This window comes from Miniopterus natalensis, chromosome 15 (genome assembly GCF_054644295.1).
Source record: "Miniopterus natalensis isolate mMinNat1 chromosome 15, mMinNat1.hap1, whole genome shotgun sequence".
Taxonomy (NCBI): Eukaryota; Metazoa; Chordata; class Mammalia; order Chiroptera; family Miniopteridae; genus Miniopterus; species Miniopterus natalensis.
Window position 1 is genome coordinate 3,175,247 of NC_142095.1, and position 111,291 is coordinate 3,286,537.

The 111,291-nt window shown below is 46.1% G+C and overlaps 3 protein-coding genes across 10 annotated transcripts; 1 reads left to right on the plus strand and 2 right to left on the minus strand.

The window, feature by feature from the left end:
- Window positions 1–6,209: 6,209 nt before the first annotated feature.
- On the minus strand, window positions 6,210–28,192 carry RBM5 (RNA binding motif protein 5). Its single transcript, XM_016202898.2, has 25 exons — window positions 28,093–28,192; window positions 26,749–26,819; window positions 25,047–25,212; window positions 24,280–24,435; window positions 20,945–21,014; window positions 20,397–20,470; window positions 17,911–17,994; window positions 17,064–17,124; window positions 16,550–16,615; window positions 16,131–16,291; window positions 15,625–15,722; window positions 14,980–15,067; window positions 14,723–14,800; window positions 14,567–14,639; window positions 13,851–13,936; window positions 13,384–13,468; window positions 13,087–13,178; window positions 11,099–11,260; window positions 10,407–10,556; window positions 10,256–10,327; window positions 9,462–9,641; window positions 8,975–9,049; window positions 7,847–7,944; window positions 7,639–7,768; window positions 6,210–6,793 (listed from the first exon to the last, which is right to left on the minus strand). The coding sequence occupies exons 2-25, from the start codon at window positions 26,763–26,765 to the stop codon at window positions 6,668–6,670; spliced, it is 2,448 nt and encodes an 815-aa protein (XP_016058384.1). The 5' UTR covers window positions 26,766–26,819; window positions 28,093–28,192; the 3' UTR covers window positions 6,210–6,667.
- A 1,797-nt stretch (window positions 28,193–29,989) lies between these two features.
- On the minus strand, window positions 29,990–90,035 carry RBM6 (RNA binding motif protein 6). 7 transcript variants are annotated; one of them, XM_087824720.1, is made up of 22 exons: window positions 89,931–90,023; window positions 84,018–85,375; window positions 83,246–83,352; window positions 78,024–79,269; window positions 76,725–76,814; window positions 75,155–75,224; window positions 65,494–65,567; window positions 46,358–46,432; window positions 42,904–42,961; window positions 41,812–42,069; window positions 41,318–41,478; window positions 40,270–40,367; window positions 39,554–39,596; window positions 39,333–39,414; window positions 39,018–39,103; window positions 38,337–38,483; window positions 37,247–37,342; window positions 35,840–36,100; window positions 34,126–34,200; window positions 33,362–33,459; window positions 30,959–31,088; window positions 29,990–30,236 (listed from the first exon to the last, which is right to left on the minus strand). In XM_087824720.1, the coding sequence occupies exons 3-22, from the start codon at window positions 83,287–83,289 to the stop codon at window positions 30,111–30,113; spliced, it is 3,318 nt and encodes a 1,105-aa protein (XP_087680846.1). In that variant the 5' UTR covers window positions 83,290–83,352; window positions 84,018–85,375; window positions 89,931–90,023; the 3' UTR covers window positions 29,990–30,110. The 7 variants fall into 7 exon arrangements, with proteins under 7 accessions (XP_087680846.1, XP_016058378.2, XP_016058379.2 ...); XM_016202892.2 differs by lacking the exon at window positions 89,931–90,023 and adding an exon at window positions 89,049–89,578; XM_016202893.2 differs by lacking the exon at window positions 84,018–85,375 and having other exon boundaries at window positions 37,247–37,336; window positions 89,931–90,035.
- A 240-nt stretch (window positions 90,036–90,275) lies between these two features.
- Window positions 90,276–106,943, plus strand: MON1A (MON1 vesicular trafficking associated A). 2 transcript variants are annotated; one of them, XM_087824721.1, is made up of 7 exons: window positions 90,276–91,756; window positions 92,204–92,309; window positions 102,560–102,699; window positions 103,908–104,393; window positions 104,983–105,748; window positions 106,439–106,586; window positions 106,685–106,943. In XM_087824721.1, the coding sequence occupies exons 2-7, from the start codon at window positions 92,269–92,271 to the stop codon at window positions 106,823–106,825; spliced, it is 1,722 nt and encodes a 573-aa protein (XP_087680847.1). In that variant the 5' UTR covers window positions 90,276–91,756; window positions 92,204–92,268; the 3' UTR covers window positions 106,826–106,943. The 2 variants fall into 2 exon arrangements, with proteins under 2 accessions (XP_087680847.1, XP_087680848.1); XM_087824722.1 differs by lacking the exons at window positions 90,276–91,756; window positions 92,204–92,309 and adding an exon at window positions 97,395–97,560.
- Window positions 106,944–111,291: the final 4,348 nt, after the last annotated feature.

The window sequence follows — 111,291 nt, forward strand, 5'->3', positions numbered from 1 at the left end:
GAGCTGCAGATAAGGGGGGGCTGCCTGAGCCAGTGAGCACCCCCAGTAGATAATGAGGGGCTGCGGGGGAAGGGACAGCCGCAGGCACAGCCAGGGGGGGAAGGCTGCCTCCTAAAGCCCAGAGCCTCATTAGTAAAAGCCTGGGAGGGAGGCAGCTAAGTGGGTCAACCCCCTCCCCCAGCCTGCCTGACAGGTGTGGGTGGGAGGGAGGGTTGTCAGCCTATTGTCCCCCATTGAGGTCTGTCCCACTCTGAGTGCCTCTCCCTCCACCCCCTCCTCGAGCCCCCTGCCCCTCACAGAGCCCCTGCCTTCTCCCTGGGCCCTCCCCTTTGGAGCCCCCTTCCCTCTCTGAGACCCCTTCTGTGGCCTCCTTCCCCTTCCTGAGCCCCACCCCTCCCCGTCGCCCCTCCCCCTCCCGGTGTTACCCCCGCCCCCAGGTGCTGGCCCCTCAGCCAGCCTCCCCAAGGCATCCTCCAGACGGAGCCACACCTGGGAGAAATTGAAATCTTAGACTCTTTCCCTGCCCCCGCCGAAGCAGCAGACATCCCTGTCCCGGCCACGAAAGGCAGTAAAACACCGCTCCGCTGGGGCCCCAGGGCTGTGCCAGAACAAGCATCAGATTTGGGGAGGAAGCCAGGCGGGGTGCTGTGGGCGCCGGGCCAGGCCTCCTCGGCCCCCGCCCCCACAGTCAGCAGGCTCCGGGCGCCCACTCCCCACTCTGGGGTTGCCGGTTCCCCTCTTCGCCCCCAGAGTTATGAAGCTAATTGTCCTGGCAGATCTATCGCAGGGATAAGGTGGGTGGAAGAGAGAGGGAGGGTGTATCCCAGAGGCAGGGCCTTCTCCCTGCCCCCCCAGCCCCCCTGCAGGGTGGAGAGGTTCAAAGAGGGTCTACTGCCCGGGACCCCTTCCAACTCAGGATAGCGCCAGATGAAGGCATGATGGACAGCCTGGCTGTCAGCTGCCCCCTCCCCCGCCGGGCCTAGCCCCCTCGCCCCTCCAGCCTCTGGCTGGGCCCCTCCCTGATCAAGGACTTTCCAGGGCTCCCCATTTCCGGTCAAGGCCACCTTCCTCAGCTGGACCCGACAGCTGGTCCCGGGGCTGAGGGTATGATATGGATGATGCTCTGCCACCCTTGGTGTCATTGTCCTTGATGCCCTCCCAGGACACAGTTCTGGGAGGGGCTGGGTGACTGTCCTGGTTTTGCCAAGCCCCAGGGCAGCCTGAGGCCCATGGGTCACAGCAGCCGATGAGTCTTGGTCTGGCTGCACAAGAGTTAATCTCAGGGTGCCCCCCACCACCACGTGTGCAGTCAAATTCCAGGAACGATTTCCATTAAGGATGCTTGGAGCAGATTTCATTTACATTAATAAGAACCAGAAAAAGTGTGGGGGGGTGAGACCGTGCGCGTGTGGTTGCTGCTCAGGGTTTGCATGAGTCTGGTGGAGTCTGAGCAGCTCAGCCAGGGAGCCTGGTCCTAGAGAGGCCCAGCCAAGCCAGTGCTGCGGTGTCTAGTCTGAGGGAGGAGGCAGAGTCCACTCAGCCCTAGGAGATCCCAGACTGAGGGAGGGGGCAGAGCCCAGCTGATTCTGGGGACTTCTAGGCTGAAGGGAGTGGGCAGAGCCAACCTGGACTGAGGGTCTCCCAGTCTAAGGGGATGGCAGAGCCTGTCTTGGATGGGATAGGACCCCAACCCAGGGGAATGAGGGCAGAGGCAGGCGCCCTGGGAGTCCCGGAGCTGTTGATGAGCTCTGTCTGCCAGGGTTTGCTGCTGCCCATCTCTGAGCCTCAGTTTACCAGTCTGTTGGAGAGGCTGCGCCTTCTCTCCCTCCAGGTGTGGCTGCAGGTATCAGAAGCGAAGGTCCTGAGTCTGGAGCCTCTACGTCCAGAGTACATGCCCCTGCCTCAGCCTCCCCTCCCCTTCTGGCTCTGCCTTTGGATGCTAGAGCTGAGTGGTAGACCCTGTTGGACCCTGTTCCGTAAGCTCAGGAGCCTCTTGGGGGTGGAAACACTCAAGATCCACCATCCTGGGAAGGAAGGAGTCACAGTGACTGCGTGCGGGAGCGAGGGTGTGTGCCTGCGCTCTGCCAGCCTGAGCCCTGCGGCCCTGTCCCTTCCCAGCTCCCAGCTCCCACCCAGCTCCCAGCTGGCTTCCTTCCTTCAGGGGTGGCAAGAGTCTGACTCCCGCCCCACTGGGCCTGAGCAGGCTGCAGTGTGCAGAAGGTGAGCTTTTATGGCCCGAGCTCACCTGCCCCTGTGCAGGTGGTCTGCCGGGGAGCACTGTTCTTGAGCTTTCACTGTTCGCCTATGAGGGCAGGGTGGGGGAGGCTGGGGTCTGCAGGCATCTGCGTGTCCTACCCCAGCGCACACCTAGGGTGCTGGGGAAACACGCCTGCTGCTACGGGTGGCTTTCCAGGCCTGTGCGAGCATGTGCATGCCTGTGAGTGCAGAGGGCTGCCCCTCGGCCCAGGCAAGGAGCTGGGGAGAAACGAGAGGAAGCGCTGCATGGTGCCCCCCAGCATTCAGGGTTTCAGCCCAGCCCTGCCTGTTCCAGGCCCCACACACCTGGACAGGGCGTCCTGGGGCACTGAACCCAACCTTTGCACAGGAGGCTGGGCCCCACCTCCGTACCACCTCCAGGCCCAAGCAAGGGGGTTCGGGGTACGGGGGATACTTAATTACATCCATGAATCATTCTCAAATAACTGTCCGGCCAGGCTCGGGGGGGGTGGTACCCGCCTGGAGCCGGGAGCCCGGCCTGCACGCACCAGACTCTGGGGGCCCCGCAGTCTGGCAGGAAAGCCCACAGGGGCCCTGGCCAGGTCTCCTGGCCCCTCCTTTCTCCCCTCTGCCTGCTGCAGCCTCGCCTCCCCATCAGCGTGCGGAATTCACCCGCCGCTACTTGGCTGTCTTAGGCTGTCTTATCTGGCGGCAGCCAGGGGGTGGAGCAGATCCGACTCCCCCAGACCCAGCAGCCCCCATCCTGTGTTATCTTGTCCCCGCAGCCTCCTCCCACCCCTAGCAGCCTCAGACCTTTCCGCTCCTCTTCCCGGCATCCTCTCGGCCTTGCTTTGTCTGCAGTTGTCTTTTTTCCTGCCTCTCCCTGTCTTCTCTCTCTCCCCAGGGCATCGAGGGGGGTGGGCATCCCAAGGCTGAGCTCATTCCATCCTCAGCACATCAGCTGGAGCATGTCTTGCCCAAAGCTGGAGCCCGACCCTGTGCCTGCAGCTAGGGACTCACCTTTACCAAGTGAATCACTTGGGCCGGGGCTCTGGGTCGGAACCCAGGCTCGGCACTTCCCAGCTCTGCTCTGAGCCCATTTCCTTTTCAAACCAGATGAAAGTGGTCCAGGGACTGTGTGGGATGGGAGGCTCCGCTCCTGGCTCGTGCCCCCTGCTGGGAAGTTCCCCCCCCCTTCAGGAGGCTGGGTGAGAGCAGTGGGCATCCTGTCTCCATCTGAGAGCCCTGGGTCAGCTCAGCCCCAACTCGCTGGGCTGTAGAAACAGAGGCTGTGGATCCCATGTGGGCTCTGCCCAGGGAGTATCTCTGTGAGAGTCAATAATCAGGCAGAGGGTGAAGGGAGTGTGAGAGGCAGAAATGCACTTTATCGACTGCAGAAATTGTTTACCTGGGTTGGAAAGAATTGTTAAGAGACCGAAGCACTTAATGCAGGCCTGGCTTTGTCCCACAGCTGAGCATCAACTACCCTTCTAACCAGCCGGGATCCCTGGGGGTAGAACCTGTCGAGAACACGCGGGGCCAGCGCCACACAGAGCTTCAAGGCCCAAGTTCTGGCCAGGTTTCCTTGAATCCCAGAGAGACCTGGAGGAGACCCTGGGACCCTCCAGCACTTCAGGACTTGGTGAGAGCCTTCCCACTACCACCACCTAAACCAGCCTTGCCCATAGATGATGGAGTGCTGCCACCTGGTGGTCACCAGCAGCGCAGTCTCCTCTTTCAGGGGCCCGGCTCAGCAATCTCCCCCATAAACCTCCCCCACCCCATGCACACCCCACCTGTCTCGGAGGGCATTCATCCCTTGGGAATAAGGGTGGCTGGTGGCTGGGCTCCCGGCGCCCTTGAGACCCCCCAGCCAGACTGCGTGCCTGGGGAGCTTAGCTCAGGCCTGGCTGTTCATCTGGGCTTTGAAACTCGTTTGATGCGTGGCCACGACAGCTGCTCCTGGACGGCCCTCAAAGCCCTGCACTTTGCAGCAGCTGTCCCAGCCAAGGGCAGGCTGGGCTTGGAATCCCTGGAGGTTCCCTCTAGTTCAGCAGGAGACCCTTCCAGATTCGGAACTTGGGTTTCCCTGGCTGGGAAGTCTGTGATGCTCTCACTGCACCCCCCATGTCAGGCATGGCTAGGAGGAACAGTGGCCCTGTGGGCAGGGCAGGGCAGGGCAGGGCAGGGCAGGGCAGGGCAGGGCAGGGCAGGGCAGGGCAGGGCAAGGCATGGCGGGACACAGCCTACTCACCCCTGGGCCAACCCTGATGGGCTGGTAGTGGGGTGGTGGTGGTTGGGCCCTTGGGCTTCAGCCTCAGATCCTCAGGGGCTGAGCCATTCGGCACTAGCAGGATCTCCCAAATAAGTCTCACACAACGGACCTGGGCCAAGGTATAGCCTCAAGAAATGGGGCCTTTGGTTCAGATGCCAGGTGAGGGCTGCAGTCACCTGATGAGGTATGCTGGTGACAGGTGTGGCTGCGGAGCAGGCTGGAAGCAGGAGAGGGGCCTCCAGCCTCCCTGAAGGACGGACACTAACTCCATGTTCACAGAAAAGCCCATTCCAGTCCAGAGCAGTCTTCATGGGGGCCTTGAGCAGCTGGGAAAAGTGACTGTCAGCACTGGCCAGCGTGGGGCTGATCCAAGTGCCTTTCCTGATGTAGGGAAGTCAAGTTGAGGTTCAAGATGACTGAGGGGGCCTGGCTCCCCTGCAGGGGCTCAGCTGTCGCTGCCCCAGGGAAGAGGCTTCCATTCGGCCTCTGAGAGCTGGGCGAATGGAGTTTCCCGGGTGCAAGAGCCCAGGGCGCTGTCAGGTGTGTCTAAGGAGGCTGCTCGTGACCGTGACCGCTATGCAGGCGCAGAGCACCAGCACCTCCACGATGCTGCAGGGCCCTGGGGGGGGGGGGGGGGCTGGCCTCTCCCCAGGGCTGACCCGGGAAGGCAGGGATCTGTATGTAGGCTGAACCCTCATTTGTGAAGTTCCCAAGCCTGACTCCATGAAGCCCAAGCTTGGGGCTTCTGCATTTGCCGCCGTATCTGTGTAGCAAAGCTGGGCTCAACCTCCCCAAGTCAACCCCTGGAGGCTGGGGTGAGGGCCGGTGACCCTCCTTAGCACTTTTCATTCTAACTTTGTAAGAACCAGGCCCGCCTGAAAATAGGAAAATGTGACCACCCATGACGCCGTGGCGTTCTAGCTTTACAAGTCCCTCCCTCCGACCATAAAACATGGAGCACTCAGTTCAGCCAGATTGGCAGTGTGGGTACCCATCTCCATCACCCTCTCTTCTGGTCCCCAGAGCACTCAGACCCAGGCACACTTCTTGCCCTTAAGCATGGTCTTGCTGGCCGAAATGACAAGGATGGGATGACATCATTTAGAATGGAATCCCTGCACACCCTGGGGGGGGGGAGGGGGAGGTGGCCTCCTCAGCAGAGGGCGGATCAGGTGTCACCTGTATTGTGGCCTGCAGAGCAGTAACATCCCTGCCCCTGGCACACCTGCAACAGTCTGATACCTGGAGCAGCACGGGTGCTCACACTCTCTGGCCTTTAGGGGCTGGATGTATTAAAGCTTACTCGAGTATGACTGCATTTCCATAACTGCAGTTTTAAAACGTTAACTCTTGAACTTAAAAATTTGAACACGAGAATATTTTGTAAAATATGTGATTGTCTAACCACTATGCAGTACACCTGAAACTAAGATTTTGGGTTTGATTCCTGGTTAGGACACATGCCCAGGCTGCAGGTTCAATCTCTGGTGAGGGTGCATACAGGAGGCAGCTGATCGATGTTTCTCTCTCTCATCAATGTTTCTCTTTCTCTCTCCCTTCTCTCTAAAATCAATGTAAACTGTATAATTGAAAAAAAGTCAGAACGTGATTAGGGCATGGAAAATAGCATAAAGTATAAGCAACTTAATCACCAGGCTTGACTGGCTCAGACAAGCTTTACCCATCCCATGGCCCAAAAATAAACAGACACAGGCACTCATTTTTCAAGGTATTTCTTTTGTAAAGAAGCCAGATTTGGCAACTAGACTGAAAATCTTCCAAAATTCTGTACAAATGTTTAATATACAAATATACACAAGGCTTTTGCCAAGAAAAGACAGCACGACAACAAATGACAGAGGTGGCTTTGATGTCACACACCACCTAGGGCATCTCCACGCCCCCTAAGAACTTGGGGCTGATGGACCACACATAGGCTACACATGTAAAACACAGTACAGTACATTATGTACACACAAGTATAAAAGACCCAGTCCCCGCAGCCCGCTCAACCCTCCGGCGGGAAGGCCATTCACCCGACAACTGGAGGAGGGAACTCCTGTACGTGGGGAACAGCACAAGGCATGCCCTAGAGGCAGGTGGCCAGAGTGAACTCAGGCGATGGACCACTCCTTGCGCCCTTGGGAGCTCCTTGATCTTGCTCCTTCCTGAGTCTCACTCCATCTCTGTGAACCGGGCAAACATGGCCTTCCGGACAGCATCTTTGTAGGAATCTGCACCCGACAGTCCATATGCGCTGCCCTTGGCCCCTAGGCCAGCTCCTTTTAGCCGGACTTGAGCCTGGGGGCAAAAAACTGCTGTCAGCAGCAGGCAGGCAGGCTCTGGACTGCTCCCACGCCCTCCCCACCGAGCAGGACCACCCACTAGGGGCCAGGGAGAGGAGTCTTATCTGAAGACAAGATTTCCACAATGGAGACCTGGAGCAGGTCTAAGAGCTGAAGGATAACGGGCCAAGGAAGACAGGCAGAGCCCCCCCAGTGGCTGCTGAGCAAGCATCCATGCCCAGAAACTAGGGCCCGAGCACGCCTGAAGCTGGGGAAGGCACAGTAATTATGGGCACAGAGCGCAGCAGGACAGCCTGGCGTCAGCGGAACTCCCTGCAAACGCGGTCAGGAAGAATCTGACCTAAGCGGTAGTGCAGGTTGGAGGGAGCAGGGGCTGGTGGGGTTCTTGTCTAGGCCAGTGGGTGGTAGCCTCTGATCCTGGGACTGTACCTCAATCTTACCTCTGACCCACTAAAGGATTTCTCATCATGGACAAAAATCCTACTAAATTATAACTTCCTTCATATGTAACAAAAATCACTTAGAAATTAAAGCACGAATCTTTAAAAACCCAATGGAGGCTACATGGGTCTAAGTTGGTGTTTAAGGATTTGTTTATGACAAAGGACATAGAAACATACAGTCCTTAGGAGAAAGCAGGTTTTACACTATGATACCAAAAACCCAAAAAACTCTAACAGGGTGCTGTACCCATTCCACTCAACTGACATCTTAGAAGAGGGTGAGGTCAGGGAGGGGCTCAGGGAACAGAATCCCGCTCGGTGGTGGTGATGACGCGACCTAGGACAGGGAAGCAGCCCCTGGGTCCCAGGCCCTCCGAAGCCAAATGCCCAGGCTCACCTCAATGGGGGCTGTGATGCCCTGACACTTTCTTCCCAAACCCGAGCCTTCCCGCCAGCCCATGGCCTGCAGCATCTTGTTGCCAATGTTACTGTGGTCGATGCCATCTTTGGTGGGCTGCTCGTAATTCCTGCCAGCGGCAAACACAGAGTTACTTAAAACAGCTCGAGCCCCAGCCAAGCAGGTGGAAAGTGCTCACAACACATACACAGTGCCGGCATCCAGCTGCTTCTTGCGCTTGGGCTCTGGAGGCTCAGGGATGCCATACTTTTCCCGTCTCTCGGCGGCTCGGTCTCGGTACTTCATCTGTGCGGGAGAACACACAGCTAGAGACACTCAGCTTCTTTGCACCGCCTAATGCAGCGACACCCCAGAACCTCAAGTGTTCTCTTAACCTGGAGTTGACCTTGCACCAGTGATCTGAGAAGCGCCCTGGCTCCCTCCTGCACTCAGCCGTCTGAATAGCAGGTGGGCAGAGATAAACTGTGTGCAGAATCTGTGGCAGAACTATGTCTCCAACAAGCAATTTTATTAATTATCCACCACTCCTCCCGCTCTTCGAATAGCCTGCCCAGGTCCAAGAGGAAGAGGAGGACCGAGCTGTCACTTCCCTTTAGCACTTGGACAGGCCCGCCTCCACGGACAGAGACCTGTTCAGTTGGCACCATAAATAGCGGAAACAAACAGGAAAGCAAAAAAAAAAATCCACAAAAACACCCTCTCCCGCCCCCCAACCTCAGATGCCTCGGCATCACTTGGGGAGCGAATTTCAAGTGACTTGCCCACTGGCTCATATCTAACCCCTAGGCTTCTATGCATACTGAAAACCCTACCCAGCTGGCCCTCAACTGGCCTCATTAACACCGACTCCCTGCCCATTACTGGCCTCACAGGCATTCTCCTGCCTACATCCCAAGCCCTGCCCTGCCCACTGCTTCCTTCCACATCACCTATCATCATCTTGGGCCCTGCTATTCCCCAGGGCCTAATCTGGAGCCTCCCTCATCGCCCACAAAAGCTTCCCCGGCCAGGCCAACCCCCCCCCCGTCCCCCCCCCCCCTCGTTCCTTCCTCAAATCGGGTCTTTGACCAGTTAAGTACTTGGCATTCAGAACTTGAGAGCAGTCTTCAGGGGTCTTCTGTCTGCACCCTCATGAAGGGATAGTGCGGGGCTCACAAAGCAAATATGGCCTGGGTCCAGTCTACATGAGCGGCCGGGAGTTAAGTGTGTGACATATCCTACCTTACCCCTGGGACCTGAAACTAAGTGCTACCAACAAAAGTGAAAGGCAGAGACCCCAATATCTTCTTTCTAGTGGCACATGGCCCCCATTCACCTCTCGCTCCCTCAGCTCCAAGGCTTCCAGTTCCTGCTCGCTCAGCCTGGATCGCCGGTAGATGTCCATGTTTTGCTATAGAAGAGATTTGACAACACAGTAAGAACTCAGACCATCCTAATTTGAAACATCATAACATCACCAATATATACTGTACGCTAAGAGTCAAAGCCCAGTTCAATAACCCACAGCATGAAAACAGAGCCCAGAGTGTACGGAGCTGCCATGCTCCTGTCCACTCAGACTCATAGACTACAGGCGGACTTTGCTTTACTGTGTTTCAGGTGTCATTTTTCACAAATGGAAAGCAAGACCCCCCCCCCCACCCGCAAAATCTGAGGTACGCCTGTGAAATCAGAAACAGCTTCTACAGGCAACCGTTCCATGTAGGCATCCACTGAGCTTGCACTGTTGGGCAAAATGCCATCTGGCCCCCTCCCCTCCCCTCCCCTCCCCGCTGTGGAGCAGTGCAGAGAAGCGGGGCTACCTTGTGTAGGTCCGAGAGCTGCTGGTGCCGGACCAACGCGTCTTTGTTCGGGAACTGGCGCCGGCACAGCAGGCAGGCCATCTTCTTCCAGTCAGCCAGTTTCTCTTCCTCACTCTCCAGTCTCTCCACCAGCTCCTCTTCATTGTCACTGTCACCGCTGTAAGCAGCAACCAGACCTCTCTGGGGACAAGAGGAGGGTGGGTCAATGGAAATGTACAACAGGAAGATAGCTATAGCTATGTATCTGGAGAAAGGAAAGCATAATTCAAGACGGGAGAGACACCCATTGCTCTGTGCCACCTTTAGTCAATCACACTCCACCCAACTGCACGGAGCAGTCAAGTCCCCGAGTGTTGGGCCCAACAGCCTCCCTGGTACCGACCCACTTGGGGCCCAAGAAGTTCCAGGATGGCTGTTTTCAAACCACCGACAGTACAAGAAAACCCCAAATACAACAGATCTGAGAAACAGCACACACAGACCAGTATCTACCAAGTAAAATCCGCTTCTTCTTGTTGCAATTTTCTCTCTCCACAATGTTAAAACTATTTACAAATGCAATAAAACTCAATGAGCTAGGCTTGGGAATCCAAGCCTCACTCCTGCTCCGTCTCACCTGCTCCCACAGGGAACACAAAGCCCTGAGAGTAGAGTCTATGTGCAGAGGCTGCTCCACAGACCCACAAACAGTGGCCACAGCCCATTTTAAGCAGAAATCGCAACATCCAAGAGACACCTGAGACTGAGTGAGACACGACAAACATGGTCTTTAAGACATCATGGCACCCCCTTACTTTGAGGGGGTTCTCCTCCTCTCCGTTTCGCACCAGTTCAGGGAGGAGCTGCTGCCGTTCCGCTAAGGCTCCCTGGGGAACAGAATGAGTCGTGAGCCTCATGTATGACAGGAGCTCCCACCACCACCCAGGACATTCCTGCCACACTTACCTTCTTCTCGAAGAGAGCGAAGCCTGCATCAGCTGCCGCAGACTCCCTCCTTTCTTCTTCTCTCAAGGAGTTGACAGGCTGAAAGCTGTTCTTAAAATTTTCTTTCTGCTTATTTAAACTCTTAGCCCAGCGTTCCATGTCTTTGGCGATCTAATGTCAAAAACACCACCATGAAAACACATTTAGGCAGAGACACTTAGAATAAACTTATTTCGCCTCCTGTGCCAGGACAAGCCACTAAGAGTCTCTGTAATGAACCCCTTTTGCCCTTACTCCTAACTACAAATGCCTCTGGAGTCACTAAATGAATACTGCTCCACAGCCTGTGAGTCTTCCAGGTCTTTCCCCTAGGTACATAGGCAAACCTACAGGCAATGTATGGGAACACTAATCAATTGCACAATCCTTGCCCTGGCTGGGTAGCTCAGTTGGTTAGAGTGCTGTTCCGATCGCCAAGGTTGCGGGTCCAATTCCCGGTCAGGGCACATACAGGAGTCAACCAATGATGCATAAATAAGTGGAACAACAAATCCATGTTTCTCTCTCTCTCCTTCTCTAAAAATCAACAGGTTAAAAAGAAAAAAGAATCCAAATAAAGCTGACATAAATGCCACAACCAAAAAACAAAACAAAAAATTAAGCCGAGTACCGCAGAGCGGGCTGGGGGTCCCCTGGCTGAGTCACGTCCTCACCTGCTGCGCTGTTTTGCTCTTGGGCTTCTCCTTCTTTTCCTTCCCCTCTTTTGCAGGAGGGAGGCCCGCCTGCTGGTGGGAGTTGGACTCTGCAGCCGGCACGTAGGTCTCCTTCTCTCCATCCCAGTACAGGTACTGCTGAGTTAAGGAATTGTAGTAGTACTAGAAAAAAAAATACAATTAATGTAGACTTTCTGCTATGTCAGACCACTAACTTAAAGGAATACTCTGTCAAAATGGCATATCAAAGTTGTTTTATCAAAAAACCCTAAACATACAGACGTAAAACATGTTGCGGACGGGTAACACTTCCTGCCCGCAGAGGAGCTTCACACCTGTGCGTGGGTGAGGATGGTGAACGAGCCAGTGAAGGTGAGAAACTTCTTGGGCAAAAGTGGAATATGGTTTCTTCTCAAGAGTCTAGTTCCCATTAATTTACAACTGGGCTTTGGGGGTACCCAGGGCAATGTGTCTGACTCCTTTCCATAGATAAACCACTGATACAAACCATGTGGCCAGACCCCCTCCCCCAACGACAACCAGCTAATAGCTATCATCAGGGTCAACCATACACACCACTTTGGACACCGAGGCCACCAAGCACAGGGTTGTAAAACACTAGCTAGGGTGCCCTGGAAGGGGGTGACAGGTGAGGAACTGGATCTGAAGTCCTTGGGAAGCGTTGCCCCAGCAGAGGTAGCACCTATCTCTCTCCCCTTTGTTCCCAGTCTGTCACTCTACCTGCTCAACAGGGACCCAGGAGAGAGGGTTGTTATGTCTCTTCCAGGGAAGGTAGGGTGGGTCAGACACAGGGGTCATAACTTCTGTGTCCAGCAAAGCAACTGCCTGGGGAAGGGTTAGACTTCGCAAAGAGAAGTGGAAAAGCCTGCAGAGGCCAGCCTGCTCGGGCCAGGCAGGGCCCACAGCTTCACACCTGCTCTCAAAAACCACAGCTCTCAATGCCAAGTTCCAATTAAAAGCACTTCTTTTATATTCTATATATACAGCTCCTGACCATAACAGCTGTTTATTTATGGAGTGTTAAAGTTACCTTTCCTCTTTAAAAATACACACACACCCCCCAAAATAGAACACCACTCCACAAAACTGCTCATTTCTATCCTCAAGAATACACAGAGGTGTTAAGTAAAGAATCTGGACACAAAAGGTCACATCTGACTCCACTCATCTTAAATGTCAAGAACAGGCTGACCCAGAGACAGCAGCAACCAGCAGTTACTGGGGAAAGGGACCAGGGCATAACTGCTAATGGGCACAGGGCTTCTTTGGGGGCGATGAAAATGTCCTGGAATTAGACGAGTACAGTAGCAACCACTGAATTGTACACTCTAAATGGTGAATCTTATCTCAATTTAAAAAAAAAAAGAATATATGAAGAAAAAACACAATTGACGACTTCTATCTAGGTCCTTGCAGAAAGTTAAGAACCCCCTGTAAATCTGTTAACAGGAGGCAGAACAGGGGTTACTAAAGGGGGAGGGCACTGACCGGCAGGGGGCAAGAGGGATCCTGGAATGTGCTAGGAATGTTTTCTCACCTCAATGCTGGTAGATGTATGAAGTATATGAATGAAAACATTCAAAGAACTGCACACTTAAATTTTGTGCATTTTTCTGTATGTACATTATACCTCAAAACATTTTTTCTAATCCATAAATTAAAAACTTAAAATCCTTGAGCCCCGGCCAGGTAGCTCAGTTGGTTAGAGGGCTGCTCTGATATACCAACGTTGCAGGTTCAACCCCCAGTTGATGTTTCTCTCTCACATTGATCAGCTGCCTCCTACACACACCCCAACCGGGAATCGAACCTGCCACCCTTTGATACTCTAACCAACTGTTTGAAGAAGTTAAAACTAATCTGGGTCACTTGCTCCTTTGCAGGGGCTACCTTCATCTCACGCTTCATCAATGGACCAAGTGAAACTAAGATATTTCTACTGGAATCGAGGAAAACGGTACAGTTACCTGGGAGTTGGGGTCATAGTATAGCCCTGTGGTTGGATCATAGTAATATCCCGAAGACTCATCGTACTGGTAGGTGGACGTGTCTGGCACCGCTGTAAAGCAGAACCCAGCAGTCAGCCAGCAGGTAAGAAACAACTGCATTCAAATTCCAGGCCGCTGAGCTGCAGAGGCCCTTAATGGTCTTCTTCTCTCGCATCCCCAGTGTCCCTCTGACACCCACGAAGGGAGAGGAACTCATTAAACAAAGGCAACAATTAGGACCTTCCACTGTCAAGAGCCCCACGAGGTTTGGCTTACCATATTTGGTACCAGGAACTACACCAGTGGGGGAAGCGGCAGGGGCCTGGGTACTTGTGCTAGTGCTAGGCTGTGCTTCCTCAGTCTGGAAAGAACAGCAGCTTCAATATAATTTCAACTGTATGGCCTCTCCGGAGAACCCAAGCACTGCAATCACCCAGGGTGGCTCCCCTGACACACACACTGCAGCCACAATCTAAGGCAACCCTTCCAGACACATGCTCCAACTTTCTCCCTGACGGCTGGCAAGTCGAAGCAGGCCAAAAGCATAAATACACTGTTTAGAATCCTACATTTAAAATATACAAACTTATTTTCTTATCTGATACTATCAGCCAGAGAGAAGTAAGGTGGGAGTGTGTGTATTAGTTAACCCTGGCTCACAGAGCAGGAAAGGATAATACTTGGCCAGCAAAACAAAGTCTCCCCACCAGTCACCAGGTCTGTATTTAGGACAACAGGATTACCGGAGAGCTGGGCGGATTGGTGGTTTGATTATACAGCTGGGGGCTCTGGGACACTACAGCCGATGAGGTGGTGGTCACCGCTGTGCCTGATGACATGAGAAAAACACAGGGGTTAGGAAGAGCCAAGCATCTGCATCTGTAACGCCCAGGCTAGCCTTCTGTCTTTGTATGTGTCAGTTCTTAATAAGCTAACTCCCATAAATACCCTGGACCCATGGCCTTCCCATTTTTATAACCTACGAGAATGAGACATACAGTGAACACTCTATATGATGGTGAAAGAAAAAGGAGGAGAGAATCCATGTCTACTCTGGGGTTGAAAGAAGACTCAACTCTTAGGCTTTTGGAATTCTGGAACAAAAACTAAGCAAAGACTTCTAATAGTGACCCTTCTGACTGATATCTGGGCACCAGACTAGGGACACTCTCTGTGTCACCTTACCCTGCATGGGCACTCATCATTCCCAAGAACACAGAGGGGGCAACAGAGTTGAATTCCAGGAATGAACACTTCTTATGAGATGGTCTCTAAGAGGCTGTAATCAGCTTTTGGTGAACTTGAGCACTTCTAATCTCCCCCAGCCCCCTCGGGCACATGGTGACAACCCTGAATGTGCCCCCATCCTGTAGGGAAATGGGTTCGTAGCACTGGGTCTCACTAGAACATCTAGGTGCATCTCTTCAAACAAAAGAGAAAAGGGAGCCGAAGTTTCTACCTGATGCAGATGGCGCATCAGATTCCAACCCTCCAGCTTGTTGCTGATAAAACTGTTGGTAGTCCTGTGAGTACTGAAGAAAAGTCCACTGTTAAGGCTGCTGTTCTCACACATACTCTGGAGACCAGAAGGCGGGTGCTCGTCAGATCCACCTACCTGAGCATACTGAGCATAGCCATCTTGGCCTGGCTGCAGGTAACTGTAGTCAACACTGCCTCCTTCGCCACTTTGAGACTACAAAATGTCAAAAGAAGATGAAACACAGACAAACTTAGTGGACACCAGAAAAGAAACTAGGAAGGGTTCCCCAAAAAAGTCCTGGAGAGCTTCCAAGGCAAGCACCATGGGAGAAGGCACGCTGTGATGTAGGCAACACCCCCACACTACTCTGAGCAAATGATCCTGCATCTTACCTGGGTGGATGACCACTGAGCGGCAGCAATGGCTGTGCTGGCCACAGAAAAGGCGCTGACCCGGTTACCATCAGGGAGGACCAGGTCTCTGAAACCACAAAGACCCCATCATGTGACTCCACCTCAGGATGCTCCCAGCCAGTCACCCCCATGGTTAAAGACACAGTGATTCACTTCAGTCTTTGTCGGGAGGCCACCTTCAGAGTGGGGAGGGGTCTCCGTGGGCAAAGTCCTCAGTGGGCAAGTGTCCCTGTTGTGTCACTGTTCTACTTTTTATCCTGTCATCAAATAATGTGTCTGCTGGATAAGCAATGACACTGGAAACGGGAAACCTACACTGCCAGATGAAGCCCTAGCACACGAGGCCATCAGCACACTGTTCCGGAAGGAGAGGATTCTCTCCGGATGGGTTTGCAAGATTCCAAAGCAGCCTGCATGGCATATACTCTCAATCCAGCTGCCAGATCTGCCTCTGCCCTGCTCTGGAGCTTTCTGGCAACTGGTGATTGAGGACAGGAAAGACTAATCTCTGAGATGAGACGACTGTCTCCCTCCTGGCCTTGGCAACCAGGGGGAGAGTGTCTCAGTATGAACACAAGCTCAGGATCCCTGGACAAATGAAACAAAAATGATGAAGCCACTCACTTTCTGGCACTTTTTGCAAAGTCAACCCCAATAGTTTTGCCATCGATTTTCAAAGGCGGATGGAGACTCTGTAGTATCTGAAGCAGCTGAGAAGCATCCTGAAGGAGAGCGTAAAGAAAACAATTCTGAAGTGTTATTCAAAATCTCACCCTACCACCCACCCCATTAAAAAAAGAGAGCTTTCTTTTAAAAAAGAACAGCGATCCATTCTTGTTTGCAGGTATAAAACCTTGAGAAAAAACCTAAGTCCCTTCCCACCAGGACATGGAGGTACCCAGTCTATTCTATTAGAGGAGGAGATGCTAAGTCAATCTACAACAAAGCCAGGACTAAACTGGCTCCAATGTCAGTTCCGCCCAGTGTCTACACAGGTACCCGCACTATTTTTACCACTCATCAAAGTGATGTCCCTGTGATTTAGCACTGTGACAACTGTCACTGTGTAGTCTTGAACTTTGGGCTTACAATTTAGTATCACAATCAAATGAACCACATTTGCCCCTCACCATCGCAGAAGACAGCTGTACAAAGGCGAAGCCTCTGTTCTGCTGGGTCTGTCTGTCTTTTATGAGGCGGATGTTATTGACAGCTAAGGACGCATAGGGTGACAGCGCAGTCATGATGGAGTCCACCACAGTGTGCGGAGCGATGTTTCGAAGTATGATTGCTGAGGGCGGATGAGACAAATGATGTATGTATGCATTCCCACCACCAGTGCTTTTCAAGGCAGGTTCAAGTACAAACGAACGAACGATTCCATCTGGGGAGGTTCCTAGTATACCTTTCATTTTGACATGGAGAAGATTCTAAAAACCAATCTTTCATATGACAACCTGGACCTGCAGCTGCTGCTCATTAAAAAAGGATAAGAGAACAGAAAATTCAACTTCTAACATAAAGGTCAAAAGGTTATACTTGAACTTACTATCACAGTAGTAATCCACAGACTGCACCGATTCTGTGGTTCCAGAGGGCACTTCCTGTTCAGAGTCTACAGAGGGAAGGGGAGGGGGAGAATCAGCAACTGAAGACAAACAAACAATAAACCAATGTATTTTTAGTAAAGAAATATATCAAAAACCCAAACCCTTAATTTTATGTAAATGGAGTCATTTTTTTAACCACTGTGGCCATAATAAAACCTCATGAATTCTGACACGATAAATGTGAAATGCAAAAATGGGGCAAATGGAGGATTGTTTTAAAGAAAAACAGGTGCAGAATGCAAACCAGGCAAGCAGACTTGGTTTTGGAAAATAAAAGACCCCTCTGCACTCGTAATCAGCAGCAGCATCTACCGAACCTATGGTAAGAAGGTTTAACGAAAATATCCAAGTTACTTGTTTAAACATCCTACAATCTATACGTTCCCTGAAGCTCACCGACAACCCAAGAGTCAGGTTTTAATGCGTATTCCCAACAGCTGAATCCGGGCTTACCAAACTTGTCCGCTCCACATCGGAAGCATTTTAGTCTTTTCCTGAAATTGTTAAGGCAGCACTGGAAAAAAAAAAGTTTCACCTGTAATTGCCAGGCTTACTAGGAACAGTGTGGGTTAGAGCAACAGGGCCATGGGCAAGTCCCAGTCAGCAATATAAATAGCAAAAGTAATAGCATGTAGCTAAGACAAGGGTCATTAACCTACAAATTTAGAATGCTTTGCTATGTGAATTCTCTCAAGAAAAGCAAATCTTGGCATATTTTGCATAGAATCCCATTTTTATCAAGTTGGGGGAAGTTTCAGTTCACTCAAAAACCTATAGTAAGTCACTGGCAAGGTTCTTCCTTATATTGGAAAAGCATGCTACAGACCACTCCATGTACACAAACAATACAAATAGAACACTGGACATGGGACACAGGCAGAACAGAGTCTGAGTGCTCTCAAAATATCAAGGGCAACACTCAAGTTCAAAATGGTGCATTGAACAATAGAACTTACATAACTTGAACAGGGTCACAAGGATTTTTGTTAATATAATGAAGAGACTGCCCAAAGTTGAGAGCTCTGGATTTTAAGAAACTGTCAAGTGAAACAAACCTCAAATCTTAATTAATACACTGGGCTTAGAACCTGGATCTCAATAAGTAACATCTCCAGTGCTCTAAGGACTCTGTCCTCTAATCTGTACACAGCAGGACCCAAACAAAGTCACAAAGACACAAATCACCCTACGGTAGAGAATCATGACGGTGCACCTTCATTTCCTTGTCTGGATGCATGCGTGTGTGCACAAAAACAACAAAATCCCCAGGAATCCTGTCACGTGGGAAGAACAGCCTTACCTTGTTACAAAGCCAATCCTCAAACTTGGGTCTGGGGTTGCTATAGTGCATTGCAATGTGCTTTCCTTGAATCACCAACTTTTTCTGTAAAAAAAGAAGTAATTAGTTATTCCCATTGTGGGAAACGTGTGTCCATTTTCCCAGGGCAGAGCACACTTCGGAAAAATCAGTGCTCTGGAATTAAATGGACAACATACGGGGAGGACCAACCACCGCCACCTATACTCTGCCCATCCAATCCTTCAGATAGGCAGTAAGAGAATGGGATGCGGAGTAAAGGTAAACGGAGTCAGGGAGTGCTGAGAAAGCTGCCAAACACTAAACGCTGACATGCACCAGGCCGTGTCTCCAGCAGAGACAGAAGTCCTAACATTCAGCAGTGACAGGCTGCCTGAGAGTGACAGTCTATTTCAAAAAGCAGAAAACACAACTCTCCCAATTCTGAGGTTGTCTCCTACTTGAGCCCTTAGCATGATGTCCTCGGGCTTCGCTTCGATTGTCTCCCAGTCCCCCATTCTTATACAAAGTGAGAGCCTCCGCACTTCCCCTTCCCCCAAATTCCTGCTTCAGGATGTGTCCTCTGGGAGACAAGGGGAGGGAAATTCATTTTTAAAGGGAATCTGGTTACAACCCTTTCTCAGGAGGGACTATTCTGAATGCCATCGATTCTAATGAGGTTTCTCTCTGCCAACCGCAGCCATGTAATGTCCTAGGTGACCGGTGTGTTTTTCACTGAAATAGGTGGTACTCTCTTCAAGATGAGTGACCAGGAGGCCAATGAAGTTTCTTCAGGGGGGAGGAAAAGACTTGTAAATGCTCGCACATCACCTCACCCTTCAAGTCAGCCACGTGACTCAGAGGGACTGAACTGTAGAAGTTCAAAACTCTGAGCTGAATCAGTCTAGCCAAGAGTATGCCTGGCACCTGCCCCCAAAGAGTCTTCATTTAATGGTGGCACCTTCTCTTTATCTTTTTGTGGGGGAGAGGAGGGGGAGGGAGTGGGGTGTTCTGACACTATCAGAACAGGTTTAAGTAGGAGGTTAGATATCCAGATTTTTAAAAGGACTCTAACCCTCTAAACATACATACTGTTGAGCAATTTGGTTCTTGGAAATCCTGGAAGAGTTAAGACATGCTGTGAATGTTGTCTCTGCAATACCTAAAGGCAAGACCGCATGTCTGGCCAAGAGGAAAAGAGCTGAAGGGCCATCCGCTCCTTGTGTTGTACAGAAGCAAAAATAAAAGAAGCTGGGAGAGATGTCAACAGATCATCCCACCAGGAGGGATGTGTGCTGGGGAGACTCCAAACTACCACTGAGTCCCTAATCCTATTGGCCTCTTATTTCTGGAGTGAGTTTGAACTGTAATAAAGTATTACACATTAACACAGCTTTGTATACATTAAAATTGTGGAGATTTTAAATGTCTTACAGGCTTTAATTTCTTAGGAGTCTTAAACTCCCAGGCAAGTCCTTCAGATACATCTGCTGCATCAAAGGATGCTGCCATGTCAAGAAAACAGACTCACAGGAAGCTTGCACACCTTCTGAATTTACTAGGATGGTGTCCATGGTATGAAATGAATGCAGCTCTATTTTTATAAGATCAGGTGTCACCTCTGAGTTAAGAAAACAAGGCTTAAAAATTGAACAAATCAAACAAAATTAGTGAGTCTTGTTATAAATGGCAGTATATTAATAAAGAATGGAATTCTTACTTATGGGTGACAAATCCTAAAATGCTGCAGAAAAGCAACAGGAGTTAGGAAAACTTCCCAGAATGCACCTGATTAAGGCATTCAATACTGTGCTCTGGAGTTCTGGCAAAAGTGTTATTTCCGTGCCAAGCCCTGAACATTATCTTGACACTTCAGTTAATGCCATGTTGAAAAACCATCCAAAGAACTACACATGGTTGGCTTTGAACATTCACAGGCGTTCCCAGGGAGATTAGAATGTTAATGCCACTCTAACCAGATTAGACAGCAGCGGGACACCAGCTCCCAGGCTAATCTCATCAGACTTATTGTTCATAAATTCCACCAGGTCCTTAAACAGCCTTGAAGACCCAGACGAGCAGTAATACCTCCAGGAGGCTTGTGGTCTCCAGGCAGAAATAAGGAATAATTTCTAAAATGCCTGCAGCCGACTTCTAGTATATTCTCTTCACTGTCAGAGCGAGAGTTGGAAACTCTAAGATTACTCTCAATGGTCATAAGGAATAGGAACATCACCAGGCAGGGAAACAGGAACATCTTGATGCTTTGGTAACTAGCAGCTTTGCCAGGTGGATATGTTTAAGGGCACAGCAAGGTCTGCATTGCAGTCCTGGGTACATTTATTCTAGTTGCATCAATTTTAATATATACAAAGCTTTTCTTTTTGTAAAGTCACTCCTTTGGAACAAACCACTCCTTCAACCTTTTTTTAAAATTGTACAGACTTGTTCCATTTTCATGAATATCTAGGCTTGGTGAGTGAAGCAACCTGATTGGCTTCCATCCAGCTGGTAGCATCTTGCAAGTGATAAAACTCCACGAAGGCGAAACCACGGCTTACACCTAGAGACAGCATTCAGATATAGACGGGATACTCGTGTTAGTCAGTTCCTTTACAACAGGCGAATCTCTCTCCCACTGCTTCAACACTGCGTGACAAAGCCAATTGGGAAGCAGCTTTACAAATGGCACTTGACTTGGGGATCTTCTTGATACTTTGCCATGGCAAGGAACCAAGCCGCCTGAGCTAAATGCCACTCGATTTGATTCCACGCTTAAAAAGTAACCATGCAACCGACTATGAACAAGGAGTTTATACATCGCTACTTACCGGAGGAAAGAAAAGTCCCTAAAAACAAAGTTTTAAAAAAGTCCTCAGATGCTCTCTAACATCGTTTCAAAGAGTCCCATTCCTTAGCCATGGCAAACCTTTCATTGTGAATTCATGTGCTTGAAGGCTGGGGGTGTCAGGAGGGCCTTTAGGGACTGGGGGGACGGGGAAGAGAACCAGAGCAGCGGAACTAAGCGAGCTCTCACCTGTTTTCCTTTTCATCAGCCTCACGTCCGCAGGCTGAGGGCCTTCGAAGGACTCCATCATTTCTCGAATCTGCACAGGGTTTTACACAGTTAAAGCTTCAGCCGCAAAGTTGTCTGCACTAGAGCAAGTTCAAGGACTGGGAGCCACATCGACGGCTCAACTAGCCAAGTTCTGAACCCCTAGCACCAAATGCAATCATTCTAAAAATGGAATTAAAGAAGGAAGCTTTCTCACAGGAATTCACACATTACTGCATCTTTGAGGACACTCTTCACTTACTGCCTGGGAATTTCCCTCAGGCACAATTATTTATGTTACGGCACAGTCTTGCTCACAATATCCTGTCCACCAAGCCTGCCTCCTTATGTGCAAAGGCTGCAGGATCATGGAGCTGGTCCTTATCATCTGTGGGTTCCTATTCATGAATGTGCCTATTCGCTAAACCTATAAATCTCTAAGTCAGTATTGGCAGTGCTTTCAGGGAAAGACTGAGCGGCCAATGCACACGTTCCTGGCTGAGGCGATGCTTTGCCTTGTTTCAGCTTCCACACTCTATCAAGTGCCCTTGTCACACTCTACTTAGTGCCAAGCCGTCCCCATTTTTGTGCTTTTTGTTGATTTCACTGTTTAAATGACTCTCCCAGGGCAGTGCGGAAGACCTGTCTAGGGCTCCCAAGAGCAAGGCCATGACGTACCTTACAGGTAATGTATATAAACATCAGGGGAGCTTCATTCAGCACCACCTACAGTGCTACTGGACATGAGTTCAATGCTACTAAGTCAATGACGTGTATTAAACAAGGCATCTCTAAACTCTACACATAAAACATGGTGAATGAAATTGTGACCAGAGGCTCACAAGAACCCAACTGGGTTTTCCCTGGGAGCAGTGGTTCAGTATCTGCAGGAATTTTATAGCAGCAACTACCACAAACAAGGAAAAACGCCTGTATTTATTTTTTCAGAGTACGAGAAGCGCTACACTAAGCCAGACCTAACCAGTGACTGGTTCATGCTTAGTTAGTAACACAGTAACTAAAAATGTCACTTTCAAAACAGTAATGTACATGGCAACATAATAACTAAAGACAGTTACTCTATGTCAGTGGGAGGTCAGAGGAAAGAGGCAAAAAATGAAAGTGATAAACTCAATACTACACTTTTAAAATGTTTTAAAGAGCCCGGCCAGGTGTGGCTCAGTGGTTGAGCATCGACCTAGGATCCAGGTGATTGGGGCTTGATTCCCAGTCAGGGCACATGCCTGGGTTGCAGGCTCGATCCCCAGCAGGGGGCATGCAGGAGGCAGCCGATCAATGACTCATCATCAATGTCTCTCTCTCTCTCCCCCTCTCCTTTCCTCTCTCTGAAATCAATAAAGATATTTAAAAAAAATAAAATGTTTTAAAGATACCAACAAGCACATTTTCTAAGACTATCGTACATCTGGGAATCTCGAAAACCAGCCCTCTATGGCAGAGACTTCTATTTCCCCAAAGAAGCCTAGGACACATGAGCACTACAATCTCGTCTCATTAGCAGCAGGGAGAACCCCAAAGTGCCAGCTAGGGCACTGTTCTCCCTACACTACCCACTTCCTCTGGGGGCTCCCAGAGCCACAGACCTAACAGACTCCTCAAGGGGACAATCAGATGAACAGGTTAACTTTTCTGAATTGGCCCCGACTCCACATGCTCATTGCTGCCACTCTGAACTCAGCTCTGCCTTTGCTATCTACCCACTGCACTCTCCTCCCATCGTTCTAGCCCGCACAGCTCTTGCTACCAGGCAAAGCCCTCAGTAACTTTCTTTTATACTTAAGCTAGGCTTTCAGACTCCAGCACCTGGCCCCAACGGCACCTTCCCAGTCACCTACCTCTCCTATCAAAAGCCTTCGACTTCAGTCGAATCAAGCTGGTTGCAAGGCCTTGTCTAGGCCCAGGTCAATCGTATGAAGCCCTGCTTGGAGAGCCAGTCCCTCACACCTTTCCCCCATTCTCTACCAGACCAAAATATTTCTATCACTCAAGAATCAGCTCAGCTACCATCTCCCTGGAGCACTTTCTCACCCTCCACTAGTAATAGCCTCCCATGAAGAAGCTTTCAGAGCCACCTGCAGGACCTCTCTCAGCAGGACCTCCTCCATCACTGACCCCCCTCTCCTCAGCTTGGCCCTCCTCACCCACTGACCTGAGCTATTCATCTGCAAGCATTTTCTGAGGCAGGATCCACGGCTCTGCATCACTGTAGCATCTCACAGAGTACACGCCAGGTGTGCAGTGGATCACAATTACCATTACCCACCATTAATCCGAACATCCCACCTCACTGTCACTCAAGTGTTCAGAAGACCAAAGCTGTGTGAACCCAGTACTTATCTTCAGCTTTGTCTAAATTTGCTTAACTTTAGTTAGAATGTTACTTTGAATAATCCAAGATGATTTGGGCACAATGCTAATTTACATCTTTCAAAAACATTTCAAAATCTCACATCCATCTCACCAACAACACTGGCCGAGCAGTTTCCTGCATTCAAGCATGGAAGGCTGTCTTCAGAGATCTACGATCTTACGGGGGAAAGAGATGTGCACGGTGACAGCCACAGTGTAAGTGCTTTGTGAATGTCACGAATACAGAGCTTTGGGAAGACACCAAGGAAGAAAGTTGGCCTGGTAGATCAGGAAAGCTTCATGTAAGGTAGCCTTGGAGCAGAAAGAGGCACGTGGACACATCCAAAGTGGCCTGCAGGGGAGGCAAATGGTGGATGTGCCTGGATGGAATGGGTGAGGGCCAGAGATGTCACTGGCAACCAGGCAGTGCCCAAAGAAAACAAACAAAAAAAGAATTTTTTTAAAAAAAGAGAGAGATCAGGCAGTGCCCAGGACACCAAGGCCCCCATTGGCTGGTCTGAGGAGTGGGGAGTCAAGGAACGGCCTTCCTTTTTAACAGGCTTCTCAGATGTTTCAAATGGATAACAGTATAATTTTCATCAAATCAAAGGGTGGCCAGATCATACAGTGTTTTTACTGATACCTGCTCACCAAATACGTATACCAATTCAATAAAAGTGTACTGACTACCTTCTAAGGGACATTGAAGGAACAAGACCTGATCTCTGTATTAAGGAACTTCTGAAAACTCTACACTGAGTTTCGAAGCCTAAATATAAATGGTAATTTATATGAATGAACGAACCAACTAAGAGAAGTCTACCCTAAGGATACATATTTCACTAGCTGAGATACTAGCTTGAGATAAAACAATAACACAAGACTTGGTAGAAGCTCAAAGTTCACTATGCCCACTAGACTGCTTGTTAGAACTGTTATTTCCTTACATCGCTCTCCGTGATGGTAATGGGAAGGCCGCGCAGCATGATGGTCTTGCTCTCCCGCTCATCACTAATGTCGTGCCTATAGTCATGCTCGCCATAGTCACCATCTGAGTGGTAGCCATCTTCGGATCGATCACTGTTCCTTCTTTCACGTTCTCTCTGATTTACAATAAACAAAATTGCAATTAAAATCACACTGGGTATATATACCCTTTGATCCAGGCCCCCAACTCCTAGGAATTTATCTTTGGGAACAACAGAGAGGATATAAGAACTCCATGACAATGTTCATGGCAGTGTTTTCTAAAACAGCAAAACCAAACCAAACCAAAAATCCCTGTGAACAATCAGTGCAGGAACAATGGTTTAACAACTCACTGTACAGAACACCAACATACAATAAGACACAATTACCTGTTACAATATGAAGATTATTCACATGGAAAAAGTGGAAAAAGAAAAAAGCAAGCACAAAATTATATGGGCAGCACGATTATTTCTAAACAAAGCCAGGTATGCAAAGTGCTCAAAAGAGCACCTGGTACGTGGTGAGCCCTAAGTAAACCCTGGCTAATATTTCTATTACTATAAGGCCAAGTTTGTCTTTGAGGGTTATAGCCAACTCAACGGGTTTCAAAATAATAGAGCATTTGAATATAATACTCAAGAGGAAAGATTTCCACACTTGATATACTTATTTTAAGAATCCTGGAGGTTTTATGCATACAATTCATTCTGGTAATTCCGTAAACAGCTTGCTGGTCACTCACCTCTGGACTGTCATAGTCTCGGTAGTCATCGTATCTGTCACCCCTCCGATCATCACTGGATCTTTTGTAATCTGAGTCCCTCCGCCTGCTTCTGGATTCACGCTCATCACGGTCATCCCTGTCTATGATGGAACCGTACCTTCCACTTCGCTCTGTTCTACTCACTCTGCCAGGGAAATGAATTTGCATTTACTCTAAAGTAAATCACATTTTGTCCCTTTAGAAAACATGGTTGAACACACACTCCACAGCTCAGTTTATAAGATATACATATAGTTTTATGTATCCCTTAAAGTTTATCACTAAATTCCAGTTCACAAAGACAACCACTGGGAAAACATCCACATCCCTAAATGCAAACTCAAGTTTTAGGAATTCACCCTAAATCTGAAAATCCAGGTATTAAATGTTTGGGTTTCATGTTTTTGAGACAGGGCCAGGTTGTTCAAACTTATCCTGTGTTTTCCCAAGCCTGTGGTCTACACATTGGCCCATTATTCTTGACTTCAATCTTAGTGATCAAAGGTAGGAAGAAATTAGCATTTCACCCAGTTTCAAAGGAGAGCACATCCTGACTCACCCACTCTCAAGGTATCACAACAGCCTGGATGAGTTAAATCTTTTTTCCACCAGGCAATTAACAAAGTAGTTCATTTGTTAGACATAACCAGCACCGCCAGAGAACATGATTTCCTATAACATCGAGTTTATTTTTGGTCACTGGGCAGCACTGGAAAATCTAAAAACAAGAGGCTTAAACCCTCTTGACCACAGATACACATAGTTCTTTCACCAACTGTTTACCAGGTTCGTAAAACTACTGTGTAAGGGTAAAACAAAGGACAGGTTTGTACTGGCCTCATTTAGAGTACACAAATTCAATAAAAAGAAATCAAGTGTGTGAAGTATGGGGGGTGAGAGGCCCTAAAAAGGTAAATGTTAATTTAATAAGTTATTTGGAACCACAGACTGCTGACAAAGAATTAAAATAATGGCACCATGTGACAAGAACATCTGAGTCCCTCTGGGCCACCCATCTGATCCATCACTGGGACTGGCCTCAATACCGAGGTGGCCGCGGCTGCATAAGGCTGTGTTCAGACCAAACGGTCTGAGTGGGCGGATCCACAGATGACAGGCAGCCAAACGCTCTCACCCAGATTCTCCACTAAGTCTTTAGCAGTTTTTCTATATGATCCAAAACTTTTCAGCGCTACACGTCTGGGTCATCTTGCTATGTAGGGGACAATAAAACTGGCACTCCTGACCGCTTACTTCTGCAGTTCGGTTCTGCACAAAGTGCCACCATGTGTGACCTCCAGGCTTCTGCAGGGGCTGTGCCCACACTGGGAGCGCCAGGGACCCATCCCCCCTGCAGTCCTCTGCCTAAGCCTTACCATTCAGGCGGCATCCTAGATAATACTTTCTCCAGGAAGCTTTCCTGGCCATTTCCAGGAAAAACACACAGGAAATGTGTTCTAAGGGCACCCTCCACTCCCTTTCTCACAGCACTGTCCCCACAGCACTGTCGGCTCTCTCACTAAACTGCGGCCTGTGAGAGCAAGGATCAGGGGAGTGCTCCCGCACCGCCTGGCACAGGCAGGCACTCAAGAATCTGGCAAACAAACAAACAAAAAAATAAAATTGTTCGCCCCCCCCCCCCAAAATGCTGAGATCAACGGCACCTACAGCAGTAACTTACCGTTTGTCCGACCCCATCGTCTTACTGAAGATCTAGCACACTGCTCCAAAAGGTTCAAATTTTGCTTTTTTCTACGAGAAAAGAGAGACTGGTTGCTGCAAACCCGAGCGGCCGCTTCGGGTCAATCATTCCCTCGGCCGGGGCGCTGCCGAAGTTGGAATTTCATCCAAGCCACAGAAGGGGGGAGGGAAGCCGGAGACCAACTGTCAACGTGAAAGTCACGCCGCCTTCCGTTAACGCCGAGGAAAAGCAGGAAGAAGAAACAGGCTTTAAAACTGACTCCAAATTCAGGAACCGACCCACGAAAGGATGCGAGCGGGAGGGTCCTGCCCGGCGCCGGCTTCAGGGCTGCGAGGCGGCGGGGACAGAGCCGCAACCAACGCCCCGCGCTCTGCGTCCAAGCCGCTCCAGCGGGGCCGACGGCCATTAGAACGCAGGCACCGCTGCTGGGGGGAACGCGAGGAGCGACGTGAAATTCGAAACTTTCTGACGGAAAATGAAAAACCTGCTAAAAGCCGAGATTGCTGAGCTGATTGAAACCGACTCCGTTTATAACACTACGGCTGATCCAAAGCTACTTCGATCTGACAGGAGCAAACGTCGACAGGACCTAATTGCTCAGGAACAATGAGCGCCCCTCGCCCCAGGCCGGGCCCGACCCCGCGGCGCCGCCCGAACGCCACGCACGGAACGCGCCCGCCGCCTGCGGAGGCCGGGAAACTGTCCCACAGCAGGCGCCCAACGAACATCTGCGGCATCGACAAACGGAAGAGAATCATCCGGGGGAAACAAGGCCCTGAGCGGAATCGCTGCAGCCGCCCCTCGTCTCCCCGGCAGTGCCCAAGACCCACCTCCTCCGTGGGGTGTCGCGGGCGAGATGGCGGCGCCGCGCGACCCGACTGGGGCGTCCGGCTTCCCTAACTCCCTGCACACGCCCCTCCCGCCCCCCAAGAGGTTCCCAGCCCGCAGCTCAGCCTACAAGGAACAGCCTTCCGGACAGGGCGGATTAGGTGCAGCTGCGGGGCGGTGGTGGCTGGAGGCTGCCGGGGCTGTCGAGAAGTACCTGAGGGACAGCGGCGGCTCCACGCTCATTTGGGCTGGGGATTCGGAAGCGCGTCCTGTCAGGGCCACCCTCAGAGCCCCCAAGAAGCGGGCCTGGGGCTGGGAGGGGGGACGCCCTCAGAAATCTGACAGCGCGGGCGGCCGAGAGGGGGGCGCGGGCCTCCAACGGAGAGATTGGGCTGGAGCTGATCGGCCGCGGCCCGAGCGCGGCTGAAAGGGAAGCTCCACAAAGCCCGCCCCACAGCAAGACCCGCCCGTCGTACGGCCGATCGCCACACTTACTTTCAGGGAGGTTCGAAGTTGCAGAAGTAGCGGTTTTGTGCTCCAGAATCTCCAACAGGGTACCACCGCTTCACAAAATGGCGCCTCCGTCGACCGCCGTCTCCTACCCACAGTGCCTCGCGCCCACCCCCTCCCTCGACACGCCCCCCGAGGCGGCGGCCAATCCGCGAAGGTGCCTGGCTGCGCGAGGGCTACTGGGAAGTGTGGTCGCTAGGGCCTCCTGTCAGTTACTACGCCCCGTGTTAATTTCCTGCGTAATTTCCCTTTCTTCAAAGCCGCGGCCGTTGCCAAGCAACCTCTTGCGGACCTGGGTTAGGGCTTTTACCTTTATTAGGCGTAGTAATGTTTTGCCTTTGTTACAAGTGCGTTCAATAAGGCTTTAAGAGAAGGAACGCTAGTTCATCTTGTGTTGCATTATTGTAGGCTAAGATTATTGGGCTACTTTACAAGTATCTATTTTCATCTCTATAACCTATGAAATGGTGATTAAATCCATTTTGCAGCCCTAGCTGTTTTGGCTTAGTGGTTGGAACATGGGCCTGTGGACTGAGGATCTCCGGTTCGATTACAGCCAAGGGCACCTACCTTGGTTGCAGGCTCGATCCCCAGCTTGGAATGATCCCGCACCAGTCGGGGGCATGTGCAGGAGGCAACCAATCAACGTGTCTCTCTCACATGGATGTTTCTCTCTCAGTCTTTCTGAAAAGCAATGTAATAAATACCCATGGGTAAGGATGAAAAAAAAAAAAAGATGGAGAATGGATATCTGGACACAACATGCAAACAATTTAAGCTCACTTATCATTCCTACTTATCACTTCTGTTGCTGGAAATATTTTCTCCTTGGTGTATGCCCCTCTCTTTACATCTCCACCTTACTGCCCATCCCCTCAAAAATGCCAATCCCCACCCCCTTTTTATGGAGCCCTTCTTGGTCCTGCCTTATGCTGGATCTGCCCTTAGGCCAGGGGTTGGCAAACCACAACCTGTGGGCCAATTTTGGCTTGCAACCTGTTTTTGTAAATCAAGTCTTATTGGAATACAGCCACAATCACTTGTTTAAGTATTACTGTCCATGGCTGCTTTTTTTTTTTTTTTTTTTTTGGTGTTTATGGCTGCCTTCTTAATACAACAGGGCTGAGCCTAAATACTGTCTTTCTACAGACAAGTTCACAAACTCCCACCTTACATCTCAAGATACTCTTCTCAACACGCAGTTCTCTTCCTAAGAAAGTCTTCCCTGTGGCGTCTGAAAAGCACAATTCTTAGTACTATAATGTTACCTTGAGGAATTATCTTTAAAAGTTTTGATTCATAGTCCTTTAACTGCAAATAATTGAAAAGAGAAAAAAAAAGTACCTGTGAAATGGTCTGAGTGATATGATGGGAAATTTAGGACAGATCTGAAAGGAGGCAGACACCTATTTAGAGAGTGTTAGCCATGGAGGGAAGGAAAAGTGGGGCATGGCTGGAAAGGAGTGTAATTCTTACTCTGCTGACTTGTGGTGTATGAAGCAGTGAGTACCCAGCAGACACTCAGATAAAGATGTCACAACTGCCCATCCCCCCAACAATGGGGAAGTCAGAAGAGGACTTTCAAAGGTCATTAGAATAGTAAACCAATACATGGAAATAGTTCAGCCTCGGCAGTTAGGGAAGAAATAGAAACAATAATGAGATACTATTTTCATTAATTAGATTAGAAAATATTTAGTCTACTCACACAGGCTAGAGTTCAAAGTCACTCAGATTGACAGCAGGCAGTGCTTCAGGGCTCAGTGCAGCACTCACCATTCAGCATCATCTTACATGGGCCCAAAGCAAGGCCCTCTCTCCTGTCCACCATTAGCCCCATCCCCACCCATCTACTGGAGAAAAATTCAACAATCCAAAAAAATCACATTGAAAAAAAGTTTATTTAAAAAAGTTCTAGCAGCAAGAACAGTAACAAAACAAAAGGAGAGACCGACAAACAAAGTAAGAAGGAGGTTGTGTCCTATGGGACTTGTCTCCATTCTTCAATCAAGTTCTTTATACCGAGCAAACATGACTCTTCGCACAGCGTCTCGGTAAGTCTCGTTGGACTGTCTCTTGCTGGTTCTTCCTGGAGCCCCCACACTGGGGCCCCTCATCCGGCCTTCGGTCTATAAAAGAAAGGCAAACTATAAAGCGGGCTGTATGAGTTAAATTAGCCTCTAGGCTGGTCTTTGACCACAAACATTTCTGAACCAGTGAGGAGCAGGACTTAGGAGAATTTACATGTTTAATAAATACCCAAGATGAATAAGGAAAGTGGTGATGCCATAATTTCAGGAAACAGAATTCAACACCAGGAATATGAGAAGCCAATCTATAGTTGGCAATTTCAGAGGGGGACTAAGTTAGCACAAAATGGGCATTTCCTCTTAACACCTTTGTCCCCCTGAAATCTGAGCAGAAAAGCCCTTCCTGGCAACCAGGACTAACTTCATGCTCCTCAAATTTTAGCCATCACAGAACTGATGACAGTCCCTCTCAGAGATGCCTTTGTATCTTTTATTGTTAGTTCCCCAGATTTCACCAAATGATTCCTCAGTCTCAAACTGCCTAATTCCCACAATGCCTCACCTCTTCCTCTGTGTAACAGCATGAGCCCTATTCTAATTTCTCTCTCCACTTCCCACCACCAACCAAACTGCAAAGGGAAAGCACGCCTAGTTATAACCCAGTAATCAAGACCGAGGGGCCCCTCAGCTCTCATATTCTTCACCAGCAGTGGAAAGAGTCCAGCTGAAAGGCAGGGACGCAGCTCTGCGCTGGAGTGAGAGAAAACTAGTTAAGTATATTGTAGGTTCATGTCAGCCCAACAGGATGGAAACCACTTCACCTCTTCGGCTGAAGCCAATCCAGGATGGCCATATCCAAGGCCTGCCCCCTTCCTCCAACCAGCAGCCTGCTGGACACAGCCTCCTTTGCTGCTATTGTCAAGATCTTCTTTATCAACAGGTTTACGATCACTGCAAAAGAAGCAGACATACTTAGATACTGTTACTTTCAAAGTGACCTGCTGGTGAGCCTAATAAAAACCTGTCCTCTTGATTCAGATTTGCCTCCTCTTACATATATTAAATGATATCTCTGAGTGTCTGCTATCCATGCAACAGACTCTGTTGTGGGGATACAGAGATGACCAAGACCTGACCCTGTTCACAGGGAAGGACATGAGGAGGGTAATATGTCAACAGATGCTTATGGCACATTGAAGAGCTCAGCCGTGGGTGTGGCAACAGTAACTCCCTGCTATTGAAATACAGCACAAGGAACACAAACTGTGAAGGGGCATTTTCTGGTTACACAGAAAATGACAAACTCCAACAAGAGGGTACAGCTGAACTGGGTCTGACACATGTGGAGTTGGTGAGCTAGGAAAAGAAGTGTGGGAGGAAAGGAGGCCACAGCAAGGAGCTGCGAAAGAACACAATCTGTCCAGGAGAGGAGTGTAGGAGCTGACGAAAGGCTGCTCAGGCCAGACTGAAACTCTGTGAACATCATGCTAAACCCGACTCTGGACTTCACTCGGGCAAAGAAATGCCCGGAACCGCAGGCCTCCCTCTAGGCAACATCTACCTCCACACAAGATGAACTTTAGGAGTTTTCTGCATACTGAAGTCGTGGTAGTGGTAGGGTAGAGAATGGACTGAAGACTGAAGAGCAAAGGTTGAGATTAAGAGTCGGGTTTGGAGGCAAGCTAGAAAGGGGGCCCAGGGGATAAAGGAGGAAGACTGGGCCAGACCAGGTAGGCCATGATGCAGTAATGTTATTACTCTGAAACAGGAATACAGCAGGTTTAGCAGACTTGGACTAGAGTATAACGTGGAACATAATACCAAATCATTGTTTAGTGTGAGGAGCCTGGGAGGTATCCAAGAGGACACGCCCAGGAGGGAAATGGAAGTAGAGATTCTGAACTCAGAAAACAGCACTGATTTAGGATGGAGCCGCAGAACTTGGTAGCCTGTTAGTGGCGGCTGAGGCTCTGGGTACCTTGGATGATACAGGTCAAGAGAGTACGGCAGTGAGGGCAAAGTCCAGGAGAACATCTGGAATCACTCAGAAAAGGGGTGAGCAGGAAAGAAGACGAAGGAGGAGAGCCTGGGTGTGTCCTCTTGGATACCTCCCAGGCTCCTCACACTAAACAATGTGGTGTGAAGGGTACGGGGAACAGAGGAGGGTACCCTCCACATTAACAACTGACTCAGGGCAGAGGTGACCTTCTTCCTCCCAGCAGACCCCTGAACCTCTGTCCTCATGCGGTGTAGTTCAAATTGCAGAGAGTGACCCAATGGGATGTTACATTTCGTGGTCCCCCCTTAACACCTCTTAAAAATGCAAATACAATAGACTAGAATTAAAATATTTATTTATTGCACACAGTAAGAAAGTATTTTTCATGAAGATTTCTTTTTCAGTTACACACACACACACACACACACACACAAAGTTACTGAGACATGATTCAAAAATAACCTCTCATTTGTGGGCTGTGATCAAGTAGTTGAAATGCCAGAGCCACAGCCCTACAGGGTCTCCTCAAGGCCTTTTTCCATCATCACCTCCCTTCCCCACAGGCATGATAATCTACCTTGGCTTCCAGTTCTTTTCTTACTAACATGGAGATCAGCTCAAGTCTAACTAGATCAATACTTTTCTTATAATCATTTTATAACCCCCACTGTCCTAAGATGATGAGTATGAACTTCATGAACTGGCCTTTGTTGGGCCAGCCTCATCTCATCACTCAACCACCTGTCCCTAGTGTTTAGCGCCACTGAGCTACTTAGAACTCCCCAAATGCATCATAACCCCCCTCTTTCATCCATGGTGTACGCAATTCCCTCGGACTGAAATGCCCTCCCCTTCCCCACCACACGTGTGCCTGCCCTACGAGACGCAGCACCACCTAAGCCTTCTTTATTCAGTGTTCAGTCAAGGATAATATGCCCTGCTCACCTGAGTATTCCCTGCACCTAGTGCAGAATCTGCGCACAGTGGGTTATCAACCAACTAAATAATTCTGGGCTCATGACCTGGAGACTACCTCACTGGAAACAAGCACAGGAAGCTAGAGACCATATATCTCTATCAGCAGCCAACCACTTATTCAGCCCCTATGTGTAACCTGCTCCCGACAGCCTGACCGCCCCGAAACAGAGAACATCAGCACAATTGGAGGAGATGGTTTCACCATTAGGTCTTGAGGCCTAGGCTGAGTCAAGAGTTCCTGGCTTACCTGTCGGTTTCCCTGGAGTATTTAATTCGTTTTCTTTCTGGAGAGTCAAAAGATTGAAGCTTTTCTCTGCGATCATTTCCTCTTTCTTTAAACTTTCCCTGTTGGGAAGCAGAAGAACAGATCTGAGGGAGCAGAGACGTGAGGAAGCTTAACTTTATTTCTCACATTTCTTCTAATGTGAAGGGAGTTCAACTGGTAACTCCTGGGATCTCTCGCTCTTCACACACTCTTCTGGAGGAAGCAGTAGCTTCTTGGACAGGTCAATTTGGCAATAAGCTCGTATGCTTGACCAGCTGTCTTTTCCTTCTCCTCTGAGGAGCTCTCCAACAGGCCTCCACAGGCAGATTCCAAACCATCACATAAGGCCTGACCTGGGCTGGTGCAGCTTGAGGCTGGGTAGGAGAGTCTGGCTAACTGTGTGGTCTAGGTGGCTCTCACAGGAAGCTACCTCGTCTAGCACTTTAGCAGTAAAAGATGCTATTTCAGCAGCCCTATCCAACACTGCCTCATTGATTTTAAAAGCTGGTTAGGAAAGATGAATGCTATTTATTTGATCTACTCGGAGACCCTTAGTACCACCTTTTAAAAAATATCAACTTTATTAAGGTAACATTTATAAATAAGATGCAACTGTTTAAATGTAGTTTGATGAGTTTTGAGAGATGTATACAGCATCTTTTAGGGCGCCTGCATTCTGTCTTCAGCACAGCCTAGAAATTCTACACCAGAAAGCAGAGTCAAGGCAGTAACATGTCTAAGCTTACCTCACGCTCTCTCCTCTCCAGATAGGCGAGCTCCTGCTCTGACTGCTTTATTTTCCGATGGATTTCCAGATTTTGCTGAGAAGAGAAGGAGTTCTGAGTATAGAACAAGTGGTCCCAAAAATGCCTCCAGGCCTTTCCCAGTAGCTGCTTCAGGACAGCAGCTCCTTTCACTGACCAGCTCTCCTAAGTGATCACTACACCCTGCATACACCAATCCTTAACTGGTCTTACTTCAGGCTCAGCAATGGGAACCCAGGTTCTAACGCTGCCTTTTTACACAGATTAGACGTGGTGTGGCACAAGAGGGGACTTCAATCTACTTCTATCTAAAATGTAAAAGACACAAACCTGGTTTATATCTCTTTACCTAAGATCAAAATTATGGGAGAGGGGAATCTGAGCACTTCAGTGAAGAAAACCAAATGCTCACATGCTCTGCCACCACCACCACCACCACCCTGACATCATTCACTTTCAAGCCCCCAGAGGAACATGGAAAGGAACCCCAAGGCCCTGAAAGAGCAAACAGGCTGCTCTGAGAATCCCCTACTCCTTGAGGGCCCCACACTGAAGCCCGGCTCCACTACACAAGATCCTCAGACAGATAAAAGAGAGGAAACTGCAGGGAGGGGAGTCTCTGCACTGATCTCTGCGAGGAAAGGAAAAGTGCTCCTTCTACTTTCTACTGCCCCAGGGCCATTTCAGTTTGTGGGTTTACCAGAAGGCTAGCTCCTCTTTCCTGATGACTACTTTTTATCCCGTTAGCCATTTATTAGCATTTTCATCAGAGAGCTGAAAATTTAAATGTTAGTCTGATGACTCAGAATTTAAAAAGATAGAAGGGACTTGGGAGGTGGTCTGTTGCAGGGACTGTCAGAAGGAGTGTCCCAGAATCCTCGAAGCTTTGCAGAACCTCCAGAGGCAGCTGGGAGAAGAGGTGTGCATATTACCAAGAGCAGAGCTTCTCAGCTTTTAGCCACATGAGACTGGGTTTTGTATTGAGAAAAAGTCTAAGTCCAATCCTCCCCTCACCTGCCCTTGCAGCATGTGCTACAGAAGCCTGAAATAAATCACGCTACAGCGTGAGTCCACCTATGGGGCTGTATTTGTCCAGATTTTGGCTCCTTGGTCAGTACATATAAAGGGAAAGACTGCAGGGGAGGACCGATGTATGTCCATTTAACCCCCTAAGAACAGCTGTGCGCCACAGCTTACAGCAATTACTAACTACATGAAGAATCGGGAGAATGTGACCCACCAGGGGAAAACTGCATCCTGTCAGAGCCAGACGAAACCAGGGGTAGCCTCCAAGGATCAAAGAAGGGAAGGGGCTTATCTGAGGTCCAACTGTTAGGTTAGTGATAGAGCTAAGATGAGAAACCCAGTACGTGAGCTTCCGACTCCACAAGCCCTTCTCCTCCTGTCCTCAGCACAGGCTGTGTGTGGTGCCCCAGCCCAGCCATGCTGCTTGCCTTGGGTCTGAAGTTTTTTGAAGGCGGGTACAGCTTGAAAGCAAAGCAACTCATGAATAAAAAAGGTGGAGAAGCATCTTATTCTCAAAGTGGCCCAATTTAATTATAGGAACCAGGGATGATGCAGGCTGAGGGAGGACAGCATAAGCTTGTTTTTCCCCCTGAAATGCTCAACAGCATAAGCTTGTTTTCCCCTGAAATGCTCATCAGAAGTTTGAGAGGTCAGGGCCCCTTCCCGATACCTTGTGCAGGTCTGAGAGCTGCTGGTGCTTGATCAGGACTTCTTTATTGGGAAACTGCCTTCTGCAGAGCAGACAGGCCAGCTTATTCCAGTCTGTGAGTCTGTCATCTTCGTTCTCCTTCTTGGTCAGCTCCTCCTGCTGTTGGGGCTGAGCTGTGCGGGGCTGTGGAGGAGGGGGCTGCTCCTCTTCCTCTTCCTCCTCATAGTCACTGTCTCCGCCATATTCACCCAGGAGGCCGATTAGCGGGTTGACCACCTTGGGCTGGAAGGAGGCGGCCACGGATTAAGACCAAACTTAAGCTATAAGCCAGAAAAGTCCCCTAGCCCTAGGGACTCTAGCCCTAGCTGGTTTGGCTCAGTGGTTAGAGCACTGGCCTGCAGACTGAAGGGTCACAGGTTTGATTCCAGGTCAAGGGCATGTACCCCAGCTGCAGGCTCGATCCCCAGCCAGGTCGGTGGGTGTTGGAGGCAACCAATCGACACATCGATGTTTCTCTCTCTCTCTCTCTCTCTCCCTCCTCCCTCCTTTTCACCCTCTCTCTAAAAATCAATGGAAAAATATCCTCTGGTGAGGATTAAAAAATAAAAAATAAAAAAGGAAGTGACTCTAGCAACAGAATGGTGAAGAGAAGAGGAGGAAGGGGGGCCGAAGTAGAACACAGTCTTTATTACCAGCTTAGAGGAAACTGTCAGGTAATGATGCATGGCCAATGGCTTATGATCAATCAAAAGTAAAAAATAAAGCAGGATACGACTGTTATATATTTATATTTAATCTTAACCATGTGATTAGATTTAGACTATCACTTCTTTTTCAAAATTTATCTTTACTGTTGAAAGATGCCCTCCCCCCGCCACTGATTTCAGAGAGAGAGAGAACGGGGGCCGGGGGTGGGAGAGAAACATCGACTGGTTGCTCTACTTATCTATGCATTCATTGGGGATTGAACCCACAATCTTGGCGTATCAGGATGAAGCTCTAATCAACTGACCTACCTGGCCAGGGCGAGACTATTACTTTAAGGCATCTAAAAAATAGGAAGCAATATTAGCCACTATTCACTCTGGCCAGGCAGGCAAACTATAAAAATGACCAAACATCTAAGCCAGAAAAATGAGTTTCCTTGGTCATTTAGAAGAGAAGAATTAACAAGACCAAGATTTTAACTTAAAATGGCCCAGGCATTCCCCAGTCTGGCAGGAATAGAGCAGGGTGGAGGGAGAGAGGAACTGCCTCTGATTCTCCAGTTATATCCCTATTAGCAGACAATGTACCCCACTTGTTTATACTTGTTTGTGAGAAACAGAGAATTAAAGGACCAACATCAAAGTGAGGCACCCGCCTTTGAACTTCCTTTCCCATTGGAGCCAGCCCTAGCCCTAGACCAGGGCATGAGCTCAGCCTTACTGGTGGAGGACTCTCTTCCTTCTTCACAGTGGGAGGCAGGGGCTTCTTAAAGACATCCTCTGGGGAGGCTGTCCCCTCACCGGCATTTTCCTGAAACTGACAAAAGTTACGTTAAGAGTTGCTGCTATAATTGCAAAATAAGAAAAGCCATTAAACACCTAATATTTAGTATATATTAAGTGACTACTATATGTCAGGAACCAGATGAGACATTTATACACAGCATCTTCCTCAGCCTCCACTACAATCCTCTTCGATAGGCATTAATACCCTCATTCTAGAAATGACTGGGAATACGGTTAGAAACACAAGTAGCAAAAGCAGGAGCCAAGTATTAAGCCACTGTGACTGTGAAGTCCAAGTTCTCACAAACACATTCTCTCTCTCCAGATAAACTAAGTAGTATTAAAAGGAAAAAAAAAGACACGTTATGAACTGAACCACAAGCATTCATCCACTTTCACTAATGTGTCAGGACAAATCAAATACAATTCTTTGGAAAATAATTTGATTTTATGCCAGGAGAAGCAAAGATATTCATTAGCTTTAATCTTGAAATTTTATCCTAAGGAAATAATTTAAAAGGAGAAATAAAATGCTAAATGCTGTACCTTACGACAGTATAAAATTAGAAAGAAGAGACAAACAATGCCGAAATGATGAAGAAAATAAGGGCACAGTTTTACTGTGAATTTTTACCAGGCAGGAATTAAAATAATAATTTAAAAATATTACAGAAGCATAGAAAAATACTTATGATCAAATATAAAATGAATAAAAAATATAAAACAGTAGCCCTGTTGCAGTTACACACATAGAGCTGTGTAGACAGAATCAAACACTGAGGGGGAAGGTAGGAAGTGAAACTGTGTGGCGCTGGAGTGCTGGGGTTTGAGCTGAGTCACTTTGTTCTACCACCCACGGTTTCTGCACTTGTAAAAAGAGAGACTGGCCCCGGCTGTGAGAGGCAAGGGGACTGCCTACTCTTGTAGCAACTTTACGCCTCAAACCCAGCTATCCTCTGCAGTGACCCCTTGATTTTCATCTGTAATTACGCACTGAAAAGAGAGCAGACCACAAATCCTCTCACCCTTGTCCCTCCGCGGTCTTTTTTCTCCTTGCCATCTCTTTTAGACGTTTCCTTCTTGCTACTTGACTTTCCTTGACTGGTTGGTTTCTTTTCCTTGCTCTCTTCTTCCTCAGGTGACCCAGGGTCCTGGGGCACATAGACTTCTTGCTGCAATACAGTTGGAACAGTTAAGTCTACAGAAAATGTCAATTTCTCAGTAGTTTCAGGTCTAAGGAGCAGAGTTCCCTTCTGGGGGAAAGAACAGTTCTCTACTTCCAAGTCTAAGAAGAGACCACATCTCTTCTTAGACTTGGAACAATGTAAAAACCCATTCCAGGGCCCAGGACACATCCAGGCTCCTTTTCCTAAGAGCAGCACTATTCTACTTGTAATGCCACAAGGCACTGATTTTTTAAATAGGAAGAGTTAATATAAAGGTCATCATCTTTAAAATACACCTGAATAAATACAACTCAATAGAAGATCTGGACTTTTTAAAACACCAGACTAGACATGAGGCACAATAGTCAAAGCAGCTGCCTGGAATGGAGAATTACTGTTTCCATAGATTTAAACTTTTCCAACTTTTCATGTAATGAGCAACCAGAGAATCTAGGGGATAAAATCTTCAAAGTAACAAATTATAGGTACTCTTCTCAAAACAAACAACCACTGACAAAGTAAACAAAGCCAAACACTCACCTGGGTATTGGGGTCATAATAAGTTCCTGCCAAGGGGTCATAATAGTAGCCAGTAGCAGAGTCATATATGTAACAGTCAGATGATGCTATAGAAGGAAAAAAAGCAGATGCAACATTAGTCCCTACTAATGAAACCCTTGTTGGGGACACACTAGGAACAGCCAAAGAATGAGGCTGGCCAACCTAAACAGGAGAACATGTAGGTGGCTCTCTCTCTGAATGAGCACCCCTTGCCAACTTTGTGACCACTAAGATTTCAATTAATGAGTAGTCAGGCCAAAAACACACAACAGAAATAAAATGAAGGTCACTCACACTGTTGTCCTTGTCGATTTGAATCTGAAGACCAGTCTGAATTTCTGCCACCTCCCCTCCTATCTCGGAAATATTTTTTACCCTATCACAGAAAGGCAAGTTAAAATAATGGAACTTTCGACAGCCGTTAACCTTAACCGTCACCATCGGAGAGAATTCGCGGTCCCTCTTTCAGTCACTTGAGAATTTTAACGGAGCCCTCCCCAACTGCTGAAGCCTACCTGATAGTAGTGCATGTGGTCAGAGTGGTCCCCAGAATCATTTCTGCAACAAACAATACAACATGTCATGGGCCTGTAACCAAAAGCCACTTGAGAAGTGCCTAACCCTACAGACTGGCCAAGAAACTCTCTTTCCCCCATTTTGGAGGGAAAGAAACCAACCCCCACAGCATGCAGTTCTGGTGGTGCAGACTCCTGATGGGAGGAGCAGCGGGCCTTCTACAGAGTCTCTACTGGAGCAAAACAGCAACTGAATTGAGTGTGCAAGAGCCAGATTCCTGTAAGCCGGCCTCTCTGATGTAACCATTCCCCAGTTACCACTCCTGGGCCAGGATGAGTGAAGGAGTAAAGACGAATCCAATTTCCTAGTGCTATGGGAGTACGCACAAGGTCAGGGAGTAGGAAGTCAGGAAAGCATTTTCTTAGATTTCCAAGGGGCAAGGCTGTTTCAAGATTTTTCTGCATATCCAAGAGTGTACCATCATTTGGGACCCAAAGATACCAGGCAGTCAAAAAAGGAAGGACTAAAGTACCTAGACCTACTATTTAAGGAAAAAAATCTTGAGTCACAACAAGGCAAGCTTCAGAAAAAGGAAACAGAAAGCAATCCCTAAAAGGAAGGCATCATGTCTTACTATTTGTCTCTCCAGCAGGGAATAGAAGTTTCCTCCCAAACTCGAATGGAGGCAGCACAGGGAGCCCACCCTCTGCCTTACCTTCGTTTCCCAGTAGCCAGGTTTACAGCTACCATCTTCCCATCAATGCTAAATGGTGGATCAAGGTTCTGCAAGATCTTCACTACACGAAGAGCTTCCTGGGGAACACAAGACACGTGTTCAGTATTCGAATTCTCCACAGGACAAACTGTAAATGCCAGAGAGAAAAGGCCATGTCCTCTGAAGGGAGACCTGAACAAGGATTTACCTTCTCGAAAGAAAAAGTTACTGAACATTATGCTCTGGTCGTAACTGTAATACGAAGAACATGCTGGCAAGAACAGGCCTCTTAATGAAGGGCTGATCAGGGTAGTCAGAGTAGTCATCAGTTTCTTTTCTTTTTTAATTGGAAAACATTTTATTGTGATAAGCACGCCTTTTTCTAAATTATACAGATTTAAGGTTTGTTCCAGACGTGAAGACAGAATCAACTCAGATTCATTTTTGTTTTCAGTCAGTTTCTGGTACAAAGTGCAGAAATTCAAATCCTTTTCTTTTAGGCTGCAACTATCCTCAACTCAGATCCAGTTTACAAAGTCTCCTGTGATTTTTGAGCATGAAATCGAAGACATACCAATGACTTTTATTACTATCTTTGTGTTACTTCTATAGAAAAGGGCCTCACAGCTAAAAATTCAAGCCACGAGAATCTGTAAAAGCAACACTCTGAGGAAAAAGAGGAAGTGTCCTGTTACCACCAAATAAAAATTTGTCTGTGGTTGGGCAAAACAAGGTTGAGAAATGGGAAAATTCACTAAACTCTTGAAAGGTTCAGTATGCAGATTCTGCACCAGTGACTAAGCTCTCTATTTTAACTGGAAACTGTAAATGCCACAGGACAAAAGTGGATCTGAAAGACCGCTCAAGAATCCTAAGTTTCATGGGCAGTCACTTCACCTGAATGAACATTAAACCCAAAGGAAAGAACAAGAGAGGTTATGACACCAGGTAGTGCATGAGAATTCCACTGATAAAGTAGTCCTTCAGACCTTCTTGAGGCTTCTACAGCCAGCTGTCTCTAGGCCACTGCAAGGTGGGGGCAACTCACCGCGTGGGAGTCAAGGTCAATGAAGCCATAGGTGTGGCCCATGGGGCCGGTTCTATTCTTAATGATCCGGACATTGGCAGTAGTCAGGCGGACATAGGGCTCCAGCACTTCCACGATCACCTCAGGGGGCGTGGAACGATAGATACGTTTGAGCATGATCGCTGGACAAACCAAGCACAGATGGTAAAGAAGGAGAGAAACAGAAAGGTTAACTTCTGAAGTCCTCAGAGCCTGTCCTGTTTTTTTTCCTCTAGCGAGGCTGCTTCTGTGACAAAGTGCTAGTCAAATAACTACCTGATACTTTTCTTTACCAATACTTAGAAATCTACAATTAAGCCTCGCTGCGTGTGAACAGTAACTTGCTGTTTGGAGGATTCCTTCAACCAGAACAGCAAGGTCCGCAGAGCAGACGCCTCTACAACCAGGCTGAGCAGCTGTACAAGGTTGCGGGAAGCGGGGTCACAGTGTGGCATGTGCCCCGACAAACCACTTACTTTTGCTCTCCCCATCCTGGCGTGTGTCACCAGACCATGGCTCCTTCTCTCGGTCTCTTCGGAAGCTCAGCCCTTCCCTTCGGGAGGCCGGCAGATATCTTTCTCCTTCTCTCTTCTGATGTCCTTCTTCCCGCTTCTTGGGTTCAGGTTCCTTATCAGCGGACCTTGGGGGCTGGCTGGGTGGTTTTTCTGATAGTGCTGGTATGGAGGTTTTCTGAGGCTGAGGGTAAGTTATTAAATCTTGCTTCACCTCTGTCACTAGAGAAACAGAAACAGAATCTCCAGCAAGTTTTATCCAAAAAGCACTACTGCTGTGATTCCTCCTTCTCTGCCATCAAATACTGATACTGGAGTGCTCTTAATAGTCTCAGAAATGCCTACAAAAAGCCCCGACAGACTATACACAAAGCTAATGAGATAGCACATGAAATAGTTCACAGAAGAAACTATCCAAGTATTTAAAAAATGTAATTTTATGAGTTTTCTATCACTTCCCAAACATTATATGATGAAAGAGAGTCATTGATTGGCTGCCTCCTGCATGCCCCCTGCTGGGGATCGAGCCTGAAACCACGATCTCCTGGATCATAGGTCAATGCTCAACTGCTGAGCCATGTTGGCTGAGCTCGTTTATATTTTTACCGGTATTTCTGCAAATGTTTTTCTATTGAAGATCCTGAAATGTTTACATAGAGTGTAAACGGGAAAATAATGATAGCAAATGATTCCTAATAACTTCAAAGAAATGGGAGGGGTGTGTGTGTGTCACATGGATTAACGCCACATAGATTCTTTCCCAACCTAACACCCTTAAATGTATCCTGAACCACAATACTACTGATCTCTATTCAGCTGCCCATTTAGCCACCTCAGTCAGAGAAGCCCACAACCCATCTCTTTTCCCTGGTGGGACTCTGAGGCCCTAAGTCATTTATTAACAGGCCACATAAGGTTAGAAATCACATTTCACTTTTAAGACCTTTACAGATCAACTTATATTTAGGGATGACTACTTTTAAAGCCAAGCAAAGTATGAAATTTATTCTGCTCAGTGCACAAAACAAAAACCACTGCCTCTGTGCCACTACTCACCTTCCCTTGGGCACTTGCAGAATGAGCATGATCGGTGCCCACCAGTGCTGGCCTTACACTGCAAGAGAAAGAGAAAGAATTTAATCTGACGAAAAATATTTTTAAAAGCCGTATGTAACCCAACACTGTAACACCTGCCAAAAATGAGAGAAATGAGCCATATCCCAGGTCACCTTAAAGCCTAAGAAGTGTGATGTCCCCCCACTCACCGGAGCTGGCAGACAGAGCTGGGAAGCTGCTGTTTGAGAGCTGCTTTCTGACAGGGAGTCTGGACTTTGGAGCAGCCCCAAATGCCTTTGCCCTGGACAAGGATTTCTATAGGAAATAGACTTAACTAAGAAAACTGGACTGTTAGATGGTTTATAGGATACTACTTTCCCAAAACAATTGCCACTCACAGTATGCACCCAAAATCTGGTGCTGAACAGGTTATGACAGCCCCAGTCAGGCATGGCTGGAATGAGAATTCAATGATCAATTTCTCAGACGCTGATTTTAAAAAGGCAGAGGAGGAGGGGGATACACAGGCCGCGCCTTCGGCAGCTACTCTGAAGATGTTAAAAGGAAATGGAGCGTTAAATAGCCAGTAACAAGGGAAGAAACACTTTGCAATGTGGATGTAATTCTTCTTGTTGGAACCTATGAACAAAAAGGCAAGCACATCGTCCAACCCCTACGCCCCTAAAGTTTTGCCACTGAGCTTCCAAGTGCTATGAGGGCAGGGAACTGACTGGCAGGAAACCAAAAAGCAGGAACCATGAAGAGGATGCTCTCTGAGTAGGCCCTTGCAGGGTGAGTAAGAGTACGCAGATGGAGGAGAGGCGAAAACATTAATAGCAGCAGCTGATGAAACAGCACATGCCACATTCCAGGCCTACATGTCATCACTTATTGATCCAGATGACTATTACCTTTCCATTTTGTAGATGAAACTGAGGGCTGTAAGGTTATCATAGCTGATTATTTCATTATTCCCTGTTCTGTAAGGGGATCATACACACAGCCCTGCCCACTGTCAAGTGATTGTGGCATGGCCCTGTCCCTGTAGGGTGAGTGCACGTCCCTTCTCCACTGTCAGCCTTGGTCATGTGTCTTGCTTTGGACAATGGAGTGTGAATGAATGTGACCTACAAAGGTCTGGCAGAGGTTTTAAGAGCCACTGCTTGTGGGAATGAGCCTCTTGTTCTTTCCCTTAATCTCAAGAAGACCAGTCTCACATCAGGACTGCTCCTTCCATCTGGGTCCCAGAGAGGCCATGGAGCAGAACAATTAGCAATGACGCATAGGCCCCAACATGCACTGTGACTGAAGAATATGTTTGTGATTTTAAGTCACTAGTATTTGGGGGCTATTTGTTATTAGAGCTGTTAGTGGTAGAGCCAAGATCCAAACCTCAGTAGGTGCACTTTAAACACCATGACATTCACCTGTGAGTGTCCGATTCAACAGGCTCTAGTGTGCATATAGTGTAGCCATCACCACAGTCTAACTTCAGAACGTTTTCATCACTCAAAACAAGCTTAGCTGAGTCAATTCCCACTTTCCCTCCAGCCCCCAGAACTGTGCAGTGTATTCTCTTTTGTGTCTGGCGCAGGGCTTTCAAGGTTCATCCATGTTGCAGTGAATATCAGTACTTCATTTCTTTTTATTGCCTAACAGCATTCCATTGTATGGCTATACCACACTGTGTTTATCCATTCATCAGCTGACGGGCATCGGGTTGTTTCCATTTTCTGGCTATTGCCAATAACACCACCATGAATACTTTTGAAGTCAGCACATTCCATACCAGGCCAAAGATCACATACGCAGGGTTGGCACCTCAACCCTTTCAAAAAAGTGCAAAAATTTAAAAGTACCCCAGACAGCTAAGCAAGTAGCCTGCCATTTTTTAAAACAACAAAAAACACATTTTTATTGACTTTAGAGAGAGAGGGAAGATGGAAAGAGAGAAACAATGATCGCCTGCCTCCTGCATGCTCCCTACCCAGGATCAAGCCCGAAACCCAGGCATGTGTTCTGACTGGGAATGGAACCAGTGACCTCTTTGTGCACTGGATGATGCTCGACCAACTGAGCCACACCAGCCAGGGCAAGTGGCCTGTCGTTTTAAGAGGAAAATGTATCCAAACCACTCTGTTCTTTCAAGCAATAGCCTTGGCAACAATGGTATAATTCTGACATCAGATATCAAACTTTGTTTTATGCCAGTTATCAGAAAACAGAGTTCAAATTTTTCTCTTTAATGCTTGTCCCCCAAGTCTGATTATGAAAGAAACAATAAAGTATACATGACTTCAGAGAGAGGAAGGGAGAGAGAGAGATAGAAACATCAATGATGAGAGAGAATCATTGATCGGCTGCCTCCTGCACGCCCCCTACTGAGGATCAAGCCCGAAACCCAGGCATGTGCCTTAATCGGGAATCAACCTATAACCTCTTCTTGGTTCATGGGTGGATGCTCAACCACTGAGCTACACTGGCTGGGCCATTTTACCAAAATTTTAGAAAGTTAAATGTTTTCCTAAATTGGCACTTTAAGGTAGTATATCCGTGAAATATGAGTGCTTTGGTTAATGACAACCATAGCTATCCAAAATGCATTTTATTGAGATTAATAAAGTGTCAAACTAAAGTTTTTACTGACATATTAGATTCTATAATACTTTTAATAAAACATGTTCAGAAACTTTATAAATTTTTCATAATTGTTTTTGCAATGAAGTAGCAGCAATGAAAAATGAAAAATTATATTTTCATGCTCAATTGTAATCAAACTGGGCCTCTTTTAAAGAAAAAAATGTTTTTTGATTGATTTGAGAGAGCGAGAGGAAGGGAGAGAAACATCAATTTGTTGTTCGACTTATTTATACATTCACTGGTTGATTCTTTTATGTGCCCTGATCAGGGATTGAACCTCCAACCTTGACTTATCGCGATGATGCTCTAGCCAACTGAGCTACCTGGCCAGGGCTCTCAAACTGGACTTCTAATAAGAGTATAGCCTAAAATCTTTTAATACATCATTCCACAAGAATATGGAGTTAAACAGAGGTAAAATGCCCTGGTACCTGAAGTTCTATGTCCTTGGAAACCCCTGAATATCCAAAAAATGTATACCTCGCACAGAACCAGCCTCTCTAAATTCACCTTTGCAAACACTACTTTCCCTGTATCCACCCCCAGGAAGGGTAACTGGAAGAGGTTGAAAGTCAACGGACTATCATTCTAAAAAGTGTTTCCAACTGCAGGCCCAGAACCGTCGATGGCTATGGGCAGCAGCTGGGAAATAGGAACTATCGAGACCTTGCCCTGAACTCCAGTTCATCGGAAATGAATCAAGGAAGAAGAGCTCTGTCCTTGGCAATGCCTGCTACCAAACAGCATTCCTGGAGACACAGAGAGCTGTGAGGCCAGATCCTTACTGCTAAGAGAAAGAACTCTTGGCACTTACCCGTTTGCAGTACCAAAAATCCGGGCTTGGTACGTACTCGAGGGTGACTTCTTTGTCATGGATCATTAGAGTTCCCTGTGAAGACAAAGACAGAAGCCATCAACACCACCCCTCAGAGGACAGAGAGACAGGAAGGCACAGACAGCCTTTCCAGTCCCCGAGCTGAAACACTTTACAAAGAGGGAGCTATTCACCGACAGGAGTAAATGGCTGTTTTAAGCCAAGACTCGGGCAGTGCGGCAGAGCAGGCGTAAGCTTAGGGCAAGGGCGCGGGAAAGGGTGATTTCAGTCTTCGGCCTTGGTTCCTGTGGGTTGGGGCACTGTCCTTGGGCAGGTGAGGCCCAGTCTACTCCTCCAGAACTCAGGCAGTAAACTTTCATGTGAGCCCCAGCAAGCCCCCCACCTGGCTTGGGAGCTAGCATACTACCCAGAAAGCAAACTTTCTTCTGCAGCACAGAAGCCCAGGAGCCCTCTCAATTGTCTTCTTTTCCATGGCTAACTCAAAACCTCCTTGGAGAGGGAGGAAGGGCTCTTCGGTGCCTAAAAATTTCCTTGGGAACACTGGCTGCATGGCAAAAGCACCAGGGGAAAGAGATACAACACAGAAGACACGGAGAAGGGAAGAAGGTGAAAGCTTCATGGTAGGTCACATCCTCACATCAGGAAACTGAATGGCTGGTGGCGATGGCTGCAGCATCACCCTGGCTTGGAGCCTACAGAGTGAGCTGCCACGAGATCTAAGAATCAACCATTGGCAAATAAGCACTTTGGGAAGGTCTGGCACAGGAACAGGTGGGGCAAGGGGCTCAACAAGCCGGCAGCTACAGAGCTCCTTTGCCTCTGCATTTTGGACAAGTCATGAAATCTATTTCACATAAAAAAGAGTTTTGTTTCATAAACACTAACCAGCAGATACGTGTTAATGCAGAGGAAGAATATCTCTGCTACTGACAGGGACCCTCACCCATACTGTAAGTGAACTAACCGAGGATGCGCCTCTGGAACTAGCCCCTGCGCTGTTCATTGTCCGCCCTCTAGGGTCCTCTGTGTTTCCTCTGAGTTATACAAGGCTTTCTTTGCAATTGGACCTCAGTTTCTTGCTTGAATCCATACATCTGTCAAATAATGCTTTACCTCTCTGCTTTTCACACCAAAAGAGTCAAGAAAAATACATAGAATAAAATTATTGTCTTGTCAAAACCAAAGGAAAACTGCCTGCCTACCTAGGTCCTAGAATCTGATTGCTGAGAAATTGTTCCCTGGCTTATTCTCAAGGCTGGGAGACGATGATAGTATTTGCTAACATTTATTAGGTGCTTACTCAGAGCCAGGAACTGTTAAGTATGTTATTCTATTTAATCCCCTAAATCAATGGCGGGGAGACTTTTTTCTGCCAAGGGCCATTTGGATATTTATAACATCATTCGCAGGCCATACAAAATTATCAACTTAAAAATTAGCTACGAAGAAAGCTACTAGATTTATTGAATTTCGAGTCTCGCCTGCAGTTGCCTTGGTAGGTCTAGACCAAATGATACAGCCCGCAGGCCGGATGTTCCCCATCCCTGCCCTTAATGATCCCATAAAGTAACATTATCTCCACTTTACAGATGAGGAAACATGTCAGAGAGGGCAAGGTCACTCAGCCCATGAAAAGCAGAGCCAGGTTGACATCTGGGGCCATAGAAAAGGGACCTCCTACAGCATTCACCAACTCCTGCTCAGTATTAGGGGGAGGAACCAACCCAGAAAGAGAAAAACTTCGCAGGCAGGCAGGGTCAGGGGGATGGCACTCTGCCAAGCTCTACCCTCAAGATGGTATCCGTCCATCCAGAGGCAGTAAATCACATCATTTAGAAACATGGACTCTGGCCCTAGCTGGTGTGGCTCAGTGGTTCAAGGGTCAGCCAGCAAACGGATGGGTCCTGGGTTCAACTCCAGCCAAGGGCATGTACCTTGGTTGCAGGCTTGAACCTCTGGCCCTGGTTGGGGCTCATGCAGAAGGCAACCAATCCATGTGTCTCTCTCACATTGATGTTTCTCTCTCTCTCCCCCCACTCTCTTTGTGAAAAGCAATGGAAAAGGATTAAAAAAACAAAACAGCCCTGCCAGGCGTGGCTCAGTGGTTGAGCGTCGATCTGGGATCCAGGCGATCGGGGTTCAATTCCCGGTCAGGGCACATGCCCGGGTTGTGGGCTCGATCAATGACTCTCTCATCATTGATGTTTCCGTCTCTCTCTCTTCCTCTCCTTTCCTCTCTCTGAAATCAATAAAGATATTAAAAAACAAACAAACAAACAAAAAAACAACAACAAACCAAACAAAACAAAAGCATGGACTCTGGGCCCAGCTGCTACGACTTGGTTGAGGGCTGATCTATGCTCCAGGAGGCCGCCAGTTAGATTCCTGGTCAGGGCACATGCCCTGGCTGTGGGCTCGATTTCCAGGAGGGGACGTTCAGAAGGCAGCCGAGCGATGTTTCTCTGTCATCGATGTTTCTGTCTCTCTCTCCCTCTCCCTTCCTCTCTCTGAAATCAATAAAAACATATTTAAACGAACAAACAAACATGGAATCTGGGTCACGGTCCTAAATTTGAATCCTGCCTCCACTCCATGACCTTCAGCAAGGTCCTTAACTTCTTTGCACTTCAGTTTCCTCATCTGTAAAGTAGGGATGACAGTACCTACTTTATAAGATGGTTATGACCATTAAGTAAACTACCATATGTAGCTTAGCATGGAATACAGTGAAGGCTCAGTAAATGCATTTTGACCCCTCTGTGCTAGACAAGGCCTAGCACCAGCAGGTGGGACTAGGCAGGTCAAGCAGTCACTCACTCCATCTCACTTGCTTGTCAGGTACTGTAGTACCATTTCACAACTCCTTTCACCCTATTGAAAGACTACACCTTTATAGGGAATAGTCACTGCATGTCAGAACCTGCATCTCTATGACAGCACTTAGTGTTTAGCTGTCAACTGCTGGGCAAATCTTAGCATCCAGGCTAAATCTTCCTGACCTTTTATTATCAGTATCAAGCGCAGTACCTGGTACAGATAAGGGACTTAATAAGTGCTTGTGAGTGAAAGTCTGAATGGCCCCAACTATCCCTGGAAAATTGGCATGCGCAGTGCACAGCAGCTCTGGAGGGAGTGCCATTGTCACAGATTACATCATCCACCCAGCCCATAAAATGTGTGAGCTGCCATTTGAACAGTAAACAGTGCTGTCGGAACAAGGCACTACTGTTACAGTTAATTGCAAATCCCCATTTCTCCACTTGGAGGCATCAGTAGATCCAGGAATTTATAAGGCAAGGAGCACTTTATACTACAGGTAACAGATATGCAGTCCAGGGGCTGTGGGCAACTTTCTGTTGAAGGTGGGGAAAGTCCCCTGCCGTAAGTACTCATTGGCATACCAACCTGGAGGTTATCGTCACCTCACGTATTACAAAGGCAATGATTTCTTACTGCTCTGAGTCCCCTACAACTAAGGCAGCCCTTCCTTTTCATCCTGCACATGGCTAGACATAAGGCTGCCAGAGGCCACTGCTAAAGATGTGAAATGGCTTTAACATTGCTATTGCTTTAATAAGAATAAACGGACACAGGAGCAGCTGAATGAGAACAATCGGGTCCATCTATGGTTTCACTCCCCAGCTGCCATCGTACAAAGGCAGCCCAGACATACCAAGCACAGGCCTGACATACACTGTACCCCTCCCTAACCCTGCAGTGCCCTTTCTTCAGATTTCACAAAGCAAAGATCTGCCAGCATCTCCCAGGTAAGCAACTTGTGGGCAGTTGGATTAATAAATGGGTAGGATGATTTCTTTACTTTTTGGTTGTCCACTTTAAGGTAATTGTCTATCATCTACCATATTCACACATTAGAATTTTTATTCATCATTTGAATTGCTGGGTCATTCATTAAGCTACAAAAGTAAAGGTATCATAAAAGACCACGAGTCTGATTAACCAGGTATGGCTCCTAAAGAGGTACCATTTATTTCAAAGTGAAACCAAAGATAATTCCCTTCTCAGCAGTGAAAGATTCAGTTTAAATTAGATTAAAACCTGCTAAAATCCTCCCAAGCCCAAAACTCTCACCTGACAAAGTCACACATAGGTGTTCCTAAGTACATCTCAAGAGGCCTTAACATGAAGCTGCAAAAGGCTAAAGGTAACGCCCTCCTCAGGAACAAAGCAAGTCCTTACTCTCCACTGCAGAGGAGCAAGCTAGGTGTGAGGGCTGCTGGATGCAACATCCACATTTCCATTTCCTTTTTTGCTGCTGCTCCTGGAGACTTCATAACTCCATTTTGTGACTGTCAACCTTGAGAAGGACTTGAGTGAGAAAACTGAGGCTCTACCCTATGCTCAAGCTGGCTCATAACCAAGTCCAAGCATTCTTAAGCTACTGGGGAGGAACAAGAGAAAATGGACACACATTTCTGGCCAGGAGCTTTGCATCTTTGTTAAAGATCTCCAACACAAGCACGGGCACAGTTAAACTTTGTACTGAGGGTACAGCTGCTGTGTGGCATATGGACTGTCTCATTAAAGCATGGAGAGAGAGACAGACAGACAGAGAGGATCAAAAGGCAGAGGAAAGTATGTGGGCCTAGTGACTACAACTCACACTGAAAAGTCAGCATCCCTCTTCGTAGGGTTGTGCTTCTTCCAAACACAGGGTGGGAGAATCGGGTTACTGGTGGCTGAGAACTGGTACTGTTCATCAGAGATAGTAGCCTTTATTCACAAAGCAGTTACAGTTTACACAGGCATTCTTCACAAACATCACCTTGCTCAAGTCTCACAAGTAGGACACATATAAAACCTATTTCCACATGGGAAGCTATGGTTGAGATACATGGAGCAGCCTGCCAAAAACCAGAGCTTGTTAGCAACACAAAGAGGACTAAAAGGTTTTCCTTTCACCATATTGCTTTTTTGTTTTGTTTTGTTTTTAAAATTCCAGGGAATAAGCCAACTCATCATACTTGCCACACCAAAGAGGTGACTTCTGATAAAAAGATGCACATGGTAAAGTCTAAAGAAATTCACAAGCAATGGTGCTATAGGGAGTTTCTAGAGAGACTACCACAGAGAATTGCTTGATAGCTTTTCTAATCCCCAACCAGCCTACTCAAGGTGGTCTTTATGTTCTTGCAGCACCAACAAGTACTTTAGGTGCTATGCCTAAGACTAAGAGGGCTGCTAGTAAGTAGCTGCTACCACGAGTTTCAACAACCCTGACAGGAAGAATAAAGCAGCAGGTTTAAAACAGATGCGTCATTTCTCTTAACAGTAAAGAGTAGTTTTATTTATTTATGTATTTAAATATATTTATTGCTGAAAGTATCACAGGTGTCCCCCTTCCCTCCCCCCAGTGATCCCCTCCACCCCGCATCTGCCCCCCCGCCCCCTCACTATTGTCTGTGTCCATGGGTTAAGCATATATGCATTTAAGCTCTTTCATTACTTTCTCCCCACCCGCCCCCCACCCCACCTCCCCTCTGAGATCCCTCAGTCTGTTCCATGCTTCTATGTCTCTGGACCTATTTTGTTCATCAGTTTATTTTGTTCATTAGGTTCCACATATGAGCGAGATCATGTGAAACTGAGTCAGGAACAATCAGAAAACCCAAACAGGCCAACCACCACCAATGAAACTGAAGCAGCGATCAAAAAGAGTAGTTTTAATAGAAATCTTTGCAAAGCAACCAGGCTCATTCTTTTTGGTGCAAGGCTAAGTTATATTTCAAACATTTTGTAAAACTCAGTATTCTCAAAGGCAAAATGAGAAATGAGACGGAAAGAGGAGAGGAGGAGCAGGAAGGGGGAAAGCAGAGAGCAGAGCCCCGGAGGGAAGCACACGGAATGCTCTGCGACAACTCTGCAGCTCTGTCCGCTGACCTCTGCACCCTCTGCTTAGACGGGCCTTTCACCCAACAGGATCTGAGTTGCCCTCTCAGCAGCCAGGAGATGAGGCCCTGATGGGATCTCTGCTGGAAACAGAACCCACTTCAGGGTCCAAGTTAAGGTTCACGGGCAAGAAGATACTGTCTTCTTGGCTGCTACTTGAGATACCTTTTCTTGTCCAGATGAAAATACAACAAAAACATTTTCTAAAATCCTCCTTGCCCGGCCGGGCGTGGCTCAGCGGTTGAGCATCAACCTAGGATCCAGGCGATCAGGGTTCGATTCCCGGTCAGGGCACATGCCCGGGTTGCGGGCTCGATCCCCAGTCCGGGACGTGCAGGAGGCAGCCAATCAATGACTCTCTCATCATTGACGTTTCTCTCTCTCTCCCTCTCCTTTCCTCTCTCTGAAATCAATAAAGATATATTTAAAAAATAAAGTAAAATCCTCCTTAACATTTTTCATAGTCTTACCATTTATCGGTCATTTCCTAAGAGGACACAACCCGCATCTTGCTAAAACCTTGCCTGTGCTCTTTGAAGCAGTATAGCTGGCCTGTGTTTCACTGAGCCCCACCCACAGGGCTCAGAGCTGGCCAAAGTCAGGGTCTCCAGATGAACTCTGCTCCAGGAACACAGTACACTCTAGACCAGGACTTGACATACAGCAACTTGATTAAAGGCATCTGGTGCTGAGAATATATTCCACCCACTCCACTACGCTCTCTTTTGTGTATTTTAAAGTAAGATCCCAGTTCCTCCAGATAATGCTCTTGTCATAATGAAAGGATATCAGTGATTTGTGGTCTTGGAGATAATTTCATTAACTAAGGTCCAGACTTAGGAAGAATAGACTTGTCTACCCAGGGATCCACAAGACTCTCCCATTCTAAGACTCATTTGAGTTAAAACCAAAGAGGCAAAATATGAACAAACACATTAAATAAATGAGTAAGCAGATAAGTAAATAATCAAAATAGCCAGAAGTCTCTCTCCTGTGAGAAAATGAGGCTCTACCAGAGACTGAGACTGCCAGAAAGGTGTGGCACTCAGCAAGTCCTTTCACCACAAACATCTTACTATAAAGAAACGATTTACAAGCTCCAGCTATTAGTACTTAGAATAACTGAACAACTGTGAACCGCTAAAATGCAAATATTTTTGAAACTTTCAGTTTGTTAACTCTGCAACATTTTACTTTTATTATTATTAATCCTCACCCGAGGACATGTTTCCATTGATTTTTATAGAGAGAGGAAAGGAGAGGGGGAGGAAGGGCGGGGAGAGGGAGAGGGAGAGGCGGGGAGAGGGGGAGAGAGAGGGAGAGAGAAATATCGATGTGAGATAGAAATGTCAAACAGTTGCCTCCTGCACATGCAGGGGATTGAACCCGCACAACCTGGGCATATGCGCTAACCAGGAATCGAACCTGCGACTTCTTGGTGCATGGGACCACGCTCCAACTGAGCCACACCGGCGAGGGCAACTTTATACGCTTCAGAGCAATGTTTCATCGAATGCTTACAAGGATCTCAGTCAAGATTTCCCTTGTTAATCAAAAATTTATTTCCCCCAAAATATATAACCTAATTCATAGTGGAAGCACAAGATTACACTTGGACATATCTTACTGATAATCCTCAGAATTCCCTTCAGAGTTAGGTTTCTGTAACCTCCATTTAATTTTCCTCAGAAATTTCTTAGTTGGTTTCAATCACACTGTAATGAAATCAAAGTACTCATAAAGTAGACTACAAAAGCATGAAACAGCTTGTTTTTTCCTAAAGATTTTCTCGGTTAACCCTAAAATAACTGTGGGGTCTACAGGAAAAAGGTTTTGAGTCCCAGTTAAAAGAGAGACTCCCTCCACAACAATTAGGACCATTTTCTCCCACATGGCTGAAGGGCAGCTCTATGACATTCTTTCACATTCGGAGAGGACGACTGTCCTAGCTCCCTTGGCTCTTTTCTTCTGGAAAAAGTGGACCCTAAATTCAACACACACACATGCTGCATTGCTTAGGTCTAAATAGAGTGACTATGGTGGAAGGTTTTCCAAAATCAATGTGAAAAATGCAAAGCTCCTTACTTTGCCGTTCACTGAATAATGTAAGCAAACCAGTTCTCTCATTTCTTCTTCCTACAGAGCTGATGGCAGGAGGTGGCAGAACAGCCATGACAGCAGATGAGACCCACAGTCCCAAAATGCTGCACAAGCCACACTGCTGAACCCACCACGAAGGCTGCAGTGTGTTCCCCAGGCGCCCCCCAAAGAACCAACAGCTATTCTGCTGGTCTCACCATTGAAAAGAGATTGTATCTACTGGTTCTTTATCTACTGCTTCCCACCGAAGAAACTTAGCTCTTTTTTTTTCTTTTTTTAAAAAATATATCTTTATTGATTTCAGAGAGAGGAAAGGAGAGGGAGAGAGAGATAGAAACATCAATGATGAGAGAGTCATTGATCAAGCCCGCAACCAGGCATGTGCCCTGACCTGGAATCGAACCCTGATCGCCTGGATCCTAGGTTGACGCTCAGCCGCTGAGACACGCCCAGCCGGGCCAAGAAACTTAGCTCTTAAAGACTGTCTCTAGCAGCCTCTCTGGCTTCAATGTCCTTGCTCAGACATTTCAGAGAACCCTGCTGACATACTTTCTACACAAACAGTGCCCTGAAAAGATGAATAAAATACAAAGCCACAAGACTTCTGAACACATACTGTTCAACCACCATTTCAGGGAGGTAACCACCTACCACCGTTCTTTTTTCTTAGGCAAAAGCTACAGACCTAGTGCCACACTGACAGAAGCTACAAAACTAGGAATGGAAGCTTAGAGTTAGAAAAAGTCCATTGGACAGGAGGTTAGGTCATCAGGTCTACTCATTCTCACCTGCAAATAATACAGAATTATCAAACTTCAACTCCTAATAAAAATAAGTGGTGGCATTTCACATTTGAGACGTGCTCAAGTTAAATTAGTCCATGCTGAGGAAGGGACATTTACTGAGCTATATCATGGCTGCCTCCACAGCAGAAATGTACAGAGAATGAGGGAAGGATCTCAGCACAGGGCAGAAATCTCTGGTAATCCAAGGGTTTGGGAGAAGACAAACCCAAGAGGTCTCTAACCATACCCCAACTGGAGTTGCTGCCAAGTCTACAAAGGACACAGCCATCCAGAAACCCTCTTGATCAGAGCCATCCACCCTAGAAACCTAACACAGACTTAACCCTTAGGTGCTTTTACATACCCTCAGACCATCTAGTGTATTAAAAGGCATCCCTTTTATTTGTTTGAAGGTTATCAAACAAAATAAGTGATCATATAACTGAAAATTTCTCCTCTTTTTAGGAAAAAGTGTGGAAAATACATTTAAAAAGGGAGAGCCTTGAACAATGTTAGGAAGCACCTTGAGGTTTCTGTTACATAGAAAAGACTGCATGTCCATATTTCCTAAGATAATTCCAACTTCATGGTCTGTCCTGTTGAAAGGCTATGTGTCGGGCAGTACCAACCAATTTGAGGTTCTAGGAGATGGTCACATTACAACACACAACTGGCTCCTCTCAAAAAGATTTGAAATTCAATGTAGTACTGAGATTATTTCTTCTTGTGGGAAGACTGCTAGAGTTTTATAGATTTAAAAATGCCTTTATCACCCAGCCGGTGTGACTTAGCAGTTGAGCATCGACCTAGGATCCAGTAGATCAAGGTTCGATTCCCAGTCAGGACACATGCCCAGGTTGTGGGCTAGATCCCCAGTCGGGGGCGTGCAGGAGGCAGCTGATCAATGACGACTCTCTCATAATTGATGATGCTATCTCTCTCTCTCCCTCTCCCTTCCTGTCTCTGAAATCAATAAAGATATATTAAAAAAAAAATGCCACCCAGCCGGCGTGGCTCAGAGGTTGAGCATCGACCTAGGATCCAGGAATCGGGGTTCGATTCCCGGTCAGGGCACATGCCCCGGCTGCAGGCTGCAGCTGATCAATGACTCTCTCATCATTGATGTTTCTATCTTTCTCTCTCCCTCTCCCTTCCTCTCTCTGAAATCAATAAAGATATGTTTAAAAAAAAAAAAAATGCCTTTACCTTTTCCCCTGCTACCTTTTCATCCTTCAAAATCACTAGCCAGAACAGAGCATGTATTCTTCTTATTTATTTTTAATGGATTTTGAGAAACATTGATGAGAGAGTAAAACATCAATCAGCTACTACCTCCTGCATGCCCCCCATTGGGAATCAAGCCCCACAACCCAGGCACGTAGGACTCAAACCAGTGACCTCTTGGTACATGGGATGACAGTTCACTGAGCCGCACTGGCCTGGCAGGACATTCTTTTTTTTTTTTAAAAACATATACTTATTGATTTCAGAGAGAGGAAGGAAGAGGAAAGAAAACAGTTGAAACATCAGTGATGAGAGTCGTCATTGATCGGCTGCCTCCTGCACGTCCTCGACTGGGGATCAAGCCCACATGTGCCCTGACCGGGAATCGAACCGCGATCTCAACCACTGAGCCACACTGGGCCAGGCGGAATATGTATTCTTTACTCAATAACAGATATGTTCTCTCAGCTGACTAAGCATGTAGATGATGTTTTAAAGCACTAGGATCATAAACAAATACACTTTTAAACAAATAAGAAGAATGTATCTCTCTGAAATGCTTATTGGGACACACAGAATGGAAAGAGCTCTTCAATACTGTCGGAAGTGAAGAGGGACAAAGGAGTGAGACAGTTTATGTTGAAAGGTCGGCTGTGCTGACGGTTCACCAACAGTTCAGGCATAAAGTGCACTGTGAGCTGCAGGCACAGCGGACAAAGCTGGATGTGATCCAGAGAGGAGAAAATGATGAACCACACTTAAGAAAAGTGAGAGCGCCCAGAAATAAGATCAAGATATATTCTTCTTAAGATAAGCCTGGCAGGAATGCTGGTGCTTTCAGACAGGAGGCATTCTACTTCTGTCCTCTAGAAATCTTATTCACATGTAATAAGATTCAGAACTCATGCAGAAAAACTGCATCCAAAGCAGCCCAGGCAGAACATGGTCTCTGTCATTCTGTAACCTCACTAGCTTCTGAATCTACTGATCTCGTATCCAAACTTCAGACACTGACGCCAATGCTGGTCTATTCCACTACCAGTTATCAGTCTATGTGTAATTTTAAAGGATATAAAAACATTTTCTATTTTATTATTATTTAGTATATTTTATTATTATAAGGATAAATAAGGTTTGGAGATAAGGTTTGGAAAATTAAGAGACTCCTTCTTAGTCTCCCAGTGCCTATTCGCTTCCTTTTCCTTGGAAGGAAACGGGAACTTAAATGGTGACATGGAATACAGGAGTTTCCTGGCCCTCCCTGGTTATGATTAAATTCTCATCAACTGGACATAAGCATAAATATTGCTTGCCAGGCCCAGGAGCTATTCTTAAAGGGAGGGCGAGGTCCATTTTCATCCCTCTTCTTTCCCACTGGTCGGCAACTCAAGCAGCCATCTTGGACAATAAAGTAGAAGTCGCATGCTGAGGACCGAAAGGGCCTGTGTTCCTGACGTTCACGGCGCCACCGTAAGAAAGCCCGGATGACTTAGACATTATTCATCAGAGAGAAATGAGCTCATTAACTCATTTAAGCCAGTTATTTCTGTCACTCACAGCTGAATCTAATCCTGATACAGATGCTTTTGGAAATTATTGGTGATAGGCAAAGGTAGGTATAGGTATATTGCTCAAAAGACATAAACTATAAAGAGAAGGCTATAGAATAACTAGTTACGTGGTAGAACAAAAGGTATAAAAAAATGGCAAAAAATCCTCACGGGTCTGGCCAGGATGGCTCAGTGGACTGAGCGTCATCCCAAGCACTAGGAGGTTGCTGGTTTGACTCCCGGTGAGGGCATGTGTCCAGGTTGCGGGCTCAATTCCCAGTAGGAGGCGTACAGTACGCAGCCGACAGGTGTTTCTCTCTCATCGATGTTTCTATTTCTCCATCTCCCTTCCTCTCTCTCTAAAAATCAATAAAAACATTAAAAAAAACTCCTCATGGTTTTTCTGTCAAGCTCCAGTCCTGTATCTCTAATGGTTACCTAAAGGTCCTGATGTCACCTTACACTCAACACACCTCAAACAATCATCTTATTCTTCCCTCCCAAACGCCTTCCCTTTCCACATGCTGTATTTCTGTTCAGGGCACTAACATTCTTCTAACCTCTGAGTGGCCTTTGAATCTGCCCTTTCTTTTGCCCCTCTCTGATAGCCAGTGTTACCAAACCCTAGAAAATCTTCAAACTCTTTCAAATCTGACTTTTTCCTTACATATCTGCTCCCAGCCCCTAGGGCAAGCCATTACCCCCTCACATCTCAACTATTGCTCTAGATCCTAAGGGAACTTTTCCTCTGCAATTTCTCCCCATCTAGTCAAATCTATGTGCTACCACAAGAAGAGTTCCCTACAGTGTCATCTTAATTCTGTTACATTCTTGTGGCTCTCCTATGTCTTCAAATTCAATAAATGCAAGATTCCTGACAACCTACCTGCACTTTCCTAATTATCCCTTTCACAACTTCCTGGGGTGTGAGGATAAGACTCAGACAGGAGATCGGAAGCTAGAACAAACAAGGTGTGACCATCTCTATGAGAACAGAAAGGGCATAGAGTATTACTATATGCTATCAAAGCTTATAGAAGTACCGGCTCCCTGGCATATGTGTTCAGTTTGGCTCAAATAAGCATACAAATTAAAAAAAAAAAAAAGATTACAGAAGTATCAGAATCTGGCAAGTAAGCAGTTGCTCAGATTGGGAGGACTGGAGCCTTCTACATTATGCAGAAACAAAAAAGATCCCTAAGGGCTATGAAGAGGCATATAGCATCAGAAATGACTCTATTCACCAGTCATTAATCCAGCTAACAAGTATTTATTTAGTACATCATATGTTGCCAGGTCCAGCTCTAAACCATTTGGGTAGTGAAGGGAAAAAAAGGAAAAGAAACAATACCTGCCATCATGGACCTTTCAAACTAGAGATGTCTGATTTTATCTAGTGACATCTGCTTTACTGTACATAGGTCTTGACTAGTGATTTACCCAGACACTTTGTCTGGTTCAGCTATTTACTTAGGGCTCCAGTGCTATCTTTTTTTTTTTTTAAATATATCTTTACTGATTTCAGAGAGAGGAAGGGAGAAGGAGAGAGGCAGATAGAAACATCAATGATGAGAGAGTCATTGATCGGCTGCCTCCTGCACGCCCCCGACTGGGGATCAAGCCCACAACCCGGGCATGTGCCATGACCAGGAATCGAACCGAGATCTCCTGGATCCTAGGCCCATGCTCAACCGCTGAGCCACGTCCGGCCAGGCCTGTTCATCCTCTTGAGAGAATTAAGAGGCCTGGAAGCAGTTCCCAATAATGAGCCCCAGGCAACAGGCTAAATGAGAAGTACTGCTGCTGCAAAAATAACCCCCCTGGGCAATACCACGTCCTTATCTAGCCATATACTCCAGGGAGCCACGGCTGACGTGCTGTTCACTTAAGATTCCTTGTTCCAGTCAGATGAGAAGTTGCTGTGATAACAAATATATACTCAACGGGCAATGCATGCCAGGCCCAGCTGTAATCACCTTACAGGCACTAACTCATTAATCTCTACACTGGGACACAGAGACATTAAGCCACCTGCCCAAGTTACACAGTAGGTAGGTGACAGAGCTGGGATGCAACCCCAGGCATCTGCCTGCAGAGTCCATATTTAACTACGATATACCACCTTGTGCTCAGACAAAACTCAACCATTGCATAGGTAACCAGACTGCATAATCAAATCACCAATTCTTAAAATCATTTTTAATTCTCCTGAATACCCCAACCCTCCGGAGAGCGAGAATCTTCAATAACTGTTGATTACCAATTTTAGAGTGCATTGCCTCCCCCCCCCAGTACAAATCCCCTGCGGGCAATCAGAGGAGGGTACTGAGACTGAAGCTTTCAGGAAGAATGGCAGGACTCAAGCCACAAGCTATACAGCTGAGCTCTGGCCGGAATGCCACACTCTTCAGTGAAGTAGTTTTGGGGTGAGGGTTTAGGCAATACCGCAACTTTGCAGGATGTTTAAAGATTTTGTTGTTGCTGTTGTTACTTGGAATGCACACAGTTTAAGTACTGAAGTGTTTCATGCAGTATTGCTACCAACTTGAACAAGATTCCAACAATCTGGGTCTTCACTTATTTTCCATTATGGCCTCACAGAACAGTCAACAAGAACTCTGTCAAGGGGATATGCTCTTAATTCAGTCACTCTCTGAGGATCTAGCAGCATTTATACTGCTAAAAATCATCTTCCCATGCCCCCCCACACAAGCTTTCCCAAGTGATCTCATTTCCATCACAAGGACAGATCCCACCTAAGATGTGGCTTCCTTCACATGCATTCAGAAACACCCCGCCATCCTGGTATCCTCAAAAACCCAAACTCTCTTAACTTTGTTGACACAAATAACACTTTCATAAAATTTCATGTATTCTATAGCCTTTATGCTCCCACACCAGAAAAGGTCAGCATCTCACAGAATTTTCATGTCAGCTGGTAACAGAACCCTTTTCCTTGCCCTTTATGAAGTCAAGCTGACTATGTCATACAGCCAAGTTATCTTTGGCTGAAGGCCACTGATGCTAAGAAAGTTGAGTAAAAATTCCAGGGAAATTAATTCTTCTCCCAGAGCTATCTTTCATAAGAGAATTTTAGTGACTATTTGGCCGAACATGAACAGGCAACAAACATCACATCTGCAAATCTGAGAAAATAAAACGCTAATTCCTGCAGACCAAATGACAATAGTTTGAGGAGCAAGTAGTCAGAACTGGGCAACCACTGAAAGGGATGGGTTCTCTTAACACAATGCTTACTACCTCCCAAGTCCCCCACTGCAATGGCACATCCAGCAAAAGGAAGAAATATTCAGCCTCAACCTCCAGGGCCTTGGAAAACAAAGTAAGTCAAGGAAGTATGCCATTGCTAGAAACAACTTTCTCCACAGGGGGTGGAATAAAAGGCTTCGCCTCCCGGTGTTTGCTGGGTTTCCACCTCTTCCTAGGCAAAGAAGGTAAAAGTATGAGCCAATAGACCTGTTAGAAACTACTTCACTTAGCTTGGCTAAGTGATGCCCTGATGAGTCCCCCTGGCTCAGTACTGCTGCAGAGCATCCTAAGGTTTGATGCCCCCCCGTGAAGGCACTGGGAAAGGGCTAGAGAGGCCTTGGATATCATCTCGGACAACCTCATTAAGGCATATATATAACCCGTAATATTTGACAAAACAAGTTGGCAGACCTATAAATATTAGTCAATGATAAATAAAAATAATTTCACATCAAGAGCAGGACCACAAAGATATAAAAAACTCAACCGAAATCATTTCATAGAAACCTCCTCAGAAGCATACTCAGAGGTGCCCAGAAGATGGTGACTCAAAATCTGCATCAATTTGGTGTATAAGTGAAACCTGAGGGAAGGAGAACAGATGAACAGACAGAGACATTCATCCTCCATAAGCCCCCCGTTTATGCATCCAAAGGAGTAAGGGTTTCGTCCCTCACATTCTTATGCCTTGCGCTGTGTTCTTGGGAGCTTGATCCACATATTTCCTTAAAGAATATCCAGATATGAACGTGTATTTTCCTAAAATTAGGATTGGAAATTACTTGACATGACGAAGTGGGAGAGGAGAAGGAGATGATTGTCTAATTTCAAATGCTTACTAGGTACCAGGAGCTATGCAAAATGTTCTGTATGTATTAATCACCAAGAGTTACTCCTCAAATGTAATGTCACTCAAGAAGCTTCCCTGACCACCCATCTAAAATCACCCCATCATGCATCCTCTCAATACCCTGTTCATTATCTTTAGAGCACTGAACACTATATTTTTTTAAATTTGCCTACTTGCTTATGCACTAAAACAGAAGTTACACAATTTTGTTTTGTTTACTGCAGCATCTCCAGCATCCAGAAAGGTGCACCTGGCACACAGGAGGCATCATGAATATATCATCTCATCTAATTCAGACCAGAGCCCCATGAGGTACTGATAACACAGGGAACTGTGGCTGAGGGAGGTTAAGAAACTTGCCAGAGACAACCCAGCTAGGAAGTAACACCTGACTGCAGAGTCTACATTCCTCTTTTCTATGCTATCTACAAATTTCCATGGAGATCCCAGTCTCAAGAATTTTTCCATCAAAATGATCTGCATACATCTGCATTGTGGTAAAGGTTATTAAAAGAGTGCTGATTGGCCCTAGCCAGTTTTGCTCAGTGATTAGAACGTCGGCCCTCAGACTGAAGGTTCCCAGGTTCGATTCCAGCCAAGGGCATGTATCTCAGTTGCAGGCTTGATCCCCAGGCCCCAGTTGGGGCACGTGCGGGAGTCAACCAATCAATGTGTCTCTCTCACATCAATGTTTCCTTCCATATCTCTCTCTCCCGTTCCACTCTCTCTGAAAAACAATAGAAAAACCATCTTTGGGTGAGAATTTTAAAAATAAATATATAAAAATTAAAAAGTGCTGCCCGGCCGGGCGTGGCTCAGTAGTTGAGCGTCGACCTGGAATCCAGGCAATCCGGGTTCGATTCCCAGTCAGGGCACATGCCCAGATTGTGGGCTCGATCTATGACTCTCTCATCATTGATGTTTCTATCTCTCTCTCTCCCTCTCCTTTCCTCTCTCTGAAATCAATAAAGATATATTAAAAAAAAAAATTAAAAAGTGCTGACTGGATAGTGAAGTCTATGCAGTTCAGCAAGAGGATACTGTTGTGTGGCAGTACTAGCAGGGGAAGAATAAAAATCTAAGAAATGGAACCAACTGAATTAGGCTATGGTGATTTCTCATTAAGGAATAACTCCAAAGAACATTGAAAATGATATCAGACAAAAATCTGGAGTTTGAGAGAATGCCCTATAGAATCCATGAGTACCACGTAATCTCTGTCACCTTTCTTAGTCTGATTATAAGGTCCTAGAAGACAGAGCTGTCCCTTACTTGTACTCCTGCAAAGTGCTGTATGGTACCCTATGCATGATAATGTCTACCTGTCGCCCTGTCCAGTGTGGTTCAGTTGGTTGAGTGTCATCCTGTGCACCAAGAGGTAGCAGGTTCGATTTCTGGTCAGGGCACATTCCCAGGTTGCAGGCTCGATCCCCAGTAGGGGACATGCAGGAGGCAGCCAATCAGTGTTTCTCTCTCTCTTTCCCTCACCCTTCCTTTCTCTACAAATCAATAAAAATATGTGGGGTTTTTTTGGTGTGTTTTTTTAAAGTCTACCTGTCAAACACTCTGTTTCACACTTGGAAGAATCCTAGGCCTGCTCCTGCTTTGTTCTGCTGCCCTATTCGCTGGGCAAGGATCATTCATCAGGGACCTGGAGTCCCTAAGAGTGTTCACAGATTGGGTGGCGAGGCTGAGAAGAGAGATACCTCTTATATAAAATAACGTTTTCCCAGACATGGCTCTAATAGAAACCCTAGGGCTAAAACCTGTTTTTAAAGAAGACTGCCCTAGTTCTAATTGGCACTATTCTTTAGGGGGCTGGATACCTTAGACAAGATTTTTTTTGTTGGGATGGAGGAAAGAGGCAGTTAAGACACAATACTGCTTTCTTTTTTAAGATAAAAGATTAAATAGTTCCGAAAAAAGCAACACCCCTCTAGGAGAAATGGGAGAACGGTACAAAAGAGGTGGCACCTGCCATGGCTCCCCCATTTATGTTTCCACCACTCAGAGTATTGCTTATTGCTGTGGTAAAGGACTGAAAGACTATTCACTGATAAGAACAAGATGATTATGAATTAAATGCATGTTCTCAAATTAGAACAGACTGTTAGAATGAATCAACCATAGCATACAGATTGGTACCTTCATTCTTCTCTCCCAATACTGGAAAGTAGCAATTTCTGACTCACAATTAGAGTCTGTTGAATGACTAATTCAATGATGGACATGGAACAATCAGGCAACAAGAACTCAGTGAAGGGGATATGGTCCTAATCCAGTCATTCTCTGAGGATTTAGCAATATTTACACCACTAACAATAGTAATGGATATGTCAGTTTCCTCTCTAATTAGTGCTCCTTCCAAAGGTTTTAGAGGATGTCACCTCTCTAAGGGGAGTTAGAACATGGCTGAAGAACGGAAAGGTTCAGCATAGTGAGCCACGCTGAATGGAACAAAGCTGACAAAAGGGCGGTAGGCTATAAAAGAGGACCTGTTCTCAAGCCAATACTACTCCTCTCAGGCAGAGCCTTCTTTCAAGATTCTGGGTGCACTGCACTCACACTGTTAAGGATAGACAGTGGGTTCATAAAAATCAAACTATATCACTAAGCTTCTTTCTCTCACTTTACAGGAGAGGCACTAAGACACCACAAAAAAACAACAAGCAAACAAAAAAACTTTCCCCAAGGAAACACCAAGACAAGAAGGATTCTATCCATTTCATTATTCTTCCCAAAACTACCGGGCAGGGTTTAATTAACAACCCAGATGACAGATCTAGGTGGCAAGTTGAATACATCTAGGTGTCTCAAACAGAAGTACAGATTCAGATTCACCAGCTTTGACTATATGCAGTCAAGAACTTGAGTACAAAACTCTAATCTGCACAGAGCAATGATTAATGCAATATACACAAACAATCCACGACTCTCTCCTCCCCGATGGCCCCTGTACAAAAGTAGCACATGCAGGTGGAACCCGAGGGCCACAGGAGTTGCCATCAGCGGGCTTCACCCTAGGTCTGGATAAGAGTACTGACCCAGAATTCCTGTGCCAGGCAGTTCCTTGAGATCACAGGCACTCAAGGATCATTCTTTGCATCAGGATCCACATCTCAGTCACACTCCACAGGGAGAAAGCACTCCAGACCTGTCATTTTCCCCCCATCTACTATCTTTGGAATATAGTCCAACTACAACTGGGCTCTGGTTTTTAAAATACACTCTGTGCCCATTAACTCTTCAGAGGAACCTTCCCAGCCTCTTTTAAAGTTTCTCCTCACAACTGCTTTTCAGTTGGAATGTGGTATGCTCCAAATAGAGATTTCTGGTACCTTTCCAAAGTTTAATCATTTGAAACCCTCCCTCCCCATACATAAAAATATATCCTTCCAGCATCATTTGACCGAAGTATAAAGCAACCTGGTTGGCCTCCATGCATCCGATGGCATCTTCCAAGAGTGAAAACTCCACGCAGACATAGCCATAGTCGTAACCTGGGGACAGCATTTAAATACAGACGGGAGTGGTGTTAGTGCCTTGCAAAAACAAAAAACACACTTCAATCCCCTGTTCCTGAACCCCTTAAACACAAGCCCTCCCAACTAGCCCCTCCCTCCCCTAACTAGACAGAGCTGCTACCCCAAACAGAAAAAAGTACTGAAGGAGAGTCTGGATGTTTCTGGACTTCGAGAGTCATTCCAAAAATGACTTTTTCTATTAACCAAGGAGAGCCTCTGCGCTCTTTAGCACTGATGATCTGGCAAGGGTACTCCCACAGAAAGTTCAAGTGGGGACCCAAAGCATTTTAACCACATGATGAGAAATAAGGCTGAATTTTCTGGTAAAACAAAGTCAACAAGAACAGGAAAGTACCAGGAAAAAAAAAAGTATCCCAAGAGAGAAAGTAGAAGCAATTATCCCAAAGCTACACTAATAGTCACCGCTTTTCAAGCAGAAACCACCTTCAAAGACAGAAGTGCTGACAGACTGAGGCAACTACTCTGTTTGGATACCACAGGAGGCTTCTGGTTGGCAGGGACAGACCATTTCAGGTCTCCTTTTTTTTCTTGTTTCAACTCAAGCCATAAACCAGCTAAATCTTTACAAAAGGAAGAAGGTGTAAAAGCATAAATAAGTACAAAGAGCTGGGTCCAAAATTGTGCTTATGCACAAAGACTGGCGGTGGGATAGGCTGGGGGAGAGACAGCTGTGGTTAGCAATCAATACAAATTGAAGAATTGTACGTACCATTAGTTATAACACACCCTTCACCTTTCTCCTGATCAAGTGTCATCTGCGGCTCTCGTGACCCATGAAACTGTGAAGTCATGGGATTTACAGGCTGCTGAACTCTAATCCCAACCCACCCTAGAATTTCCCTGTTATGCCAGCATCTGACTATAAAACCACACTTGTCAATGCAATGCTCCACAAGGGGCTTCCACGCTTCCTCCACTGCCTCACAGGATAAAGAAGCTCATCTTTAGGAGTGACACTGTACAAATGGAACAGCAAGAAAAGATGTGGTTTGTTCAGATGAGAAATAAAACTCAGGGAAAGAAAACACAAAACCTAGGGCAATTTTGAGCACAAAGTGTATATTAACAACAGGAAACCACTATAATTGATTCAAAGTATCAAAGGCCAAAAATCAAACCAAATTTAATTTAAAAAATAAAACAAAACTAGGGTAATGGAAAATATAACTTAAAAAGTAGACCAAAGTTGGTAAAATGGGGTGGATTCCTTGTCATGTGGAATGAATGGCTGAAATGTTTTATTATGAGTAATATAGCTATTACTTCAGATTTGTTAAATGCTCCAAGTTCATTATGAAAGGTTACAAAGGTATAGGTTGACTCTTGCTTTGAGTTTTAGGAAATGACCAGGAAGAATAAAAGAAAGCTGCTAGAGATCTCAGATTTTCTACCCGATTTCAAAGTTTTGACGATAACCCCTGCAACAACCTCCATTTAAACTTACCATGAAATCAGCCTCCTCCGATTACTATTTGAAGAAATGAAACTACTTTAAAGAAACAATGCATGTATTTGTATATATCCTATTAACTGAAATTATTTTGTTACTCAGTGCACATCTCATACATAAAACATTCTGCATTGTATAAAGGGCTCTGCATGTTTTTGGGAAACATTGAAGAATAGCAGGAACAACTAAAGTGCCTTCATCACCAAATATCTACTGCAAACACTCAAGTGCATGGCTACAGTCAGAAACGGGTAGCCATGGAACAAGCAGAGGTACTCTCGAGTGTGTGATGACCGAGACATAAAGCAACCCACAGCTGCCAAAATGAAAGCAGGAACTAACACCAAACTGGCAAAGCCTTGAGTTTCCTTCCTATCCATACAGAACTACCGTGGCCCAGAGGAGCGCACAGAATCTGTAGAAACAGACAGAGAGACAGAGACAGAGACAGAGACAGAGACAGGGACAGAGACAGAGATGGGGGGGCGGAGGTGACGACTCATTACAACATTCTTACTTCACTAAAAGACAGATTTTGATACTAAAGTCGCTGGGAAGGAAAAGATATGGTTGGCAGAAGACATTAAGAGCATTTAACAGCATTTTTATACATCAACCCTGCAATACTGTATGCTGACAATGTACTTCAGATTTAATATTTAATCCACAAGCCCAACACTCCGCTCAATTTCTTCTGCCCACAACTTTAGCTATCAAATAAGAACAGAAGTTTAAAGTTTACCCATAATGCCTAAAACTTAAAAAAATAAAAGTTTAAAAAGTACACAATCTCGATCCCAGGTATTTTGTGTGTCTAAGACTCATGGTTGTACCATAAGGATTTTCAGTAATTAACAAAACTGATGATGATACTGTTATATTTGCATAGTACTTGCTGCTGCAAGGCTATAATCAGAAAGCTTTACATACATTAATTGAATCCTCACAAGACTACCCTATGAGGCAAGTATTATGAACCTCATTTTACCCATGGGAAAGCAGGCAAAGAAAGAATAGTGATTTGCTCAAAATCTCCTCAATGATAAGTACCAATACTGGGTTTCAAACCCAGGCAGTCCAGATTCAAATTGATGCTGCTAACCGATACTCTGTATAGCCTCTCACCCTTTGATAAGATCCTAAACTGATATAAGAACCTGAATTCCAAACTCTCCAGAGTCCAATTACAGAAAGGGTCCCACATGCTTGAGCATAGATAAGACCAAGTCTACAGTTAAGAAACATTGAAATTTGCAGCACAATTATTCTTACTCTAAATGCCAATGGCAGAATCATTGTGAGTGGGCCCGAGTATGCAAGTTAGAAAGCAGTCACTCGCACAGACTGACTGAGACTGCTATCAAAATTCTCCTGAAAAGACAAAACCCCTGAAGTCTTCTTGTAAATGATGGCTATAAAAATTACAATGTGGTAAAATATTTGATATGGGATACTTAATATATTTTAAAAGCTTTAAAAATGAGGGCAATTATATAAGATGTGTATAGGAAAAGAACTATAATTAAACAGAAAGAAGTCATATCTAATTCAGAGGCCAGAGCACATGGGATGAAAATGTACACTGTCAAAATCATACTCAAACACCCCAGGGTGAAGAACATACCATCTCCCAACACAGATTAAGTCCAACACTGCCCGGTTTTCCTCCAGCGTTCCAACAGATCGCTTTTCTTTTGGGTGACACCAGATGAAGAGGTTGGCTTGCATTTTAAGGGCCGTAATGTATGAAAAATATGTGACTTTAAATAACAGAATCACAGCCAGCACAGTGAATGCTCACACTCAAGAGAAACTGGGAAACAGACCAACTGAAGCCCTAGTCGAATCACACCCCACCTCTCAGGCTAACTTCATGAGAGAAAGTGAGGTGTAGGAAGGAGGGGCCGCGCAGGAACAGGTGAATACTAAAAATGACATATGCAACACAACTGGATACAAAGACAGTTACAGCGGTTGGACTGTTACAGTGAAATAACTGAGGTTTTATAATCCACAGGAGAAGTTTTAGTAGGCACAGAAGGTGTTCATTCTACCCAGAGACCTAAACATTCTGAAAATGGCCAACCAACCTTACAGTCAGACCGTTTGGAATCATCAAGATGGTAAACTCAAAAGAAAAAAAAAAACTCAGTGTTAAGGACCCATAGGCAGCTTCTTACCTAGAGTAACAAAGTGTCTTTTATTACCTGTCTCCTCCTCCGTCACATGCTGGGAAAAGTCTGGTGGGCTGATGGGTCTCAGTGCTTAGTTACATGACTATTAAAAATGTATCTTACTCCATTTTCTAACCTGAAACTATGGATTTCTCATGGACATGTGAATGCTCTTATACTTTCCTTGGCAGCTGAGGATGAGAACAAGGCAAAGGGAGACAATCTATAAAGTAAAATTAATATTTTGATTCTTGTCTCTTCATTAACCATGTGGCTGTCTGTTCTCCAAAAAAGTATCTTTGAGAAAATCTAACCAGGCGCTTATGGGGGAACAAGGTAAAGAAAACAAAGAGCCCTGATAAATAATATCCAACCCCAGAATCAACTCTTTAGTCTCTGTCCCCCAAAAAGCTGACTTGGTGATGCTGACAGACATGGCCCATCATTCAAGTCAACTGCTCGGCTACAGCAATGTTTATTTAGGCAAATGAGATGAGCAGCCCCATATTCAAGCTGACCTAGAAAAACTCAACTAACATGAAAAAGTGGGGTTGAATCGCCCATTAGGAGAGTACTGACTGACTTTAAAAAAGCCCAGAATATATATACCAAATATGACCGAGCCCTGATTAGAAGCTTGGAATTTTCAACCTCTCCCCCACAACTCCAGGGAGTGGAAAGGGAATGCAGACTGAGTAATGACCAACGGCCAATGACTTAATCAATAATGCTTACATAACGGAACCTCCATGAAAACCTCTAAATGATGGCATTTGGAAAGCTTCCAGATCAGTGAACAAACCCATAATCCAGGACCCTTCCTGACCTATGTACCAGTCATATTTGGTATATATATTCTGGGCTTTTTAAAAGTCAGTCAGTACTCTCCTAATGGGCGATTCAACCCCAATTCTTTATGTTAGTTGGGCTTTTCTAGATCAGTTTGAATATAGGGCTGCTCGTCTCATTTGCCTAAATAAACATATGCATCTCTTCACTTGGTCCTTTTTAACAAACTGTTTGTTTTCCTGAATCTTGTAAGCTGTTCTAACAAAGTCTCAAACCTAAAGGGGGAATATGAGAACCTCCAACATAAGTGTGGGTGATGTGGGTATCTGATAGGTGACTAGCATCTGAAGTGAGGACAGTCTTACGGGACTGAGCCCTTAAACCTATGGAGTCTGATGCTAACTCTAGGTAGTCAGTGTTAGTGAAATGAATTACAGGATAACTGCCTGATGCCAGAACTGGCTGGTATCAGGAGCAAAAAAAATCTCTCAGTAACGCTCTGCCTATATGACATGGGAGGCAAATACTGCCTTCCACTGATGTCATTCCTGAACATGTACAAACCTCCACCTCTCAATTTACCTGGTTTGCCCCCACCCCCTTTCTGCCAAGTTCAACTGCAAACACTACCATAATCAGGAACTTACTGACAGCACTTGTCCTTCAAACAGCCATTTAAAAATACAGGACTATTGTCGATTAAGGCTTCCCCCCAAAAGGTCTATTTCATCAGATATACTTGTACATCTGCCAAACATAGTCGTTTAATGCTAAGTAAGCACTTTCTAGGGTTTGACATTAGTCCAAAAGCTAAAGTGAAAATTTTTACTTTTCTAACAAATATCAAATTTTAAAGTACTTATAATGATATGAAGAACAGAAAAGAAAACTCTACTCCCTCTCAACATAACACCACTGCACAGTTTTACAAACTAAAATTAAGTCTGACGGTACTATTTGGGGAAAACATCTTGGGAGGTTCTACTCATCCAATGTTTTATTTCCCGAGTTTGCACATACATGTTAACTAATAGTTTGGGGTTAAAGAAACACATCTCAATATTTAGACAAGTATTATTTAACCACCAATTCATACATAATCTACATTGCTGCCAGGAATTTTTATAGCATGGAGTGTGAAATAAGACAACGTGACTAATGTCTTCTGTGATTTGGAGGCAAGCAAAGGCAGGAAATCAGTTTGTGGCACAAATCCAGTTGACAAGTTCCTAGGAAAAACCTAATGAAGCTATGCAATGACTGTCTACCCTGTCATCATCATTCAGGAACATTTGATTCATTTTTTTAAAAATTGATTTTGAGAGAAAGGGAGAAGAGGGAAAGAGAGAAACATCAATTAGTTGTCTCCTGTACACCCCAGACTGGGGATTGAACCCCCAACGCTGGTATGTGCCCTGACCGGAAATCGAACCCACGACCCTTAGGTACACAGGACGATGCTCCAACCGGGTCACACCACCCAGGGCTGATTCATCTTTTTTTAAAGTGACATTATAGCCCTGGCAGGTTTGGCTCAGTGGTTAGTGTCTGCCCGTGGATTAAAGGGTCCCCAGTTCGATCCTGGTCAAGGGCACACACCATGGTTGCAGGCTCGATCCCTGGCCCCAGGCAGGGCATGTGAGGCAACCAATCAATGTGTCTCTCTCACATCGATGTTTCTGCCCCCCCAATCTCTCTGAAAGCAATGGAAAAAATATCCTCAGGTGAGAATTTAAATAAATAAATAAATAAATAAATAAATAAATAAATAAATAAATGTGACATTATATAATCACTTTACCTCGCCAGAGCTATGAAGTACTAACCCATAGCCCCCTACCCAGCTCCTGTACCATGGGATTTTCTAACATGCATTTGACAGTTATGACAGCCAACTTCACGTCTGATAAACGCAAAAGTACCTGCGGACATTCAAATATAACACAGCATGTATCAGTATTTCATTTCTTTTTATGTCAGTGTGTATAGCCTTTTGAGTCTAATTTCTTTCACTCGGCATAATGCCTGTGGGGTTCACCCATGCTGTTACGTGCATGAGCAGTTTCTTCATTTGGCTGCTTGCTGAGCAGTAGTCCACTGTATGTATACACGAGTGTTTGTCCAGTCACCAAGAGACATTTCACTTCTGATACTTTCCCCGGGAACATAATCATGTAACTCAAGGTAATTTACAATGAAGGGAGTTATATTTGAAAATGGCAGAAGAAAAACCCAAATATGTCCCTTATATGCAACTCCAAGACCCCAAAATTCCTGAAATATCAAGTTTTTTGTGATTTTCAGTGAACTCATCTGGAGCCAAATCCCGACCTCCACTAACCTAAGTCTCTTCATAGTTTTTAAGTTCCTTCCCTTAGTGAGTAGTCATACATTTTGCTACAAAAATATTATGTCTGATATACATCCCACTGGGATATGTAATTCATATATGATCTATATACCACATTACCTTCCCATGTTCAGAAAAATTTATAAACTCATCTGACGTGCAGATTTTGGATCAAAGTTGTGGCCCTGTACTTATACAGCTCTAAATGAGATAAAAATTCAAGTGGTAATTACTAGAGTCAGTAATTAATGTTATAGACTGGCTCCCCTTACATCTACCCCACAACACCCCTCCTATGAACAGTACCAATCCTGCACGGTCTTTGCAGGTTATCATACTGCCTTAAAGAAGTGACTGCCATTTATAAAATCACCTTTTCTACTGAAATTCACACATAATCTTTTAAAAAGTAGATGTTAAAGTTCTCTAACACCTGACTGTTCCAAGGCATATTCTTCAGCAGATACGTAAGACAGCACCACTATGACACCTAAGCCACCCTTAATGCTCCTCACCTCAGAGAGATCACAGCGGCTCTCCATATACATCACATACACTTCACTCCATGCACACCGGGAACCTGCCAGTGCCAGGCAGGGTGTAAGCACTTAGGAAACAAGATGGACCAGGACAAACCAGGCTCCTGTTGTCATGCAGCTAACTCCCCAGTGGGAGGAATAAGGCACATAAAACCACTAAGAAAAATATCCATGACAGATCCCATGACAAACACGGATGTCATGAAAAATGACCGCGGAGGGATTATGGATTGGGATGAGACAAGGCCTCTGAGAAACAAAACTGAAGCCAAGAAGGAAACCCCAGAAGACAGTGAGGATCAGAGGGAAGAGCAGTGCAGAGGCCCTGACAGAGGAAGAAGTCTGTACTGGTCAAGGGCTAGGAAGGGTGGGTACGGCCAGAGCACGGTAAGAAAGGGAGAGCGGTACAGGATGAGGTCCAACAGCCAAGGGCGAGCTCATGCAGGACAAGCAGCGGGAATTTCTTCCAAGTGAGATGGAAGGCCGTTAGAGAACTTCAGGCATGCAAGTAACATGATCTAACTGGTATTTTCAAAAGTTCACTCTACTTGCCACACAGAGATGTAATACGGATAACATGGAACTGGTAATCTAATCCTTTCATTAAAAAAAAGGAAAAAAGATGTATATGTATAATACATATATAACACATTACCAGTTAATATAATAAAATGACAAGAAAAGATTGCATTTCCTGAAAGATGTATTTTTTAAACCAGTGTCCTGAATGATTTCACATGTGTATTACTGTCTTTGGTTGACCAATTATGATTTTAATAGCTACCACAGCCAGCAGATTTAAGAACTTCCTTTGTGGACCCTATACGTTAATATAAGTTTTACTCTTCTAATAAATCTGACAATATAAATAGAAAGTCAGTAAGTACTAAAGAAATGAAGAGTTTAAATTGCTGTTATTTAAACATCAGACATCTCTCCTTTCCTAAATATACCAATACTTAATGAAAGCAGTTCATAAAACAAAACCTGAGGTTATTGCCCTATTACAGTTAAAGAGCAACTGCAGCCTATAAACTCTAGTTCCCAAAGATAACAATAAATCAAGAAAGTGTGTATGAGACACACGCAAAACAAACAAAAATAGGTGAAGCGTTAAGAACAACAGAAGAACTCTTAATCATGTTTCCACAAATTCAGAGTTGCTTTTAAAAGAAAGAAATGATTAGCTTTCTAAGAAATAATGCTTCTGAGTTTGTTCCCAAATTACAAAAAAAATATTTCTGGACTTAATGTAAGTTTATTTCAGCACCAGATTATTTCAAGCACAAAAATTTGTTCTTGTGGATAGTTTCCCTCTGGAGAACCAATTTGAAGAAGCAGCTATCTAGTTAAAGCAAAAGTTTTATTCCATGGTAAACTGTTTAAAGGCAAACTACATCCTCAAAAATATGGCATGCTCTTACTTGAAGAGTTCTTTAACTTGGATTACTGAAATGTAAATTCTGTGAAATGATTAATGCTCTACTTTCAACTTAAAATTCTACAAATTAGATCACTTAAAGATTACCTTTATTTTTAAACCATGTCATATCATGTAGTCCTAAAAATATTGGTCAATACCTTAAGTGCTTGGCACTTCCCTTTTGACTCCATTTCCTGTACTAGTAAGATGTGAAGGAACTGGCAGGACTTGGTACTCTCAAATATTAGGAGGATATTCTGAAAAGTTTATTCTGCAGTTTAGACCACAGAACAGGTCAAAGAGAAAGTTCTTCTGGATCTATTTATGGGTTTCAACAAACTAGCTGTTGCAGGACTCTGTTCTCAAAGCAAGACTGAAAATTCAAGAAATAACTAATTTGTACAATTTCTCTAGAAAGTTGTAATTTCATGCTGAAGCAATAAAATGTAAACTTTTACATATAGTAAGTTTATTAAATCCTACTAGGCTCCGTCATAAACATTCCACCAACATGAAGAAAATAAATAGCAAGATTAATGATTTAATTATATAAAATCTATTCAGGGAGAAATGCTGCAGCACTCACTTTACATCTCACAGGCGCTCAGGACTGGAGCATGCATCCTCACCCGTGTGGACAAAACAGCCACAAAGAATCACAGCTCAGACTAAAGCTGGCTGTTATTTGAAGGCACCAACAGGAGGCTTCTGGAAATCTTAAATGTGGTTCCTTAAAAATTTTTTGAGTAGCACACAATGCAGAGATCTGACAAAGACCCCTCCTAACCCAAGGCCACATGCATAACAAGAAACTCACCTGTGTTATACTCCTTCAACTGCAAGTCCTTTACAGGCATGTCATCAAGCGTCTGAAAGGCGTTAAGAATCTGCAAGAATATGAAATTTACAGTAATGATACAAATCATAATCAAATACTAAATATTATATTTTCCCTCCTGGTTTTCACTCTACGTAACTTAAAGCTATGATTACTTTAAAAAGGCAAAATAACTTCATAAAGGAAAAAAATTTACTCCACAGAATTTAAAGCTATGATTAGTTTATAAATGCACTTTGGCATTCAAAAACTGTTGAAAGAGTCTAACATAATTATTCAAAAATTCCCAAATATATAAAAAAGGCAGAAGAACATAACCATCACAAGCTCAATCTCGAGCTCTGAAATCGGACTCTGTCTGAGCCTCTCCTGCTCACTTGCTGTGGAACCTTGCAGTGGCCAGTTTCTCATCTGTTAAAGACGAGACACTGAACTTATTCCAGTCTAGGGCCATAGCACTGAACTCCCTCAGCCTCATCGGTTCTTTTCCCCATCTTCTGGACTGTTTGTTCTCTCACTGCATTCAGTCCTGGGCTCAAATGTGACTTCCTCAGTGATGGCCTTCTCTAACTAACCAATCTAAAAGTTCCTACACCCCAGTGACACTCTAGAGCAGGGGTGGGGAACCTTTTTTCTGCCAAGAGCCATTTGGGTATTTAAAACATCAACTGCAGGCCATACAAAATTATCAATTTAAAAATTAGCGATGACAAAAGTTCCTAGATTTATTGAATTTCGAGTCCCACCTGTGGTTACCTAGGCAGGGCCAGACCAAATGATTTTGTGGGCCGTATACAGCCTATAGGCCAGAAGTTCCCACCCCTGCTCTAGAGCCTTTTTAGTTTTCTTCAGAGTACTTATCACTGCCTGAAATTATCTACCTTTTGCTTACTTTTTAATTATCCATAGAGGCAGTGACTTTATAATATTCACTGCTACATCACTCAACACCTAGAACAATATCTGGCATACAGGATTGCTTAATATTTGAAGTGAATGGATTAAGAGTACCTACTCACAGTATACTCTAATATTTAAATGAACTAATGCTTGTGAGCATCACATAATGCCTGGTGCAGAGTAAGCACCAAGCACTGTTAGCTCTTGTCATAATATTCTGACCAAATTTTTCCATATGTTCAGCTATAATTTAGTCAGTCAGTCCTTTAACTGAGGAGTTAGGAAGCTCCCAATTTTTACTACTATAAATAAACTGCATCTTTATGTATGCAGTCCAACCTTCCCTCTTGGATTATGCCCTACTGGATGACTATCGGTCTGAGGAGAGCAATCATTTGTCATAATATCTTACAAACCTCACCTCACTGAGTATATGCATAACTGGTGAAATCTGAATGAGCTCTATTGGCACCAAAGCCAATTTCCTGGGTTAGCTACATACCACAGCAATGCGAGATGGGAACACTGCTAAGAGCTAGGTAAGGAATAGCCAAATACCCAAGCCTTCCCTGTGCATTTCTTTGTATCTTCTTCTGAATCTGTAATAAAAAAAAATTTAACTGACCAAAGGGAACAAAAAGACACTTACGTCTTCTTTTGTGGCATTTTCAGGCACCCCACTTAATCGAATAAGCTTGCTTGGTTTCTCCTCACTTGGGCCAGTCCTATAATCTTGATCCTTGAACCCAGAATAAAAATTATTTCAGAAATAAATCTATGTTAGTACAAAATGAAACTGAACATAAGTACAAGAACCCAGAATCAAAAATCAAATTAACGTGCATGATATGAAGATGTAAAAAACTGTCATTTTTGTTTTGCTGTGTTCCAAAATGTGATCTCAAATCATTAGAATACAAGTGTACTAAGACAAGAGCTCATTGAAGGAGTCTTGAAAGAGTAAAGCAGAATATTAAGAGAAACAACATTGAACAGGACTTTTACAATCAGAAAAACACACACCAATAAAACATTCTCAAAACTGTAATTTTCTTTCCTTGAATGAGAAAATAGCAAAAAAAAAAAAAAAAGAAAAAGAAATTTAAGCCACATCTACAAACAAATTCCAGAACAAAGTCAAAGTATCATGTGACCATACAACTTATTACAATTCAGAGAAATCTGCATTTTCCATATTCATAAAAGGCTCAGCACCAAATGATTTCTATTTCAAAAATTATATCAAGGGTTTAACTTCTGAGAAAAAGTCACCTAATACTAAGCGACCACAATTCCCAGTTATGTCTACCGTTCTGGCACAACTGTCAATAGTGTCCTCTTTTACTCTTGAAAGTGTCCTAATTTGAACAATAAATTATATGGTCACCCACCTCTAACATTCTCAAAAGCCATTATTTGGTTAGCACGTCTTAAGATTACTGTCCAAAATAACAGAAGCCTGAATAGACATGGGTAAATCTATTTGAAAAGAAAGTATTTTCATTGTCCAACTGCAAACCTAACTCTCCTTATTTAAATTATATATTGCATTGAAAGAAATTCAACATTTAAGTCAATTAAGTTAGCTGCAAGGAGATACTTGCGACATTAATATCACCTCCTCATGACTACAGAGTCCTAGGTATTCCCTAAATGAATTTAAATAAGAAAATGACCCCCAAAGAGCCACAAGGTCTGACTCTGCAAAAGTTGAATCAACTAAAAAAACATACTTTCAAAGAGCAAAATATTGAAGACATACATATCAAAAATATGATCTGAGCTGAGGGCCCTTTCTGTAGAGACGTATGTTGCATTCCTGAGTACACATTTTGCTTTTTAATGTTTATACAAGGAGAGACCCAGGACTAATGGTTCTGGACTTTATACTTCATCCCTCAGAAAAGCCTTATGAAAAGGCAAAAAAAAATTCACTCCATTCACATACCTGAAGCTCCTGTTGGGCATCTCGAGAAGTTTTGGCCTCTGGAAAAGACTTGCTCTGGCCATAGCCCAATATCCGGCTTGCTGGAAGCCTGTGATCCACATCACGGTACTCCATGCTTCTGTAATCAGTGTCTTGCCGGCCCAGAAAGTCCAGGCCACCTTCCTTAAATAAACCAGAGTCGGAATTCTGCTTTTCACCTCCAGAAGGCTGGGGTTTGTCTTGATCTTGAAGTGGGCTTTGGTTGTTCTGAAAGTCTGACGAAGACTCACGTTCAAAGGCTGTACTTTGTGTGTCTCCTTCTCTCTTCTCTGAATGCTCAAATTCTCCCTTCTGCACGCCAAAAGCAGGCCTCTCTGTTGTATGGTCATGTGTGGCTTCTTCCCTCTTGTTCACATTCATACCAGAATGGTCTCTATTTTGTGTAGAGGGCTGAATGTAATCCAAAATATTTGGATCCACAGAGGGCATCTCCCTACCCTTATATTCCATACACGTTCCCACGTCTCTGCCCCTAAAGTCCTGATCAGTCCTGGACCGGTGTCTACCTCTGAAATCTGAATGTGGTGTATCCCTGTCCCTAAAGTCTAGATCACTAGTACCTGAACCTCGGCCTCTAAAGTCCACCTGTGTTCCGTCTTTGTCCCTGAAGTCCAAATCAGATACATCTCTATTCCTAAAATCAGAACGAGGCTGATCTCTGGTCCTGAAATCCAAATCTGATAAATCCCTTCCCCTAAAATCTGCATGAGATCCATCCCGGCCTCGGAAATCTAAATCATAAGTGCCCCGGCCCCTGAAGTCAACAGTATGAGTATCTCTGTCTCTGTAGTTCATGTGAGATGTTTCCCTACCTCTGTAATCCATAGAAGTACCATTGCCACCCCTATAGTCCATAGGTGGTCCTTCTCTATCCCGAAAATCCCCAGAATGTACGTCCCTACCTCTGAAGTCCAACTGTGATGAATCTCTGCTCTGGAAATCAGAAGATGAAAAATCGCCCCCCCTGAAATCATGTCCAGATCCCTCCCCTCCTGGATAGTCACCAAGTAGTCCGTCTCTAGCTCCATAGCTGAAAGAATGCTCCTCTACATTTGCAAAAGGAGGCCCCGAATGTCCCTGGAAATCAAAGGGAAGTGAATCTCTGCCAGGAAAGTTGCCAGAGTGTCTCTCTTGAGCATGACTCTTAAGGGGAGGAGGAGGATAATCCCTGTTCCACCCGGGAGCAAACCTTTCTTCTTGGCTCCCACTGTAGAAACAAAGACAGTGTTATTCATATTGTCCAGAGAGTTTGAAATCTACACACCAGCATATTCTTCTCTAATCACAGCACATTCTTCTGTAAATATATATATTTTTTGGCCGAGTTCTGTAACAAGGTCCTAGATCTGCAGAAAACAGCAAGGTTTTGCTATTTTAGGACGAAGTGGTGGAGTAAACGTTTATGCTCCCATTTCAGAACACGAGGAAAGTCAACACAAGGTTTTCAACATGACTGCTGCAGAAAAAGCTTTCACCCAGTCCTGCAACAGGGAAAATCCGCAACACCAGATAAGCTAGCAATGGTGACACGGTACAGAAATTTCCATTTCCTACAGCCAGGGAACTCAGAATTCCAAGGTCAACATGATGATTCCTATACATCAGAAGAATCAATGCACTGTAAATTTCTTACAGTAAGTTTCAGGAGGTGTTTTTCTCATTGCTGCATAAAGGAGGAACATTCCAAAATATCTGATTGCAGCTACAGCAGGGACACCACCAGATCAGAATGGATGCAGGCCCAAAATGAAACACTAGCTGTAAATAACCAGTAGGAGCACACCACTGTACACCAACTGAGTGCCAGCCCTGGCTGCATCTAAATCCCAGTTCTACAGTGGCTCTACCTAGAAGCACTCTCACCTGGTCCCTACTATTATAACTACCCAAGGGTATCACAGAAGGCCACAAAGCATATGTACAGTTGACTAAGCCAAGCAACTGCACCCAGGAGCTTAATGCTGAAAGGGACCTAGAGAGAGCATTAGGCATTCAAGCATTATCCCCAGGTCCCAAATAAAGAAGCTGATATTTCAGATTCTAATGCTTTATGCTAATAATTTTTCATGGTAATAAGTATATTTAAAAATAGTATAGTATTAAATTCACATTCTCAGTTTACAGAACTCAAGGGACAAATGAGAACTGTCCCAATCTTTTATACTACCCAACTTCTGCCATTTGCCTAACCTCCAGGCCATTTTACATTGCTTTGGCTTTGATAAAAATTTAGAGAGTTTAAATAAGCAATTAGGTACCCAAAATTCTGAACTTGATGGGGATAGGAGGACATGAAAAGGGAAAACATAAAATGATCTGAAGGGTTATCTGCTATTTAGCAGTAAAACAAAAATATTAAGAGATCAAGTCCAACTTGGTTCTCTCCTCCCAGAATATATAAGTTCTATTATATCACCCTTCTGAACTCATACTACACCATTATACTAGAAAGATTCAAAGGAAAACTGATTCTGAGAAAAGGCTGCAGTGCCAAACCCTTTCTTAAGGTAATAGGAATTTAACAACAGCAACCTAAATATTAGAGTTATGCACATTTAATGAATTTTCAGACTTCCATTAGTTCCCATTAACATTAGTTAAGTCTATGTGGTTCATCACAAGAGAAGCAAGTTTAAATGTTCTTCATAAGTAATACAATTTATACTAAAATTAAGACATTACCACTAACTGTAATGTCTCCCATATTTAAAATAATTCAAATCCTAATGGTTAGCTTGCACGAAGACTTAAGCCTCCGCAGACACTCACAGGACGAGTGCTGAGGTATCTAAATCTACATGTTTTCTGACCAGAGCACATCCAACACTGTCTTTAAATACTGCCCTAAGCATTATCCTACCCTCTTAAGTTGAGAAGATCAAACAGTTCTAGAGTAACCTACTATATTAGGGTTGTCAGAACTGTATTTCATGTAGATGACTGGAGAAACAGTTCTATTAATATAAAATAGCAGTGGCCATGAAAATAATTTTTAACCAAATAAAAATATTTTAGGAAGAAAGTTGTTAAAATGGAATATAAAATCTTTTTTCTGCGAGATATCTTTTTTAGAAATCCAAATTAGTCCCCCCAAAAAGTTATGCTACATAAACTATGCCTCCCTTCTAGTCAAAGATCTTAGAAAAACAGCATGTAATGACTTATAGTTAAACTAAATTTAAGGTGGAAAAATATAATTTTAAAGAATTGGTTAAAGAAAAAATGTTTTGAAATTTTTTAGAAAGTAAAGCAATAGAGCTAAAGTTACCTAACACTTCTAAAGGCTTACCTAAACCATCTAAATGGGTTAATGCTACAAGAAGTAACTGTACTGCCCCACTAGCGTGGCTCAGTGGTTGAGTGTCGACCTATCAACCAGGAGGTCACAGGTTCCATTCCCAGCCAGGACACATGCCCTGGTTGTGGGCTTGATCCCCAGTAGGGGGCATGTAGGAGGCAGCCAATCAGTGACTCTCTCACATCACTGATGTTTCTATCTCTCTCTCCCTCTCTCTGAAATCAATAAAGAACATTAAAAAAAGAAACAGCTGTACTTGTACAATGATCATCCATAAATATAAGTAAATAGATTACTGCTGCTCTCCTTGTGAAGTAGCCTACTTTCTATCTCACTGCTTCACTAAAATCCACTTTCACTTTACAATAGGTTACAATCTATTATATTAAAAAAAAAAAAGAATAGGTTACAATCTAAATATAAATGTTAAAGTATAAGCCCACTGATCTAGACTAGGGATCAGCAAAGTTTTTCCATAGCCAGATAGTAATTACATTAGTCTTAGTCACAACTATTCAACTCTGCCACTGTAGCATGAAAGTCACCATAGACAATTTGTAAATGAATGATCATGGCTGTGTTCCAATAAAACAAAAATGAGCTATAGGCTACAGTTTGCTGACCACTGATCCAGACCTTAATGTTTTGAAAGAAAAAACATACCCAGCATCACCACCACCGCTTTAATTTAAAGATCACTGAACAGAAAGTAAAGACTCCTATCATTTAGTATTTATGAAACACTAGCTTTACTAATTATATGGATTTTTAAAAACTTGATTCTCTACCTAAATTTTTCATTGGACTCCAAGCTTCAGAACAATGAATGGAACATCTACTGAATTTGCACAATAAAATCTTGCAGACCGCCAATCCAAAGAAAATCCACTAGTAACTGTGTGACTTTAGGGTCAGATTTCTTGGTCCTATACCAAGTAAAACCATAAAAGTCACTACCTATATCATTCTATTAATTGTAAACATAATGTAAAAGTTTTAAAAATACTATCAGTGTTTATTATATTGGCTATTAAAAAAATTAACTCCTTTTAAATCTAAAATATAATCCATTTACAACTGAATTACTACCTTTCTCCACTTATCTTTGTACCTAGTAACACCTAAAACTGAGATGTAGCTTAGAAAATTGCATCAAGTAATTTTTCTTTCTCAGAACTATTCCTGGTAGCTGAAAATCAATGTGCCACAGGCAAGACACAGCTCTGGATTCTAAACATAAATTAGTGAACTTAATGAAACATTTGTGTACATTTATAAACATTTATGCTAGCTTTCCTTATTAGTCAAATAAGGAAATCAATAAATAACTGGCAGGTATTTTTTAATGTTTAAAAAAATGCTAAAACACAAAATACTTGGCATGCCTGGGTATTCAGTCTAAGAATCACTTCAGGAATGACTAAAAATTTTTAAATGTTTCTATTTTTTAAAAATCAGAGCTATTTCCATACAAAAAAGACATCCCCCTTTATGGTAAACCCCCCAAAAATGTTATACTGTGTCATTAAAATATTAACAATTTCAATATTCAATTTTTTTTTACTTTTGAAAACAAATTTATTGACATAAACTCAGTGATTTGATTAATGTTTATCAAAACAAAAAAATAAGCTTTTAAAAAATATAAAGGGTGGGCTTGCAGTAAACATCCAATGCTTTTTGTCTTCTGTCATTTTTTCTTTCTTTTTTTTAAGTTTCTTTATCTTTATTGTTCAAAATATTACAGATGTCCCCTTTTTATCCCCATTGATCCCCTTTACCCCGCATCCATCCCACCCCCAGGGTTTCCCCATATCAATGTCTGTGTCCATGGGTTATGCTTATAAACATATAAGTTCTTCAATATTCAAATTTTAAGACTTACCGAAAAGGTCCTGTTCTATTAGCAGATCGAGAATCCCCCCACATCTCTTATGTCAAGAGGGCACAATAAGTAGATCCTTTGCTACCAAACTCTGGTTATAGCAGTACCTGTCCAAAACACAAAAAATGAGTACATCAGAACATGAAATAAAGGCTAAACTAATTTCCTCCTGCTTGGCTTATGAGGGACCATATTCGCAGAGATATTTTTGGAAGTCACTTTTAAACATTTACTTATTAATTTATAACAAAAAAAAAAAAATTTTTTTAATTAAAAATGTATACTCCAGGGCACTACAAACTTCTCAGTGTACTAAGAATGCTTCACAATTTCCTAAGTATTTACTAATTTTTCCAGCAGCATTCTATCTTCCTTTTTGGAAACAGAACCTTAATTAGCATTAACACCATTCTCAGTCCTACACCATCCAGCCTGGCCAACCACAATAGTCTATTACTCTCACCACAGTGATGCTTTGAAGATGGGCACATAACCCAAGTTAAACTGAGAAGTCATTGGCAGGACCTTTGTTACAGCTACTAAAAAAAGAGGCAAACTTTCAAGACCTTGGATTTGACAATGGTTTCTTAATGACATCAAAAGCACAAAAGGAACAAAAGGAAAAATAAAGTATACTTCATCAATTTTGAAAACTCTTGTGCATCAAAGTACACTATCAAGAGGGTGAAAAGATAACCTACAGGTCAGTAAAATGGCAGACAAGGAAGTTCCAAATTCTAGTTCCTCCACAAAATTTTAAATGTATATTTACCTCTGACTTTCCAGTTCCTCTTCTAGGAATTCATTCTCCAGATACTTAGAATGTGTGGTGACATGCCCATAGTGCAGTATTTTTTGTAATAACCAAAGATTATGAAGTCTAAATGTACTTCAATAGAGTATATTTGTACTATTGAAATACTATGCAACTCCAAAAAATAAGGAAGCTATGTTAATTGATATAGAATAAGCTATTGTATATTAAATTTTAAAATATGTGAAAATACTATTTGTAATATGGTATCATCTGTGCAAAATAGAAAAGAATGTGTACAAAAAAGTTAGAGAACTCAAACTTCCCCGTTTTAAAACTTACTACAAGACTACAATAATCAAGACAGTGTGGCACTTACATAAGGATATAAATACATAGATCAATGGAAAAGAATTCAGAGTCCAGAAATAAACCCCTCACATTTAGGGTCACGTGTTTCAGAAACCAGTGCCAAGACAATTCAATGAAGAAAGGACAGTCTTTTCAACAAATGTTACTGGGACAACTAGATGTCCCCATGTGAAAGAATGAAGTTGGACCCCCTACCTCACACCACATATAAAAATCAACTCAAAATGGATCAAACACCTAAATGTCTACGAAGTAACACCATAGAATTCTTAGAAGAAAACAAGCATAAATCTTCATGGCCTTGAATTAAGAAATGGTTTCTTAGATATCAAAAGCTCATCAACAAGGAAAAACAAATAAATTGGATATCATCAAAATGTAAAACCTTTGTGCTTTAACAGATATCAAGAAAGTAAAAAGACAGCTCACAGAATGGGTGAACACTTGTGCAAATCATATATTTGATGAGACCTGTATCTAGACTATATAAAGAACTATTTTATAATTCTAACAAAAAGACAAATAACCCAATCTTTTAAATGGGCAAAGGCTATGAATAGACATTTCTCCAAAGATGATAACACAAATGGCCAAATAAGCACAGGGAAAAAATGCTCAACAGTACCCAAAAGGGAAATGAACATCAAAACCACAAGTACTACTTCACATCCACTAGGGTGGCTATAAAAAAAAAGACAGATTAACTTGGCAAGGATGTGGATATCTTAGAACCCTCATACACTGCTGGTAGGAATAGGGCAACAGACCTGTCAAGCCATGTAGTAGTGGTTCCCTCCAAAGTTTTCCTTAGATAGATGAAGTTTCCAAAGACATGCAGTTTCATCCAGCAAAGCAAATGATTACAGGCCTTGGGACCCAAATGATCACAACTTTAAATGGGTAAAAACTCTGATATGCAGAAAAGGTTTTAATTTTGATGAAGTCCAATTTGTCTATTTTTGTTGTTGTTGCTGCCTGTGCCTTTTGTGTCATTCAAGAGATTACTGTCAAACAATAAAAGCATAAATAAGTGGAATAACAAATCGATGTTTCTCTCTCCCCCCCCTTCCTTTCTCATTCAGAAATCGGTAAATAAGTTAAATATACACATCTACACACACAAAAAACCCTGACTATCTAGGTGGGTCAGTTGGAGCATCATCCCGTACACCAAAAGGTTACGGGTTCGATTCCGGGTCGGGAGACAAACCTAGGTTGCGGGTTCAATGTCCTGTTGGGGTGGGTATGGGAGGCAACCAATGGATGTGTCTCTCCCTCATCAATGTGTGTGTGTGTGTGTGTGTGTGTGTGTCTGGCTGTCTCCCCCACACCCCAAAATTCAATGGAAGAAATATCCTTGGGTGAGGATTAACAAAACAAAAACCAAAAATAATCTATAAATGGCTAAAATGGTAAAAAAAAAAATGAGAGAAACTACTCCACACTCATTAGGATGGCTATTATTTTTTAAAAAACACAGAAAATAACAAGTGTTGGAAAAGATGTGGAAAAACTGGAACCCCTGCCTGGCCGGGCATGGCTCAGCAGTTGAGCATCGACCTAGGATCCAGGCGATTAGGGTTCAATTCCCGGTCAGGGCACATGCCCGGGTTGTGGGCTCGATCAATGACTCTCTCATCATTGATGTCTCTCTCTCTCTCCCCCACTTTCCTATCTCTGAAATCAATAAAGATATATTAAAAAAAAACAAAAACAACCATACAAAAAACAAAAAAAACTGGAACCCCTGTACATTATTAGTAGGAATGTAAAATAACGTTGCAATTACTGTGGAAAAACAGTATGGCAGTTCCTCAAAAACCTAAACACAGAATTATCATATGACCCCACTTCTGGGTATATACCCACAGAAATTGAAAACAGGGACACAAAGAGGTATTTGGACACCCATGTTCATAGCTGCATTATTCACAACAGCCAAAAGGTGGAAACAACCCAAATGTCTACCAACAAACAAACAGATAAAATGTGGTCCATACACACCAATAGAATGTTACTCAGCCTTAAAAGAAAATGAAGATATCAATTATATCTCAATCAAAAATTTGCTTTTGCCCGGCCAGGCGTGGCTCAGCGGTTGAGCGTCGACCTAGGATGCAGGCAATCGGGGTTCGATTCCCGGTCAGGGCACATGCCCGGGTTGCGGGCTCCATCAATGACTCTCTCATCATTGATGTTTCTATCTCTGTCTCTCTCTCCCCCATCCCTTCCTCTCTCTGAAATCAATAAAGATATATTTTTTTAAAAATTTAAAAATTTGTTTTTAATTTTTAAAAAGGAATGAAGTCTGGATACATGCTATGGCATGAATGAACCCTGAAAACACTGTGTTAAGTATATTAAATCAGACAGGAAAGGACAAATATTGAATGATTCCACTTACATGGAGTACCTAGAACAGGCAGATTCACAGAGACAGAATATAGATTAGATGTTACCAGGCACTGGAGGGAGGAGGAAATAGGAGTTACTTACTTAATCTTTAGAGTTTCTGTTTGGGGTGATGAAAAAGTTTTGGAAATAGTGGTATGATTGCACTACATTGTGTGTATAATTAACACACTGAATGTAACACTTAAAAATGGTTTAAATGGTACTCCGACCAGGTGGCTCAGTTGGTTGGAGCACTGTCCTGTGCACTAAAAGGGGTGCAGTTTCGATTCCTGATCAGGGCACATACCTAGGTTGTGGGTTCAATCCAGGGTCAGGGTGTGTATGGCAGGCAACTGATCACTGTTTCTCTCTTACATCAATGTCTCTCTCTCTCTATCCCCCACACTTCCCCAGTAAAAAAAAAAAATTTTTTTAATCAATAAACATATTCTCAGGTGAGAATTTTAAAAAATGGCTTAAATGGTAAATTTTTTTTTTTAATCCTCACCCGAGGGTCTTTCTTTCCATTGCTTTTCAGAGAGAGTGAAAGAGAGAGAAAGAGAAGCATTGATGTGAGAGAGACACTTTGATTGGTTGCCTCCCACACACACCCCAACTGAAGCCAGGGACTGAGCCTGCAACAGAGGTACACACCCTTGGCCCAGATCAAACCCAGGACCCTTCAGTCTGTGGGCCGACATTCTAACCACTGAGCCAAACTGGCTAGGGCTTAAATGATAAATTTTGTTATAATATATGTAACAAAATATATTTATCACAACTTTGTAAAAAAAAAAAAATAGTAATATGCAAAGACATGACTTATACATCTTAAATGAATCCTATGGTGTCTGACTGAATTCTATCTCAACAGAGCTGTTTTGTTTTTTCCCCCCACAAAGGTTGGGGGGATGGGTGAAAAAGGTAAAGAGATTAAGAAGTACAAATTGGTTGTTACAGAATAGTCATGGGATCTAAAGAACAGCATAGGGAATATAGTCGATAATACTGTAATAACTATGTATGGCGTCAGATGAGTACTAACTAGATTTATTGGGATGATCACTTAGTAAGCTGTATAATATCTAATCACTAGGGTGTACATCTGAAACTAATATAATATTGTATGGCAATTGTAATTGAAAATTTAAAACGATTTAAGTTAAAAAAAATTAAAGTTAAAAAAAGGCAACAGTGATGGCTAACATTTAGTGAATGCTTTTTGCACACAAGGCTCACGTGTATTACATTAACCTCACAACAACCTATGAGGTGGCTACATTTCTTAACCTCATTTCACATATGAGGACACTGAAGTTAGGTAATCTGCCCAATGTCACTGAGTTAGTGCAGTCGTCAGTGTATCAAACCAAACCCTATCACATTCTAGAGCTCCTACAGTTATCAACTCTGCTATACTGAGTCCCACTGACTGTGACAGGAGGGTTATAAAACCCACTCAATGGATGTTCCATTAACTAAGTGAATAAGATGACGGTAGTCTAACAAAAAAATTAATTCTCACCCAGCCAGTGTGGCTCAGCGGTTGAGCATCAACCTATGATCCAGGTGGTCACCGTTCAATTCCCAGTCAGGGCACATGCTGGGGTTGCGGGCTCTATCCCCAGTAGGAGGTGTGCAAGAGGCAGCCCATCAATGACTCTCTCATCATTAATGTTTCTCTCTCTCTCCCCGCTTCCTCTCTCTGAAATCAATAAAGATATACATATTTTTAAAAAAAATTAATTATAAGCATGTGGTATATAGCTAAAAGAGTCAAAGAAATGATTTACGATCTTTAAAATTTCAAAACTTTGCAATAGTTTTAATCTTAATATAACTCTGAACTAAATTATTAACAACAGTACATACAATAAACATTGGTAGAAGAGTATAACCTTGCCCCCAAGTATATGCAGTAAGACAGAGTTCATTTAGTAACCTCCTTCCTTGACAGTTCTCTGAAAGGCTACAAGAACCTAGCATACAAAAGGCAACAAAAACCGTAGCATAATTCTGTAAAGAAGGATGCTGTAGATGTCTAGAAATAGAGACGGAGTACTTATCCTATAGGTTAGGTGCCAATTAATGAGATAAAGTTCAGGTTCAACTTTTGTGTTTCCCCGAAATGGTAACATACCATTAGTTACTATAGACCCTGCCAGTCCTACCATCACTCACCAGTTCTTGAGACCTCTCCCTACAGTCCTCACAAGTTTGCTGATGTTGACATTAAACCATTCACACTGGTGGCATTACTCAACAGGATGAAAACTAACAAACCTAGGGCACAATCCAGAGTTCAGAAAATGAACCAGGTGACCAGGCGCATCAGTCTACTGAACTCCTTCACTTAAATCCAGCAACTGACCTTCACAAAGCAAAAACCTGGAATATGCAAAAAACACGATTACCCTTACAGTTTATGTTCCCTACGAACCATGGCCCTTTCTATTTTAAAAATGCAGTCAGAGTTGAACACAGTAGCAAAACATAAATTCTAAAGTTAAAAGAAAAAACCGATTTGCAACGCCAAAAGGAATCTAAAGAGTGAATAGGAGGAAAAAATCCCGCTCCTCTCACGTTCGCCCAACGGGCGCAGAACCCACCAGACCACTCCCCCGCCTGCAGGTTCTACTGCCCAGGATGCCGGGATCCGAGCTCTCGCGCCCTGGGCTCCCGCCGAGCCCACTCGTGTCGCCTGTGCAGGTCTGAGGGCGAGGCTCCGTGCGAGGAGGCACAGAAGAGCCCCTCTCGAGCGATGCCTCAGAACTGAATCCGATTCCAGCAAAAGCAGATAACAAGAAGGAACACGGGGCCCTCCTGCGGCTCCGCAGACTAGGAGCACCGAACCGCAACCACGCGCCAGTCCCCGACCCCGCAAGCCAGCCGCCCCGAGGCTAGACCGGTAATTCTACCGCCCGGCCGGGGCCAGCCCCTGGCCCGCGACCGTTCCGGGGCGTTCCTCCCGTGGGCGGCGCCTCCCTCCCCACACCAGCCCTGGGCTCCCTGCTTCCCGAGCGAAGTCGCGGCCGCCCCGCGACACCGAAGCCGCAGCTTCCAGGCCGCGCGGGCCCTCGACGTCCAGGGCGGCCTGACGGGCCCGCTTCCTCCCCGCAGGCTCCAGCACGCTGCCCCTGCCTCCCCACCGCCTCAGGCCCTTACCGAGGCAGCGCGGCCTCCACGGCCCGCTCCTCCTAATCCTCAGCCGCGGCCGCCGACCCAGTGTCGCGGAGACCGGAACTTCCTCCGCGCCGGGCCGCTGCCTCCACAAAGGCGCCGCGCCGCCGCCTTCAGCGCTCGGCCCGCCGGGATATGGAGTATAGCGGCCGGTCACGCCGACTCCACTCCCGCCGTGCCCCGCGCGTGGGGGGGGCGGGGAAGGCGTGCCCGGCGGGGCGGGGCGGGGCGGGGCGTAAGGGCACGCTGCTCGTCGGCGTCCAATAGGAGGGCACGCTTTCCCGCCTCCGTGCGGCGGCCCCGCGGAGGGGGGCGGGGGTGTTGTGGTTTGGCTGCTGGTCTGTGGCCGCTAGTCCTCCGGCTCGCGAGGTTTGCCGCCGGCCGGGAGCGTGGCTACGACTCCGGAGTACGTAGCTCGGGGCTGTCTTATGGTCTGTTATTGCGAAGGAAATGAAAGGGCGCCCGAGACCGAGAATCGACGCGAGAGAAGGAGGACTTGAGTTAGAGAAGCGGTGATCACGGAGGTTCAACCCCATTTCCTTCCGATAGGTTTCCAGGTTAGGCATCCCCAGCTCAAAAATACTAGGCTACGTTAACCGTGTTAAAAGTTCAGAAGCCTTACTTTTGAAGGAAGATCTCCCCAGCTTCCACAGGGCCTTGCTAGTTGGCAGGGAATAAATCTGGCTTAGGGTGACATGTGCGAGGTCACAGAGGAACGAAGCTATCTGCAAACCAGCCATGTAGTGGAAAAGAGGCCATCACAGCTTTAGCTCATGTTCTTCAAATGGGTTGTTCTTCGAAATCCAGGCTTCCAGATGGATCGTCTACGCTGTTGAAACACTTGCCGATTCCAGCCACCTGGTGTCCCTGCCAGTGCACCCTCAGGGAAGGAAACCTGATTTTATAGCTTAAATTCAATATCATGGGATGAAAGAAGTCTGCTGCAAGAAAAACCTATAAAGCATTCTAAAATAAAGCAAGCCTTATCTGTAGAGAAAGGAAGTTGTTGAGTTAAGTAGTCTTTAAAGTTACGTTCCCACTTTTCAGGCATCTTGTCTCGAAGTCAATTCTTCATTTAAGAATTGTATAGAGTACCTGATGTGTGCCAAGCACTGTACCAGGTGCTGGAGATACAGGAAAAAAAGCTGATAAAAATCTCTCACCTAGTGGAGATGGAGATGGGGGCAGTTAGTGGAGAGACAACAAATTAAACAAGATACACAGTCTCTGCTGAAATGAGTTTGGTTTCTGTAAGGAGGGAGATGGAAAGCTGCTGGAGGGCTCTAAATAGAATACTATGACTTGCCTTCCATGATAATAGGATCCCTCTGGCTGCTGTGTGGAGAATAGACTGAAGGTAGGAAAGTCAGAAGCAGGGAATCCGGTTAGGAGACTTGCAGTAATACAACCACAAAAGGATGGTACTGGTACTTGTGTGGTCACAGTGGAAACAGAAGACAACTAGGATAAGGGAAGAGAGGGGAGAATGCGGGAGGAGCAGTTTTGGTAGAAAGAGCTGGAGCTCAGTTAGGGGTAGGTTGAGTTTTCTATGCCTAGTAGACAAATGAGACCTGCAGTTGGCAGTTGGATACATCAGTCTGGAGTTCAGGGTAAAGGTCAGTTAGAGATGCAAACCTTGGAGGTATCAGCATATCTCTAGTGCTGGTATCTGAAGTCTTGGGCTTGGGTGAGAAGGCCAAAGGAACTAGGGAGCGAGTATATATAGATAGATCCGAGTTCCAGCCCTGAGGCCAGGGGCTCACCAGCACTAAAGAGGTTCCAGAGAAGAGGAGGAACATTTACAAAGAACTGTGAGTACTTTGACTTTGCTTCCCAAACTGGGCCATTATTGATGCATTGCTCCATTATCAGATAGTACTTTATCCTCTGACCGTGTTAAGGAACTAATTTTTCTTGCCTCTGCCCAATGTCCTTGGGTAATGATAATTGCTACCATTTATCACACTGTATGCCTGGCATTGTGCTAGTGTTTCGTTATGTCATATAATCTTCACAATAACCATATGATACGCCCTTTTATAGTTAAGGAAACCAAAGCCCAGAAAGACTGATTTGCCGGTAGCAGGAAAGTAGAGGGTGTGGGGATTCCAACCCAGGTCTGTGCCACTATAAGGCTCATGCTACTGAATACTTTCCCCTTTTCATTAAGGTAATTATTGAGCGTTTTCAGAGGAAGCCTCTGGAATTCATTTTTTTTAAAATCCTCACCTGAGGATGTTTTTTCCATTGCTTTTCAGAGTGGAAGGGGGAGAGAGAAAGAAAAGTCAATGTGAGAGAGACACATCAATTGATTGTCTCCTGCATGTGCCCGGACCAGCGCCGGGGATTGAGCCTGCAACCGAGGTATGTGCCCTTGGTCAGAATTGAACCTGGTACCCTTCAGACCAATGCTCTAACCACTGAGCAAAACTGGCTAGGGATGGAAATTTTTTTAATTACATGGGCCCATAGTACCTATAAGGTCGTATTTACTGCCTAAGATCAGGAAGTATGAGCTATTTAAAAGGGCTTACCCAAAGCAGTGTCCTCACTTGGAATGGGGAGTACAGGGTCCAATCAGGTAGGTGGGCTCTCTCTCAGCCCCTACGTCTTGATCTAAGAGAAAGACATTATCCTTCCTGTTGTTTCTTGTTGTCTCAGTCTCACTCGGGGTCATGACTCTTAAGCATTGTAAGTAGGGATTTGATCAAATGTTAAAATGAGAGACAATAACTAGGAGAGAGAGAGATGAGAAAAGACCACAGGTGAAATTTTCCAGGAGAGCAAGAAAACCAGCTGCCTTACCAAGAGTTGCAAAGTAGTAAAGGCAGGAAGGAAAACCTCTTCAAAATTTCTAGGGAAGGACTGACTGTTATTATCTGAATACTCCACATAGCTACTTGTATTTGTGTGAGGGGAAACTGCTAAAGATACTGAAAGAGTCGTTAAAGGATTTGGCCCTCAGTCACACAAGCAAGATAGCAACGGGGCTGTGGACTGATCCAAGCCTCAGGATACAATCAGGTCATTTCACTTTAACCACAACCTCTTGGCAGCACCTTAGGTTCAGAAATGTCCAATAAGGCAAGAAAAGAAATACGGGGAAGAACAGGAGGTTTGTGGAGGTGACATACTGGTCCATGAAAATTATGGACCTACAAAAGAGAAAGCTAAGGTTTCGAGGAGCCCCAAACCTGGAGGACAACAGAAGGCACAGGGTAGCATGTAGTGTTGTTTGTGGCAAAGCCCAAAGTTTGCAGCAGGACCATGCAGGGCAGCACTGCCATCATGGGGCTGACATATATGATTACTCCAAAGACGAAGAGTTATTTCTTGGTAATCCTATCAGCAAAAAGTAAAGGAAGGGGTTGTCTCAATATTCAAATATAATTCAATAGGTGGATTAAATTGACATTTTTTTTAATTGATTGATTGATTTTAGAGAGAGAGGAAGGAAGAAAGGGAGGGAGAGAAACAGTGATTTGTTGTTCCACTTATTTATGCATTCATTAGCTGATTCTTATATGTGCCCTGACCAGGGATCAAACCCGCAACCTTTGCATACTGGGACAATGCTCTAACCAACTGAGCTACCCGGCCAGGGCCTAAAATGAAATTTTAAATAACACCCTTAAAATGTTTTAAAGTAGCCACAATGGTTTGCTCTATGGATGAAAAAGGGGTTCTGTGGAAAGTAACCTCACAGGGTGATCTGATCATAAATTCCTAACCAGGCATGTCGTGGTGGGTAGTCACACGTAAGGCATATAATTTTTTTTAGTAAAAGGTTTGTCTTTGTCTTAGGCGAACTCTGTCCATTGCTTTTGTGCATCTAGGTTAACATACCTTTGAAATAAGCCTTAACCACTCTCAAGAGAGCACATACACTAACTATCCTGAAATACAGTCCCTGCCTCGCTTTCTCCCACCTCCACGTAATCTTCCTTACTTTCTCTCCCTAATTCCAAAATGCATAAATGAAATCGCAAAACTGTCATTCTCTGGAGCATTTGAGATCTTGCTTCCTGGCAGTTGTCATCTGTTTGGGCTCAAACTCATAGAAATTCTCTACAGGGTTGGACGTTTCTTATGTCAGCAGCTCTGTGAGAGTGTCCTAGGCATAAGTCTTAGCCAGAAGCACATAGGGTATATGTATGGCTACTTGCTAAGTAGGTGCAGTGCTTCTAAGTGACAGTGGTGCTTTCTAGTGGAGGTGATATGCTTGAAAGCAAGAATGAGACTCGAGCCTGGCCAGCGTGGCTCAGCGGTTGAGCATCACCCTGTGGTCTGGGAGATCCAGATTCAATTCCCAGTCAGGGCGCATGCCCGGGTTGTGGGCTTGATTCCCAGCAGGGGGCGTGCAGGAGGCAGCCAAGCAATGACTCTCATCATTGATGTTTCTCTCTTTCACTCCCTCTCCCTTCCTCTCTCTGAAATCAATAAAGATATATTTTTTAAAAAAGAAAAAAAAGAATGAGACTCGAGGAAATGCTGAGGTCAACGTGGAGACTGTCAAGGAGACTGATTAGGTATGTTAGAAAAGTTTAAATTTGTCTTCTATGGAGATCAATTCTATAGGGTACAATTTTTGGTTAATGGACTATAGCCAGGATATTTCTGTACCAACCAGAGAATGTGGGATCTTTATGGCTTACATTCTTATAATGTAATATATGGCAGGATTAATGAGAGCAAACCTATACAAGTGACATTTACTCTAAGGGAGGGAGCCTGGACACCTGAGTTAGTGAGGAGAGAAAATAATGATCTGTGGAGACCCGGAGAGGCTCTTCCTCCCTCCTCCTATCTCCTTTGCAGGGGAATAGTTAAGGAATTGGGCATTTTCTCACATGTTCTTACCTAAAGGTGAGAAGAGAGCTTCCCTTGAATTATGTGCAAGGGTCTAATAGCCCTGTGCAAAGCCATCTCTGGTAAAAGGCCACAGCTTTGTCACCATGTCATCACAGGCCAGTGTTGTAGAGGTAGGTGCCAAGTGGCATCCATCTGACACCAGGAGAAAAACCCAGGGGCAGAACACTGCATTGGGGTGCTTGCAACAGCAAGGAAAATCAAAGGAGTGATTTCAGACTTTTCTTCCATCTCAGAACCACTTGGTGAATTGACCACAAGGCTATAAAGTGATTTAATTGCTTCAGAGAAAACATGAGCAGTATTGTTGTTAATCCCTAATTGTACATCTTTCAACTGTTCCCCCAAAATAAAATTGTTTGGGAAGCTTTCTGTTTTTCTGTTTTTATTGCTTTGCATCTAGAAAATTGCAAATTCTGTAGCAGTGATTCCTTGCCCTGGCAAATCACCTGGGAAGCTTTTATTTATTTTATTATTATTATTTTAAAAATATGTCTTTATTGATTTCAGAAAGAGGGAGAGGAAAAGAGAGATAGAAACATCAGTGATGAGAGAGTCATTGATCAGCTGCCTTCTGCACGCCCCCTACTGGGGATCGAGCCGGCAACCCGGGCATGTGCCCTGATCGGGAATTGTAACAAGATCTCCTGGATCATAGGTCGACTCTCAACCACTGAGCCATGCCAGCTGGGCTATTTTATTACTTTTTAAAAAATATCTTTATTGATTTCAGAGAGGAAGGGAGAGAGAAAGACAGAAACATCAATGATGAGAGAGTCTTCACTGATCCGCTGCCTCCTGCACGCCCCCAGATGGGGATTGAGCCTTCAACCCGTGCATGTGCCCTGACCAGGAATCGAACTGTGATCTCCTGGTTCCTAGGCTGATGCTCAACCACTGAGCCACGCCTGCCGGGCCTTTTTATTACTTTAAAAATATATATTTTTTATTGATTTCAGAGAGAGGAAGGGAGAGGGAGAGATAAATAGAAACATCAGTGATGAGAGAGTCATTGATCAGCTGCCTCATGCTCGCCCCCTACTGGGGGCTGAGCCTGCAACCCGGGCATGTGCCCTGACCAAGAATTGACCTCCATCTCCTGGATCATATGTGGATGGATGCTCAAGTGCTGAGCCACCCCGGCCTGACTTGGGAAGCTTTTATTTAATTATTTTTTAAAAACATATCTTTATTGATTTCAGAGAGAGGAAAGAAGAGGGAGAGAGAGAGATAGAAACAAAAATGATGAGAGAGTCATTGATCAAGCCCACAACTAGGGCATGTGCCATGACTGGGAATCGAACCCGGATTGTGTGGATCCTAGGTCGAGGCTCAACCGCTGAGCCACGCCCAGCGGGGGGACTTGAGAAGCTTTTAAAAAGATACCGTTGCCCCGGCTGGTATGCATCGGTGGATAGAATGTCAGCCTGGACACCAAAGGGTCGTGGGTTTGATTCCTGGTCAAGGGGACGTACGTACCTGGTGGCAGGTTCAATCCAGTCAGGGTGCGGTGTGGGAGGCAACCAATTTATGTGTCACTCTCTCCCCCTCCCTCTCTGCCTTCCACTGTCTCTAAAATTCAACGGAAATAATATCCTCAGGTGAGGATTAACAACAACAAAATAATAATAAAAAGATACTGTTACTTGGGTACCATCCCAATCCAATTAAATCAAATTTTCTGGGGATGGTGTCCAGGCATTAATGTTTTGTGGGTTTGGGTTTTTTTTAATTATTTATTGTGAAGAGGGGGGGGAACATTGATCTGTTCCACTGTTTATGTACTCATTGGTTGATCCTTGTGTGTGCCCTGACCAGGGATGGAACCTGCACCCTCCGTGTGTGTGTGTGTGTGTGTGTGTGTGTGTGTGTGTGTGTGTGTGTGTGTGTGTGTGTGTGTGTTAATCCAGAGATGAGCTAAGCAACTGAGCTACGTGTGTGTGTGTGTGTGTGTGTGTGTGTGTGTGTGTGTTAATCCAGAGATGAGCTAAGCAACTGAGCTACTGGGTCAGGGCCAGGCATTAGTGTTTTGCCTCACACTATTCTATTAAAACGTGGCTAAAAGGATGTTTGTTTTTAGCAACAACTGATGTGGTTAGATCCTCTACAGCTAGTGCGGCGGACCCACTAATGACATTTATAAAGCTCCCCAAACTTGAACGGCCCTTCCGCAGTCCGTGAAGGAAACGCCGCCGACGCCTCTCTCTCTCCCTTGAAATAAACCTCCCGCTGTGCGGGGCGCAGGGCCCGGGGTGTCTGGGTCTCTGGTCCGCTCGGGCTCGGGGCTTGGCGGAGGCGCTGGGCCGGGCCGGGCCAGGGCGCGGGAGGCAAAGGTGCGGGGTGGGGCAGCGGGGCCCAGATGAAGCCCCGCGGGGGGTTCTCTCGGGACCCGACGCCCCTCCCGGGCCCCCTGCGCCCCCGCCCCGCCCTCACGGCGGCCGCGCTTCGCGGACTACATTTCCCACAATGCAGCGCGGGGCGGGCCGGTCGGGCCAGGCGGCTGGAGCGGGGCCTCTGCCCGGAGAGGCGGGCCGGGCGGTCTTCCTGGGCTCGCGGCCGGGCGGGGGCGGTGGGAGGGGGCGGTGGTCCGCTCTGTGGCCATGCCTGTGTCCACGCGGTGCCGTGGCCCCGCGAACCTGCGCTCTGAGCCCGGGCGCGGCCGGGTACCCGTGCCCTCCCGGGGGCCCGGCGGAGGGCAGTGAGTGACCCGCAATCTCTGCGCGTCCTGGGTCCCCCGGAGAAACCGGTGAGTCCGACTCCCCACCCACGTGGCCTGGGGGCGCCGGGAGACTGGAGAGCTGTCATCCTTGGAGGGAGGGGCTTGAAGGCGGAGGTGGGGGGAGGGGTCCTGCCCTCTGCGCTGCCTTCTGCGGTGGGAGGACTGGTTCTCTCCGGGGTGCCTTAGCCGGTTGGCCCCCCAGCTGGGGAATACAAAAGGCGAGGCCTGGAACCCATCCTTTGGCTGGGAGGGCGAAGTCCTGTAGGGGGCAGTGGCCAGGTAGGACCTGCCCCCCAATGCACACCTTCCGCCCGCAGAGTCCTCTCCGAGATCCGCGAAGGTGACTGTGGGCTGAGCGGGGTCGCTGCCTTGGGGCTCGGGACTTGGCCCACAAGGGTGCTCTGGCTCACGTATTGGGTGAGCCACCCTTTCTGGGATGGAGTTTGCTAGGGGAGGGTGAACAGCCTTTGTCAGAGAGAGGAGTGGCTACCGGCCGTGACTAGTTCCAGGCCATGCTCTCAGCATGGAGTAGGCATCCTGCTGAAGCACCTACTGCACAGCCTCACCTGAGCCCTGTCTGCCTCCCACCCACCTATGCCGGCACCACCCTCCCGGGAGGCCACTCCTCAAAGGGTCAAGGCTGGATGGAACACTATCTAAGCAGGAAGAGGGAGCCAGTAGGGAGGGGCTTGTGCAAGGTCCTCTTCCCTTCTGGGCGGGCACCTGAGGGAGGGAGTCACACTAGAAGGGCTGATTGAGTCAGCCTCCCTGGTGGCATTGCTCCTGTCAGCAGAGCACTTTCAGGCAAAGTAGCAAGCCCTAGGGGCTTCTTGAGAAGCTCCCTGAGGAGGGGCCCCAAGGGAGCATCTGGGACTGGTTCCAAGAGACCTCTCTTGCTTAACTGCTCAGGCCCAGCCTCGCAGGAGCTTCAGCTATCCAGGTTATGCGTCCAGTGGTGTTGGGGTGGGTTTTGCTCCCTGCCTGGTTTCCAGGGTAAGTGTCCAGAGAACTGTTTGCTTCATCAGGGCTTCTGGCTGGATTCCCTAGATTGGTCTTGGAGATGCTGAGATGTTGCATGATCTCAGGTGGCAGGGGAACTGTGGTGAAGGGGGCATCCACTAGCCCTGGCCAGCTGACCCTGCCCCCACTTTACTCAGGTACCACTCAGCCAGGCTTGACTCAGTCACCTGAGGCCCACAAGAGATCAGTGGGTAGTGGCCCCTTGGGACATTGGGTATGCTGCTGTAGACCTTGTTTGGGTCTTTGAGCCAGAGGTGCGAGGCCACAGAGCAGGAACATGTGACAGACCAAGAGGTTCAACTTGGGAGAGACTTCCAGGGGCAGCAGAGAACTGGTCTGTTCTTGCAAATCCAGGGCCCATGAATGAATAGGCAGTTAGCCTGGAGGAACTCCCAGCCCTAGTCCCATAGACAGCTCTTTGGCCCAATATCACAGGTGAATCACTTTAGGCCAGAGCCCACCTGGCTTCACAGAAGCACATTTTCCCGAGCAGATTCTCAAAAGACCTATTTACATGGCAGAGTCCTCTGGATGGATCCGTGTATAAGCACAGCTACACATGGTCTGAATGCTAAGTGGGAATAATCATGATGTGTGAAGCAGCAGCTGAGTGCACAGCGCCTACTCTGCGCCAGGGTAACCAGATTACATGGATTATCTTATTTAACCCTCCACAACCCAAGGAATCTATACTATCACTGTCCCCGTTTTATAGATGAGAAAACAGATTTATAAAACCAAACCAGGTTAATCCAGGTCCCTTTCCAGAGACATTGTTCCTGAACACTTGACTACTAGCAAGGACAAGTCTTCCCTACAGGCAGGATCTCCAGAGGCTACATTGTAGCTGGGTGTCCTCTCACCTTCTCCCCTCCAAAGTTACTTATCTGGCAAACATTAATTAAACTCCTGAGTGTGGAGCTGACATTCTGAAATCTGTGGCAGGTCCCAGGGGGACCTTCAATGTAGAAGAATAAAGCAGGGCAAGGGGGTAAGAATGAAGGATATTGCAGGAAAGCCTCTCCGATAAGGTCACACATGAGCAGCAAGCTGAAGGAAGTGAGAGTCATGCAGGCATTAGCCCAGGCAGTGGAACAGGTGAGGTCGGGGTAAGGGGAAAAGCAGGAGATGTGGAAGTGAAGGGGTGTATAATTTTACACTCTACTTAAGGAAAGCCATGAGGTCAGTGTGGCTGGGCCCATAAGAAAACGAGTGGGGGAAAGGGGCAGGAGAGGAGAGCAAAGAAGTAATCGTCTGGAGGATGGATAGAGTGCACAGCACTGTAAGGAAACCGGCTTTCTCACTGAGCGAGGTGGAACCCTCACTGAGTCGTGAGCAAAGGAATTACATGACCTGCCTTCTGTTTCACGAGGATCGCTTTGAGCGCTGTGAGAAGGACAGACCGGAGGGGCAAGGGCAGAAGTGAGGAGACTGGCTGGAAGATGGTTGCAACAGAGATAGCAGTGGCTTGGACCATTGTATTAGTGGCGGAGGTGATGAGAAGTAGTCAGATTCTTGATTTGGACATTTCTCACTTAGCATCAGTAATCCATTCCACAAAAGTTGGACATTGTATCTGGAATCAATAATTTAGTATCTGTTTCCCATTATTTTATTTATTTTTTAAATGTTTTTATTGATTTTTTTAGAGAGAGAGAGAGAGAAACAGTAATCGGTTGCCTCCTGCATACACCCCTACTGGGGACCGGGGATCGAACCCACAGCCTGGGTATGTGCCCTGAGCAGGAATTGAAACAGCAACCTTGCGATGCACGGAATGATGCTCAACCAACTGGGCCACACTGGCCCAGGCAGTTTTCCATTATTTTAAGTGGGGAAAAAAGTGTAACACTTCCCTCCTCATCCCCAGATCCGCAATTTTCTTAAATGGCAGTAAAACACAGGGCAATATATGCCTGATATATGCCCAATATATTAGAATGTTAGGATATAAAATGCTTAAAATGTTTCCTCCTGATCACCTGGCAACATCTGTTGCTTTGATCCAGTTTCATGACCTCTTTCAGTACCTGCAACAGACATGATGCAAGTAAGCTCCTTTTGTTGGCACTCAGTGATCTTCCATCAGTTCTGTTTGGAATGTAATTTGAGGCCTTAAGTGTACATACTTTGTTTAAAATGCAGATAGAATTTTGATGCTGTAAATATACTTTTTTCTATATAAACAGAAGCTGAATCAATACCTATTTGTTGTATTAGTCATCTATTGCTGCGTAACAAATTATCCCAAAACTCAGCAGCTTAAAACAACAATAAATATGTATCCTCTAATACAATTTCTGTGGGTCAGGAATTTGGGAGCAGCTTAGCTGAATGGTTCAGACTCAGGGTCTCATGAGGCTGTAGTCATCAGAAGGCGTGACTGGGATGAGATGATTTGCTTCCAAGATTGCTTACTCACATGACTGGCACATTGGTACGGGCTGTTTGCAGGTCTCAGTTTCTTGCGGTGAGTTTCTCTGTAGGGGTGCTTGTGTCCTCACAACATGGCTGATGGCACCACCTAGAGAGAGTGATCTAAGAGAACAAGGCAGAAGCCACAATGTCTTTTATGACCTAGCCTCAGAAGTCATGTGTCATTTTCACATTAGCCTACTGGTTATATGGATCAGCCCAGCTCAGTGTGACGGGGGGTACCCAAAGGCATGGATACTAGGAGTTGAGGCTCACTGGGGACCAAATAAAGGCTGGCTACCAGGGTTAGGCATTAGAAACCATTCTGTGGGCAAATATTAACTAGAGAGACATTTGGCTGGGTGTGCCTGTATCTTGGAGTACAGCCAATAGGATTTGCTGGTGGTTTGGTATATGAGGTATGGGGAAAAGAGAGGCAGAAGGGATGACGCCAGGATTTTTCACTGAACAACTGAAAAGCTGACATTGTCTTTCACCGAGATAGAGAAAACTCTGGGCAGAACACCTTCTTAAGGGGATTACCAGGAATTCAGTTTTGGACATAGGACTTTGAGATCCTGATCCTGTAAGACATCCAAGTAAATGTGCGTGCTTCTAAAAGTCAAAAAAGAGATTGGGGCCGGTAATAGAAATTGTCGAAAGTTGTTTGTAATCAGTAAGGCAAGCCCTGGTGCCAGATTCAAAAGTTGCAAAAGTGTACTCTGAGAAAAGCCAGGCTCCAGCCTGAAGACTAGCCTGTTTCCTCTGCCTCACTTCTTTTTTGCAAGTGCCTAGATATCCAAAAAGAACTATTGCTCAACTCAGTTTTGAATGGAAAAATGTTCCTGGTAGGATGTGCAGTGAAAGATATCAGGACAGAGAACTGTTTCAATTCCCAGCTCCAGTGCCTCCTTCCTGCAGTGACATTGAACCAGATGCTCAAACTCTCCCAGTCTAGTTCCTTCATCTATAGAGCTACCTGGTAGGAGCACCTGCCTCAGAGAGCAGTGATCAGGAGTGGATAACTTAATCCACATCAACTTCTTAGCAGGCTACCTTAGCATTCAATAAGTATTAGCTGCTATCAGTTTGTAAAAATAATTTACATTTTTATATACATTTTTTAAAAAGACTAGAAGGAAATACACTAAAATGTGAATAGTGAAAGATCCTGCATGGTGGAAATATGACATATTTTCTTTACACTTCTTTGTACTTTTCCAAGTTTTCTACAATGAATAGATACCATGAATTCTTCCTTTTATTATCAGGAAAAGAACAACATACTTCATTTTTAAAAAATATGTTTTTATTGATTTAAGAGAGAGAGAACGAGCCCACAGCCCGGGCATGTGCCCTGACCAGGAATTGAACTGTGATCTCTTGGATCGTAGGTCGATGCTCAACCACTGAGCCATGCCGGCCGGGCCATACTTCAGTGTTTAGAGGGGAATACTTGGAACCTGTTCCCCAGAGGTTTGAGTTAGCTGGGTCCTGGTGAGGGACACTTAACCACTGTTAATTATGCCAGTGTTTCTTGCCAACAGCACCTTCCCCCTTCCTCTGGATGATGCCTTTGTTTGCCCCACAGGAGAGCCCAAGGGATGGCTGCTGACATGCAGAGGAAGAGCAGCAGCGAAGGCCCTGATGGCACATTGGCTCCTTCTGATGGGCAGAGTGTGGAGAGAGCCGAGAGCCCCACACCGGGACTGGCCCAGGGGATGGAGCCAGGTATGGGCAGGGCGTGCGCTGCTGACTGCTAGAGCAGACTCCAGATTCTTGGGATTCCCAACCCTCTTTCCCTCCCACTCACTCATGTATGTGTTCCGCTGTTCACTGGGTATTTGTCAGATACTGGGGGTACTGCAGGGAACCGAGCTCAGTCTGCTCCCCTCTTTCCTCTGCACTTTGCGTTGGGCCACTCGCTGCCAGCCTGGGCTCTCCTCCTATTCCCTGTGTCTATAGTGTACCCGCGTGGCTCCTCCCTGCTCAGCTCTCAGCGTAAATATCACCTCCTCACAAATTAGGCCTGCTCTGACCATGATCTGTACAGAACACCAGTTATTTTGTAGTTTTATTTTTTATGTCTGTATTGACCATCTCTCTTGTCCACAGATTGTGAGCTCTTTGAGCACAGGGTAGTTGTGTCCCCCCCAATGCTGAACTCATAATAGAGACCTGAAATATACCTGTTGAGCTGTTCTGTAAAAAAAAAAAAAATCAGTAGAGGAAGACTGACATGGCCCCTGGGGGAGTCACAGGGTAATGGGCCATTGCAGTGGAGTGGATTAGGAGCTACGGCCTGAGCAGTCAGGGAATCTTCTCCCAGGGAGAGATTCAGTGGGCACAGGAGGAATTCCAGGTGCAGGCGAGGTACTGGGCACACAGCAGTGAACATCCAGATTCCTGCTCTTGGGAGGGACCCCATCACAGGGAGAAGGACAGTAACTGATAAGTGTTGCAAGAGAAATTCAGGAGGGAGATATAAAGCGCCTGGGGTTGGAGGTCAGGTAAGGAGGCAACTAACATCTTTGCTGGGAGCTGACAAAGAGCAAGACCTGCGGGGAGGTGGGAGTGCCTTCCGGGCAGAGGGAACAGCAGGTGCAGAAGCCTGAGGTAGGTGGGGGGTGTTGAGGGTGTCCAAAGAGCAGACGGACAAAGGCCAGTGGGATTGGGATGGACAAGGGCTGCGAGATAAGCGTGAGAGAGGCAGGCAGATAGATACCAGCTGCCCCCATAGCCATGAGGGGCTTGGGTCTTACTCCCAGGGCGACAGGAGGAGCCTGGCGGCCTGTAAATTGCAGGCAGACAGTAGCCGGAGGAAGAGTGATGTGCCTCATAGAGACAGGCAGTCAAGCTGGAGTCGAGGAGATACACCTTGCTGGTGAGGTGGTCTGCCAGCGGCTACTACTCTAAGCACCAGCGCTTTTGGCTGACAGGTGCTGGGCAGGAGGGTGCCATGTTCGTCCATGCCCGTTCCTACGAGGACCTGACTGAATCAGAGGATGGGGCAGCTCCGGGGGAGAGTCCCACGGAGGGTGCTGGGGGTCCACCACCACTGCCTGCAGACATGCGCCAGATCAGCCAGGACTTCAGTGAGCTGAGCACCCAGCTGACAGGTGTGGCACGAGACCTCCAGGAAGAGATGCTGCCAGGAAGCTCTGAGGACTGGGTGGAGCCCCCAGGGGCATCTGGGAGACCAGCCACAGAGCCCCCCAGGGAGGGCACGGGCGAGGGGGAGGAGGAGGAGGCCGCTGAGGCCTGGCGACTGCACCAGAAGCATATCTTTGTGCTGAGCGAGGCGGGGAAGCCTGTGTACTCCCGCTACGGGTCGGAGGAGGCGCTTTCCAGCACCATGGGTGTCATGGTGGCCCTGGTGTCCTTCCTGGAGGCTGACAAGAATGCCATTCGTTCCATCCACGCAGGTGAGCCGCCTGACACGGGATTGGAAGGGATCCCCAGGGTTAATTCACAGCAGGCTTTGGACTCCCAGGGCCTAGAGGGATGGGATGTGCTGTGTGACCAAGGGCAGCCCCTCCACTCACTGGCCCCATGTCTTCACCTGAACAGGGAATAGCAACACTGACTGCCTCATAGGGCTGTTGTGAGGGCCAAAGGGGGCTCTGAAATGGGTTTTGTCCTTGGAGAGGTGAGAAGCCTGGGGAGGTGACCGAAAAGTCCCAGTTCCTGAGCCCCACCCAGCTCTTCTTGCCATTTAGGACAAGAATATGTATTTTTCTGAAGGGCTCCCCGCATTTCAGCCAGTGCCAGTCTGTGAAGCAAGTTGCAATGACAGGCCCGATCCCTCAGGGAAAGGGGGCCGTGAGCTGCTGTTGTTCTCATCATCCCGAAAGCCCCTACTGTGTGCAGAGCTTTGAGGGAGGGTGGAGAGGATGTGGAAGACGACCAGCTGCCAGGAGGCAGGGCTCCCAGAGAGCTGGGTAAGGCCAATCCTGGAGGGCTTCCTGGAGAGGGACTGAAGCTGGTATCCCCCCCACCCCCACCCCCCCTCAGACGGCTACAAGGTAGTATTCGTGCGCCGGAGCCCACTGGTGCTGGTGGCAGTGGCCCGCACGCGGCAGTCGGCGCAGGAACTGACGCAGGAGCTGCTCTACATCTACTACCAGATCCTGAGCCTCCTCACAGGCGCGCAGCTGAGCCACATCTTCCAGCAGAAGCAGAACTACGACCTGCGGCGCCTGCTCTCGGGCTCGGAGCGCATCACCGACAACCTGCTGCAGCTCATGGCGCGAGACCCCAGCTTCCTGATGGGGGCGGCGCGCTGCCTGCCCCTCGCGGCCGCCGTGCGCGACGCCGTGAGCGCCAGCCTGCAGCAGGCGCGCGCGCGCAGCCTGGTCTTCTCCATCCTGCTGGCGCGCAACCAGCTGGTGGCGCTCGTGCGCCGCAAGGACCAGTTCCTGCACCCCATCGACCTGCACCTGCTCTTCAACCTCATCAGCTCCTCCTCGTCCTTCCGCGAAGGCGAGGCCTGGACACCCGTGTGCCTGCCCAAGTTCAACGCCGCCGGCTTCTTCCACGCGCACATCTCTTACCTGGAGCCGGACACCGACCTGTGCCTGCTGCTCGTCTCCACCGACCGCGAGGACTTCTTTGCAGTCTCTGACTGCCGCCGCCGCTTTCAGGAGCGCCTGCGGAAGCGTGGGGCCCACGCGGCGCTGCGGGAGGCACTGCGCACACCCTACTACAGTGTTGCCCAAGTGGGCATCCCCGACCTGCGCCATTTCCTCTATAAGTCAAAGAGCTCAGGACTCTTCACCAGGTGAGGGAGGGTCTGGGGGACACTGCTTGAGGGAGATGGGATTGGGGGAGCTGGTTGGGCCTGAGCCCTGATGCGGTGCTGAAGCTGACGACCCCTCTGGGAACAGACGGAGACTGGGTCCGTGTTACTATGATACAGGGACCCAGACTCCCTATCACCCTACTCTGCGCGGGCATACACCTCTCTACTTTATTACCCAGACAGCCTGGAAATGCCCAATACACCCAGAGAAGGAATTTGGAACAGATGTCTCTAGGGTCCTGCCCTGGGGTCACTTTGGTCCAGCCCAGGATGTGGAACTTCTCCCCTCTTCCAACAGAGGGTCTGGGACCAGATGTGGCAGCTTCTGTCTCCCTTTTCCCCCCTTTTGGGTCCAGAGAGTTCCCATCTCCCCTCCCTTCCACTTCAGACCTGTTGCTCTGTCTTGGACACCTAAACTCAGATTGGCCTCTCTAAGGGAAGGTCACCAAAGATGCCATGAACTTGGTGGAGGGAGAACAGGCCTCCAGTCTGGGTGGGCCCAGCTCTTCATGGGGAGTCTTCTGTGCTGGGGGGACAATGCCTTGTCCTGGGAGAGCATTTGTAGCCTAAGACACATGGCAGAGTCACCCTAGCTAGGAATAGGTGTTTCTAGATCTCCAGGGAAGGCAATGAAAGCCATGCCTTTGCAAATCCACCCCCCACCTCCAGCCCTGAGATTGAGGCCCCGTACTCCAGTGAAGAGGAGCGAGAGCGGCTGCTGGGCCTCTACCAGTACCTGCACAGCCGAGCCCACAATGCCTCCCGCCCGCTCAAGACCATATACTACACAGGCCCCAACGAGAACCTCCTGGCCTGGGTAAGAAGGTCCTGGGATGAGCTGGGCTTCCTCAGGGTCCTGGCAGGGGCCACGAGGGATATCTAATCTGGATGATCACCCTGTGCCCCCTCCTTCAGGTGACAGGTGGCTTTGAGCTCTACATGTGCTACAGCCCTCTGGGGACCAAGGCGTCTGCCGTCGATGCCATCCATAAGCTAATGCGCTGGATCCGCAAGGAAGAAGACCGCCTCTTTATCCTGACGCCCCTCACATACTGATGTGAATGTGTGTGGGCTCAGCCCTCCTAATCCCACTGGGCCATGGAAGCCACGGGAACCTGCAGGTGGGGCTGGCCCTCTCTCTTGCCCAGGCAGCAGGCAGGGACGGTGGGTTGGTGCGTCCATTAAAGTGCTTTGGGGAGACACTTGCCTGGCCCTGTCACTGGTTCCTTTGCTCACCCACCTCACTCACATACAGACACTGGGTCCTCCTCCCTAGCCCCTGCCATGCTTCCCACACGGGCACGTGCATACTTGGGCCCCTAGACCTCCTCCCTCGCATGGCATCAGGCCACGTGAGCTCAGAGTTGGACCCTGGGCTTGAGCTGTTTCCATTCAACGGAAGTCCTACCACATGTAAAGGTTTCTCTAGCACCCCACTGGTTTTTCCCCCATAGCTCCACCCCCATACTCAGTCTGAGTCCCTTGATGCCTCCCCAAAGGACCACCTAACCACCCCGGGAGCCCTGTCTGTGGCTCTGCCCAAAGGGCTGCTGCAGCTCAGCAGGGGCAGAGCTCAGTAAGATGGGGACAGTCACGTGGGGAGAGTCTGAGCCCTGGTACAGCTGGGAGCCCCAGAAGGCTCAGCAGCGAAGGCCCAGCCTTATTCACTCCATCATGAGACCCTCTATGGGCAGAGCTCAAGGCACAGTGCAGAAAGCCTCTCCCTTGCTGCCAAGGGGGCTCTCCTCGTTTTGCCACAACTTACCCATCTCATTGGCAGAGGGGTGGAAAGACCTAGGAAGTATTTTATCAGAGAACAGTGTCCACTGGATATGGTCTTCAGACTTAACAATGAGTCATGCTCATGCAGTCTGAGAGCTAGGCCAAGAGACTCTGCGCTAAAACCAACCCATGTTGAAGAACGTGTCTGTGTGGGTGGCCTGGGCCAAGGGTGCACTGGAATGGTTCTACTTAACTGTTCCAGGAAATGGCAGCATAGCCACTGTCCTTGGCCCCTCCCTGGTCACATTAGAATGAGTGTGGCAGCAGGCCATCTGCCTAGACCCCCAAGGCCCTCAGGAGCAGCCATAGGCTTTGTGGGTGCTGCTTACCCTGCACACCTGCCTTGGGCCTCTTTTCTGCCTGTTTCCTGCTTCTGTTCTTCCCCTTGCTGGCCAAGGCTCCAAACCACTGCCTCAGGGGCCAGGGTGGTGCCAGGCCAGCTGTCCATGACTTACTGGTGTTTTGGTCAGTGGTCAGCCCCGAGGTACCCCTGTTGGCTGTCCTGATCCCTGTAGGGCACTCAGCTCCTCTGCAGTTCAGCACCTACTCTGAGCAGTTACGAGAAGGGGTAGTCACAATTAGATAAATGTGTGTATCTAGGACAGTAGGCACCTAGGAGTGTGGGGGTTATCTGGAGAAGGGGTAACAGGCTAGCAGGGAAGGTGTTCCTAGTGGAGGAACCAGCACGTGCAAAGGGAAGGACCTGGTAAAGAACCTGGTATGACTGGTTTACAGGGAAGCTGGAGGAGTCTTCAAGGCCTAGGGTTCTCAAACTTCAGGTAAAAGTCCGGCAGTGGGGAGCCACTGAATGTGTTAAAGCTGCAGAGTGGTGGGGTTCTATTGTGGTTAAAGAGGTCCTCCTGCTGCCACTCAGATGATCTCTTTGGGTTAGAGAAAGAAGTTGGCACTAGTTCGCTGGAGTATTGTTCAGAGGGGAGTGAGAGCCCAAAGAAGGCAAAATGGTTAGCACTCCTTCAAGGTGACAGATGCCACGGCAGTTGGACAGGTCATAAGCCAAATAGAGGCCAGGCTTTGTGAGTTCATCTTGGGGGAGGCTTGTCCTGGGCACTGCAAGGCACCATTAGCTGACTTCCCCCACAGGCCTTGCCTGCCCAGGCTTCTGCAGAGCAAGCAGATGGGGAGGGGAAACAGGTGCTCCTGTGGCCACCTGCGGTCCGTGACCTAGGCTGCTTACATGGGGACGCTGGCCGGGGGCAGCCAACAGCTTAGCCACACGGTGGCAGCAGAGAACCAACTGTTAACTGCTGCGCTCTACCACAAAAAGGGGAGGACTGGGTGATTAGGGAGGGCCCCTGAAGTCTCTCTGAGTGTCCCAAGGCCGGATACAGGTCACGAGAACGCATGTTTCTGCTCGGGGCGGAGAACGTTTCATTTCAGTTTTGCTCTGCATGACTATCTTTAGACATGTTGACTGTGGGACCCAGGAACTATGCCATGATTTTCCACTACTGTTTATTCATTTCCGGGCTAATTCTGGTTAAAGGGAGTGCCTTAATGTTACCTCTGGCGCTGGATCCTGCGGCACTGGGTGTGGCCAGAGGTACTCTTTCCCTTCTCTGTCACCAGGTGCTCAGCCTCCAGGCGGAAGGGAGTCCAGCACTAGGAATGGGGGGAGGAGGGAGATGGGTATCCAGAATGAACTATGCTGGGATGGATGTAGCACAGAGTCTGTGACTCAAAAAATGGACCTGGCATTGCCTGGACCAGGACAGTTTCCTGGGGGAGATGCCACCTAAGCTGTAAGAGGAGGAAGGGAAAAGGGTGCATCTAGAAGGAGGAACAAGGAGTATGGGCTGGGTGGGGAGTAGAGGAAATTACAGCTCCTAGGGCCAGGATGAATTCTGTTGGGCTGAGCGCTCCTCTTTCCCCCACTCCCCTTACTTTTCAAAGCCCTGGGACCCAAGATTCATAGGTCCTCAGACCAAGGCCACCCTGTGAAGCTTCCCCTCCCTCCAGGGTCCAGGCCCACTTGGCTGAGGGGACTGCCAGATTGAGGATGTCCCCCAAGGCCCCTCTTTAGCGTTGAGGGGGGACCAGTGTCAATGTAAGAAACGTCTAAACCTGTAGAGAATATTTATGAGTTTATTTGAGCCAAACTGACGACAATTGCCAGGAAGCAAAATCTCAACAGATTGAGAAAATGCTCCAGAGAATGGCAGTTTTGCACTTTATTTCATACATTACAATCAAAGAAAGAGGCATAGGAGAGTTATATGAAATTCACTGGTGGTAGATTAGGGATGTGGGAGAAAGCAAAGTAGGGAAATCTCTGGAATTGGATAAAAGTAAAATGGCCCTGGCCAATTTGGCTCAGTGGTTACAGTGTCAGCCTGAGGTTCAGTTCTGGCCAAGGGCACGTACCTCAGTTGGAGGCTTCATCCCCAGCCCTGGTGGGGGCACCTGCAGGAGGCAACCAGTGGATGTGTCTCTCTCACATCTCTTTCTCTCTCTCTTCCACTCTCGGAAAAAATCAATGGAAAAAATATCCTCGGGTAAGGATTGAAAAAAAAAAAGCAACCAGGGTTAAGAAGCACTGATCCATGGGTTGCTTTAAAAACAAAGGGTGAAATGAAGAGACAAATACTTCTTTTACATCGGTGGGTATAGGATAGTTAACAATGAACATGTATGGTACACAGAGATGGTGTGGCAGGGACAGACAATGAGGGAGATTGTGCCCTGAGGGGTCTGAAAAAAGGGATTACTCAGACATTCCAAAGGTGCTATCTTGGATGCAAAAAGACAACAGACAGGTTCAGTTAAAGATTGACTTTTGTCAAAGAAGATGCTGGCCTAGGATAGGACTACCACCCACCACGACTTGCTTTTAGTTAAGCTTTCATTTCAGACCATCGTATGTGGTTACTTTTGATCTTTGAGTTTTCAAGGCCACCATGCAGGCCTCCCCTGAGCTTGTCATGCCAGTTACCAGGGGGAGGCTACGGAGTCCAGGTGAGAGATGGGAAGAGCAGACCTAAGTTGCCTCCCTTCCCCCCACCCCCACCCCCCACATCCCAGCCCAGAGAGAGAGCTCTGGGACACCACCTAGTCAGAACTACATCCACATTTTACAGAGCGACAGACTTGAGGCCCAGCAAGGCTTAGAGCAGGTTAGAAGTGCCCATGCTTCCCCCATATCAGGGGGCGCTGAAGCAGAGCCAGAAAGGAAGGCCAGCTTGTGTTTTCCTGTCCCCATCCTACAGCTTCCATTACTGAGGCAGCGATGGGGGGACCAGAACTAGGGTTGGGCCTCCACATAAGCTGCCTCTCCCCTAACTCGACTGTTCAGTCAGCCCGGCTGGCCCCATCCTGTAACCCCTCCAGTTCAAAGGCGGGCAAGGCGCAAACATACCTTCCTCAGACACCATCCTATTGCTGACCGCCCAGGGCAAGCCCGGGAAGGATGACCCCTGCCCACAGAGGATCCTGTCACTCCTGGGGGCCCCTCACCTCTCTCCTCTGATCCCGCACACATTCCTGGTCTCCTCCCCACACGGTGGGTTCCCCAGACCCTGCCCCGGAACCAGCGCTGAGGGTGTGGCTGTAAGATGGCTCCAAGAGAAGAAATGAGTCAGGAGGTCCTCAAACCCTCACTGGCACTGGGGTGACCCCGCCCCCTCTGCCCTTCAGCCCAATTTAGGCCTACTTACCTTTCTCCGGGCCACTCCCCGCGCACCCACCCCCAGGCCATGGAGAGAACGGCTCCCAGGAGGAGTAGG

What these genes read in the sequence shown, in the direction of transcription:
- RBM5 (XM_016202898.2), bottom strand. An exon ending in ATGTGGAGCGGACAAGTTTG is followed by an intron (nt 16,616 to 17,063) that starts GTAAGCCCGGAT and finishes TTCCCTCTGTAG; the next exon opens with ACTCTGAACAGGAAGTGCCC. An exon ending in TCGCTCTCTTCGAGAAGAAG is followed by an intron (nt 10,328 to 10,406) that starts GTAAGTGTGGCA and finishes TCTGTTCCCCAG; the next exon opens with GGAGCCTTAGCGGAACGGCA.
- RBM6 (XM_016202891.2), bottom strand. Translation starts at nt 83,289, where the DNA reads ATGTGGGGGGATTCTCGATCTGCTAATAGAACAGGACCTTTTCG. An exon ending in ATGCCCAACAGGAGCTTCAG is followed by an intron (nt 76,815 to 78,023) that starts GTATGTGAATGG and finishes TCTGGGTTCAAG; the next exon opens with GATCAAGATTATAGGACTGG. An exon ending in GTTGAAGGAGTATAACACAG is followed by an intron (nt 65,568 to 75,154) that starts GTGAGTTTCTTG and finishes TGCTGTCCCCAG; the next exon opens with GTTACGACTATGGCTATGTC.
- MON1A (XM_087824721.1), top strand. Translation starts at nt 92,269, where the DNA reads ATGTGCCCGGACCAGCGCCGGGGATTGAGCCTGCAACCGAG. An exon ending in GGCCCAGGGGATGGAGCCAG is followed by an intron (nt 102,700 to 103,907) that starts GTATGGGCAGGG and finishes TTTGGCTGACAG; the next exon opens with GTGCTGGGCAGGAGGGTGCC. An exon ending in ACGAGAACCTCCTGGCCTGG is followed by an intron (nt 106,587 to 106,684) that starts GTAAGAAGGTCC and finishes CCCCTCCTTCAG; the next exon opens with GTGACAGGTGGCTTTGAGCT.